At 47.4% G+C, this 143656-nt stretch overlaps 1 protein-coding gene across 2 annotated transcripts; it reads left to right on the top strand.

Annotated features, from left to right (window-relative positions):
• The first annotated feature begins 38073 nt into the window (after window positions 1-38073).
• On the top strand, window positions 38074-142341 carry Nup210 (nucleoporin 210). Of its 2 annotated transcripts, XM_034511184.2 has the most exons (40): window positions 38074-38476; window positions 54196-54332; window positions 56756-56887; window positions 66249-66345; window positions 68446-68596; window positions 70746-70878; window positions 78435-78593; window positions 79159-79227; window positions 80876-80982; window positions 81903-82043; window positions 83264-83401; window positions 85070-85225; window positions 85985-86183; window positions 90163-90308; window positions 92403-92624; window positions 94596-94769; window positions 100458-100650; window positions 101390-101496; window positions 102215-102319; window positions 102412-102513; window positions 112245-112373; window positions 113493-113620; window positions 113733-113868; window positions 115129-115191; window positions 115309-115488; window positions 118121-118201; window positions 119349-119480; window positions 120870-121028; window positions 123741-123832; window positions 125230-125404; window positions 126773-126948; window positions 128723-128943; window positions 130437-130573; window positions 133931-134054; window positions 135360-135506; window positions 136641-136891; window positions 137807-138023; window positions 139257-139352; window positions 139431-139514; window positions 140934-142341. In XM_034511184.2, exons 1-40 carry the CDS (start codon window positions 38310-38312, stop codon window positions 141029-141031), a joined length of 5661 nt encoding a protein of 1886 aa, XP_034367075.1. In that variant the 5' UTR covers window positions 38074-38309; the 3' UTR covers window positions 141032-142341. The 2 variants fall into 2 exon arrangements, with proteins under 2 accessions (XP_034367075.1, XP_076796231.1); XM_076940116.1 differs by lacking the exons at window positions 38074-38476; window positions 54196-54332; window positions 56756-56887 and adding an exon at window positions 62420-62541.
• Window positions 142342-143656: the final 1315 nt, after the last annotated feature.

Here is a 143656-nt window from a genome sequence, read left to right as displayed (position 1 = left end):
GATATCCACCTTAAACACTGATCTTGGACGTTTTCTATATGTGCAGTTAGTTGTATAGCATGGGGCTTTAGGTCTTGACTTCTCTCACACAGCACCACATTTTCAAGGTTGTCTGTACTGCAGCATCTCACTCCTTGTTATATGAGGAACAGGGCATCCTGGGCATGTGTTGTTCTGGGCGATGGTGAGTAACACTGCTGTGAGCATTCCTGTTTAGTCTCTGTGTGGACACTGGTTTTCATTGCTCTTGGGTAAAGACATAGGACTTGGTGTATGGGAGGGTGCTCCTGTGTGTGTGTGTGTGTGTGTATGTGTGCGCATGTGGTGGGGGTGGCTGTACCCAAGTGTGTGTAGAGGTCAGAGGTCAGTCTTGAGTGACATTTGTCAGGACATGATTTTTGAGACAGGGTCTCTCACTAGGACCTGGGGCTTATCAGTTCAGTTAGGCTGGCTGGCCAGTTAGCTGTGGGGGCCCACAGGCCACCAGTGCTGAGATTACAAGTAACATGTGCACTGAGCCTGGCATTTCACATTGTTTCTGGGAATCAAGCATGGGTGTTCATGCTTGCTAGCAAGCACTTTCCTGACCGGGCCATCTCCCAGCCCTCAGTGTTGTTTTAACATCTATTTCCTATAGTTCTGAGTAAGGCTGAGTGTCTCTATGAGCCACAAAATTTACCATACATTGCTGACTTTACTGCTGTTCGCTTGTGTCCAAATTGCTAAAATCAGGAAGATTTGGTCTGTGCATTGGCATAGATGTTATTGCTGTATTTTCACAATTTGTCATCTGTCTTCTGACTTCACGTAGAGTTTTGTGACATTCAGATCATAGAAATGACACTTACCTATCAAAGTGTGAGAGATCCAGAAACATAAATATAAATGAAATGCAGATCAGCCACTGTTCTTCCACCCAATTCCAAGACTGTTAACAACCCCTCAATTCTCAAAAAATGTCTGTCTGTCTGTCTGTCTATCTATCTATCTATCTACCTACCTGCCTGCCTACCTGTCTATATATCTATTGTGTGTTCACACAGACATTCATGTCATTAGCATATATGTGTAGGTCAGACGGTAACTTCTGGAAGTCCATTTTCTCCAGTGTGGGTTTCAGGGATTAAACACAGGTCATCAGCTTGGCAGCAGGTAGTGCATTTACCTGCTGAGCCATGTTACCAGCACCAACATTCTGCTGCTTTTGAATATATAAGAGTGTGTGCCCATGTGATTTCACATGCATCCAATAGCTTACTGTGCTCCAAAACATTGTTGTATGTCACTTGCAAGTTCCTTGTAATTGCAATCATAGAAATACATGATTTCCATGCTATGTTGTTGGATGCTTAGATGATTTATATATTTTTGCTATTATAAGTAACACTATCATCAAAATAATCTTGTACAGAGATCTGATTTTTTTTTTATTAAAAATCTGTACCAAGTGAAGTGGCATGTACCTGTAACCCCAGATACTCAGGGGTCTGAAGCAGGGGAATCTCTTGAGCTCTTAAGCTTAGGACCAGACTGACGCCTAGGTAACACAGCAAGATCCCATGTCTTAATCTTTTCCCCTCAAATTTCAGATTATATATTTTTTTTTTTTAGTTAAATGAATCAGAGAGTAACTATGAAGCCAGTTGGTGGCCACACCTGTGATGCCACATCTGTGATGCCACATCTGTGATCTCAGTACTTGTGAGGTGGAGGCTAGAGACCAGCCTGATCTACAGAGAGAGGATCAGGTTAGCCTGGTCACAGGAAACATTGTCTCCAAAACAGGGTGAAAAAAACAATGATGCTGATTTAACAGCCTTTGCTATACCTTATCAAATGACATTTTATAAATGCTAACTCCAGAGAGCACTTGTTTGCTTATTATTATAAGATGAGACAATTTATGCCTTGTATTACAGAGCCTTATACATGGTAGGAAAGCTTCTTTTATACAGGGGACAATTCTATACCTAGTCAGGAGGTGCAAACATGGACCTGTAGGGGAAAGCTGTGTATCAGTTGGTATTTGCTGTGTAACTAATGACCCACACACTTAAAATGAAAACGTTCGCTGTTTTTTGCGAGTCCATCTGTTTCCTGGGTAGTTTTCTTAACCTGAATCACATCTGGACCAGTCCTGACTATGGTGAGTTGGTGAGTCAGCCCGGGATGACTCAAATCCCTGGGTTTCTCTTTATTAACCTGTGTCTCTTACCTTGCTCCAGGCAGCTCACCTAGGCATGTCTAATGGCAGCGCCCAGACTCCAAGCAGCAAAACTGCAATGATCAAAGCTTTGTTTTTGTTATTTTTCCATTTTTGCCTAGTTTACATCTCCCTCTGATCAATTAGCCACGGGGAGTCACATGTCCCAGCCTGCAGCCAGTGTTGGGGAGAGGGAACTACCAAGGGATGTGAACATGGGAATCAAGGATAATTGTGGCCATTATTACTGTTATCCACCACAAGCTGCATCCTCAGCAGATGGAAATACAATCTCCATGGCAACTAGCCATGGACCACTCCTGAGGCCCAGATGGTAAGGAAAAAAATCTCAGCAGAGGCTTCTAACCTCTGCCTACACATGATTTGGCATGGTATTCAGTCTCTAGGGTGTGGTACATCCCAGGGGAACCTTCCATTGCCAGCTTAGAGGCATGGATCTGCAAACAGAATTTAAGTTGGAATACAGAAACACAAGAAAGGAACAATTCACCACAGCTGGCTTTACAGAGCAGAATCCTCTAGAAATGATGATTGGCCTCTGGTAGAATGCTCAGAGGATGAGGAGGACCCTGCAATGCAGATGGAATTTTCCAGAGGGAAAGCATCCCAGAAGCACATTACACTTACTCTCTGGAATCGCCCATTTTGAGAGCTAATGTCCTCATTTAATAGCCTACAAAACAGCAGCAGGGAGAGACTGTGTGGGTTGCCCGAGATCCCCAGTGAGATAGTACTGCACAAGGATGAGCCTGAACTGAGAGAGCAGGCTCTCTCTGCTCTGCTGGGCAGCAGCTGGGGTTTGTAGCAAAAGCTCCACTTCTTAATTAGAGTCTCCTGCTTAATTAGCTGCTTCCTGAGCAGCAGTTACTCCCTGTCTGGAAATCTCAATCACCAGCATAGGCTCTAAGTCACTGTGACCACACTCTTCTGGTCTCCAGTTTCCACCGGGGGAACCACTTCACGGTTCTGCCCATCAGAACAGCTGGGGAAGGGACAGGAACATGCGGGAAGCTGATTTTCTCATCACACATCAGAAACTTCAGAGGACTTCCCAGGCACCCAGGGGCATTGTACGGTGGCAGAACTCAAGGTTGGATTTGCCTGTAACTCCCCAAGTCATTGTGGCTCCATCTCTGTCCTGCACCACAGTGACCACAGAATGCCTTCCCCCAACTTATAGTCATCAGGTTTAGCAAATAAAATTGCAAGATGTCCAGTAGCATTTGGAGTTCGACAGTAACACGCAATTGCATAGTATTAGGTAGATCCATGTAGGCAGTCTACCTTCACCAACACATGCTGCCACAGCCACTGTGGTGTGAAGCATACATTCTAGAGGTTTCCCAGGCTTTATCCAACAACTCTCCTGAACTAGAAAGCCTGTTCCATAATGCCAGCAGACAGGCTAGGAAATCTAAGTAACATGGGCTGTCTTTTCTATTAAAGGGTCAAATAAGACAGAATGTCATATAAAAACAAATAGGGCACCAAAGCAAATCAGTGATTAAGATCACCGGAGGCTCTTGCAGTAAACCCCAGTTCAATTCCCAGCACAACACAGCAGCTCACAACTGTCTGTAACTCCAGTTCCAGGGAATCCAACACCCTCTTCTGGCCTCCAAGGGCACAAGACACACGTTCATGGTAGGTAGACAGATACACATGGGGGCAAAACACCCATACATATCAAATAAAAATAAATATATCTTTAAAAACAAACAGTAAAGAGGCCTCTTGGCAGAAAGTCAGATTCCTCCAGGGTCAGCACAGCAGGTGCTCAGGGTTACGGATCATTTGTGCTGTTCCGAGTTAGCCTACTACAAATGAGTCTGAGGCCAAAGGACTCAAGGCTCAATGGTTGAGAGAATGCACAGTACTGGAGTTTGAGGCCCTGTTTGTTTTTATATGACATTCTGTCTTATTTAACCCTTTAGTAGAAAAGACAGCCCATGTTACTTACATTTTCCAGCCTGTCTCTGGAACTCAAGGGGATCCAATGCCTCTGGCCCCCACAGGTATTGCACTCACATACTCACGCCCACACACAGACTCATAATTAAAAAGAAAATATGACTGTTCAGAGTAAAACATAGGACCCAGAGGGACTCCCATTGGGTGTACTTGTCCTCTTGAGTCAACATGGCCATGCTTCCCCCTGCAGAAATAAAATGTTTTGCCTTGCTTTGGATTGTGTGGTTATTTTCCCAGGATCCAAGACCCATTTCCAACAACACTAAGCAGAGGCTGGAGGCTCTCAGATGGTCACCCACTCCTGGGTGCTCTTGAGCAGACTGGGTTGCCTCTCTGAGCTTCAGTTTCCTGAGCTAATCAGGTGGGTTAATAGTTGACCGATTCCTTCTTGGGACAGGTGAAAGGGCACACATTTCAAAAATGTGTGTTCAAAAAAAAGCATGTTCAGTTCCCAGCATCACATAGCAGCTCACAACAGTCTGCAGACGTGCTATGAACTTGAACACTGACTGAAGCCACTATATGCAACACACTCGGCTGACCTACGGGAGGCAGCCAGTGCAACTAGAAAGCCATCTGCAAGAAAAACCCAAAGCTATTATTGTTCACAGTGACTTTACACAATGAAATCTCACTATACAATGAAATCTCTCTGATTTTGGATGGCTATGAACTGATAAGAAATTATAATGCTTTAGAGGAAAAAAAAAGTTAGGCAGTCCTGGGAAAGTCCCAGTGAGCTCAGTGCCAAGAAAGTTGAAACAATTCCCTCTACACATCAGACTTACAAATCCCCCTGCATAGTACCTGTCCTCCTCAGGAAAGGACTGGACCCACAGGCTGAACAAACCCATTAGGCTTAGGCAAAATTGTACTCATCTTGCCTCTGGGCCATGGAGATGCATCAGTTGCCGGGGAAGAGTTGATGTCTAGAAGTCGGGTACTTGTGGGATTGCTGGCCCAGAATCCTCTCTGGGAACCCAGCTCTCCCTCACTCTCAATCCATAGGGTCTGATATGGTTCGAATGTGATTCGTCCTCCTAAACACTGGATTTGACCTCCAAAGTTTTTTGTTAATAATATTAACAGTGAAAATTTAATTCAACCCCATGTTTAAAGGAGGGGTATTAGGGAAGTGATTAGATTACTCACGAGGCTGTAGCTCTATGGATTGAATTCTGGTGACTTTACCAGAAGAGGGACAGGGACCTGGAGAGATGACTCAGCTTCCCAGCTGCTCAGCACATCTCTGGTGAATGAAGTATGACAGAACTTGGGCCCACTAAGCACCTGCACTTCCAAGTGTCACAGCATCTTCATGATGGCTGTTCAGGGAGCATTCCTATATTGTGGACCTGAGAGAAAGCTGGAGCCTGTTGACTACTGGGAGGAAGTGTAACACTCAAGACTTGGGAGCAAGTGAGAGGAAGTGAGGTTCTTGGGGTGTGTGCCCATGGAAGACACATTTGACACCTCTCTCTACTGTCTTGTAGTTCAGAGCTGTGAGGTAAGCAGCCATCTCCTCCATGTATTCCCCACCAGCACAGGCTGCCTCACCACAGGCCTCAAAGCAACCCAGCCATGTGCAGTGCCCACAAACCAAAACCACCCAATGGACCCATCCTCCTTCTAAGCCCATCGGCCCAGTGTTTTGTAATGGAAAGCTGATTGTTATACAACTCTCTGCTCTCTGTGAAGATTCCCAAGAACAAAGTCCCCGCTTGGCTCCATGGGATGCCCCTGACTCCTTTCTCCTAACAAGCCTTCAGCATCTCTGGCAGCCTGCTGGAACACTTGCTTCAAACTCAAACAACAAGCATGCTGTGATGTCCCCAGGGATCAGAGTCAGGGGCCTGGGCAGAGGCTACTACCTGTCATTCTCAAGACTTATAGGCTTTCACTGAGATTCACTTTCCACATCTAGAAAGGGTAGGCAGGAGACAATGACACGCGTGCTGGTTAGTTTTTAATCTACTTGACACAAACATAGATCTCAGTTAAAGAATTGCCTCCATCAAACTGTTCAGTAGGCAAGTCTATGGGGGCATTTTCTTGGTTAGTTATTGATGTGGGAAGGCTCAGGTCATCTTGGGTCAGGTGATGCCACCCCTAAGCAGTCTGAACAAGCCAAGGGGAGCAAGTCAGTACAACAGCATTCCTCCATGGTCTCTACTTTGGTTCCTGCCTCCAGTTTTTGCTCCGGTTTCCCTAAATTATAGACCATTATAAGGTCATGTGAAACAAATTCCTCCCCAAGTTACCTTTGGACATGGCATTCATCACACCAATGAAAAGCAAATTAAGCTAGTGTGCCTCACCTGGCTGGCTATCTGAGCGGCTAAATGACCACTCCACTCACTAGAGAGCCTCACTCCTGAGCTATTGCCATTCACAGGTATTTGTCACTGTTGTGTCATATGCATTCAACTGCCAAGAAATCAAAAGAGAAGAAGGAGAAGAGCTTTAATATATAACTTTCTCCCAGGCCTCTCCAAACTACACCTGGTTTTCACTGAGGAAGGGCAAGGCAAACCTAAACTTAAAAGAGGAAAAAGCTTAGCTGCTAATTGTTTTATTTTTCAAGGACAAGGTATTTGTTAGTTTTCCATTATTATACCAAAATACTTGAGAAAAGTAACTATATTATTTAGTTAATTATGTAGTGCTTGGCACTGGAGAGATGGCTCAGCAATAAAAACTCTTGTAGGGTTTGGTTTCCAGCACCCATGCCCAATAGCTCACACAGCCAATTACTCTATCTCCAAGGTATCTGACACCCCCTTCTGAGATCCATGGGTATTTGCACTCACTTGCACATACCCACACACAAACACATATTCATATAGTTTTGAAATATAATAATACATCTTTAACAGAGAAAGAGGCTGGAGATATGGCTCGGTGATTAAGAGACTGCTCTTCCAGAAGATATGGGTTCAAGTCCTACCATCCACAGGATGGCTCTCAATCAGCTGTAACTCCAATCCCAGGGGATCCATCACCCTCTTTTGGCCTCTGGGTACTGTACTCACATGGTGCATAGACATGCATGCAGGCAAATCACTTGTGTATATATAAATCAATAAATAAGAGATGACTCTGGAGGCTGCAGTCCAGGGATGAGTGGTTAAGAGGACAGTGTATTATGGAGGGAGGATGTGGATCAAGCAACTTATTTGTGATCTGAAACATGAAAGAGAGGAGAGAGAGAGAGAGAAAGAGAGAGAGAGAGAGAGACAGAGAGAGACAGAGAGAGACAGAGAGAGACAGAGAGAGACAGAGAGAGACAGAGAGAGACCCATGGGGGCATCTTCTAATCTCTTTCAAGGGCACACTCCAAATGACCTAAGGAGTTCCCATTAAGGCTTCAACCCCTAAAGGTACCTAGGATCACCACTCTGGAAAACACATTTTATCACATCTACCTCTCTGATCAGACAGCATCCACATTTTATCAGGTCCTACTTTCTGTTGTGGATAATTTAAGGCTAAATTTCAAAGATAAGTTAGCTATAATGGAATTTGAGTTTTATGCGCAGGCCTGAAAATCCAAGCTTCATATAATGCAGAATTCTTTTAATATCCTTCTAGATCCCCCTCTTCTAAACCACTAGCTCCTGGACCCTCTGGTGCTTCCTGTGAAACAAGAGGGTCAGACCTGGGGACTCAAAGCCAGCAGAGGAAGAAGGAGCCAAGCCCACTCTGTAACTCTATTGCTTTTCTTTCTGCCACAAGGTGGCACTGTGAAACAGCAGTCCAGAAGAGCGTGGCGAAGGATCTTGGATCTGGTAGCTTCCTGCTGGCCCAAAGATCTGCACACAGTTCTCTTCAGTAAGTCATCTCCAGTGGCCTCAGTCAGCTCTTGGTGGCCTAAGCCAGAAGAGAACAAACAGGTATCCGTTGCTAGTGGCAATGGGTGCTGAGACAGGTGTGAGGCAGTGGACCATGTCAGAAAACTTGGTAAGGTTGAGGATTAAGAAACCCTGGCACCCTCATACCTGAGGACAGTAGATGTTTCATCGACTCCCAACCAGATTCCTGCCCTGGCACACATGACCATTACTCCCACATAAAGAACGTGACCAGTGGTCACATAGCACAGAACACAGAGTTCTCCATGATGAGATATCTAGATGGTCTCGAGGGTTTAGCCAATAAGCTTCCCTTCCTGGACATTCCTTTCTGCAAAGGTATTTAATCTCTGGTCTACCCTGAGGAAGTTGTATGCACCTACTCTCCATGATGAACAATCAATAAACAGTTTGGAACCAAGGACAGTATCTCTCATCAAGAATAGCCATGAGGGCCGGCGGTGGTGGCGCACATCTTTAATTCCAGCACTTGGGAGGCAGAGGCAGGTGGATTTCTGAGTTCAAGGCCAGCCTGGTCTACAGAGTGAGTTCCAGGACAGCCAGGGCTACACAGAGAAACTCTGTCTCGAAAAAAAAAAAAAAAAGAATAGCCATGAGGGAAGACCTTCATCATATAGGGCCACACTGCCTCAGTCTACCCCAGAAGCCCCCTCCGTGTTCCTGGACACTTGCAGCTAAGCAAAGCCAGAGTTTCCTCTCCCGCCAGCCCTGGGTTCATCTTCACCAGTCTGTGGCCCTGTTCTAACTCCTCCCACTTCCCAGCAGAGTCTGGGTATCTGGGAATTAGGGAACACCAGCTTTGGCTTCATCCAGGCTGGGGTCCCCATCTTAGGCTGTGTTCCCCGACCCATGAGTGGTGCAGCACTTCCCACAGGCCCAACATCTGATGGTAGTGTAGGGTGAAATGCAGCCTACTGCCCTGCATTTTGTCTGCACAAACAGAGGTCACACACCCCATGGTGAGCAGACACTTGAAACCGCAGACAGGAGCTACTAATGTCACAGCCATCACTGCCATCCTGTGCAGTAGGTATGGTCTGAATGTGAAATATTCCCCACAGGCTCACATGTTTAAAAACTTGTTCTCAGCTGGTGGCACAGTTTTGGCTGGCTATAGCTTTTTAAAGTGAGGTCTGACTGGCAGAAAATGGGCACTAGAACCTTTGGGGAAAAAAATTAACCCGTTCCTGCTACCATGATGGACTGAAATCTCCAAACCGTGAGCCAAAATAAATTCTTTCTCCCTTAAGTCATTTTTGTCAGGTGTTTTGTTGCAGTGATGAAAATGTAGCTGACAAGAGGCTGGGATGGGTGTTGTTGTTGTTTAGATTTATTTGCTTTCTAGGTATAGGTGTTTTGTCTGCATGCGTGTATGTGCAGCACATGTGTGCCTGGTGCCGGTGGAGTTTAGAACAAGGCATCAGATTTCCTGGGACTGGAGTTACAGATGGCTGTGAGCCACCATGTGGTACTGGGAAGAGAAGTTGGGTCCTGAGCAAGAGCGTCGAGCCAGGCCTCTTATCAGCTGAGTGATCTTTTCAGCCCTGTGGCATTTATTTTTAATTTACAGAAGTTGCTTCTTAGAAGTGATATTTTACCTTTTTGTTGTTGTTGTTGTTTTTTGTTTTTCGAAACAGGGTTTCTTTGTGTAGTCCTGGCTGTCCTGGCACTCACTCTGTAGACCAGGCTGGCCTTGAACTCAGAAATCCGCCTGCCTCTGCCTCCCAAGTGCTGGGATTAAAGGCGTGCGCCACGATATTTTACTTTCTCATTTAGGTAGGCTAAAAAAGTCACCAAAGAACACTTACTGTGAGAAGCATTACGTGGTTTCTGTTAGAGAAATGCAAGCAGAGCAAAGTCAGAAGGGCCTTGCTGGGGATGGGGTGATAAGGAGACCCCGACCCAGCTACGCAGCACTGGAAAGGAGTCGGAGGATTTTACGCTGGAGCAGAAATTCTAAGTGAAATCAGTAATGGAGATCTGGGCTGCTGTGGAGCAGTCTCTTGTGAACTGAAACATAGAATCCCGGAGGTAATAAACACCTAGGTCCCAGGAAAGCTCTGGAACCTTCCAGATTCACAAGTGCCCTCCTACCCCAAAGTGACTGTTCTAGCTTGTTTTCTGTTGCTGTGATATAAACGCCATGATCAAAAAGCAATTGGGGAGGAAAGTGTTTATTTGACTTACAGCTCACTCAGCCCATCACCAGGGGAAGCCAAGGCAGGAACTCAAAGGAGCAAGTAAAGCAAATCCCATGGAGGAGCACCACATATGGGCTTGTTCCTCCTCAATCACTTGGCCAACTTTCTTATATAGCGTATGTCCACCTACCTAAAATAGTACTGTCTACAATGGGTTGAACCCCTCTCCATTAATTATTGATTAAAAAAATGCCCCACAGACACACAGACATGCCAATCTGGTGGAGGCAATTCCTCAACTGAAGTTCCTCCTATCCAGGTGTGTCAAGTTGACAACCACGATCAGCCATCATAGTTACATAAGCAGTGTGTACCAAGGGGCGGCTCTGTCCTATTCCACTGCCTGCAAGTCCTAGGGACAGCTCTGGGGTTCCAGTTTTTGTGAGCTATGCCATCCACGCTGGAGTGGACTTTCCGTGACACAGCTGTCTTTGAGCCATTCATGCGACTGTAAGTGACCCCTCCCCCACACTCCTCTAACAAACACAATACACTCATTGATCCACCAGGTTGGATTTGGGTGGTGTTAATGGAGGGTGGAAAGGCTCTCTCCCACAGTACAGAGCTGACAGCCAGAGTACAAGGAGCTAGTGGTGGATGTCATCTGATAGCCTACTACCATGAGTGACTGGATGGGCCCCAGCTGTCATCCTCTGATGATCAAGTGCCTACTTCCCCTCAGCTGCTGTGGCAGCAAGGGAATGAAGCACACACAAGAGCCCTGGAGGTAACAGCCTGTGTTTGACAGGCCAGACAAGAGAAGCTGCATCCCTCCCTTCCCTGGCAGCAAGGAGGGAGAGGGATAGAGCTGTGGACTCAGTGGCAACACCCTCAAGTTTTGGCATGCTCTTGCTCCCCCAGCCTCCTGCCCAGGGTTGACACTTTTTTCTTGATTGGTCCAGTTTTTCACTGTATTTGCATGCAGACACATTCAGTAGCCAGACTCTCTGCAAGTGAAGCAGTGATGCAGACAGACTTGGTTGGTCTCAAGAAGCTGAAACTGCTTTATTGGAACAGCAAGGGGCCCCAACCTTTGATGGGATGAAGAGTGAGCTCCTCTAGAAGGGCTGGGGACACCTATATACACATAGGTGGCTAGGGGACACCTATATACACATAGGTGGCTAGGGGACACCTATATATACATAGGTGGCTAGGGGACACCTATATACACATAGGTAGCTACCAGGAAGCTACCAGGAAGGTCTGGTATGGTGAGTTGCTTTTGCTGCCTGGACATGTTGTTTTTGCAGGTAGGGCCAAGATGTCTGGTTATGGTGGGGCTATCTCCCAGCATAGCCTGATACAGTTCCTCATGACTCAAGACTGGTAGCCAAGATCCTCAGAGGAGGAAAGAGAAAGAAGATGTCAGAGCCAGGCTCCCACTGGACTCCAGGTGGCTCTAGGGAAGAGGACACTACCTTTAACAGCAGAGACGGACCTGTAGGAAAAGCATGGACCTCACTAAAGATTTCACTGCCTCATCCTCTGAGACGCCGTGCTTCATGTTTGCTGTAGATTTGAATCATTCCTGCAGCTGTCTGTAGCCTGTGAGACCTGCTGCTCCAAAGACTTGCAACTCCAGCCTCCAGGACCTGCTCATGGGGTTGGAGGTAGGGTGGAGACTTGCTCAGTTTGCTACCGGTGTCTCAGCAGCTGCTTTCCTAGGCTCAAAATACTTATGCTCCTGCTAAAGCACCACTGCTTCCAAATGCAGTTCCTCTTACTATCCCTTGACACTCCACTCTTGCAGAGGAGATGGGACAGAGCCTGAGACTGGAGAATGACCATCTCTGTACTGTGGCTTTAGCTTGTTATCATTTCCCTGTCTGTGGTGAATAGATACTTGTTCAAGTCTCCCCAGGTAATTGACATTTGACACTTGGATTGGGAGTGTAGCTCAGTGGTTCAGCATGACTTAACATATACAAGATAATAGGTCTTGAGTTCCAACCGCAACACTAAAAGCAAACTACAAATCTACCTCATGACATCTGAGATCCCACTATTTGCATGCCTGTTGGGCACACAGAGGGTGTTCCTGATAAATAATATCCCTGTAATGCATGGAAGAGGAATGTTTTAGCTCAGGGAGGGCAAGTGGTTCAGAGAGAGGACAATGTATAACAAAATATGTGTGGAGATGACATGACCAAACCAATTACTTTGAATGCTGACCTAAAAATTAATAAAATAATGATTTTTGCAATGATTGCCATGAAGAGCCACCTTCGGGAATATCCTACCATGACATAGCGCATAGTGGGTGGTGCCTAATGCCTGGTCTGTATTTGGTAGGAGGAACCACAATTAGAAACCCTGGCATGCTGGGCACAGTGGCTCAGTTTAATCTGAGCCACAGCTGTGCCCTCGGCCAGCAAAAGATCCAAATATTGACTCCTGAGAATGGAACCTGGATGCATAGGGGGGAGGCTCAATGGGTCAGAAGGACCGTGATACAAATCTGGAATGGAGTGTGTGTGTGTGTGTGTGTGTGTGTGTGTGTGTGTGTGTTTTGATCAGTTTGTGTGTGCTGCGTGTTTGTGTGTGTGCAAGCATGCACAAAGCTGAATAGCTGAGGACTTGTCTATTACGTGAAAGATCCTGCCTTTTGTCCCCAGCACTAAAACCCAAAGCTGAGCTCTGCTGGAGGAAGGCTTCTAGTTCTGGAGTTCTGGGTGTGATTTCCTTGAATTGGAGATTACACAAAGGTAGAAGACAGGCTTAGTGTACTCTAGACTCTGGGCTTCACCACAGCATGGAAAGATGAATTAAGATTAGAGGAAGTAAAATAAGCAGAAAGGAGTAGAGAAAGAGGGGGGGGTGTCTCTGAATAGTTGGACTGAGAAAGATCCTAACATTTCTCAAAATTCAGAGAGAGAGATGCTCACAGACTCAAGACTATTTTTTTAATTCAGAAAATTAGAGGTAATTTGCCTCTTGTAGCCCCAACTTGCTAAATAAGGCACAAGGCACCCTGTAATTTTGTTGTTACTTGTGAGGGTTTTTCCCTTTAGGCATGGCCCACACCTGGGGCCTTTGACTTGTGTGCTTCCAGATCTGAATTCAGGACTAAGACTCGGGCTTCATTACTGGGAAGGCTTGATTGCCTCCCACTCAAGATGAACAAGGTAGACTTTGTCAAGGAAGCATCTAAGGCAGTTAGTTCCCATTTTCTTCCAGCATCAGCATCCGCACAGGAGTTGAGTTCATCCTCAACTTGCAGACAAGGTCACAGATATTCAGAGAGGTTAGGGAAGGTCAGAAAGTCCTGGCCTGGAAAACAAGAGTACTGAGTTGTTTATAAACATGGTTTCAACTCAACAGACCCAATATCTATGACTTTAAAACAAAACAAAACTAATTTTAGTAAATAAAAATAAAATTATATATCATTGTTTTGGGCATTAAAAAAAACCTATCTAACTGTACTGTTATTTACCCTCTGACCAACATCTCCCTACTTGTCCCGAACCATCTTAAGCATCAGATGGATGAGTCTCACTCACAGTGCTGTGCAGCTGTCCCTCCATCCTTTTCCAGAACATTCTCATCTTCCCAAATGAAAACTATGTCCCATAAACCCAACATCCCTCCCTATGGCCTGATGCCATTGTGCTACTTCCTGTTCTTTGAGGCTGGCTTCTCCAGAGACCTCACAGATGTTAAATCACATTTCAACTGGTGTTGCTTTTTCTCAATGCTAAGACAAAGGCCATAGTCAATAAAGAAGGGTTTGTTCAGATCCAGGTTTGAGACAGTGGGAAGGCAAGGTGGTGGGAATACAATGTTGCATAGGGTTTTTTTTCCCCCAACCATAACAAGATGCCATCTTGGACTTTGCCTCATAGCAGTGACAAACAGAGTAGACTAAGAAGCCATAGCCAGGTCTATGGTAATAGTGATGGAGCTAGTGATGCTCCCTAGGGAGGTCAGGAGACTCTTGCCTTGGGATTTCAGCTATGACTCCCTCTTTCAGGTGCAAGTGATGTGATGACTAACATAATGGTAATAGCTAACTATGTTTACAAGTGTAAAATCTCTGGGCTTAAGAGAACTCTAAAGGGAAATCAGGCCTCCAAAAGTTAAAGGCTGCTAAGGGATACATTTTTACTGCTGTGTCTGCTTCTGTAAACAAGCTTGCTTTGCAGGAGAACACATTGTAACTTTGTATTCTTTATAAACCCCTCACTGAGGTGCCTTGGGGCTGTAGTCAGGAATCCGGAGTTCTGTCTGTAGACCTGGCACAGAAATCTGAATAAAAGTTTCTTCTCTATAAAAATTTATTAATAGTCAGAGTAGGGAATCCCAGACCTGTAACAATTTGGGAGATCTCCTGGGACTTGGCATTCAACCAGATCCACCTTCTTTTTGTGGCCCGGTATACTGAGAGCTGAAAATGCCCAGTGTCTGGAGGGAATCATGGGCAGGTTCTCAAGCTTGGATTGTGAGAAAGAGGCATCAGAAAACCTCCAGAGGTGTATGTAGGTAGGTAGGGATCCTGTCTGTAGTGCGCATTTGTGAGACTTACGGAAGAGCTGGAAGCAGCATCAATTTCTAAGATTGAGGGATTTCCAGGATGCTGATGCCCCTTGTTTGAGTTTTGTTTGTCTCAGTGGTCACCAAATTGTAGAATTTGATTCCTCTGTTTGGTGTTGCTTAGCTCGTTCATGTTTATGGTGTTGCATCTTCTTTTTTAAGAAGGAGTAGGCATGCTAGGACAGACTCCTCATGCCACACATTCCTTGCTGACAGGTATCTATATCCAGGGCTAAAAAAATTCTTATTTTTAAGCCTTCTTTGTTCTCAGTTTATCCTGTTTCCTCCCCCTGGTCACTGGATTCAGTGTTGCAGGGATGGAGGTGTCTTTTAGGTATGTGTAAGGTGGTTTGAATATGCTTGGTCCAAGGAGTGGCACTACTAGGAATTATGGCCTTGTTGGAGTAGGTGTGGCCTTGTTGGCAGAAGCATGTCACTGTGAGTGTGGGCTTTGAGACCCTTCTCCTAGTTGCCTAGAAGTCAGTCGTCTCCTGGCTGCCTTCTGATCAAGATGTAGCATTCTCAGTTTCTCCAGCACAATGCTTAGATCTTGCTACGATTCCCACGTTGATGATAATATACTGAACCTCTGAACCTGCAACCAAGCCCCAATTAAATGTTTTCCTTTAGTAAGAGTTGCCTTGGTCATGGTGTCTGTTCATTGCAATGGAAACCCTAACTATAACAGCAGGTAATTGTTGTAGAAGCTATTAATCCCATCCCAAGGTTTCTACCCTGCTTTGATCAATTAGTTCCCAGAGAAAACACACACATACAACCTTTACATTTACCATAAGCCTTAAACAGTATGAGAGCTGGGCAGCCACCTACCCTCTAGCCTGCTAGGATCTTCTTTCCTATCAATAATACCCAGTTATTACTTACTATGTTTCATCTGGGCTGCTCTTAACTCTAACTGGCCAGCCCTCAGGGCCACGTTCTCTTGGACTCACCTAACCCATGGCAGCTTCTCCTTCCTCCTCCTGCACCTTCTCCTCCCTTGTGGTTCTCCTCCCACTCCAAGCCCCTAAAACCTAAACCCCACCTATGTCTCTTCTGCCCAGCTATCAGCTGTCAGCATCTTTATTTACCAATGAGAAATAATTAGGGGGCAGGGTCACTTAGTGGCTACATGTAAACTCTCATGTCTGGGGCAGCCAGTCTTGGGGCCCAATAGTAGCATTACACTTTAAGCAGCATCAGTCCAAGATCTCTGTCCCAGATCAGGAGGACCACCTGACTACGAAACAGAGAAAGGAGAGACAAAAGGACAGACTGTTCCCAATGATTATCTCTGCTCCTCTCATACTCTTTGGCTTTGGTTTAACTCTAAAACTTTTGCTAAAATATGAATCTTATCTCAAGATTTGTGAGACTAATATGTAAGCTTTATTACATAGGACTATTATGTATGTGTACCTCCTGATCTGAAAGTGTATTGGGTGTAGTTAAAGACCTGTAAAATCTATAACAAAAAGTTAGCTTTAAACTTATATATAGCATGAGGGTTGATGGTTGAAAATCAATACGAAGTGTCTTGATTAGGGTTTCCATTGCTGTGAAGAGACACCATGACCAGTGCAACTCTTATAAGGACAACATTTAATTGATGCTGGCTTATAGGTTCAGAAGTTAAGTTCATTATCATCAAGGAGGGAAGCATGACAGCATCTAGCCAAGGCATGGTGCTGAAGAAGGAGCTAAGAGTTCTACATCTCACGGGCAGCTAGGATGGGAGTCTCAAAGTCCACGCCCACAGTGACACACTTCCTCACAAGGCCACACCTACTCCAACAAGGCCACACCTAATAGTGCCACTCTTTGGCCAAGCGTATTCAAACCACCACACTTAGACAATCTTAATTCATTACAGCATACTGTATATGAATTACTGTAACTTGGATTCAACTCTTGTTCTAAAGGAAATGATTTGTTTTTGAATAGCCTTGGGTCTCCAAGATATTTTGGATTGGGATGGATTTTGTGTAATGTTTTTTGTCCTGAAACTAAGAATAATAGATAAGGGGAAAAATCACAAAAACAAGGTTTATAAAAACAAATTTGGAAACAACACTGAAAAGGTTGTGATGATTAAAAATATAATAATTGCTATTCCTCAATCAAGGCAACATAAATGAGATTTTGTTTACTGTACTCTGAAACTCTGCTCTTTTAAAATATGGCTAAATAACCGGTCTTCAGGATGTCAGCTTTATGTCAGAATAATGTGAATTAAATCAAAATGTTTGTCCTTGAACGTTCTCAAAAATTCACTGAGTCTGCAAGTATCAGTGGTTTGATTTATGCAAAGATTCTTCTAGTAATTTTGCCAATTCTAGTTTTTACTTTAAACAAAGTCCTATGGCTAGATACACACCTGAGTTAATAGAATACACCAACTCAGGACCCAGAGGGCTAGGCCTGAGAATTCATTTTAAAGGGGCATGAAAGAAAATGCTGTCAGTAGCAGAACCATGCAGGAAAGTGTCAGAAAGGAAGCTGTCAAAAAAAAAAAAAAATCGCCCAGCTCACATCATGGCTTTGGGGTTCTTGCCTCTGGCCAGGCTTTGATGGCAACCCGACAGTCACTATCTGGCATCCCTAGTTGGATACTCTAATTAAAAATATGACTTTTAAAAAGACCAGAAGAGTTTTGCTGTCCTGAGATAAACTCTGACTAGAGTTTTGGACTGACTAAGATGGCAGAGAGCTGTGTTATTCCAGATAAAGGAGAACAGAAACTTGAGAAACAGGGTGAATTAGGATGAAAATGATAAAAAAAAAAAAAAAGAGAGAGAGAGAGAGAAACACAGGGGAAGAGATGAGAAGCTAAGGAGTTAGGGTCACAGCCATGAGCACCCAAATCTGAGCTGTTTCTGTCTTAGGATGTAGCAATACAATGACCTAAGCAGTTTGGCCATAGACTCTTGTCTATGGACTGTCTCTTCTTACCTAAGTCAATTCAGGCTAACAGAAAATGACTTGAAAATGTATGTCTGGCCTCTTTGTTTTTGCTAACTTTATTACGTTTTAGCTATTTGGATAAATTGAGTCATACAAGAAACTGTGATGTTCTGTAATATATACTAGAAAAGGATAAAAAATTAGGATTCGGAGACTCTATGAGCTGCATTTATGGTATGAAGTTTTATTTTAGTACTAAAAGTTTCAATTCAAGAATTGTAATGTTTTAAAGCTATTATTGGGACATACAGGTTAATGGTTAGTCACCTCATAAATGATCAAATTTTTTGACATGCTTAGAACCATGCTTGTACTCATGCTAAAGACAAATGTCATTTATCAACGAGGATAAGCTTTGTTTAACTTTCTGTATATGTTTTCAAGGTTAAAGGCTAAAACAAGTAACTAAAGACAAGGTTATTTGAAGTTAGATGTACTTACTAGACAGCCTTCAGAAACTCTTCAGAGACCTGCTGAATATGGCATTTAACGTGTTCAGTGAAGCTAGGAGGTGGTGGCGCACACCTTTAATCCCAGCACTCAGGAGGCAGAGGCAGGCAGATCTCTGAGTTCTAGGCCCACTTGGTCTGTAGAGTGAGTTCCAGGACAGCTGAGGCTACACAGAGAAACTCTATCTTGCAAAACAAAAGGCTTCCTGTGTTAGATGAAAATGCCAGCTCCCAGAGGTAGCCCTAAGGACTCCTCCAAAGAAGATGACTTCACCTGGATTGTGGTAACGCTACCCAATGGGTGAAACTGTCCCTTGCCTCGCCCACATTCAGGACTACTCAGACTGTAGACAAACAAGACGCTGGAGAATTGACTGCCCCTCTTTGCCTTGCCAAGGTAGGCCATTCTCTCAAGTTTCTTACCCACAGGAAAGTCTCTCAGGTCTTTTGGGTCTGGCAGCGGAAGGCTGATGCTGCCCTGTGTGGCAGTCAGAGAGTCAATGCTGTTCTGTGTGAAGGATGGAGACTGAAGCCACTGTGCATCCATGGAGATTGCTCAGATTTCAAGGAGGAGCCTACAGCAACCATCCAGGCAGCTGCTAAGTCTCTGTTATTTATTGATACAGAGGCTATTTTGTTTATACTTTCTGCTCAAATTATCCTTCTTAGATCTCTGATGGTGTTGATGGCTAACTAACTGTAGCTTTATCAGGTTAGCAGTAGCTGTCTGGTCAATACATTTTATATATAAAAACCAGGCCTTGATTTTCTAGAACTATCTGGTCTCCTGGTAAGAAAGGCAAACACACACATCAGATTCCTATGTGTCTTTTACTATCCCTCTACTTAAAGCAACTCACTTTGCAGTGACTGCTCTCAATATTCAACCACTTGTGTCTCCCAGGAAATGACTAAATGGGAAAGGGCTTGAGGTTTATGTGAGTTGCAAGGATCTGAGAAAATAATTTTTAAAAACAATAATAATGAAACATAAAGGTGATATATGATGTTAAGACTTCAAAGGCTTAGAGAGTAAACTGAAGGAGCTGAAAGGGTTGGTGGCCCCATGAGGAGAGCAACAATACCAACCAGCCAGAGCTCCCCAGGGTCTAAACCACTACCCTAGGAGCACATATGGAGGGACACATGACTCCAGCTGTATATGTAGGGGAGGATGGCCTTGTCAGGCATAGGTGGGAGAGGAGATTTTTGGTCCCATGAAGGCTGAACACTGAGGGTGGGGAATCTGAGGGTGGGGAGGGGGTTGGGGGGGTAGGTGGGTGCACACCCTCATAGAAGCAGGAGGAGGGGGGATGGGATAAGGGGTTCCTGGGTGGTGGTGGGAATGCGGTAAGAGGATAAAATTTGAAATGTAAATACTATATCCAATAAAAGAGGGGGAGAAAAAGAAAAGTGGTTAGAACCAACATCCTTAATAAAATGTCAGCCCTCTTAAAAAATTATCTTGATACTAAAATTTGTTTTGAGAATTGTATATTGCAGAATAATCAGCCTTGGTGTATCTACTCATCAAGCAAGCTGGGCAGACCTGCTCAAACCTCTGAGGTCCTGGAATTCCATCTGGATGCAGTGAAGACATACCATCAGAGGCTTATCAATTTACTCTTCCCCCTACTCCTCTTCTAATATCTCAACGCCCATAATCAGCTTGAAGAAGCTAATGAAGAGTCAGTGCCCCTATTCCCTAGGCTTGGGGACTAAGGTGGTAAATGTTGGGCTGTCTTTCTAGGGAAAAGTAGTGGTTTTGTGGGAATAGAGAGGATTAGCTAGGACTTATTGCATAGACATAACCTATTGGTAGAAATCTGTACAATTATTATCAAGATGAAGATATAAATTCTTAAATGGCACCAATTTACTTTGATTACAAATTTTAAGGTTTTCATTGGTACGAGCTTCTTATTGATATAAAAGTGAGATGAATATTGTTACTCTCATAGGCATTGTACCAGTATAACACACTTAGGAATACAAGGCTTAGATCCAGTCCTTCTTTAACTTTTTTAACAGATTTGAAATGGTCAGCCTGTTAGTTAAGGGACTATAGCAAATTCATGGCTTGGAGTTTATTGTTAGGGTGTTTTCTATGTTTTATTTAGAAATAGCTGAGTGGAGTTAACAGACAACAGTCCAGATTACCTTACATGGATAGTTGGTTTTCAAAACGTCAGAAGTCCACAGAATTGATGTTACAAACATTTCTGTATTAATGTTCATTTTGATTAGAGACCTGTCTGCTCCTGACAGCTTCCTGTATTGAATTCTAAGAAGAAATTGAGCATCTTTGGAGTTACTCCAGTTGTGGTGAGACAGCCACTAGACAAGAATTGCCTCTTTCCATCTACAGACAAATTACTGTCCAGAAAAGGACACACTTGCAGAATAGTCAACTGATTATATCTGCCTAGACAGAGTGATCAGCCCTTAATAATTCTGCATCACTAAGGTCTGTCAGATGATTCTGGGCCAGAAGGCGGAAGAACAGATGCTCCAACGTTTTGTAGTAGAGGGAGTGTCCAGGTGTTCAGCGGTCTCTATAAATTGGCTATGTTTTAGAAGCTATGCTTTGTGCTTCCCATAATCTCAGTTAACTCAGTCATTCTGGATTTCTGACGGGGTTGAAAACTTATAGTCTTATAGCCGATCCTGGCTATTTACCTTGAGAGAAAAGATTTGAGTGGATGGTTTTCAGCTGACATTCATTCTAAAGCCAAGGAAAAAGCCAGGTTCAGAACTAAGTGTTTTAGTTAGGATAGATGACAGAGGTTCTGGTTAGTCGACAAAATGATGGACTGGGTATTAGGACTATCTTGTATTTCACTGGTACAAATAGGCATAATTATGTTAAAATTGTATTTTGAGAGAAAAGTTTTATTTTAACAGGAAGGGTGATATGTAGGAGGAGCTAAGGTGGGAGGAGTACTGAGAGGAAGAGAAGGAGTAAGGAGAGGAGGAGAAGAAGGAGAAGAGAAGCTAGGTGATGAGAGAAAGAGGGGGGAGACAGGGAGGCAGATGTTCACGTATCTCCACCAGTCAAAGATAGCTGAGAATATCTAGGTTGGGTAGTGGGTTATACCTCTCTGATTGAGCATTACCAAACTTATAAAGCCTTTGATTCACATTTTTTTTTTTTAAAAAAAAAGTGTATAAATGCAAAAAGGAAAGGGGGTATGGGATAGGGGTTTTCTAAGGGGGGGGGGAGAATGGGGAAAGGGGATGGCATCTGAAGTGTAAATAAAATATGCAACAAAAAATACTTCAAAGGCTCAGAGTTTTACAATATTTATCAATGAAGTTCTGACAAGCTATTACTCTGACGCTAGTACAGCACTGACTACTATCACGGTCACAAGCTCAAAATTCAACATTTCCGTTGGTTGTATAGACCAAAAGGTGCTTCTCATTGTGCTAAAAACTTTCTCTGTCCAATCTATATATAGGCAGCCCTCTGAACAGAGGAGAGTAAGTCAAAGTCATTTATTTTGGTCCCAAAGATTTTTTTCTACGATTCAAAGGCATGGGTCTGCTGCTTTTTTCTACAATGCAGATTTCTGTACAGATTACAGCGGTGATGCTAGTGTATCTAAAACTTCATCTTTCTGTAAATTTTAAATTCATGTACACTCCAGGAGGTCATGACTTGGATTTGCCTGTCCTAGATCAGATGGACTCCAGACAGGTACCCCTGTCAATCAAGAGCCCAAGCTTCCCCATAGTGCTTGTTTCTGAGGTGGGTAGTTTTGAATGTAAGATTTTCCTTTAAGTTCCTAAACTTTAACTTCTATCCCTAGCCTGTGTCTGACCCAGCAGATCTCAACTCAGCTGACAGACACCATTCATGAATCAGCTGTGGGCTAGAAATTGCTCTGAATGGCCATGAGACCTGGACTTACTGAAAGCTGATGTAGACCAGTCCAGACAATGTGATTGCCACCCCCACCCCCCGCCCCCATCTCTTCAGCTGGTTCAGCTAACCAGAGGATTGCCCCAGCTGCCCGAAACCCAACCCTTGGCCATTAACTAGTATTTCAGCCCTGACAACAATGTCCTAGTTACAGAAGAGAGTACATCTCTCAACAGAAGGCTGGAATGTTAGGTCTGAAGGAAACTGGGACCCTACTGAAAGGGATCACTTCTTGTCATCCTGACCACTCCTACTACTATCAAGGTAGATCATATCTGCACCTGGATACATCACTACCAGGTCAGGTGCATCACAGGGGATGATGACCTAGCTGCAGAAAAACAGGCCATCACCAAGGCCTGGGAAGATCTGCTGAAGACTGATGTGGGTGGTAGACTAATAATGTTGTTTTATCTGGCTGTGTTCCCTCCTGCTCTTTCATGGGCTATATGTCTAGGTCCCCCTCTAAGAGCAAATGCAAATGTGTCATAGATGTCTCACATTTTCCACCATGTGCTTTTGTACCAACCCTACTATAAGTGTGTACGAGGAGCTAAGGTGGGAGGAGTAAGGAGAGGAAGAGGAGGAATAGGAGAGGAGCTAGGGGAGAGAGACCAGAGAGAGGAGAACATGGAAGCAGATATGCGCGTGTCTCTAGAAGTCAAAGGTAGTTCGTATATCTAGGTTCGGTATTGTGTTACACCTCTAATTGTATGGGCATATACTTATTGAGCATTACCAAACATATAAAGCCTTTGATTAATCTTTAAACATTAGAGTCTCATTTTCCTACTGAGCCCATGTAGCTGGCGGGATGGTCTAGGCAATGTCCAGCCTTGCGGAGACAGCATGGAAGATTGGCAGAGCTCCCCCGCTGGCGTCTCGTGGGTGGCAGGGCTGATGTTTCTGGCTGGTCATTTTTAGCTGCGGCACACCCAGGGCCTCTGGCCACTTCCAGCTGGGAGTGCTTGGCTTCAGGCCAGGGCTAAGCAGAGCCGCTGCCACATAGATAGTCGGCCGTCCAGTGGCCTTCATTTAGATAATTACTTCAACAATGTGGCTAGCTTTGTTTCTAGCTGCATCACACACGTGGCCTCTGTGGAAGATGGGAGGCTGAGCTAGGCAGAGCCGCTGCAGCTTAGATAGTGGGCTTGACTAGCGGCCATTTTAAATTTTTACCGCAACACCAATGTGTCTTTAGAAATATCTTAGGGTTCCTGCTTTCAGTTTGGGGGGGACTTATAGTGAGAAGTGGATATCGCTAAAAGTCATGGTGATTCTATTTTTAACTTTTGAGGGAACCCATACTGTTTTCCAGAATTGCTGCCCCATTTTCCTACCAGCAGCACACAGGGAATTTGACTCTTCCGTGCCCTCGTAAAAGACTTACCTGATGCTGTTCTGAGGTTGCCCATTTCATGGGTATGAGAGACCCATGCCTCCAACAGGGCTACCTCCAGTGGTTTTATACCTTGTTGTGGTAGTTACAATGTGACAGGAACAATGTCTCCTCAGTTGCAAGCCCAGACCCCACAGGCTTTGTCTGTCTCACTAAAACTGCTCAGCTGACCTGAGAGGGGAGAGGGCAGAGATAGGTCATCACCCCAGCCACAGCTGGCTAGCACCAGATGTGTGTCTGAGTCCTTCAGAGACTTGCCAGCCCAGCTGAGGGCTAGGTGACTGGAGAAGAACCTAGCCAGCATCAGCCAAACCTGGCCTGGGGTGGAAGTCTTAGCTGACTCAAAGTTATGGACAAGAGAAAATTGATGTTTTTAAAAGACTGTCTAGTTTAGAAACAATTCCAGTTCATTCTCAGTCCCTACAGACAAAGCAGCAGGTAAAACTCTTGCTTATCCTATCTGCTCTGCTGATCCTTTACTGTTATCAACTCTTCTCCTCCTCCTCTTCTTCCTCCTCCTCCTCTTCTTCATCCTCTCCTCTTCTTCTTCTTCTTCCTCTTCCTCCTCTTCTTCCTCCTCCTCCTCCTCCTTCTCTTCTACCTCCTCCTCTTCCTCTTCTTCCTCTTCCTTCTTTTCTTCTTCTTCTTCCTCCTCTTCCTCCTCTTCCTCCTCCTCCTCCTCCTCCTCTTCCTCCTCTTCTTCCTCCTCTTCCTCCTCCTCTTTGTACCCTACCTTTATGGTTTCTTTTGTGGACAGGCACTCCTTTATGGTTTCTTTTGTGGACAGGCACGACTGTCACTAACACTGATGCACAGGAGTTCTTTGTAAGCAGCTTCCAGTGAGATACTGATCTCATGTAACTTCATGAGAGATTCACAAAAAGCTCTCAAAAACAGTTGTGTCATTTCAAACTGCCACCAGCACTACTAGATCTTGTCCCTCTGAGTCTTACAACAGAGCTAAGACTGACCTGGAACTCTCTGTGTAGCTGAGGCTAGTCTCAAATTCCTGATCTTCCTGCATCAGCCTCCTGAGCACAGGGAGTGACAGGCAACAGGCTGCTGTGCTAATATGTACGTCTTTGTGAGACCTGTGCTTTATGCTTCTGTATTTTAGGGGGAGACTGCTGGCTTATTTGATGGGTGTATGTTTAACCTTTAAAAACATTCTCAATAGTTTCCTAAAGTGGTTGTACCATCTTCCCTGCCAGCATAGGGTGAAGAGCTCAATCCCATCAACATTCTCATCCACAGCAGGTAGGATCAGGCTTTCCCACTTACACAGCTAGATCTGTAATTAACTAAGACAATCAATTCTCCTGTCTCAGCTTCCTGTCTGTCCTCACTCCGAGAACAAACTGGGCTGACTAAGAAGGGAAAAGGGTGTGTGTGTGTGCATGTGTGTGTGAGTTTGTGTGTATGTATATGTGTGTATACATATTCACACACATATCCACAAAAGAGTAATAATTTGAATAAGAAAGCAAAAAACACCTCTCTTTAAAAATCCCACACACATTCTTGAGGTGCTAATTGACTGGGTATGTGTGGGAGTTGATAAGTTATAAAATGGGAGTAATCAAGAGAGAGCTGTCAAACAGAGGGGTAAGAGAAAACCCATCAAAATGTGAGGATGTCTCAATTAGGTCGACTGCTCTATCCCTCTTTCCTCCCCCCTCCCATGTTGTAAGGGAAACTCACAAAGTGGGGAAACGCCTACGATTTCTGTCTGTCTTCCACCACCAGCAGGTCAGAGCTTGCTTCTATTTAGTGTTTTATTTGTATTGTTAGTTAATGAATTAATTTTTGAGACAGGGTCTCACTATATAGCACTAGCTGGATTTGGGTTCAGAGAGATCACCTGCCTCTCTCTGCCTTCTGAGTGCTGGGACTGACAGAGTGAGCCACTATATCCCTGAACCCATTTTATTTTTGCTGCTGGCTTTCAGGCTGCTTTGGGTAGAAACTCTGATCTTTTTCTAGGGCCATCCAGTCCATCATGGTGGGCTCAAAGACGCGGCCTGCTGTGTTTAGCAGTTCTTTTTAAAAGATGTATTTATTTTATTTTACAGGTATGGATATTTTTGCCTGCATGTATGCACAAGCACCATGTGTGTCTGGTGCTTGAGGGGACCAGAAGAGGGCACCAGATCCCCTGGTTATTGGAGTTGTGAGCTGCCATGTGGTGCTGGGAACTGAACCTGGATCCTCTGGAAGAGCAACCAATGCTCATAACCACTGAGCCTCCTCTCCAACCCACCCCATGTGGGCCCCGCCCCCTTGAATGGGCCCCACCCCCTCTTGTGTGGGCCCCAGCTGCTGGACGTTTTTGTGCTTCATTTCCTGTGCTGTCATAACAGCCATGAAAGGAAGTAAGGACTGTCAGACAGCCACATCAAGGTTTGCTCCTTGCTGGAACCTGTTCAATCAGTCCTGGAAGCCACTGTAAGGTGCACCCAACATCTGGCTTCTTTCCCTGGGTTCTGGGCCCCTCACTACTCATCACCATTTTCCAGTGGTTGATGTAAACAGAATTCTCACCTCAGAAAAAATACATTTATTTTGAACCAAATAAGAATGAATGAGTAGGTCCCAGGAACACAGCTTGAGTGGCTTCCATTAAAGAGCAGCACTGACAGAATTCAGCACGCATGGGGGAATAGGGGAAATGAAGTCCTTACGTGCTGTTGTTAAAAAAAAAAAATAGTGCAGTCATCTCGGCAGACAGGGAAGCACTCACTACACACACTGACAGAGTCTAGCACTCTGATGACAAACCGTTGTGATGGTAACCATCTCTCTGCTCTGGATGGTATTCAGGACCCTAGCTCTGCCTTCCTCTGCTTTGTGTTCCTATCAGCATTACCCCCAATACTCAAAATCTGGAAGTAACCCCAGCAAATGCTGTCTCATGATAGATGAAACAAGTACCATGCATGGGCACGTGTATGTGTGCACGCACACACACACACACACACACACACACACACACGCAGCGGACTCATACACTACAACACAGATAGGTTTGAGGTCATCTGCTAAGTGAACAGTCATGAACAAGTGCTATGTGAATGCACTTGGAGTCCTGGAGGATCTTCAATTTGGGACCAGAAAAAATGTCCCAGAGATGGGAGGTGGCTATGGTTGTACTCAGTGCTACTGAACTGCACGCTTTAAAAATGGTAATGGGGGACTAGAGAGATGGCTCTGTGGTTACACACATTGCAGACAATGTGTCTTCTTCTTGCAGAAGACCTGGATTCAATTCCTAGCACTCATGTGGCCACTCACAACTTTCTGAAATTATAGTTTTATGGAATCTGACACCCTTTTCTAACCTATGCAGGCACTGCATACATCTGGTGCACAGAGACAGATGCAGGCAAAACACTCATACACAAAATAAGATAAATTATTTTAATTAAAGGAACTGGTTATGATAAGAGGGTAGGGGAGATGGCTCGGCAATCAAGAGCATATGCTATTTTCCAGAACACTGGAGTTCAGTTTCCAGAAACCATGCCAGGTAGCTCATAAATGCTTGTAACTGAAGCTCTAGGAAACCTGACACCCTCTCCTGGTCCCCATAGACATCTGTGTACATGCATGTGCATGCGTGCACAGGTGTACACACACACACATACACACAGAGAGAGGCATGCACACATTATTAAAAGTAAAAATACAATCTTAGAAAGAAAGAAAGAAAGAAAGAAAGAAAGAAAGAAAGAAAGGAAAAGAAAGGAAGAAAGAAAGGAAGGAAGAAAGGAAGAAAGAAAGAAAGGAAGAAAGAAAAAAAGCAGTCTGAGCAGGCTATGGGGAGCAAGCCAGCAAGCAGCACTCCTCCATGGCCTCTGCTTCAGTTCCTGCCTCCAGGTTCCTGCCTTGAGTTCCCACACTGACTTCCTTTGATCGTGGACTATGATATGGAAGTATAAGCAATATAAACCCTTTCCTCCCCAAGTTGTTTATTGTCATGGTGTTTTATCACAATGGAAAAATCTATTTAATACAACTAGGCTGGTCTTGAACTCATAGAGATTCACCTGCCTCCTCCTCCTGATTAATGGAATAAAGGCATGCATCATCACACCGTGTCTCCCAATATGCTTTTAGCACACAATGCTACAATTCTGTGATCTAACCACATGGACTTATAGATTTGATCCATCCATTTAAGCTGCTGTGTTCTGTTGTAGGTCTTGACTGTTATTCCATGCTTTAGTTATCCATTCTCTCAAGTAGGGAAATGATTTTTCCAACTTGCTCACACTCGTTCTAACTTGCTCACACTCACAATCTTTGGCAACTGTCCTCCTTGTGTGAACCGTGAGTATGTGAGGATTTTACCTTTCAAACTGTGTGTTGGGCATGCCAACCAATTATTTTACGATCTTAATGGGATATATTTCATACATCCTAAAATTCACCTGTTGACAGCATTCAGGACAGTGTTTTTTAGTGTATTCACAGAGCTGAGTGATGGTGGCCACAGTCAATTTTATAACATTTTCCTTACCCCTAAAGCCTGGAACCATTAGTAAGTCACCCCCATTCCCACCTTCCCCAGCCCTGAGCGACTGACCTGAGTCTAGCCTCTGTGCTTTGGCTCACTGTGGACATTCACAACAGTTCATATGATAACCGTCCCTTCTCAGACTGCTGCCCTTCACAGAGCACAGTGCTTTTTAGCGATCACCCATGTTGCAGCATGTATCAGAATTTCATTAAACTTTCTTTACAGGGAGGCTTGGTGATGTATGCTCATAATCCCAGCACTTGGGAAGCTGAGGTGGGAGGGTTGTGAGTTCAGTGCCATCCTGGACAACATAGCAAGACCCTGTGTCAAAATAAGAAACTTTAAAACCTATCTGCTATTATTTTTAACTTATTAAATATCTCAATGTGTGTGTCACACAAGCCGCATCTCATTCTAGATTGTGCTAAAAGATTGGAACCTGGGTACCCTAAGAAATTTGGTTAGGGTGTGAATTACTGGAGTTTATTCATATTCATGTTCATGATTATTGTGTGCAGTCAGGATCCCTCTCCACTACTGACATCAACAAAGCTCTGAAGCCAGTGTCCTGCAAACATGCAGCACCATCCACTGGGACATGGCCTGAAGTTTAGCAAACACACATTGTTTGCTGAATCCATCTCGTTGGAAGACTCAAGCTCCGAGGCAGAAAGACTGATGCCCTACAGGTACAGGAATGGCTTCACTTTCTCGGTTGAATCAAAGAGTTTGAAGTCAGGAAGAGTTTGAAAGTCAAGCAAGGCCAAAAATTATTCAAAAAAGATGCTTTTATTAGGGTTTAAAAGAGAAATCCCAGGGAAGGCAGCTGTAATGCTTAGCATCTGTCCAGGGGTGGAGGATGGAGGAGGAGATTGAGAAAAGCTATAGCATTTGAGATAAACTAGCATAGAAGTCAACCCCTTAGTGGACAAGCAGCTACATTGGAGTGGGGCTTTAAAGGCAGAGTAAGAAAGCCCAAAGAACCACACCCTTCCCCCCAAAGCATGCACGAGCCCTGGCTGGCATCTGAAAAAAAATTTAGGCAGATAAACTCATCTCTTGGTGGTTGGAGAGACCATCCTCAGGCTCAGGAATTCTGGGAAGGAAAAATGCATTATGTTACTAAAAGGGTAATTATTCCTCCTACTGCTTTAGCATGGCTTAAGGCAAGCCTAAATTCCTAAGGTTGGTCTCTTGGCCAGGTGACTGCATTGTTCAGCTGGATTAATGGATATATGGTTTGGGTAATTGGTAATAGTAGGTCCCCATCCAGGCCAGAGATTTCATCTCCTTGACAAGAAGGAACTAGTTTGCTTTCACTAGATCTGTAATATTGCCACATCAAGACCAACATGCTGACAAGAGGAAGCTGCCATTAGGAATAGAAATGTAAAAATAGTACCACAAAATTTGTCTTTTAATCTAAACTAAATCGATAGGGACACACATCTGTCTCAGATATTTTCAGTAAAGGCTTGCAGACACGTACAGCAAAAAGCTCTCCAAATTGGCAGGAGCTCTTTGATCTTCTATCAGCATGTGAGATTGTTCTCTGTCCCTGTCTTTGCCTAGAGTTGATGTTTTTCTCTGGTTATTGGCAAGGATGAGAACTTTGTCTCTTCTGGGCAGGGGCCATTTGAATCCCCCGCCCCCTGCCCACCTCCTTTGTAGAAATTATTTACATGGCCACATGTCTCTTCAGTGTTATTTCTTTAGCTCTTTGCCTCTGGAATTCAGAAAAAAAAAAATAGGGCTCTGAAAACATGGCACTTTTGGCACGCTGAATATTTAGATATGTTGACTTAAACATGTAACTTTTGCCTTAAGAGTACAACTTTCACCTCAAAGGGACTTAGACATAGTTTACTTGGAAGGTAAGTATGAGTAGCTATGTCACTGGATGGCAGATTTACTGTTAAGTGTCAAACCTGGGACAATCAGCTGAGTTGCTTCTCAAAGCCTGTTGGGAGCCGACTTTTAGCAGAAAGTGGCTAGATTATCTTTGCAGCCATCTGGAACCATATACCCTGATAAGAGATTTGGTTTTCAATAGCCTACAACAGCTGAAGCACACTCTGATATCCCACATATTTTGTTTTGTTGTTTACTGTCCCCAGCTGCAAGGCGCATGTGGTAGCCACGCCTGCAAGGCATGCGGTTCACATGCTGTCCACGTGCTATCCACGTGCTATCCAGGCCATACGTGCCTGTAAGGCGCACATGGTATCCAAGCCTGCAAGGCGCACAGTGCACGTGCTATCCCCACGCTACAGACGCCTGTAAGGCTTATGTTATATCAATACCTGCAAGGCACATGGTATCCACGCGCCTACAAGGCATGTGGCAAAAGCGTATAAATACCTCAGAATTCCCTTCAATAAAAGAGACTTGAGAAAGGAGACTTGATAAATGAGACTTGAGAAAGGAGACTTGAGACTTGAGACTTGATCACACCCTGTCTTGTCTCCATTCTTCGCGTCTCCTGCCCCAAGAGCCCCACTCTCTCTCTTGACCAGAGCACTTAGCCCCAAAAGCGTTGAGGCAGAGTAAAGGCCACAACAAAAGCAGACCTGGTCTCGAGGTTCTCCCAGTATCCAGGGTCTCTACCTGTTACAGGGTATGGCTGGCATACCCTGCCTTCTACCCTGAACTCACCAGCTCAAGGGCTGGGCTGCCCTGCCCCAGAGGATCTTCCCTGTATAATCTAGTTTGATTACTTGCCCCTTTTGTACCTGTGGCCTCCTGGATGCTGCATTTCATTCCCCTCCCCAGGCTCTAGACTCCCCCAGATGTCCCTACCTCTGGCTATGCTCTCCTACATGTCTATAATAAACGTTCCCCTCCACTGTATTAGGAACGGCCATATCTTTTTCTTTCCTTTTTATTTCTTTTTTTCATTCATTTAAGTGAGCCCAAATTTCACATTCCTATGTGAAAGCAGTTTCATGAAGGTTTTAGAGTAAAGAAACTAGGAAGGCTATAAACCAAGACACTTTTAAAATATGTTGGCAGAAACATTAGGTAGGTGATCCAGCAGGGTCAGAAGACCTCTGTTATAGGCTTCAGATGGGAAAACCTTTTGGTTGGTGGAAACCGCAATTTTGTTAATACTTCCCCAAAGGTTTGTATCTGTTTGTTACAGGAAGTTAGGTCAAACACAGGTAGGTAAACCAATGCCTACTTCAGATACTAAAAATAGCCCAAGATAAGTACTAATCAGTCTCTGGACCAGCAACTTTTTAATCTTTCCACAATCATTGAACTTTTAATCGGTTTGTGGGCCTTACAGAAGATTTCAGTTTGAAGACGTAGCTTCTTTCTGGTGAACTTGTGTTCATAAAACAAAGGAAGGGGGAGATCTGCTGGCCTTGAAATTCAAAGGTGCTCAGAATCAAGATCTTATCACTGACACTTCTGTGAGCAGGTCCTGGGTGCCAAGCCACAGCACTGCAGAAACAGAAAGAAAGAAAAGATCTCTTGCATCTTGTACCTCTCATCCTGGTGCAACACTTCCTTCAAAGTTCTACTAAGTCTTGACCTGCCAAAGAGCAAGCAGATAGCCCAGGCCCTTTCCTGGACATGCTGCTACAATTAGAAGAGAGCTGAGTCTGCTGGCAACCCAGACAGATGTGTGCTGCACACCATTGGCTTCTGGTTTGGCCTCTTGGCAGAGCTTCTGTGAGCCACTGTCTATGCTACACACCAGGATACTGTGTCAAGACACTGCATGACCTCCAAGCCCACTGAGTTCCCTTAAAAACCCTGCGTGCGCACGAGCACACGCGCGCGCGCGCGCACACACACACACACACACACACACACACACAAACACACACACACACACACACACAAAACTAAAATAATAAGATTGCTGCTTTTTAAAAAAATACTAGTGTAGAAATTCCACAGTGTAGAAATGGCAGAAAAATGCCATCCTCTAACTAACTGGAATTTCAGCTCATTAATACTTCTGATAGATGGGAAATCCCCCAGACTGTGCTATTCAGTCATGTCAGATTATGTCTTAAAATACACTAACAAAGCAACCAACCTTTGTGTGTGTGCTGATACACACACACACACACACACACACACACACACACACACACACACGTTGTTGATTTTAGCTGAAGCTTCCTGGCTGGCTACTTAAATTTACTTTGACAAGCTGCTTCTTGGGTCAGGAAGGAGACAGAAACATCTCAGAGGAAGTGGCCTGGGCAATGGCAGGAAATCTCAGGTGGACAACAGACAACTTGAAAACTGGGAGACTGACAGAAAAACAGGCTTCTTCCCTCAGTGAACATAACAAAAATGTATGGAAAAGAAAGTGGGGTTTTTCTTTCTTTAAAAAGTACTGTGTATATATGGGGCCAGAAAAATGGCTTAGCAGTTAAGAACATTGGCTGTTCTAGAGGATCCTGGTTTAAGTCCCACCACCCACATGGCAGCTTACAACTATTCCAGTCTCAGGGAATCCAACGCTCTTTGTCAGAGAGCGTGATCTCCTCAGGCACCAAGCAAGCATGTGGTACACAGACATACATGCAGGAAAAACGTCCATACACATTTTCAAAATTAAATAAAAATTTTAAAAACTATTATGTTTCTGTGTGGTGTATATGTGTATGTGTTCCTGTATGTTCAGGTGTATGTAATAGAGAGAGGGGTCAACATTGGGGATCTTTTTCAAGCACTATTTTATTCATTGTTATCTGTCTCTGTGTGTGTGGGGGGGCTTTGACAAGCTGCCTACAATTTATTTTCTCCCTTGCTTCCTTTCCTAATGTGTGTGTTTTGTCTGCATGTATGTATGTGCACCATATGTGTGCAGTGCCTTTAGAGGCCAGAAGAGGACATTAGATTCCCAGGAGCTGAACTTGCCATTTGGGTGGTGACTGGGAATCAAATATGGGTCCTCAACAACAGCATCCAGCACTCTGAACTCAGAGGCCATTGCCCCAGCCCCACTACCTACAATTTCTCACTCTGCAGCCACTATCCTCACACAGTGCCATGGGAAGAAGGGAATGCATGAGTGTGGAGAAAGGGCTGCCCATCCTCAAGAAGCTGTCACCAGAAGCAAATGTTCTTCCTGGCAGAGGGTGATGGGGCCAATCAGGTAAACAACCGTCAGTGACTATGTGCCAGTGGGAACAGCCCATAGCTAGTCCACATGCAAAGTTAACTATGGGAAGATGGACCCCAGAAGATCACATCTGGACAGCAATGAGAGACAGAGTCCTCCCTATTTAAGTGCTGCCATTTTCTTCAGCATGCAGAGCTCTAGAAGGCACTTGGCCAAGTGAGGGATTTTTAGCCCCCTGGTGCTCTCTGAGTAGGTGGGATTGCCCACCATAGACATGCACTGTTAATTCTTTACTTACATATTTTTCATAGACAGGGTCTTGCTATGTACCCTTGACTATCCTGGCACTTATTATGTAGCCCAGGCTGGCCTCAAACTTACAGCAATCCTTCTGTCTCAGCTTCTCAAGTACTGCTGGTATTATAGACATGTACTACTATACCTGGCACAATCCTGACTTTTAAAAATAAATCATATACATATATACATAGGTATACATACATTCATATGTGTATGAAAAAGGATTTATGGAATAGCTGATGATTTAAGTTCTGCGTGTATATTTAATTTTTTTTTACATTTTATTTAATTTATATGTACATGTATGAGTCTGCATGTGCCACTACTCAGGTAGTGAGAGATCAGAAGATAACTTGGGGGAGTCTGCTCTTGTTGTCATATGGGTCCTGGAGATTGAACTCGGGTTGTTAGGCTTGGCAGCAGCTGTCTCCCTACTGAATTATCTCTCTGGTTCTCTCTATGTATATTTATTTATTTGACACACAGCCTCCAGTGCAGCGCTGGCTGGTCTAGAACTCACTAGGTAGATCAGGTTGGCCTTGCCCTCACAGAGATCTGTCTCTGCATCCCGTGCCAGGGTGTGCACCTCCATGCCTAGCTCTACATGTGCATTTTATGACCAACTTATTGCTGTTAATATTTTAGGTATTGAAGTAGTATTATAGTTATATTCTACACAGAAGAGATCCTTGTCTGCTAGATTCACAGTGAAGTCCAGATGGAGTCAACACTGTCTTCATCCTCGGTATCAAACCAAGGAAGTCAATACAGGAGCAGTGGATTGACCCAGGGTTGGAGTAGGTGACACAGCACGGGACAGTCATGAGGCCTTGTCAGATGATTTTGTTACCTGTTGTGACTCCACTATAAAATGACTTAAAAATTATTACAAAAAGGTAGCGCATACTCTTCAACATGACGACACCCCACAGGAAAATTTAGCTGTGTGAAACTTGTTCTCTCAGTCCTTCAGTGTCCTAGACAAAGGCCCAGCTTGGCATTGTGGTTCCTGACCCTGGCTTGGCATTCTCCATGTGATGGCCGGAAGTGGGCCTTGGCTCTGAGCTCCTGCAGGAATCACTGTCTTGATATCAGTGCATCCCTTTGTTTCCTTTATTTCGTGGCTGCTTCTATTTTGGCAGCTGGTCCTGGTTTCCTATTTAGAGAAGCAGCAAAGCCCACTTCTTAAACAAATAGATGTAAACAAATAGATGTAAACTTCGATTCAAAGACAAATGGGAAATAACAGGGCAGGTGGTAGTCAGATATTGTAAAAAAAAATTTTTTTAGGGTGTTAAAGAAATGACAGAAGTTTGGGAGGAAGTGGATGACAAGTTGCAGGAAATATTTTCTTAGTTTATTTATCAGGTTGACAAAGTGTCCTCACACAATCTGTTTCTCTTCTGTCCCTGGGGATCTGTGCTGGGGCTCAGGATGCCTTCTGAGACCTTCTCAGATGAAGTATTAATACCCAGGGGAGAAGACTAGTGGAAGTTGAAATCTCTAAATAGGAAGCGAGGTTCTTTATCCATGGGCACCAGACATCATTTCTTACCCTGTTAGTAAATGATGGAAACTCTGGGAAGGGGGAGTACAGTGTGAAAGATAAATTCTTAAACATTTACTGATAACCACTGGTTGTTCTGGGGTAGGAGAGTGTCCTAGTCACACAAGGAACACAGTCAGCAAGTGTGTCCACTGGTCTTTATATGTGGCCCACACTAGAAGTCACAATCCTGGGATGATGGGTAGGCAGGCATTCACAAATCCATACTGAAGTACAACTCTCCCTCTCTCCCCTCTCTCTGTCAATTCATGTAGGGAAGTCTCATGCACCCTACCTGTTTCTCCAACTGTAAAAGCTCATGAAGCCAGAGGGCTGTTCTAAGTGAGGTCAGCTTACATCCCCATCACCCTGCAAACAGCCTCTTCACCTTCGACAGCCACATTCCACCCTACACCCTGGCAATCATCACTCCCCCATTTGCCCTTTCTGCACATTATCATTTCAAGAATACTATGTGAAAGGGCCAGCAAGATGGCTCAGCAGGTACTGGCGCTTGCAGCCAAGCCTGATAACATCAGTGCCATTCCCAGGACCCATACAGTGGCAGGAGAAACTTGACTCTGCAAGTGGATCTCCGGCCTTCACACACTTACTATGGCAGAAGAGAGTGCTAGACTCCCTGGCACTGGAACTCACAATTGTGAGTTGTTATGTGGGTGCTGGGAACTAAATCTGGGTCCTCTACAAGAGTAACAAGTGCTCTTAACTGCCAAGTTACCTCTCCAGCCCCAGTCACCTTAATTTTTTCCCATCTAGTACAGTTCTCCAAAGATTCATCGAAATTGTTATGTCAACAACCCATTCCTTTTTATTGCTGAATAATATTTCATATTATGAGCATGCCACAGTGAACTCATCCATCAAAGAACCTCTGGCTGTGACCAGTTTCGGCTTAACCCATGAATCATCTTACTCACAGGGTTGTGAGAACATCAATTCTTATTTCTCTGGGATAAATGTATTTTTAAAAATGTATTGCCATCATTTACAGCCTTGATGTTCTCTTAAATATCCATTACTGATGCCGGGATGATGGCTTAGTGCGTAAGAGCCCTTGCCATAGTGCGAAGTGAGAACCAGCTCCCACAGGTTGTCCTCTGACCTTTGCATGCATTGCCCTGCTTAAATGTCTGCTTTGGCTTCCCTCAGTGATCCAGTGTGGTTGAGGTCTATAAGGACCCTGGACCAGGAATGGGAGTGAGAGGAGTTACCCAGAGGAGGGCATGGCTTCCAGGCTGGGTACCAGGTGCTGTGGGAGGAGGGAAAGTGCAACCACCCTCTTACAGGAAATAAAAAATAAACAAATCTCCCCTAGGGTGTCTGTGCAAACTTATCCTGGGTGTTCCTGGTTATGCTTTTGTTGTTTTTAATTTCCAGTGCTGGAGATCACACACCTAATTCACTCCTGGGCCTTTCATGCTTCACTTTTAACCAGGTACTAGGATCAGGTGGCTAAAATTAAAGAAGTTCAAAGGAATTCACAGTGACAGATCCGTTCTTCATCCAGTACCCGCTGTGGGCAGCCAGTGTCTTCCACACAGAGCATTAGTAGGTTTGAGAGTGCCTGGACTCCATGGCAGACAGGTGACCAAAATACACAAAACAGACCTGGTAGGGCACAAGGAGACTACAGTCTTTAAACCATTATCATCACAGGACCCTTTGGTTGGAGCTCTCTGGTTATCCAGACATCAGTAACATATAAACACACACACACACTTATTTATTTGTTTCTCTCTGTCTGCCATGTAGACAGTCGTGTAGATAGCTCCTCAGGGCCTGAGGGTGCCCTCCAAATGACCCTCCTTCTATCCAGCTGTCCCATGACAAAAGCAAGTTAGGAAGGAAAGGGTTTATTCGGCTAATGAATCACTGAGGGAACCCAAAGCAGGCACTCAAGCAGGGCAGGAACTGAAGCCAGGGCCAGGGAAGAAGGCAACTTACTGGCTTGTTACTTATGGCTTGCTCACACTGCTCTCTTAACACTTAACACTCTCAGAGGTGGCATAGCTCACAGTGAGCTGGGCCCTCATCAATCATCACTCAAGAAAATGCTCCACAAACAGGCCCACAGACCAATCTGACAGGGACATTTTCCCAATTAAGGTTCCTCTCCCCAGAAGACACTGGTTTGTGTCAAGCTGACAAACAAACAAACAAACAAACAATTAATTAATTAATTAATAAAAATAAAGCTAGCACAGACCAGGAATGGTGGCCTCTCAGAAACACAGTGAGACATTAGTGTCCATTCTAGAGGCTTCTGTAGCCGCCAGTGGCTACGGGGAACCGGGTTCACCTGAGAGAAAGGCTGGGAATGAAAGGGGAATGGAGGGCGAGAGAAGCATGGGGCCAAGACAACGTATTCTGATCAAGGCCCGAAGTTTAATATTTTGCTTTCACATATAAAGGGGGAGCCCCACCCCCCAGAGTCTCTGCTGGGTTCAGCCCAGGGGCTGGGTGAGGAGATAGTAGCCCGAAGGTGTGGTCCATTCTTCTTAGCTCCAGTAGTAGACTGCAGGGCGCTAAGGCCGGCAATGCAATGCATCCCATGTCCTGTTGTTTGGTCTCTTGTGGTCAACAGCCGTTGGGGCCTGCTCAGGCTGGCAGGCTAGGGGAAGGGCACAGGCTTCCTCCTCCAGGCTTCCCCAGCCGGCCTGAAATTCATATACATGTACTCGTTCATGGCATCAGCCTGTCACTTTTCCTTCAGATCCCGCTGCTCGATCCCGGTCTTAGTGGACCTGAAGTCAGGTTGTAGTGTTTTCTTTCAGAGCTATGTAGCTCCCTCACTGACCCTTGGGAAGTTTCCCTTGGAGCATCTATGGGATTGGTTAACAGAAAGTTCCCAATGTTGGGGTGGATTGATCCCGGAGGAACTCAAGACCTCCTTGGCCCCTGGGGAAGTGTGGCCTTGGAATGGGGAGTCAGTGGGTGCTCCACCATGTCCTGGGGCGCCTGTCTTTGTGCTATGTCTTGGCTCCACCGCCAGAGGCTCCAAACAAGAGCGAGCCCGCTGGAAGGGTGCCACCAGCGACCAGCGACCAGCGACCAGCGACCAGCGACGAGCACGCGGCGGCGGCCTAAGGCCACGCGATACAGGTTCCCGAGCTGCAAAAGCTCGCAGGACACGGCGCGCTCTAGGGGCTCCGCACTGGGCGCGTGCTCTCCGCTTTCCCGCCTGTCCCGCCCCCAGTGCGCTCGCTCCGCCCCACGCGGCCACCTGCTACCCAGCGCGCGCCAGTGGAGGGCGCGGGAGCGCGCACCCGGCCACTAGCGAGGCCGGGAGGATGGCGCGGGCCTCGCTAGTGCAGCCGGCGTTCTGGGCGCTGCTGTTGCTGCAGGCAGTGGGCTCCGCCGCGGCCGCCAAGCTTAACATCCCCAAGGTGCTGCTGCCCTTCACGCGGGCCACGCGCGTGAACTTCACTCTGGAAGCTTCTGAGGGCTGCTACCGCTGGTGAGGCGCGCGGGCCCGGCGGGAGGCGGCAGGTGCGCGCGGGAGGGGGCTTGGGCCGCAGGTGCGCGGCGTGCTCGCTCCAGCCGGCCCCGCGTGACCCCGCGGCGCGCGCGCTCGCTGTCTGCGCATGGCGCCTGGGCCACTCGTGTCTGGGCTGCGTGGGAAGAGGAGGCTCTCTGATCGCGGGCTATGGAGGGCAGCGCGGCACGTGGCCTCGGTCCCCTGCTGACAGGGCCCTGAGGAGCTCCAGCTTGAGCAGCCAAGGCTCTGGAGTCTGTGGGAGACGAGGGACTCACCCCTGGCGCCTGTCTGGTGTGAGAAGAGTGTCTGTAGAGACCTGGGCAAGGAGTCTGTGGGAGACACACCACACCCGTTGCACCACTTTGGGAGGATCATTAAGTCTTGGATGAAAGGACCATTTTCCAGCTTAGAAGTGGGAGGCAAAGGAATGAGATGCTGGTGGGGTGGGGTCTACTTTGAATACCTGGCCTTCGGCAGGGCGCAGGGCGCTGTGGTTCAGCTAGGCAGACTGGGGAGAACTTCTAGTTGCTGGTTGCAGGCTGAGTAGGGTGTGACCCGCCCTTGACCCACACCCTAACCTCGCTAGTGCTGAATAGTCCCTCCCTTCTCTCAGGCTACACTTTGCTGCCAGCCTCCTTAAGAATCTATTTAGGTCATTGGTTCTCAACCTGTGGGTTAAGATCCAGTTTGGGGCGGCATATCAGATATTCACATTACGATTCATAATAGTAACAACATTACAGTTATGAAGTAGCAACAAAATAATTGTTTTGGTTTTAATACAGTTCCACAACACGAGGAGTTGTAGTAAAGGAATTTGAGAACCACTAGTCAAGGCTAAGGTTTAGCTAGCTTAGGGGTGTGTGTGTGTGTGTGTGTGTGTGTGTTAATGTTCTATGTGATGCCTAGAGCTCAGACCCATATTCTGTTACATGTACTTATCAAACTTATTTGTTAAAAGTCTGCTTCATAAGGGTGGCATTGTACCCCTATAATTTACTTCACTGGGGAGGCTGAGGCGGGAGGATCGACTCTTTGAAGTCAATCTGGATTATAAGACCAGTGTCTTCTAGGTTGGCCTCTGAAGTATGAAGGGGTGGAGTCTTTCCATTGCAGTTTGGAGTGAATGCTTTGCCCACGGGGAGGTGTTTATTCCTCTCTGGGGCCTTGTTTTGAGTGGGGAGATCAGCTGTTAATACTCTGGAGGGATACATGCTCACTCTATTGTTGAAATTGTCTGCTTGATAGATGGGCAAGAGAGAGGAAGCTGACTGTTGAAAACAGCTGGCTCCAAGTGACTCTCCTGGCAAGTTCTGTAGTCATATGTTTCTTTCTAGAATAACAACCTTTTCTTTCTTTACTTCCCCTCTAACTGCACTTTCCTGAGAATTGCTGGTGGGTCTTGGCAGATTTTTATATTCTCAGTAGAAGGACTGGGAAAGGCATTCAAAAGCTGAAATACATCAGAGGCCTTCTGGATTGTTTAGTGTCTGGTGGCTTTCATCCTAAGGTGTGGTTGAATAGTGTTTTCTTTGAAGGTGTTTGGTTGCAGTTTCCCCCTTACTTCACAGGAAGATGGTCTGTCAATAAAGCACAATTCAGAAATGTTATTCTGAATACAGTCACTTCATTGCCTTAGTTTTGAGAATTCTGGAAGTTTTGGGAGTTGGCAGGTAGCTAAGACTCATACCTGCAGTCATCTCTGCCTGGGAGGAGATGGCCTCTTTACACAGGAGTACTTCAAGTCTCTGAGATGAAAAACAGAGAATTTAACTCATGCCAGGCCCTGGGGGTATTGCTCGTCCTTGGGATTCAGTACTGAGCTCCGGGTCTCTGAAGTTACTGCAGGTCTGAGCCTGTAGCTTCAAGGTTACTTTTCCTAGTTCCTGAATTGTAGCATCTAATAACTGGGAGGTCATTTAGTCCGAGTTGCTGCATTTGAGGGAATGCAGAGAGTGGCAGCTCATTCCTATAGAGTGGCAGTGGTGTTGCTGAAGCAGAAAGCCTTCCAGCCCATGCAGTGGGACCTGGGGCCACAGCCTTGGCAAATTTGCCAGGCTCATTTGTCTTTCCAGTTAAACCCAGACAGCCTTGCTACAGACCAAGCTGTGATTTAGCTTAAGCGATTTTACATGGAAAGTTATTTTATTGGTTCCTTTAAAGGGTATCCTTGTATATACAAATGATGCCCACAAAAAAAATTGAATTGAGAGGAAAAAAGAAATCCCACTTTTTCCTTCAACTTTGCCCCAAACTCAGGCGAATTGTGGTCTCCTTTCAGTTCTGTGGTTCATTAAGAAGGTGCTCTGTTGGGAAGCGGGGTAGATACAGCAGAGAGAGGTGTGAGGATGAAGCCAGGTAAAGTCTGGAGACTCTCAGGCGTTGGTCTATACCTAAGGCAAACCTTGTGCATCCATGCTTGTGCGTGTGTGTGGTATGACTTCCCAGCTCACTGGATGATGAATCTTACCTGAGGTAGCAGAGGAACCTGCCTGATACATTTGCCTAGTTTGTTTCTGAATCTTCTTAACTTAGGCATAAGTGAGTTAGGAAAGAAAGACGGGGAAAGCTGTAGGGAAGTGGGAAGGGAGAAGAGCACTTTCCTCTAGAGTCCGTCCGAAGCTTCTGCTTGGCTGAGAGTGAATTCACTACAGTTGACATAGATAACGACTTAACGTCTCTCTCTCTCTCTGCCCCATCTATCTATCCATCCAATGAAGCAGGCTGACAGCCTGAATATATATGTTACTGTCTGATTAGCTAGACATAAGGCCTGAATGAAAATGGCTCTGGGTAGGACCACCCCCCACCCTCAAATCTCAAACAGAACTCTTAACTTTTTTGTCAGTAAAGATAGCCTGCTACCCTGTGTTCCCTTAAGTTAGACATTTACCTTATCAATTGCAATTCTGTTGTGTGACCCTCGGGAATCTTATCTGATCTCATTTAAATTCCATAGGAACCATTTGACGATGGTAGCATCAAGACCCACTAAAGTAGGACACATGCATACACACACACACTCACACACACATACACACACACACATACACACACACATACATACATACATACACACACACACACACACATGATTGTTTACTTCTCTTTTTTAAAGTTTATTTATTTTATATGTGTGTGCCTAGTGCCTGAGGAGGCCACCACAGAGTGTTGGGTCCCCTAGAACTAGGGTTACAGATGGGTATAAGCGATAAGCAGCCTCATGGGTGCTGGAAACCAAACCCACATTCTCTGCAAGAGCAAGTGTTCTTTATCACTGAGCCATTTCTCCAGCCCCTTTATGATTACTGTAAAGACAAAGAAAGTTGACTGTCTCTTGATGAGTTGGCACACTTATTTGTGACAACCATGTCTTATTTGTGACACCGTGCTCATGTGTATATTTTGTTTTTCTCTCTAGGCATTTCTCACTTAACCCTTGCGCTCAAGCCTGCATTATAGTATCTGGGGGCTGAAGAGTTGGCCCTTTGGTTAAGAGAACTCACTCTTCCAGACGACCTGGGTTTAACTCCTAGCACCTATGTGGAGGCTCACAACTGTGTAACTCCAGGTCTAGGGGATCTCATGCCTTCTTCTAGCTTCTGTACACACATAGTGTACGTATATAAACTTGCAGGCAAAACATATAGAATAAATTAGAAAACAATTTTTTTAAAGATTTAAAAAAATCCATAATAAACCCTGAGCTGACTAGTTTTTATGGCAGCTTGACACAAACTAGAGTCATTTTGGAAGAGGGGACCTCAAGTAAGAAAATACCCTACCAGATTGTGAGAAAGCCTGTGGTATATTTTCTTAATTGATGTTTGATGTGGGAGGGCCTAGTTTACTGTTGGCTGTGGAGCCTGTGAACTGGTGGTCCTGTGATGAGAAAGTAAGCTGAGCAGGCCATGAGGAGCAAGCCAGCAAGCAGCACTCCTCCATGGCCTCTGATCAGCCCCTGCTTCCAAGTTCCTGCCCTGACTTCCATCAGTGATGGGCTGTGACCTTAGAATTGTAAGCTGAAATAAGCCTTTTCCTCTCCAAGTAAGTAATAGAAATCCTAAGATAAACCCCAAATCCTCTTCATAGACTGGCTGGTCCCGAAGTTCTTTTATGTGTTGAAGCCATACATCTATTATTTTGATAAGTCAGGTCCCTAAAAGTCTAGGGGAACTCCTCAGGCTGCTGAGAGTGACAGTAGAGAGCTGAACCTCCTGCCTCTGTTCCCCAAACTGCTAGCAATAAGGACCCTCAGACCTGTCAGAGCTGTTTCTGGGTCAGAGAGTCACTTAACAAACAGCGGACAAATAATGGTGACATCACTATACACTGGACTGTGTTCCAGAAGGAGCAACAGTGGAGTGGCTGCTGCCCTGCTTCCTGGAATTCAGAGCTGGACTCTGGGAGTGTTTGCACATGGCCCGTGGAAGAAATGGACTGCAATCCCAGACATGTATTCTGGATACATCTCCCTGGAGTCCAGCTGGACCTTAAGTAGGTTCAGATGGAGAGAACAGCAAGGGCTAAGGCCAGCCTGGGGCTGAGCATGTTGAAAGAGGAGGTACATTTGGTGAGGTTAGGGTGTTGGGGAAACACATGAACAAAGTGGAAGTAATTCAGCAAAGCGATTTCTTTTCTTTTCTTTTGTTTGCAAGATGCCAGAACCCAAATGAAGCCAGGTAACACATTCACCAAAAATAGCCCTGTCTCTTATTCCCAATGTAGGACCTCATAATCTGATTGGTTAATTGGCAAAAAACTGGAAGGGGTGAGGGATGTTCAGGAATATGGACCCTTGTCTGGCTGAGCATCTTTGATAAAAGAAACAAAAGCAAAACTGGTTCTCACAAGAGTAGCAGAAAGTGAGGATAGAGAGCCCAACAGGCAGAGGTCACGTGAGACCTTGGCATTGGGTAGGGGACAGAAAAAAGGTTGACAGGTCAGGCATTGAGTCTTGCTTTTCTGAGAACCACACCTGCTTGGCCTCCAGAGCTGCCTGCTGTAGAGGTTCCTGAAGGGTGGGACTCAAGAGGTGTCCCTGCTTGCTCACCTTACAAGACCAGTGTGAGGAAGGTTCTGGAAAGTGTCAACATGTTGACTTGAGCTGACCTGGAGCCCTGGGTGGTTTTCTTCCACTTCCTTTGTGGGCTTCCCCTATTCTGCCTGACCCTGAGGTGGCTTCTACTCATAGACTTATGAGAGATGGGCCCTGCAGATGTGTGGAGGGTGGGCTGGGTTGACCACCAGTCCAACCTTCCCATCCATCTTCTTTGTCTCTCTTACCCTCTCCCTTAAACCCCCCACCCTCGCTTTTTCCCCCATTATTTTCTGGTCCGGCCTCCTGAGTCTCTGTTCCTCCTTACTCCTTCCCAAGTCCTGGCCTATGTTCTGAAAAGGGGACAGCTCTTTTAAAGGCAGTGGCACTGAGTTGGACATTCTGTATGCCAGTGGGTCTCATGCAGCTATGGTGAGGAGAGAGTGTGACCCTTTCCAGCTCACTCTCCCTTATTATTTATTCAGTGGTGCTGGCAGAGAACCCAGGATCTGGCATGTTCTGGGAAGCACTGTTCTACAAAAACATATCCCCAGAATCTCAGAATTCACTCATGATTATTGAGACCTGTGTAAAGATTTTCTTGAGTCAGTATGCGGATAACAGTGTTTTATTTATCTGCTTTACAATTTATGTTCTTTTATGTATACATATGAGTGTTTACCTGTGTGTATGCGCCTAGTGTCCGTAGAGGTCAGAAAAAGGTGTCGAATCCCCTGGAACTAGACCTAAGGGCAGTTGTGGGTACTCACAACTGAACCTGGGTCCTCTGCAAGAGTAGTACATGCTCTTAACTGCTGAGCTGTCTCTTTATCCCCTCTTCTATTTTAAAACAAAATATATGTAACCCAGAACATTGCTTCCTAACTGTTTGCTCAGTTCAATGCATCAGAGCGCCCTGACATCCATCTCAGAACTCTGCCTTGTAAAACTGAAACCCCTGAGCCGTTGAACACTGGCTCCCCACTTCCTCCTACACTACACTATCCACGACAACCGCCCCCTGCTTTCTTCTCTTTCTTTCTTTCTTTTTAAAAAATATTAACCGAAAGTTTTACTTCCTAAGTGACTGTCCCCTTCATAGCCTCCTCCTTTTTTAAGTGCTTGGCTGCTTCCGAGAGCTTCTGTGGGAAGTACTGACCCCAGGCTCAGAACATTTTTTGCTTCTAGTTTTCTGGCAAACCCAACAGAGTATCTGTTTACCTTGGTATATAAGGTTTCCTTTTATGTTACCTTTCCAGTAAAGGTGAATTAATTTAAGAAAAAAATGAAAAGAAAATCAGAAGATGGTTCAGCATTTAAGAGCACTGACTACTCTTCCAGGACTGAGTGTTAATTCTAGGCACCCATCATGGTGGCTTACAGTTCCCCGCTGTCCCGTGCTCTTTTCTGGCCTTTGTAAGCACCAGGCACACATGTAGTGCAGGCATACAAGCAATCAGGATACAACAGAAAATAAAGAATATAAAGATACAAACTGTGTTGGATGTGACTATGCTGCTGTCAGGTGGTGAGCAGGTCCCCAAGGTGGGTGTGTCTGGTCCCCATTGCTATTAGATAAGGAATGTAATAGGGAAACCAGTCTACAATGGTTTGGGCCTGTGGTGAGACCGGGCATCATGGTGGGAGTGGGTGGTGGACCAAGGTCAGCTTACCTCATGGAGGCCAAGAAACAAAAAGCAGAGAGAGAGAGAAGGGGGCTGGGGCCCCAATATCTCCTTCAATGGTGTGCACTAATGCCCTGACTTCCACAGGACATGGGGTAACTTCCTCAGGGTTCTCCTGCCTTTCAGTGATTAAGTGTTGAGGATAAGGCCTTCTGGAGACATTTAAGAGCCAAACCACAGCCGTGGGGAAGGTCAAGAGAAAGTGCTGGAGTCCAGGCAGCTGTTCTTGGTGGTTAGAAACTGCAGGACCAGGAGACCAGTGTCCCTGCTAATGCTCAGTAGGAACACCCACCTTGGGGACCTCCTCACCACCTGACAGCAGCATAGTCACATCCAACACAGTTTGTATCTTTTTATTCTTTATTTTCTGTTGTATCTTGATTGCTTGTATGCCTGCACTACATGTTTGTCTTCTAACCCCCTTTAAAATAAATATTATTCTTTGCTTAATCCTAAAGAGCTATTTTTTTCAATCCTCAAAACCTGCTCTAGAGGGATGGTGATACCCACTTAAGGCCTGAGACCTGGAGCCTCCCAGCAGACTGTAGCTGGGGTGTGAAGTGGAATAGGGCACCTCAGCTGGTACCTGGCTTGCTTGGCCGCTCCTTCAACAAGTTTTTAAAATGTAAATCAGTCATCTTTAAGAATTACATTTAAGCCGGGTGGTGGTGGCCGCACGCCTTTAATCCCAGCACTTGGGAGGCAGAGGCAGGAGGATTTCTGAGTTCGAGGCCAGCCTGGTCTATAGAGTGAGTTCCAGGACAGCCAGGGCAACACAGAGAAACCCTGTCTCAAAAAAAAAAAAAAAAAAAAAAAAAAAAAAAAAATTACATTTAAAAGGGTACATTTAGAGGTGGAGCTGGTAACCATTGATGCCATCTTCTGCAGGTTCTGGGAAGTCCTTATCGTAGTCTTTGAATGTTGTACCCACTACAAAGTAGCAGGATTATGTCATTGCTTTCTGGTCTGAGCTGTGTTAAAACTATTGTTTTCTAGGCATATGGTGACATGTGGAGGTTTCCTGATCCGTCACCTGGGGTTCTAATAGGACTACTGTGGACACAGCTGTGCACTTCACACTTTACACAGAACAGAACTATGGTATAATAATGAACATTACTGTGGTGGTGTTTATGACAGGACTGAGTCTGTAGGAAACATAACTGCAAAGCATTAAGAGCCCAGCCTGGAGGATTCACCTCCCCAGTCTTGAGATGCTGAGTATGACAGGAAATGAAAGCCAAAATGTTTGCAATACAACGAAGGGGTGTATGTGATTTTGGCTCCCGAAGGAGTCTTTTTTTTTTTTTTTTTTTTTTGTTTTGTTTTGTTTTGTTTTGTTTTGTTTTTGTTGTTTTTTTTGTTTTTTTTTTTTTGTTTTTTTTTTTTGTTTTTTTTTGTTTTTTCGAGACAGGGTTTCTCTGTGTAGTTCTAGCTATCCTGGAACTCACTCTGTAGACCAGGCTGGCCTCGAACTCAGAAATCTGCCTGCCTCTGCCTCCCAAGTGCTGGGATTAAAGGCGTGCGCCACCACCGCCCGGCTCGAAGGAGTCTCTTAGGCAGGATTTGTTTCAGATTTCTGGAGTTGGAAATGAATGCATGGTCACTAGGATCTGCTCCTTGGTTCTCAGGTTTTAGTTGTGGTGTTCCTTGGCTCATTCTTAGGGTAGCAAGATACTATGGCAACCTGATGCTCACTCCTCTGCCCACACACATTCCAGGCTTCATGGGCATAAGCCACAACACCTGTTCTGATTGGATCCGCCTGAGGGACATATGACAGTCCAAGTCCATCTCTGTGACCTGGGTGCACAAGGCTTTTGTTGGTCAGTAGTGTGTCTGTCAGTGTCCTTGGGGCAGAGTGCTCTGGTGCCTACTAGACTGAGAGAGGAAGAAGGCTCTGTCTCTTCTGGTGGCTGTTACAAATCCATAGATGAAGAAGTGGCTTGAAATAATGAGAATGTTTTCCCTCAGTGCTGGAAGTCACAGATGTTGCCTGAGTGGCTGTGTTGTGGGGCTACTTCCTACTTGCAAACGTAAGCTTTTTGTTGTGTCCTTGGGTAGGCAGCTCTGAGAGACCTCTTTAAGTGGCACTCAGCCCTTTCTGGAGGCTATGTGCTCATAGCCTAATCACTCCCCAGTACTGCCATCTTGGGAGCTAGGGTTTCAGTGTGGGAGCTGGAGGGACACCTTGACGTCATCCTAGGCAGGTCCACCCAGGAGGTGCTGTTACAGGAAGAGGTAGATGGAGGTCGAGGGCATCCCCTTCCTGAGTGACAGTCAGGTATCTTTCTTGTGCCTGTCTACTGAGTTGGTAGGGAGAGGACAGCTTTGAATTTGGTCTTGTAAGGAAGCTGTTGTCACCAGGGGACTTTGGAAGGAACAGGAGCCTGTGAGGAGGTGGCATGGCTGTGTGACAGGCACTGAACCCAGTGTCTGCAGCTGTGAGCTCTCACCTGACCAACTTTGGGACTGGTTCTGAATACACTTGGAAAGCTGTGCAGCACCCAAGGCTTTCTGGTTCACTCCACGGAGTTGCTACACTTTGCTTTATACTTAAAAGCTTTGGTGGTAGTAACATTCTTCACTTGAGTGTCCTGTGAACCCTTGAGGAGGCAGACAGACCAAGGGCAGCATACACCAGCTTCCCACAGACAGAAACAGTCTACAAAAAGGAAAACCACAGATCCCAACACAAAACCCCTTACCACAGCATGAGAGAGAATTAAATCCAGAGAAATGTCAGGGAGCAAAAGGGTGAATCCCAGGAGTGCAAAGTTGGCTTGACACTAAAACAAAACAAAACCTTAGTGTAACGTTAGCAGCAAAAGGAACCCACGTGACTGCCTCAGTCAGGACACTAATTGTCACTGATAGCAGACCTGCCTGCTTTCAAGAGCACAGAATTCCTCAGCCACACCTTGACCAACCAGCTAGCCTACTGGAAGTTGCAAGCTTCTCCTTCCTGGTCCATGCTCACCCCAGCCCTGAGTCCTCCTTTGTCCATTCTGCGTTTTCCTGCTCACCTCCTACTGAAGCAGGAGCTCCACAAAGGCAGAGGCTCGTGTGCATGCTGAACTCTTCTCAACATCACATGTGATCCAGCAAATAGTCACATGGTTTGGATTTTCAGTGTCCCTCCAGGGCCCATGTGCTTCAGGCATGAGAGTCAGCAGAACCTTTAGAAGGTGGGACTTTGAGAAAAGAAGCTGTCTTTGGAAATGTGTCCTTGAAGGTTTCCTGGGACTCCAGCCACACTGTCTCCTCTTTTGAGCAGCTTCTTGGTCTCCACACGCTGACACCAAAAGAACCAACTAATCATAGGCTGGAACTTCTGAAACCACAGGCCCAAGTCAGCCTCTCTTCCTTATATGTTGTTTTTTTAAAATAGGGATTTGTCATTGTTTTAAAAGCTGAGTACTCCTCATGGATTCAGTGAATGACTGAGTGCATTAAAGATACCAGGAGGACCAGTGGCACAGGAGGAGCCAAGAGGAAAAAGGCGTTGCCCTCTGCCTCAGATTTGAGAGTGGGTGGGATGGGCTGGTAACAAGGGCATGTGATGTGCAGGGAGGCATTGCAAAGGGATAGAGATGGGAAAGTTGTGGAAGAGAGGGGCTTATAAGCTGAGATCTGACTTCAGATGGTTGAGGCTCCTGCCTGAACCTGCCTATGGGGCTGAGGGCATCTGTGTCTGTTCTGTTGGGGAGGCCTGAAGGAGGAGGCAGAACACCAGGATCAAGGTTGAGGGAAGCATACTGACCCGCAATCCCTTCTTTCTCTTGTGGTTAAGAGTCCTATAAACATTGTAGTGAGGTAGTCTCTACTGACCTTGTTCTGTCCCCAGAAACCAGGTTCTTGCCCCCTCCCCTCTAAGAATCAGTGGACAGATAGCTAGAGTGCAAACCAGAGGTACTGTATCATCCATTCATCAATAGCTTTAGACAGGGTAAAACAACTTAAAACATAATGCCACACAGGATTTGAATGAAATGTGTGTGCCTTAGTCAACGTTCTATTGCTCTGAAGAGACACCATGACCATGCTATCTCTTATAAGGAAAGCATTTAATTGGGTCTTGCTTACAGTTTCAGAAGTTTAGTCCATTACCACCACAGTGGGAAGCATGGCAGCATGACACACAGACAGACATGGAGCTGGACCTGGAGCTGAGAATTCTACATCTGGATCCACAGGCAGCAGGGGGAGAGAGCCACTGGGTCTGGCTTGGGTTTTTGAATCCTCAAAGCCCACCTCCAGTGACACACTTCCTCTAACAACACCACATCTAATCCAACAAGGCAACACCTTCTAATCCTAAGTAGTGCCACTGCCTGATGACCAAGCATTCAAATAAGAGTGTCTAGGGGCCATTCTTATTCCAACCACTACAGGTTGTAAACATGTTAGCTTTGGGATGCCAGCCACTGGCTCTGAAAAGTGCTGCTCACAGTGAAACTCGAAGGCCTTTGGATTACAGTCAGTATTGGTCCATAGCAGGGCAAGTCTGCAGGTCTGAAGTGTCACAGCTCTCACAGACTTACAGAGTAGTAGTGAGTAGAGTTGAGTCTGTGCAGGGCTGGATGGTCTTGATGTCTAGAGACTGGACGTAGAGTTCTTGTACCTACAGTTCCCAGGTAAAGCTCAGAACCTGGCTTGAGTGAGCTCCCTGCTGGAAGGTAGGAGTCTCAAGTGCTGGGGCTTCAGTCTCTGCCAAGTTCATCTCCAGCAGATCCTGAAGGTACACAACTCTTCCTGGGTTGAATCTGTATCTATAGAGTTCATGCTGGGCCAGGTTGGTCTCTGACCGGCTGAATGTGGACACACAAATAGGGTGAACATAGAGTTAATCATGGAAGAGCTGTCAGACCTGGTGGGAGAGGGGAAGAACCTTGTGCCCCCAAAAGATGGTCAGAAAGCTCTGTGTTGGAGTCCCATGTACCCCGACAGCAGCAGGACTACTGGCCTGTGTTCAGGGGCCTCCTCAGCTGGGTAAGAGCTTTGCATTTTGTTCTGTCTGAGCTTCCCTAGTTCTTTGCAGCTAGACATTGTTCCCATTGAAGATGAGGCTATGGTGGTTCATATGGCAGATGAGTGGTAATTCCCTGTAGCACCTTCACCTTTCTGCAGATATCAACAGTGAGACAGGTCAAACTGTCCTCAGCCCCGCTGTTTATTGTGCTGCCCTAGGGCCCCCAGGAAATGCAGGTGGGTCATTTCAGACTGTGAGGCCTGCCATATGTTCCTTTAGGGTGGGTCCACTGCTGTCTGCTACTTCTGTGCAATTGGAGAGGTGCCCTGAGGATAGCAGTTGATTTAACGTGGGCATGAGAATGCACTGAGCAAAAAGCCTTGTGAACTGGTTTCCATTTCTTCTGCAGAACATGAAACATGACACCACCCACAGTGGGCAGACCTGGTAGGCTTTTTCTTTGCCTTCTCATGGTTGATGGGTTTCTCCTGATTGGTCCTTTTCTATACCTCATTTGCATAGACAGCCAATTATAGCCCACCAGGCTTTCCATAACTAGGACCCAAGCCATGTTTCCCCGAGCCTTGCTCCTAGCCTGGTCTTAGTTATTTCTGCTATCTTCAGAGGAAAAGCCTAAATACCTCAGAGTCTAGTTCCCAGTCAGAGTCAGGCTTCCAGCCGGATCCACTCTTCTCTAGATAGTCAGTCAGACAGACAGAAAGATGACAGACAGACAGACAGACAGACAGACAGACTTGCTCCCTCTTTTCTGCCTTAGCCTTTGAGACTTGCTGCTATAGCTGCAAGCCAGAAAACCAACTCTAGCCTTCAGTACTGCCAGAGACAGGAGACCTGCCTCTCTTGTCAGTGATCCGTTCTCTCTCTGCCAGGAACTTGGTACCCCAGAGCCTTACCCACCCCGAGGGTAAAAATTGAGCTACAGCATTTGCTGATAGGTGCCCCAGAACATGGGGCTGTCAAGTTTCTAGCCTGTTGGTTAGCATCCTGTAGCGACCAAGGATCTGAGTTTCTGATTTCTTGTTTGAGGATCTGTGTTCCCATTCAACTTTTTACTCCTGTGTGACAAATGCTGTCTTTGTCTGCCTACCCTGTTATTGGTGAGAAGGCAAGACAAGAACCCAAGATAGGAGAATTGACTCTCAGTGACATCTCACATAATGATTGGAACCTATGGCAGAGGAAATGCCCCTTCTTGATAGGAAATGAGGAAAGAGAGGCCCAAGGCTCAATATCCTTTTCAAGGGCTCATCCCCAGTGACTTAATGCTCTCCCACAAGAGATTGTACATCCTCCTAGTAGCACTGTATGCCTGTGACCAAGCCTGTAGCATATGGGCCTTTGGGGGACATCCAACACACAACCTATAGCTACCACATAGACAATGTCACTGCCCTAGAAACCTGTACTCCACACCTTCACCCTATTACTGGAATTTCTAGCCCTAATAAGCTTGTATAAAAGACACATAATCCAGATATTTTAATTATAAGCCATATGCCTAGATTAGGCAGATCTAGTACTGTATTAACTTATTCTCCAGCTATAAAACCCCTTGTTACTTGCAGTTTCTCCCAGCCATGCAGTTCTGGTCCATTGGGGCTGCTTTCTCCTCTTCTTCCTCCTCTTCTTTTCTTCTTCTTCCTCCTCCTCCTCTCCCTCCTCCTCCTCTTCTTCCTCCTCTTCTTCCTCCTCTTTTTCCTCTCCCTCCCCCTCCCCCTCCATCCTCTCCTTCTTTCTCTACCTGCCACCCCCTCTGAGCCTCTTGTTTCACCTTTCCCCTCCACTGCCCAATCATAGGCTTTTATTGACCAGTTAAAATCGGGAGAAGGTTCACAGGGCATCACCTGAGTCTCGATGGTCTGCTTGTTGGGTGCAACCCCTCTTGAGGAACCAGTATTAACATTAGAATACAAACAGCATCAGGCCAACCCATCACATCACTCTTCTCCTGACTTCTTAAATTTTGGAATAATTCTAGACTTACAGAAAAGTTGTACATAGCTGATAATGAACACTTTCTTCCAGTAGCTCCTCAAGTCACAGCTGTGCTACTAGGACATTCATAGCAGAACATGACTACTCATGACACCCTAGACTGTTTGGGCTTTACCAGAGTTTTCAGGAACTCTGAAAACTTTTCCTCTTCCAATGTACTGATCCAAGCTAGTGTCCTTCCTACAAGGCAGTCATTTGTACTGTTTTGTGCATTTTCTAGTCTCTCTCTCTCTCTCTCTCTCTCTCTCTCTCTCTCTCTCTCTCTTTCTTGTGTGTTTGTGTGTGTTTGTGTGTGTGTGTGTGTAGCTTAACTTCTTTGAAAAATATCTTTATTACTGAATAAAGTCCATCTCTTGCATGGTGAGAGACTCTTCCTCAACTTTGTCCTTCCCCCTTGGCTTCTGAAGTGCTCTATCCTCAGAGGACACCCTTAGTCAACCACAGATGCCTTTCCCTGGGGATTCCATGTCTCCTCACTGGCGGCTGAGGTTGGTTTAGTATTTCAGCTTCCTGAAGCTGCTTAGTTGGTACTTGTGTTGTGTTGCAATGTTCTCAGTTGTGGTTGGAGATGTTGCCTGTGTCCACCTGGCCTCCAGAAAGACATTAGCCATGAGGCTAGAAGCCTGGAGATGTCTGTTCAGGTGTGCTGTGTACCACTGTTTTATGTTAAACAGCATATTATGTAACCTGAATTGCTCTCAAACTTGCTGTATAGCTGAGGAGGACCTGAGTTCCAGATGATCCTGAGTTTTGGGATTACTGGCAAGAGCCACCATGACTGGCTTTTAGCTGTGACAGACTCTAGTGTGCCTGTGCTGTGTTGAGACTGGGCCAGATGAGGCTGAGGAATGAATGCTAGCACTCTGCTCAATGGCTGTCCTACCCTGGGCACTGGGTACTCTGCATAGACTGTTCTCAGAGTACAGCATGCCTGTCTACTTTCCACCTCAGGGTTCCTGTGTGTGACAGGCAGGACAAATCTCTTCCATTACCCTGTCATCTTGATGGCATTCATTCAGAGGCCTCCTGAGACCTGCAGTAACAGGGAAGACCCACTTAGCATTCCAGTGCCACATCTGGTGTGTGCTGACATTTGTCCACAGTTCCCCTTGACCTGGGACTGTTGCTGTGCTCTGTTATGGAGCTGAGGCAGTGACACCCAATGGCTTCCCCATCATGTTTCCAGCTGTCCTGACTTACCTGCTGCTGGGCTCATCTGCCTCTCTCCTTCCTGTGGTTGTAAGACCAGTCCAAGTGTATAGGGGCTGGCTATCATTATACTCAGGTGCTGTAGGATCTCTACAGGGATGAAGGATAGCATCTGGGTGAGTGCTCTTGTGTCCAGCCTGGATCAGACCCAGCATTTATTTGTTCCTCGTGCATAAACCCCTTTCCTGTGGATGAAAAAATTACATCAGTAACTCACAGGTTGAAAATATTACCTAGAAAATTCCAGAAATAAACCCCTCAACCAATAGGTTTTAAGTAACTTTGATTATGGTCTTGTTATAACTTGTATTTTATTACGTTACCACTCTTAATCTCTTTTTGGGCCTAATGTGTAAACTAAAATTCACTATATAAAGTATTTGTGTAGGCATAGATAGAGGCTGCAGAGGTTCAGGGGTCCTCTGGGGTCTTGGGCCTAACCGTGTCCCCTCCCCCCACCCCCCACCGAGGTGAGGAGGCCTCGTGCAGTCCCATGGAGAAATCTCGGATGGTGACTGGATATTGAGGCTGTGTCCAGGTGCCCAGTGTCTGGCTTGATTTGCCTAGTCGGGGCTGTGTGCAGTGACTCAAGCCCTCAGGTTGCAGAGCTCGGATTCTGAAGGCTTGGCTTATTCTATCTTTGTTTTAGGTTATGTATGAGGTTCCTCACCTCTGTTCTATGTTTCAATTCAACAGATTTCCAGGTAGACGCCTCTGCTCTGGCTTCTGTGTCTCACAGTATGGTTACAGAGAGTGATCTTTCCTCTTTTCACTGCAGGTCATCCACCCGGCCAGAGGTAGCCAGCATAGAGCCATTGGGCTCCAGTGAACAGCAGTGCTCCCAGAAGGCAGTGGTGCAGGCCCGCTTGACCCAGCCAGCCCGTCTGACCAGCATCATCTTCGCAGAAGACATCAGTAAGGGTTTTGTGGGAGATCCTTGGTGGGATGTGAGACAGAGACCCCTTGAGACCTCTACCTGGGGTCTAGGAAGTATCTTTTCTGGTTCTTCCTCACGGAGACTGACTTTCTAAGCTCATAAATTAGTATAATAAAATAAATAATAAAATGAATATAAATAAATATAAATAAATTTGTGACTTTAGGTGCTTTTAACTGGTGTCAAATCAAAATGAAAACAATTGACCTAGTATAGGAAGCCATGCTTTTCTTTCTGTTCCCCATATTTGATTCATTATATTGAAGATGTGGAGTATAGTTTTCCTTGGGATCCATGGTGGATTGGTTCCAGGGTCCCCTGGGATGCTACACTCCTGGGACCAGTCCCTCAAGTGGTTTGGTACAGTGTTGGCTTAGAACTGTCCTGTATTTCTAAACCATCTTAGATAACACACAATGCTTCATGTGTTACAATACTCTGCAAATCATCAGAGCATCTGGTTTAAGGAGTAATGATGGTGAGTGCTCAGTACAGAGGAGTTTTCCTGAGTGCATGGTTGCTGGAGCGTCCGTTTGTGAATCCACAGATACAGAAGGCTGACTGAACCTAGAAAGCCTGTGACCTTCTGTTATGCTCCCTGCACTGGGGTGTGATGATTTCCATTTTACTATGTTTAGTATTTTTCCAGCAGTGCAGAGGTTGAACCCAGGTTGGGCCTTGTGTGTGTAAGGAAGTACTGAATCGTTGAGCTACATGTTCAGCCTCTGCTAGGAATTATTACTTTAAAATACTTTATATTATTTATGTGTACATGTATGTGCTGTGTGTATGCCATGGAGGCCAGAGGAGGGTGTTCGATCCCTGGAGCTGGATTTACAGGTAGTTGTGAGACAGCGCATGTTCTTAATCACCAAGGCATCTCTTCAACCCTACATTTTAAATACTGAACACTATGCCTTTTTGTTGTTGTTGTTTGTTTTTTTTGTTTGTTTGTTTGTTTTTGTGGCAGGAGTCTTACTGTAGTCCTGGCTGTCCTGGAATTCCCTGTGTAGACCAGTAGACCAGTCTGGCTTTGAACCCACAGAGATCCACCTGTCTTTGCTTCCCAAGTTCTGGGATCAAAGGCATGTGTCCAGCCTGCTGAATACTCTTTGTAACAGGAGGCCATCTCACAGATGTCCCTTCGTGTTAAACATCTCGAGTGCTCAATTTCAGCTCAGTGTCAGGAACACTAGCTTTATGCACGGAGCAGCTTGGACTTATTTTGCTTATTTCCTACCTAGCATAGATTCCCAGTTTTGATGGGTCACGGCATATAAATTTTATTGCCTTTTAGATTATATTTTAGTTATGTGTAGGATGTGTGTCTGTGTGTGAGTGTATGCGTGTGAGTGCTGGTGCCCGTGGACATGAGAGGCTTCAGACCTCCTGGAGCTGAAGTTGCAGGTGGTTGAAGGACATCTGACATAGCTGTATCCTTAAGAAGAATATGCTGTGCTACAAATGGCTCAGGCCTCTAAACTGCCCATAATTTTTGTTTTGAGGTGGGTCTAGTCTGAACTACTAGACCCAAGTGGTCCTCCTGCCTCAGTCCCCTGAGTAGCTGGGACTATAGCTGTATACTTATATTGAGCACAACAATATAAGAATTTTTAAGGCTCTTGATACGTGGGCTAATACAGATAGAACAAGTGTTTCTGTCTGGTGCCTGGAGAATGGTCAGAATAATTCGTATTATACATGGTTGTCCTCACTCTAGAGGGTTCTCCAGGTAATGCTGTTATCTGTCTTATTTATGAGGAAGTAAAAAGTCCATGCATCTGCCTTGTGATATAATGGGTTGTCTTACAGAAGGTTGATGTAAGTAAAACAGGGAGGCCAGGGAAATGGCTGCACAAACCTAGAGACTTGAAATCCATCCGCAGAACTCAAGTAAAGGAGGATGGAGAACTGGCTCCACAGAGCTGTCCCCTGTTGTTCCCTGTGCCCATATGTGTGCTGTGCTAAGCAGCCCCCCCTACCCATTATCCACACAATAATAAGTAAACAAAAATTTTCAGAGAAGCCGAACAAACACCAAAAGAACAAGCACAAGGAGCAAGCAGCAGTGTGAGTCCTGATCTTGTTGCTCAGGCAGAAAGAGGCCCAGTCAGCCATTGTGTTTGCCGATTCCCTTCACGATTACAGCCCGAGCAGAACTACATTTTCCTGGAGGAATGTTTTCCCACACAGCTTTAAATGTGGGTTCACAAAGAGACGACGAGAAAGCCGGTCTTCCTGTCTGGGTGGCTATGTTAGCTACCAGAATACACTGCTTGCTCCTGGGGTGAACTGGGTTCCTGTTGTGGTGTGTTGGGTTCTTGGTTACCGTAGTCAACGCCACTGGAGGCGGGACGGTGTCTGAGCACCATTCTCAGTGCTGTTCTTCTTGTCCCTGCAGCCACAGGCCAGGTGCTGCGCTGCGACGCCATTGTTGACCTCATCCACGGCATTCAGATCGTCTCTACTACCCGTGAGCTCTATCTTGAGGACTCTCCGCTGGAGCTGAAGATCCAGGCTCTGGACTCAGAAGGTGACTGCACCCACTGCCCTTTGGCAGGCTCTCATCTCGGCCATAGCCTCTGTCGATGTGTCTTCTCATGACTAGCTGCTGTTCCAGTGGCGGGGTAGAAGCTGTCTCTGAGGTGGCTGTGTACACATGGCCTGTGTGTATAGGTCTTAGCTGCCTCTGGGAGTAAGTTCTTCTTGGTACCACTGTGTCAGGAGCTGACATCTGGGCAGTGGTGAAAGTGGAAGAGCTGCCCACAGAGGTAATGACCATACTGGGCAGCAGGAACTGTTCTCCCTGCTCTGTTAGGCTGTTTTTGATTCCCTAAGCACTCCAGACCTCTAAACAGGGCACCTGTGGGCTGCTGGTTCAGGGTATTGGGTGTCACTTCTTGACTGGTATGGATAGTGACTGGCTCTGGGTGGGGTTCTTGTGTGTGGCCTTGTCTGGTGGTCGGCAGTCTGTCTGGGCTGGAGACTGACTTCTTGGAAGGAGCAAGAGGAGTTTGTTGTTCAGCTTGTTATAGTTGTGACAAACACCTGAGATGAACAAGTTAAGAACAGGACATTTTTATTTTGATGTGTATTTTTAGAGGTTCCAGCCCATGTCTTTGGGCCCATGGCTCACCAGAGCATCATGGTACATTTAGTCACAGGAGATTTCTTACCTGCTAGCAGCCAGGAAACCAAGAGGTAGAAGGAGTGGGCTCCTGATAATCTCTTTCAAGCCCTTGTCTCTGTTGATGTAGCTTCTCCCTACTAGGTCTTAATTGCTCAAAAGTATCCCACCTCCCAGGAGCACAGCACCATGGTTGTTAACTAAGCCTTCAGTGCATGGTTGTCTAATACATGCAGAATCTTGGGGTGTGGCAATACACCCCATGAATAAACAAGGTATGTGCATGGAATAAATGGCCCAAGTCGGAAAATCCGGAATCCGAAATGTGTTCAGTCTTAGGCTTCTTGAAACACTTGGACGAGCCTATGTAAATATCCCCAGATCTGAAAACTACAAGATCAGAATCACCTCCAGTCCTAAGCATCTTCAGGTCATGACTGTTTATAAAGCATGGGGACAGCTGAGGTGGATGTGCAGGGTGCAGGTTGACAACTATATTGAGGAAGACATGGTAGTAGTGAGTATTGTGGGTTACCAGCCATGGGTGTACACTGGGCAGGTGTGTAGTTAGTTACCCTGTAGCTGAGCCAGTACCTGGATACAGGAGTCCTGCTTTAGGTCAGAAGTAGGCCATCTTGTTCTGTGATGGGCTGCATAGTGAACATGACAAGCTTCTCTGGGTGTATGTCTCTGTCATATCTTTTCACCAGGGACCTTATTGCTCCAGGAAGCCACATGTGATGCACCAATGAGTGAATGGGTCCTGATAAACTTTATTTATAAAAGCAGGAGGGGCCATACTGGCCCCAGGAATTATAGTTTGCTAACCCCTGATCTGTTTCTGCTTGAAAGTATTTAAAGCAGTATTTTTCTACTGAGACTTATATCAGTTAATTCACCTTGTTTTAATTTTTTAAAAATTTACCTTATGTATATTTGAGTGTTTGCATGCATGTATGTGCACCACATGTGTGGACTACCCAGAGTCCAGAAGTGGGCTTCCGATCACCTGGAACTGGAGTTACAGTCGTGAGCCTCTATGTAGGGGATGGGAACAAAACTTGGCCCTCTGTAAGAATAGCAAGTACTCTTAACCACTGAGCCATCTTTCCAGACCTAATTCACCTTTTTGAAAAGTAGGTTTTAGCTTAATTCACAAAATAGTGCCATCATCATTGTATCACTGTCTAATTTTAGAGCCTTCTCACCAGTGTAGAAGGAAACCCAAACCTGTGGATGCTCACTGTCAGCTGACCGTTGCCCAGCCCCTGGTGCCTGCTGCCACAGCCAGCTTTCTGTCTGCATTTCTTGTTCTGGACTTTTCCTGGAAGTGTGGTTATACGGCACAGACACAGTCTTTTGACTGTCACTAAGCCTGGAGCTTCCAGTTTGGCCTTTAGTACCATGTGACATGGAAGTTTGGGTTTCCACTTTGCAGAACTTTTATGTAAACGTGCTTTAGGTTCTCTTGAGTAAGCACAGATAAGTGGGCTGGAGAGATGGCTAGTGGTTAACAGCACTGGCTGCTCTTGGAGAGGACCTAGGTTTGATTCCCAGTACACAACAGAGCAGCTTAGAACCATCTCTAACCCCAAGTCCAGAGAACCTAACAACCTTTTCCAGCCTCCTCAGGACACTAGGTCCACATTCATACATATAAATGAATCTTTAAGAAGCAGCTGAGTGATGTGCTGTCGGACTGGCTTTCCTCAGCCAGACATACTGACCTTTGTTGTCTATTTTGGTCCAGGTCTCTTCTATGAGTGAACTTGACCCTTGTAAGCTTTGAGGACTTCACTGTCTGAGAAGGGTTGTTGTGTCTTCGCTAGATTCCTGGCATTACTCAACACTACCTCTGTACCTTAACAGATGTCCTGTGGGAGCCTGTGGGTGTCAGCCCCCGTGCTAGGCCACGAGCAAGTTGGGTAATGCCCATTGTGCGGACAAGGAAGCTGTGGTAACTTTCCTGGGGCAACATGGCCCATAGGTGGCAGAGTATGCTGTTGCTGCTCAGACTTGCTCCTGCTGCAGTACTTTTCCTGGCTGTTGGCAACAATCTGCACTCTGTGTAAACCGTCTGCCTGCTGTGCTCTCAGTGTGATTTGCCTGCCTGAAACTCTGTCCTCAGAGTATGTGTGCACAGGAGTGAAGGCCCCTTTAAGAGCTGATTCAGCCATAAGAGGGACCAAAGCTATTCTTGCTGGATTAGCCTAGTTATCATTGTTTTGTTCAATTTATATACCTGGGCAGGTCAGCCATTTGCCTGCCTGTCCTTCTGTGTCTTAGGGTTTTCATTGCTGAGAAGAGACACCATGACCAAGGCAACTCTTATAAGAGACAACATTTAATTGGGACTGGCTTACAGGTTCAGAGGTTCAATCCATTGTCATCATGGTGGGAAGCATGTCAGCACCCAGGCAGGCGTGGTGCTAGAGAAGGAGCTGAGAGTTCATTTTGATGCAACTATAGCCTGGAGAGGACTGATTTCCAAGAAGTTAGGAGGAAGGCCTCAAAGCCCACCCCCACAGTGACATACTTCCTCCATCAAGGCCACACCTACTCCAAAAGGCCACACCTCCTAATACTCCCACCCCCTTCCCTGGGCCAAGCATATTCTAGCCACCACATTCTGCATTCTCACAACATTTAATGCTATTAAGCAGGTTGTTTGTTGTGAATCAGACTCATATGTAGCCCAGGCTGTCCTCTATCTAACTCTCTATGTAGCAGAGGGTGACCTTCAACTTCAGGCTTCCTTCCTTTTGCCTCTTGCCTCCAGGATGATGGAATTATAAGCATGTTGGTTATAACTCTTCTCTCTCTACTACACAGACTGTCTAGTCTGATCTTTTTCTTTACCTGGACCACAAGCTTTCCCTAAGCTATATAGCTTCTTTTCTGCACCTGGATTCTCTCCTAGATCTTTTCATCTTGTTTCTCTAACTGTCCAGAGAGGCACATTCTGTCGTGTCCCCACCAGGCACAGCCTAACTTCACATGCCACATGTCCCCTTGCCTCTTCTAGAGGACAGCTTACTGACAATAATTACTTAGCTTATTTAGTGGTTTGCACCTGGTTTTCTGTGGTTCTGGGATTCGAACCAAGAACTTTATGCATGCCAGTCAAGTACTGTATGAGCCAGATCTCTGCTCCCTCATGATGCATCTTGACATGAGGTCTTCACTAGATGTGGCAACCTAATCTTGCACGTCCATCCTCTTGATATCTTAGCATTCTACTATGAGTAAATACCTGAGGCAATCAACTTTGAAGGAAGAAAGGTTTCATTTGGTTTATGGGTTCAGAAGTTTCAGTACATGGTTGTTTGACCCTATTGCTTTCCAGGACCCTGTGCAATGGCATGCCTCCATTCTCAGTGGTACCACAGGCTAGTGACCAAATCTTTGCATGAGTTCAAGTCTTTGGGATGTCGTGCTCTGTCTTAGATGTATTCAGTTTTAGGAACTGAAAATGGACTGAGACAGGACTCCTTAAGTGTTCTCCTCCTGCAGCGCTTTCTTCCCCCGCAGTTTTCATGTGGTCTTGGTGTATAAGACCTGAAGTAGGCATCAAGTCAGATATTTACTCACAGTAAATCATGCATTTATTTTAAAACAACGCTTTTGTTTTCCTATAGTTTTACTATTTATTAGTGATGAAAGCAAATTCACATACTAACAAGATGGGTGTGCTTGCTCTCTTTTACACAAAGAGTTAAATCCCAGCCGGGGCTTTGATACTGTGGGATACAGAGCTGATGAATATTCTGATTTTTGAGGTCTTCGTGCTGAGATTGCTGCTTTTCATAAATACATAGTGCAAGATGGGAGAAATGCATTTCGGGATATTATAGAATTCCCAAGCCAAAACTTACATACTGATTTCCTGTGCAGCTTCAGTTGGCAGCAGCCGTATTTTATGGTAAGGGAGAGATTGAAGCAGGTCTTATAACTCAGGCCGCAAACTCACTGTAGCTGAGGATGTCTCGTATTCCTTTTCTTTCTGACTCTACTGCACAGATGATGGGATTCTAGGCATGTCCCACTGGGCCTACCTCGTGGAACAGTTTTTAAAATAAAAATTAATAGCAATATAACCTCAAGGATACTAATTTGGTATGTGCTGTGAGTGGCAGGAAAATATGGAAAGTCTTTGTGTTCCTTAATTAGACGATTAAGATACTTTTAAGAGCAGAGTGCTTTGTACATAGAGTAAAAACACTGCATTTATAACACATGGTGGTCTGAGATCTGAGCATGATGGCATGCCCAGTACAAAGTGCTCAGTTAGCCTGATGTGGTTGCTCATGCTTTTAATCCCATCCTTGGGGAAGCAGAGGCAGGAGAATTTCTATGAGTTCAGCACTAACTTGGTCTATGCAGTAAGACCCTGTTTCAGTCAAGACAAAACAAAACGAAAAGCTCACCCAAGTCCACGTGTTGCATGTTCAGAACCAAGACGGTAGTAAAGCTATGTGGCTGAACATGTGACGTGACACACTTGAGTTTTCACTATTTTCTGCTCGCTACCCCAGGTAGAAATGTTTCACTGTTGTAGTTTTTTGTGGGGCCCCACATCCAGTCATGGTGACAACCCATGGTTTAAGAGCTGGGGATATTGCTAGCAGTGTGTTTCCAGAATCTTTCCTACACCACGTGCATCCGTGAACTGTAACTGAGTGTGCTCCAGATGTTCAGAGAGTCCCCCTCCCTGTGCTTGTGCTGCACCTTTGGGATGGAGGGCCTTGGCCCAAGTCGCTGCTGTCAGAAGCCCTGCATCCTCCAGGCCTTCTTGCTCAGGTGTTCCTCCTCCCTGGCTTCCCAGGAGAAATTTTCTCTTTTCTGCTGACTTCTCTTGACCCTTACTGGCCTCGGTGTTCAGGGCTTGTTTTATTTGTTGAGCTTAGTTCTTGGCTTTATCTTCCAGCTGCTTCTGGACTTTGGAGCCCATGAACATCGGACACATATTTGTTCATTTGAGTTGCATGTTTTTCTGTGGCTCTGCTGGTACTAGGACAGAAGTGGTTTGTCCTCTGGAGTCTGAATCCCTGGGTCTCCTGGTTTGTATCTCTTGGTGGTGAGGCTTTGGGGTCAAGGGCTCTGTGGGTTGTACACAGTGGGTGCTCATAGCTACTTCTCAAGTGGAGAAGCAAGGCTTCCGGCCTGGTCTTCTCCCTACCCCAGCATGTCATTCTTAAGCATGCTTACATGGTGCTGCTGCTTTCCTCACTCTCCCTTCCTGGAGGGCTCTGGGCCATGGCCAGGGAGCTGTAGTATGGCTTCCGATGGTTTATTTTGTCAGGAGTAATTAATCTTCACCCTGCCCACAAGATAGGTTTAAACAGGGCTCTGTGTTCAGAAGAAGCCAGGCTTGGCTTCATGCTCAACCCCTGCTCTCTGGAAGACCATAATTGTGGACTCTGGTGGAACAGTGCTGTCTGTTCTGGTGACATGGAGCCTTAGCGATTCAGGGTGCTGCATCTTTTTCACTTTCATGCATCCTGGAATCACTTCTCCACCACCTTCCCCTGGCTCCTGGTTTTCTGGGTTCTCTTGTTTCCTTTTCTCATTCTTTTTTTTTTTTTTTTAAATTGGATATTTTATTTAAATTTCAGATGTTATTCCCTTACCCCATTTCCCCCCACCCAGGAACAGCCTATCCCATCCCCCTTCCTCCTGCTTCTATGAAGATGTGCCCCCACTCCCCCACCTTCCCACCCTTGAATTCCCTCTCCCCCAACTCGGTGTTCAGCCTTCATGGACCAAGGACCTCCTCTCCCACCTATGCCCGACAAGGCCATCCTCCCCTACATACACAGCTGGAGCCATGGGTTCCCTCCCTATGTGCTCCCAGGCTGGTGGTTTAGATCCCGGGAACTCTGGTTAGTTGGTATTGCTCTCCTCATGGAGCAGCAAACTCTTTTAGCTCCTTCAGTCTTCTCTCTAACTCCTCCATTGGGAAACCCTTGATCAGTTCAGTGGTTAGTTGTGAGCATCCGCCTCCGAATATGTCAAACTCTAGCAGACCTCTAAGGAGACAGCTATATCAGGCTCTTGTCAGCATGTACTTCCTGACATCCATATCAATGTCTACCTTTGGTGACTGCATGTGGGATGGATACCCAGGTGGAATGGTCTCCAGACGGCCCCTCCTTCAATTTCTGTCCCACACTTTGTCTCCATATTTGCTCTCTTGAGTATTTTGTTACTCCTTCTAAGAAAGCTTTGGTTCTTTTCTCATTCTTAACCATTTTCTCCCTCTACCTGTGGGAGGCTAGGTAGGTAGAGCTGGTGCATATGCAGGGTAGGGCCATCCATCTAGGAAGGAGAGATGTGACTTGAGCTCTCTAGAGCCCAGCCCAGGTGGGATGCAGGATGGTATACTGGCTGGCAGAGAAAACAGCAGTTGGCTGTACCTGGTCTGTTTGTGCCCCGAGTTGCAGGGCAGGGTTTCCAGACCCCTCTGAGCATCTGTTGTCACTCTGGTTTAGCTCACACCCTGAGGGAGCACACCCTCAGCTGGTTCCATACCTGTCTGCACATACCGAGAGCCTGGAAGATTCCAGTCCATTCCCCACGCACATCCTTCTGAATTAGTGAAACTTTAAGAAGCCCTTAGTTCTTCTGACTCTTGAATCATTGCATCTGTCTTCTCTTCCTCTTGTGAGTGTGGGCAAATGTGGGGCGAGAAAAGGGCTAACAGCTGAGCCCAGAAGCCACATGTGTAGACACAGACATTCTATGAGACACACCCCTTGTAGGGCATTTGTCTCCCCTTCCCTCCTTGTGAGGCCTTCCTGCTCACTGGGGACAGTGTCTTTCTTTCTTAAAATTTATTTTGTATTATGTTTATGTGTATATGTGGGTCAGGACCTGGAGTTACAGGTGATTGTGAGCCGCTCAGTGTGAGTTCTGGGAACCAAACTCAGTTCTTCTGTAAACACAGTACACATGGCTTTAACCACTGAGCTGTCTCTGCAGCCTACTAGAGACCTGATCCAGTAGATGCATACAGTAAAGTTTTTGTTCTATTTTATAGTAGAAAGAAGGGAAGGGGTTTACATTGAGCCAAGAGGAATTCTCAGAGTGTTCTTGGATATATAAATAGCCACGGTCAAGGGAGACTGCCCACTAGGCTATCATATTGAATGACTGGCATTGATTGTACAGCCTAAGGAGATACAGGATACCCTCTTGTCTCCATCAGCATCCTGAAGTGTCAGCCTGCTTTGCTCTGCCATTAGGGAGCTTGAAATGGGCTGGGCTGGGCTGTGTGGGCTCACCATGGGGAAAAAGGAGATTCCTATGGTTCCAGCTGTGTCACAGAGAAAGGCTGTAAGGTGGTGTGCAGCTCATCTCCCTGTCTTATTTAGGGTTTCTATTTCTGTGAAAAGACACCATGGCCATAGCAACTCTTATAAAGGAAAAAATTTATTGGGGGTGGCTTACAACTATAAGTTGTTTAGTTCGTTATCATCATGGTGGGAAGCATGAGGGAATACAGGCAGACATAGCACTGGAGAGGGACTGAGAGGCCTTCATCTGGATCAGCAGGCAGCAAGGAGTGAGCTTCGAAAATCTCAAAGCCCACCCATTGACACACTTTCTCCAACAGTGCTGCTCCCCATGAGTCTCTGAGGACCGTTTTCAGTGAGACCACCATACTCCCCTTGCTCTAGTCTTCCCTGAAAAGTAAAGGCAAAGGCCACCATTCTCTGGATCTTTTGCTAAGTGTGGTTTGATTTGGTCTTTAAAGCCCAAGATTTATTAGTGTAGTCCTTGTGCGTATATATGTGCCTGTATGAGTTTATGTGCTCCATCACCTGCATGCAGATGCCTATAGAATGCAGGAGATGTCAGATGCTCTGCAATTGGAGTTTCAGGCAGTTGTGAGCCACCTGATGTGGATGCTGGGAATCAAACCCGGGTTTCGTGAAAGAGCAGCCAGCATTCTTAACCTCTGAGGCATCTCTCTATCCCCTGATTTGGGCTTTGAGATCTTGGATGGAGAAGGTGAATCCGTGTGCTCTGATTATACAGATCCTTCTATTTTATGATTTTGGTCTGAAATGTCTCTCATAGGCTCATGTTGAAGATTGCAGGTGCAGGTGTAGTAGTAGGTGCAGGTACAGTTGCAGATGCAGGAGCAGAAGCAGGAGTGTTCAGAGATGTGGCCTGGGGAAGGGAGGAGCTCATGAAGGATCTGGCCTTGTCAGTGGGTTGATAATTGACAGGCTTTTGAGAGGTAGTGCAAACTCAGGAGATGGACCAGGCTGAACAGGCCCTTGAGAGCATACTCGCATGGATTACACCTTGTCTCCATTTCCTCCTTCTGTCCCTGAGTCTTGATTCCAATATGGTGAGAAGCTTTGCCCCGCCCTCCTTTTATGGTCCCTGCTGCTGAGATATACTCCCACCTTCCTGTGCCTTGGAGGGGAGGCATTCTCTGTTCATGAGATGTCAAGGAGGAGGATTAATGACTTAGTTCTCAGTGGCCTCCTAAGGTGTCTATACCATAGAGGGCTCAAGGTTAAGTGGGAGGGACAGGCCTAGGTTCAAATCTTGGCTCAGCGTTTTATGGTAAGTAGCAAGTGTCACCATTCCTTTGAGCCTTAGTTTCCCTTTCTGAAATGGAGGTCATGGTGTGCACCTGGCAGGGGTGTGGTGCTGAGCACTGTCACTGTGTCTAGTGAAAGCTGCCATCTCCCTGTTCTAGGACCCTAGGGAACAAACTTATGTGTTTTTCCCTTTCTGAATTCTTTTACAGGGAATACCTTCAGCACTCTGGCAGGACTGGTCTTTGACTGGACAATTGTGAAGGATACAGAGGCCAATGGGTTCTCAGACTCCCACAATGCACTACGGTAAGAGGCTCTGTAACAAGGGCTGGCTGCCTTTGAGTAGAAGCAGGAAATTGGAGGTTCTTAGCTTCTTCTTATCAGTAAAAAGGCCAGGGTGCCATCCAGGATGCCTGGTGCTCACAGTGACTGATTGGGGAAGACAGTTTAGTGCCTCCCAAGCCTGCGGACGATTGGCAACCTCTGTGGCTCATGGTATGGACAACTGGTAGCCTCTGTGGGAACTTGTTAGAGAAGTTAGGATATTGGACTGGACAGAGAAGACACAATACTCTAGAAGAGGCTATCTTGGGGTACAAGGGACATGTGGGTGGCCCTACAGGGCAGTACTTCCTTGGTGAGCAAGTTAAAGTGTTGGGGTGGAGGAGGCAAGTCCTGGCTAAGAAGACAGGCCACTAGTGAAAACAGTTCCTAGGGTCGTCTGGGTCCCCAGCATAGAGTACAGACAGGCTCATAGGGAGGGGGCTTCAGAGCATCTGGACTCACTACACCCCTCCTGGCTGCCGTCTGGCCTGCCCACCTAAGACCTTTCTACTTTCTGGAAACTAGAGAAACTGAGGTTTGGAGAGAGTGGGCTTGTTGGTAAGTGATAGTGTTGGCATTTGCACTCAGAGCTCTATAGGCGGCTTTATCCAGCATGGGGGCTGCTGAGCCCATGCTGGATCAGATGTGTGCTTGACAGAAGGACAAGCTCCTCTGGTCAGCAGGGTGGCTTAGTGGGCAAAGGGGCTGATCACCAAGATGACTTAAGTCCCCAGGTCATTTTACATGGTAGGAAAGTTGACTCCTGCAAATTGTCCTTTGACCTCACTTGACCCGTGACAGAAACCCGTACGTGTGCATGCACGTGGGGTGGGGGTATTGGAGTAAATAAATGCAAAAGATTTTTTTTTTATTTCTTTCCTGAGTCATGATTTTACACTTAAAGCCATGGATGGGTTGTCTGTTAGCTGGAGTGGCAGCGGAGCAATTCAATCTAAAACCTACAGAAAACACCAGCGTAATTTAGAAAATGTTTCCCTAAATTACCCGAGGCCCTGTCATCAGCATGATGTCCTGTCACCTTTGATTATTTCACTGTGCTTTCACTACCATTAGGATATTTTTCTTGAGTATCTACAATAAAGTTATCAAGAACAGGAAATTGGGGCTGGAGAGATGGCTCAACAGATAAGAGCATTGGCTGTTCTTCCAAAGAATCCAGGTTTGGTTTTCACCATCCATGTATGTCACAGTTCTGTAGGTCCAGTTCCAGGGATCCAACACTCTCGTCTGACCTCCACAGGCACTGCATGCACACGGTGCACAGACATACATGCGGGCAAGGCACACATACAGAATAAAAATAAATAAGATATATTTTTTAAATCAGGAAATTTACCCACATGCGTGCTATCTTCAGACCTTACAGTAGCAACCCAGGGTCTCACATTGACCCTGGGTCACGTGTCTTTTTTGCCTGTCAGTCTGAGAAAGTCTCTTGGTCTTTCTTTGACTTTTGGAGTTTTGACACTTATGAACATGGACAGTTCAGGTGGTATGTGTATGATTCTAGGCACGAGATGTAGGTGTTGTGCAGAGTTGCTGCACTCTGTCACTGAACTACTGGATGATAAACCACAGCGTAGGGTGGTGCTGGGTTATTCTGGGGCAACTGCAAGTATGTCCTGCCAGTTGTTCTTCTTGTGCAGTGCAGGGGGGTTATTGTGAATTGCAGGTTGAAAGAGAGGCTAAGCAGGGACCCCACAAGCTAACCCTACTTGTCACAACAGGAGGGTTCACCATGTGTGATTTATTTCCTATGCTGATCTGCATTACTGATGCTCTTTGAGTTGGGAGCCTCGGACTTGCCTTTTAATGTGCCTTTTCCCTGTGGACCCAACTGATGGTCTCAGATTCCAGTGAATGTCATCATATATGAGTGTTGATATAGTGCCCAGTCCCAAGATCAGGAAGACATGTTTAAGTATTGCCAAGCAGAATGATTCATGATGTCAGCATCCCTTATTCTGGGGTCCAGCCCTCATTAGTAGACCCTAGTAATGGCGAATGCCACGGGATATGGGAAATTTCATGTTTAGGTCTCATGATGTGTTTCCCTTTCAGCATCCTCACCTTCTTGGAGTCTACGTATATCCCACCTTCCTACATCTCAGAGATGGAGAAGGCAGCCAAGCAGGGCGACACCATCCTCGTGTCTGGGATGAAGACTGGAAGCTCCAAGCTCAAGGCTCGAATTCAGGAGGCGGTCTATAAGGTGGGCCTGGGCTCCACAGTAGGATAAGGAAGATGGTGGACTACAGCTGGGGATCTAGGGTGCTGTGACTTTTATATCTTTCTGTTTATTTGATTTGTGTGAGCCATAGTGCAGGGATGGGGTTAAGGATCCAAGAGTCAGTGTCTCAGGGGTCACAACATCTGCTCTTCAGTCTTGGAGGAGTTACCTCAGTTCCAAGAAGTACTCCTCATCCTGAAGTAGGTACACACCTACCATCTGAGACTCAATCCTGGGCTCCAGCAGTCTCACATGTTGTATCTCCCTGTGCTCTAGCTGAGCCCTTGAGACCGGCTCAGTAGCCAGTTATGGATGGTTGCATCTCTCTCCAGTCAGTACAAGGCTTTTCTTGTCAGCCTTGCTTGGCAGCACCAGCCCAGAGTCCAGATCTATTAGGCTACAGGGGTGATGAAGCAAATTATGGAGATTGAAAATGGCTGTAAATCCACCAAGAACAGTCTAGGTATATTGGCATTTCTGTCAGCGAGGATCATGTCTGTCATTAGTTTTCTCCAACAATGAAAGCCACAGGCACCTGAGGAATCTGACACCAAGGGCACACTGGACGGGAGGCCCTGCCATCCTGTCTCAGTCTCTCAGGTTGCTTCCTGAAGACTAGGTGGGAAAGAGACTGGGGAGTAGGAACTGAGGACACACAGTCCTCCACTTCTCAGGTCGTCCTGGACCACTGAGCACTTGCAGAGTGACAGCTTGGGCTCTGGCAGCCACAGCATCCGTGGACATTGCTCTGGGTCTTCTGGGTTCCTTCTGTGTGGTTGCTGTCACTTTAAATCAAGCTGGAGTGTGTGTAAGGTACGGTGAGTGGTCATATGCTTTTGACATGACAGTTTTGAGTGCATCCTGGTCCCATACCTATGAGGTCCTCCTGGGTTCTGGGGTGTGGGGTTGCAAATGATGTCCTGTTTCTCCACATCCTACTTCTTTATTCCTGTAGGAACATGTGAGATGCCAAAAACATAACAAAACAAACAACAACAACAGAGTTCTGGGGCTTTAGCTGTAGCTGAGCCGTGGACCTCGCATGGGCTAGTCCTAGCATCAGTTCCCAGCACTGCATAGAAATAGAATAAATGGGACTGTAGAGATGGCTCAGTGGTCAAGAGCACTCAACTGCTCCTGCAGAGAGCCCAAGTCTAGTTCCCAGTACCTGTATCATTTGGCTCAAAAAATCTGGATACAGGGTGTCTAGTTACCCCTCAGGCCTCCATAGGCACTCATATATATGTGACACACACATAGAAACAGACATGTACATGTCATTTAAAAGAAAAATATTAAAAACAACAATAAAAACAAACCAGTGGCTTAGCAGTTAAGAGCAATTGCGGCTCTTCCATAGGACCTAGGTTTGGCTCCCCAGCACACACATGGCAGCTCATAGCCATCTGTAACTCCAATTCCAGAAGAACTAACATCCTCTTCTGGCCTGATTGGGAGCCATGAGTGTGGTGCACAGACATACATGCAGGCTAAACACCCATACACATTAAAACACACACACACACACACACACACAGGTACACACACACACACACACATACACACACACACACACACGGACATACACACACACACACACATACACACACACATACACAGGCACACACACTTACACAGGCACACACACTTACACAGGCACACACACATACACAGGCACACACACATACACAGGCACATACACACACACATACACACACACATACACAGGCACACACACACACAGGCACATACACACACACATACACACACACATACACAGGCACACACACACACAGACATACACACACACATACACAGGCACACACACACACAGACATACACACACACATACACAGGCACACACACACACGGACATACACACACACAGACATACACACATACACAGGCACACACACATATACACACACACACAGGCACATACACACACACACACACACACATACACAGGCACACACACACACAGGCACACACACTTACACAGGCACACACACACAGGTACACACAGGCACGGCACTATCACTGTAAAAACAAAGAACCTTTCTTACCTGCAAGTCCTATGCCCCCATTCCCCATCCCACCTCAAGCTCTTTCTTCTTTTCTCTGTGCTAAGAATGTTCGCCCTGCAGAAGTCAGGCTGCTGATCTTGGAGAACATCCTTCTGAATCCGGCCTATGATGTTTACCTGCTGGTGGGGACGTCCATCCACTACAAGGTTCAGAAGATCAGGCAGGGCAAGATTACAGGTACAGCTATGTCTCAGAAGTCATGTTAGATGCTTTCTTGTTTCTTAAAAAAAAAAAAAAAAATCTATTCACGTTTTATGGGTATGGGTGTCTGGCCTGAACATGGGGTTGGGGTGGGCTCTATGCACATGCAGTACTTGAGGAGGCCAGAAGAGGGCAGTGGATCCTACTGGAACTGGAGTCAGCTACTATGTATTATGACATAATGTGGGTACTGGGAACTGAACCTGGGTCTTCTGTGAAAAGAGCCCGTGTTTTTAACCACTGAACTATCTTTTCAACCAGTTCCCTTTTTGTTACCGTGATAAAATACAGGGCACATGAAGTTTTCCATTATTAAGTTTTCATGTGTACAGACCAGCGAGTGGCATCACATTCCTTTATAGCACTTGGTAACCATCATCACCATCCGTCTCCAGAACTTACCCATCTTCCCCCACAGAACCAACGCCCTCATTAAACACCCCCATCTCTCTCCCTTGCACCCAGTGCTCACAGACATTGTCTCATGAAGCTAACTGCTTTGCTGACCTCAGTTACGTGCAATCCTGTGTGCTCGTTCTGTGATTGGGTTGCCATTGACTGTACCCTCAAGATTAGTTGCTATCTACAGTATGTCAGACCACATTTCATCTGTCTGTCTTTGGACAGTCGGCATGGCTTCATTTTTTGTTTGTCACGAAGAATGCTGTGAACATAGATGTGCTTAGTTGTTGCTTTCAATTCTCTGCTTCATTTAGAGCGAGGTTGTTCTGCTGGCCTGCCTCTGACTGCTGAGAAAGGTTGAGCTTTGTCTCAGGTGGGCCATTTCTGCCCAGGCTGTGAGGAAAACATGATTGGCAGGAGCAGAACTATTCTGGAAATTCTCTGGTTTGGGGTATGTGTGTTTTAGAAGGTGAGCGTTGATGGAGCTGGCTCTCCTAGAAATCCCGACTGTCTAGTTCATAGGTGTAGGCGTGTGGCGTCAAAACATAGTGATCAGAAGATCTCAAGGCAACTGTGCTGAATTCGGGGTTGGCTCATCTAAAGGTTTCGGCCACATATGTCCACAGGTGACCACTAGAGTGGCAGGGCCACTCCAGGTGACACTTAAGAATCATGTAGATGCTGCTACCTACAAGCAACTAAGTCCTCCAGTTTCCTACATTGAGTTCTAGGTTAGGTGACAGTTCATGGATAGGGACCTGAGAGGTATTACCTCCATGAGCTGCCAGTGGTGTATCTGGTTGGTCATCCCTGGTGGGGACTGCTTGATCCATTTGAAGGCCCCTACTTCCTGCTTCTGCACCCAGTTCTCTGAGAACAAAGATGGAGGGAAGCAGGCTTGTGTTTTGTGAGTGTCTGCTGTGTGCTGAGCAGGTGACATCAGCCTTCTCCTTGGTGTCCTGTCAGGGTGAGGGTACTGGACAGGAGGATGTGTAGGAAGCCCAGCCTGAGGGGCCTCTCAGGCTTGATCCCACCCTTGTCCCCTCAGTACTCTGTAGAGAGACCCTGTCTCAGGAAAAAAAAAATCTGTGTGAACACAGATGTCAACCAGAAATGGTGTTGCCTTGAAGGCTAAGGACCTGGAAAGGGTGGCATTGTGAGTGACTGTCCTCTGAGCTAAGCACCTGATCTCTAGGGACATTCACCTCTTGCAAAAGATCATCCCAGCCAGGCCTGCATTTATACCTCTACATATAGAGGAGGACACCCCAGTATCCAGCTGCCCCTTGCCACCTGGCTGCCTTAACTGCATGGGCCTACAGGAAAAGCCCCATCCCTACTGGGTAAGGCTTTCCAAGTTCAACTGTCTCAGAGAGGAAGGCCCACAGCCCTGTAGGCAATGTCTCACCTATGATCTGAAAGGAAGTCCAATAAGCTCCTGGTTCCAGAGTGAACCTGAGTGGAATTGTGCCTTGGTTTGTCATTAGACTCTTGGGAAGAGAGGTGGTTATTACTAACGTTTCCCCTGAGAAGGGATTTTAGCCTCAGGTGGACGTTGCCAACAGTGTCTCACTGGGACCTAGCACCTCTGAAGCTCTGAGCAAGGTTCTGACAGTGCCTCCTACTAGGACTCAACAGCCCTGAGAGGGGAATTCATGACAACGCCCTGAGTAGGCAGAGACACAGGAAAACCTGAAGGTCACAGAGCTATAGAGTTCAACTGAGTATTGTCATCCCTCAAAAAGGAAGTCAGAAAACCAGAAGGGTACTAGCTGGGCTTTCTCCCAGCAACAAGATGGAGATGGTCTATTACACAGGGTCCATGAGAGATGAAGCTGCCCAGCTCAGGAGAGGAGGGAGAGCCAGTATGGCTAGGAGGTGCTGGGCTGGTATTTTAAGAAACTTACCCTAAATCAGCACCCAGCTTCACCCTTCTCTACTTCCTGACTGTTATGCGCGTGTTACCAAACACCTCACACGCTTCCACTGCCGTGCCTGTCATGTGAGCCCAAAAGTCTTTCCTTCCTCAAGGCCTTTTGGTAGCTAACATAGCAGTTTATGACCCAGAGAATTACGAAAGTCCAGAAACCTTAGAGGTTTGGTGACTTGTGTCACCCTAGAAGTTGAGGAATGAGAGAACCCATGAGAGGTAATCCCAGAGCCAGACAGATGAGAGCCCCATGCCCTTATTAGTTGGGTCCATGCCTGGGTGATAGGTGATGGTGTTGGCCATGCTTAGAGAGGCTTCCAGATGGATGCCTGGGAATCAGCCTGTCGCCATTGGCTTCCCAGGAGCAGAGCCCACAGGTGGAAACGCCACTATTTACTTCATGTGTTTTTTTTTTTTTTTTGGTTGGTTGGTTGGTTGGTTGGATTTTGTGTTTTGTTTTGTTTTGTTTTGTTTGTTTGTTTGTTTTTGTACTTCTAACACTGTCTTTTGGGTGTTACCATCATGTGCAGCCATTGGAACATCCTTTAACTTCCAAAGCTGGATTTAACTATTTTGTTTGAAAATTAACATCCAACTTACGTTAGCTGACATTTTCTTCCACAAATTTATGAAGCCTACAAGTTGGGAATTTCACGGAGAGTTTCACATTAAAGAAATCTGTGGCTGAGCATGGTAGTGAGTGCCTCTGATCAGGCCCTCGGGATGGAGCAGGCAGGTCATGAATATAGATGAACCTGGTGTAGAATACAGGTTCAAAGACAGCCGGGCTATGGATCAAGGCCTTGTCTCAAATAGAAAAATGTGAAGATTTGTTGAAAGTGATCAAAGAGACACGGCGTCTGAGTCAGGCATTTCCCGGTGAGTGCTTTGGCTTGAGTTTGTTGGTAAAGCCTGTTGACTGTTTGGATAACCGTTGCCTGCATCTGTGTGCTCCACATGAGTTCCTGTTGCCTGCAGAGGGAAGAAAAGGACATTAGATTCCTTGGAGCTGGCATCATGGATGATTGTAGGCCTCCATGTAGGTGCTGGGGAGAAATCCAACAAGTGTTTTTAATCATTGAGCCAGCTCTCTTGCCTCCAAACCTTCTAACTGGGAAGTGTGTGTGTGTGTGTGTGTGTGTGTGTGTGTGTGTGTGTTGTAGTGTATGATGGGTGGTTTTGTGCATGTTTATCTACATACCACCATGTGCCTGGTACCTGTGGAGGCCAGAAGAGGGTGTCAGAACCCATGGAACTGGGGTTACAGACAGTTGTGAGCTACCATATGGGTGCTGAGAATTGAAACTGTGTCCTTTGGAGGAGTGGCCAGTGCTCTTAACCACAGAGCCATCTCTCCAGCCCCAACCTATAAGAACCTTCTAATACCAAAACAGACAAACAAACAAACAAACAAACAAAAACAAGCCAGAATCACAGGCTTAGCCAGCAGAGCACCTCTGAGCTTCATCTCAGCCCAGCTCATTCTTCAAATTCTAGTGTACTCTCTCCACAAGGGCTGTGATGGTGGTGGCAGCTGCTGCTGCTGCTGCTGGTATGTGCGCACGCGCAGACTCCTGAGCTCCCTGTTCCCCTACTCCTGCCTCTGTGTTCAGCACATTTATGGGATTTTTGATACTAGGAGAGATTGAGGTTCTGTTGAAAGTTCCGACGTTCTTTTCTCACACTTCCACACTGATGCTGGCTCCTGTCATGTCACTCTCAGTAGGAAGTTGTCTTGCATTTTAGGATCTGGTGTCTTGCTAGGTTGCCCATGTTGGCCTTGATCCTGAGTCCCACTGAATGTCAGCCATCTCTTCATTTGATTACTATTAGTGACTGCAGTGTGTCAATAATGTCTCCTCTCGCCGTCCTGGATGGTATCCACTGGGCCACTCACTTAGGTTGTGGAGTCTTCTGCTGTACACTGTAACCCAAATCCATGCACTAGCTTAGAGGTTTTCTCGGGTTTGTTCATGCAGCGCCCAGGAACTCCAGGCTGCTGTAGTTCTTCAGCATCACACCCTGTAGAGGGTCCTCAAAACAGTAGCCATGGCTGCCACTCCTCAAGGGAAGTCTACAGCTGTCACTGTCCCGGCTAGTGTTTTCTCAACTTGACAGAAACTTAGAGCCATCTGGGAAGAGAGCCTCAGTGGAGAAGTCAGTGTCTTCAAACTGTAGGCAAGTCTGTAGAGCAGACTTGTGGGAAGGCCCAGCCCTGCAGGCAGTGCTATTCCTGAGCAGGTGGTCCTGGATGGTATAAAAAGGCAGGCTGAGCAAGCCATGAGAAGCAAGCCAGCAGGCAGCATTTCTCCATGCCCTCTGCTCAGTTCCAACCTCCAGATTCCTGCCTTAAGTTCCCTCCCTGACTTTCTTATAATGGACTATAAGCTATAAGTTGGAAGGCTGGAGAAATGGCTTAGCAGTTAAGAGCACTGGCTGCTTTACCAGAGGACCCAGGTTTGATTCCCAGCACCTATATGGTGGCTCACCTATACGGATAGCTCCATATCCGGGTGGTCTACCTCTTCTGGCCTTCATGGACACCAGGCACCGCACTAGTGCACAGACACAACACCCAGACACATAACTTAAAAGAAAAATTTGAAGCTGTAAGTTGAAATTAAATCCTTTCCTCTCTGAGTTGCTTTTGGTCATGGTGTTTATCACAGCAATAGAAACCTTAACTAAAACAGTCCTCAAATGACCTTTTCTATTCCAAAAGGCAGGAATGGGTACACAGAAAGGAGGGATGGGTCTGAAACAAGTCCAAACCCAGTAGGGCCAGCACTCAGTCCTGTAGTTTAGGGTCCAGCATCCCTTGCATGTGGTGATGGTGTGACTGAGCTCTAGTGGATTTGGGCAGCCCTGAGCCTGTGGCTTGCCCATTGTATCCCACATAGCCTGTCTCTAGGGCTGAGTCTACTTGTTGCCTACAGCTTCCACCCTCCTAGCATCTCTCAACATGGAGTCTCCATTACAACCTAGGCTGCATCCCCATGGCTTCGTTCATACATTGTTTTCACAGCGTCTCACTGAGTCTAGGCAGAAGTCCATATGACTCCTTAACTCTTATATCTCTTACACTCTGCAAGTTTGCTAAACCAGCATCATGGGGATGGTATTGTGATCTGCCGCCAGCTCAAGCAGTAACTAGACTGACTTGGCCTCAGCTGCTATGGTCTCTGAGTGCCTGGACAGTGGAGCACAGTGAAACAAATCACGGGAAAATGCTTTGCTAGGATGCATCGTGGCCACACAGTAACATACCTGGAGGGCTTGTGCAAAGATGCAAAAAACCCCTAGAGTTTAGTGCAGCAGGACTCAGACATGACTCTACACCTTTGCCCCTCCCCTATGTGAGGTTCCAGGTAATGATAGTCTAGAGATTGTACTCTGAGGACCTATGATCCAGAAGCAATCACTGGGGACTTTTTGGAATACATAAGAGATGCTGAAGGTAGGCAAGTTGCCTGTTTGTCCGAATCCCCTTAGGGGCCTTCATTGGCCATATTTCATTCCAGGACAAGAAGCGGTATGTAGCTGCAGCTCTTCTGACAGTGGATGAATGGCTGGTTAGGACATGCTAAGGGTACAGGGGAGGGATGCTTAAGTGGTTAGGCTTGGGGACACGGTGCTAGTCTGCTCCTAACTAGCTATAAAACCATATCTTAGTGTATGTTCTATGTTCGACGAAATACTCAAGGCTGTCTCTTGATGTGACACATGCTGGAGATCCAAGAGCACCAGCTGCTCTTCAGCTCTGCCTTTTGTTTGCAGCTCCCTTGGCTGCTTTTCCTCAAGGCAGGTGGACCCTGATGTGGCACCACGTGCAGCAGGAGGTAAGAGAGGAAGCCAAGAGTTCACGAGCCAGGCCTGCTCTTTTATAACAACCCTCTCTTTCAGGAGCTAACTAGAGTTCTAGACCTGCCTTCAATCTTTTCAAGGCCATGCCCTAGTGACCTAACCACTTTCTCCTAGGCCACATTGCTTTGTTTTTAATTTCTAAATCTTTTCAAAACTTACGTTTTAAAAATTCTGTATCTCTTTGTGAGTATATGCATTTGTGTGTAGATGCCTTCAGTGGCTTAGGCATCAGTTGCCCTGGAGCTAGAGTTGTGAGTTGCCCAAATGGGTGCTGAGTATTGAACTCAGGTCCTCTGAACTCTTAATCTCTAAGCCACCTCTCCAGCCCTCAATCATCAATCCCTGCCTCTCTGTCGGGGTGTGTGAACATGAGAATATGCCTGCCACTGGTCTGAGAACAACCTCAACGTTGGTCCCCACTGTTCATTTCATTAAAACAAAGGCTCTTATCCACTGCTAAATACATCAGGCCAGCTGACATGCAAGCCTCTGGGGATTCTCCTAACGTCCATCATGCCATAGGAATGCTGGGATTGCAAACACATGCTACTGCTGCTAGCTTTGTATTGGTGCTGGGTTTTGAACACCCTTTGGACACCTTTGAACATCCTCATCCTTACTCAGCAAGTGCTTTACACACTGAGCCATCCGTGACATGTTTTCTAGCATATGAAGTTTAGGTTCTTAAAGCAGTGGAAGTCATGGCAGACCATGAACTAGCTTCCCACCTGACTTGCTCAGTCCTCTCTAAAGTGGGAATGTCAGTAGTCCTTGTTCCTAAGGTTGTTGAGAGACAAGATGAGGGAAATTGGTCATGAGATGCCTAAGCAACACCAGAGCACATTCACTGTGGAGTCTGGTCTCACGTTCCCGTTCTGGGAAATTAAACTCCTGTCCAGCAGCTGCCATTCAAACCGAAGTGCTGTGTTCTCTGCCCAGATGGTGAAGATGGTGGGTTTCCCAGAACCTGTGATTTCCTGGGGGAATTATTCTCTGTCCTGGGCTCTTGGTGAAGGCATTTTTACAGAAAATAGACCCAGGGAGAGCACAGAGAGTAGTCAGGACAAGAGTCATTCTTTGCGATGGTAAGTTGAGCATCTGAAAACCCATAGGAGACCATCAGGTACAGCCTTTTTGGTAATACAGTGAGGACCTCACTGGGCCCAGATGTAGAGAAGAGCTTGCTCACTTCAGGGGATGGTCAGATGCTCAGCAGTGTTAGCATCCAAGCAGCTGTGTTGACAACAGGCCCCAGGAGTCAGGCTGAGATGGCTGTGTTGGTATGCAGCATTTCACACCTTCACTTTCCCTGATTTTCTCATCTCTCTTCATACAGAACTCTCAATGCCTTCTGATCAGTATGAGCTGCAGCTCCAGAACAGCATCCCAGATCCTCAGGGAGACCCTGCCCGTCCTGTGGCCATCCTGACACAGGACACATCAAGAGTCACTGCCATGCAGATGGGACAGAGCAACCTGGTTCTGGGCCACAGGAATATCCTCTGCTCTGGCACCGTGTCGTGCTAACTGCTTTGAAGCCAAGTTGTTTTTCTCCCTTAAAGCCAGCCAGTACTAAAAATAGCACTGTTTCCCCATCTGTCTGAAAATCAGAAAGAGCCTAAATAGCAACCCGCCGAGTGGAATTGCTCACCTCTGTGGGTGACTCACAGAGACTCCCAGAGACAGTAGTCTGGCAGAGGCATACGTCATTCCAGGCCTCTGGAAGCTTCTCAGGAACCACAGTCCCCTCAGAGAGGGCCTGGCAGAAGCTGTATGAATACTGTGTGAATACTGGCACATAGGTTGTTGATAATCCAAGATTGATTGTATGCCCTGTGGTCTCTGGTGTCCCTTGCAGAGACTCTGCTTTGTAGGGTAAATGGTACAGTAAGGGTCTTGACTCACTAACATCCTTGCTCTAATTGGCCTAAGCTAGGGGTTCTTCACCCACCTCTTAGTGCATATAGTATCTGCATGATGCTCAAACCATGTGTGTCAGGCAGAAAGCCTCAGCTGCTTTACCTTTTGTACCTTGTTTTATACCTTAATTAAGAATTCAGGTATCCGTATGCAAGGAGCTTCTAGGCTTCCCAACAGCACCATCTATGTGGTTGAAGCCGGGTACCTAGGTAAGTGCGGCTCCCTGGGGTTTCCTAGACATCGATTGCTTGTGATTCCATCAGTTTGAGAGATCGAAACATAAAAGGAAGGCCTGAGATTCAGGTCAGCAGTACATGTCTTAGCCAATATGAGAATGGCCCTGGGTTCAATCCTTTGGACCAGTCAGCAAAAGCAAACCCACAAAACTGAAGAGGTACTGTAGCTCTCACTCTGGCCACATCCTCTGCCATCAGTCCTCAGCCCTGGCATCATGCAGACCTGAGTGCTGCTCTGGGCCTGTCAGGGATGGGGATCCTGTGCTTAGCTGAGCATCTCTAGGTTGACATGACACTTGGCAGTACCTTGGCAGGGAAGAAGGAGGCATCAGAGAGAGGAGGGAACCACCTGTGGCAGTAAAAGAACCTGAAGCAGGTGGATCTGGGAACTGCAATGATAGCCAGCACTGAGACCTTTGAGACATAGGTGTCATGGGAGTTACCATGGCAGCGTTTCCTTTGGTCTGAGGCAACTCACCTATGGAGCTCTCTGCCAGAGTTCAGCCTGGAGAGCGGTGGTCAGATGGGCAGCAAGACCCCTAAGATCCTCTTGCCAGGGAGCTTGTGAGCCTCTGGTGGTGCAGCACCCAGTTGACAAGCACCCCTTGTGTGTCTCAAGGACCCTTTGTGTCTCAGCAGCATCCTTTGCCTGATTGGCCTGTGGTGAGACTTAGCCTCACAGTAGAGGTTGGTAGAAACAGGTGGCAACAGTGTGGTAAGAGCAAACACCAGAGCAGAGGAAAGACTTCTGGAGGGTTCATGGGAGGCAGGTGCTGTGTCAGACAGATCTTCTGTGGTGGAAAGAGCATCCTGGCAGAGTGAACAGTTTAGCTGGAGTTACGGGGATGAGAAAGGAAAACAGCATTGTGAGAATAGAATAGCTGTGCTGCATTGTGTGTGGAGACAGGGCTAGCTAGGTGCCCTCAGAGCCCAGACCCAGATCCATCATATCCAGAGCTCTCAGAAGCTTTAGCCTGGGATCCAAAACCTATTCGAGCTTCAGGCTAGACCTGTCATCCCTGAGAGCTTAGGTCTCCTGTGGCTATAGGCGAGACACAAGTGTCACCACAGGTTGCATGTGTTTCAGCCTCAGAGTCTACACTGCCGTGGTCTTGGGTGGACTTGTACAGCCTTGGGATAGACTTGTGTTGGCCAATAGATAGACCAGCTGAGGACTCAGCATCTAAATGAGCTGTGGCCTCAGGCTAGACCCACTGGAGCCTCAGGCTAGACCCACTGGAGCCTCAGGCTAGACCCATTGGAGCCTCAGACCTACTGGAAAGTTGGAATCCTGATTGTCACGGCCTCAGAGCTTAAACCTGCTGAGGGTCAGATTCTGGTGAGCCATGAGTGTTTAGGGTTCATTAGCATTTAGGGTTCATTAGCATGTTCAGTGTTGGTCCCAGGAATCAAAAAGATCATCTGTGGTTCTCTAGGTCGGGAATAATGGTAGCCATCAGATTCTGTACTCCATATATTCCCCACAGCTAGGCCTTGTCCTAGGAGGGGCCTGGTGAACATTCTGGGCCTTTTACATGGGTGTGCGGTGCTTAGATTCAGCTTCTCTCTCAGCCCTGCTGCCCTGGTATCATGAGTGTTGAATCCCTACTTCCTGTTCTAGGTTTCACAGTCCACCCTGGTGACAGATGGGTGCTTGAGACTGGGCGTCTGTATGCAATTACCATTGAAGTCTTTGATAGAGCCAGCAACAAGGTCTACCCATCCGATGTGAGTGCCCTCTGGGATTCTGCTGGGGAGGTCATGTGGGAGCAGGAACAGCCAAAGCCACAGGGTTCCCACATAGGCAGACCAAAGCTTCCTGACACTCCTAGGGCAGTGGAGATGTCATGAGATTCATGGAGCACTTCAAGACACTGATAGGCTATGAGTTGGCATTATCCCCTCATGCAGGGTTGGGGGTAGGTACCACAGGCAGCACGGCCTGTGGATGGTATTGGTGGGGTGGCGGGGAGGCTCTCTGTACATTGGCCCCTGTTCCTTACATGAAGTCCCAGAGGGTAAGAGTCCATTTTGCTTTGGAGAGGGTCAGGTGTCCCGGTGTGCTTGCCACCTTCCAGAAGCTGTCAAGTGATCAAGGCTACTAAGTTTAGCTTTTTGGCTTTGGAAAGGCATGGTAGATGAACTGGGAAGTGGTGGCCATTCTTCTGTCCCTTGAGAGAATGTCCCAATACCCTCACACGGATCACACAGTCACTTGCTGTGGTGTTAGAGGTTTTCGAAGGAAGCCAAGCTCATTTTTCTTTTGTAGAGGTCTTTCTGTCCCCTGTTGAACAGTGACTAAGCCAGTCACTATGTTTGAAGCTGGATTTCAGGGACTCAGTTCTCTTTTTATATTCTGGTTCCTTCTTGCAACTCTTGCAACCTGGGAGAGTGACAGTAGTCTGTCAGCTGCCCTGAGCGTCATTCACTCAGCTAGAAATGTGATGTTGGGTCTTGGGGTCTGCTTGTGCTCAGTAGGGAGGGGTCAGAACACTGGGACCTCATTCCTTCTGCCTGCTTTGTTTGAGAGGCTTTCGGGCCACGAAGGCTGTCAGCCTGGCCTCGCTGCCACCTTGAAGCTCTCCCAGTCTCTTGATACCATAGTCATCTTTTAGACGCCCCCTCATCCGCTCTGCTTGCCTTTTCAGAACATCCGAATTGAAGCTGTGCTTCCGGCTGAGTTTTTTGAGGTTCTGTCATCTTCCCAGAATGGGTCTTATCATCACGTCAGGGCTATCCAGAGCGGCCAGACAACCATCAGTGCAACCCTCACCTCTGTGGTGGACCAGGTAAGCTGATCTCAATCAACCCGTTTTTTATGTCCTAGCTGGGCCCCCTCTGAGGGTAGAAATGTCAATTGGCAGGTACTTTGCCCCAGGACCCACCTGGTGCCACTGCTCTGATACCCAAGGAGACTGTCCTAGTTAGGGTTTTTATTGCTGTGAAGAGACACCATGACCACGGCAGCTCTTATAAAGGAAAGTATTTAATTGTGCTGGCTTACATTTCAGAGGTTTAGTCCATTATCGCCATAGTGGGAAGCATGGTGGCATGCAGGCAGACATGGTGCTGGAGAAGGAGCTGTGAGCTATACATCCAGATCCTCGGCAGCAGGAAGAGAGAGTGACAGTGTGTCTGGCTTCAGTATTTGAAACCTAATAGCCCACCCTGGGCGACACACTTCCCTCCAACAAAGCCACACCCACTCCAACAAAGCCATACCTCCTAATAGTGCCACTCCATATGAGCCTATGGGGGCCATTTTTATTCAGACCACCATAAGAAACTTTCCCACATGGTGCTTGAGCTCCAGGTGCCCTTGACTGTCCAGAGCCTGTGGGTATGAGGAAGTCCTCCTGTTACCAGACTTCTTTTTTCACCACCTGTACCTATTTCTATAAAAATGCCCTGCACTTTTCAAGATCAAATACAGAATTTGTTTGGGGATAGCATGGCAACAGGCCCCCTGGTACTTTATCTGTTTTGTCTGCTCAAGTCCTCCAGACTTTGGTTTTGTCTTGTACAGAAAAGCCTCATCAGCCTTAGTGGGGAGCAGTAGTCTACCAGCTGGCACATTGTGTGTTCCCTTCCTACCTCATACAAGCCCTCCAAACCTATGAGAGGCAGCTTGTGGAGAGATAGGAAGGACCTATGATGCAGACAGTGGTTCCTCTGTCCAGTCAGCAGGTGTCTCCATCACCTGCACTGCTGCTCTGGGTTTTGGATAAGATGTTCCAGGCCTCAGTTTCTTTATCTGTAAAGTGGGAAGAGTGACATCAATCCTGTGAGGGATACTCAAGGAATCAAATACATAGAATTTACACGAGTTGCCATTAAAGATCTAGAGTAAGCCTCGCTGCCAAGCCTGCTGTCTTTTCCATATTCTTAGGAGCACAAAGCTACATTTTATGGCCTGTTCCTCAGGGAGGGGCAGTGTCTGGGTGACAGGAAAATAAACCTAGTGATAAATGTGGTTGCCATGGTGACAGCAGCAATCTCATCCTTGTAGGATGGAGGGGTCCATGTGCTTCAGGTACCTGTGTGGAACCAGCAAGAAGTGGACATTCATATCCCCATCACACTCTATCCCAGCATCCTAACATTTCCATGGCAACCAAAGACAGGAGCCTATCAGTATACCATAAAGGTAGGTGAGAGGTTGCCTTTGGGTGTTTTCTTTGGGATGTTGGTTGGGTTTTTTTAAATTATGTTTTATATGTTTATTGAGACAAGATCTAAACTATGTAGTTCTAACTAGGTTGGTTTAGAACGAACTCTCCTGATAAGTCAGCCTTTGGTGGGTTTTCTTGATTGATGATTGAGCCCCTGGGCATGTGGTCCTGGGGTGCATAGGAAACCACTGAGTAGGGCACAGTGATGCACTTAATCCCAGCACTCAGGAGGCAGAGGCAGGCTTAACTCTGAGAATTCAAGGCCAGTCTGGACTATATAGGAAGTTCTAAGAGAGCCAGGCCTACATAAAGAGATTCTGTCTCAAAACAAACAAAAACAGAAAGAAAGAGAAAGGGAAGGAGAAAAAAAAAAAAGAAGAGCAAAGTGTACACCCGAGCCAGCAGCACCCTCATGGCCTCTGCATCAGCTCCTGCCTCCAGGGTCCTGCTGCCTGAGCTCCTGCCCTGCCTCCTCTCAGTGATGTACCTGGAAGCGTTAGATGAAATAATTCCATTCTTCCCCACGTTGCTTTTGATCCTGGTGTTTATCACATTCACAGAAAGTAAACAAAGACAGTTAAAACACAGAAATCGAATATAGGTCTGAGTTCTGCTTAGCAGTCATTCTTCTAAAAGATATTATTTTTTTTAAGTAATATGAATATAATTATAGGAAAACCTGAATTCAGGTGGAACCATCACCCTCCCTACAACATGCTCATCACTAGTGCCTCATGGTGCTTCCAATCCCATATGGTGCTGGGCATCAGGGACTGCGCCCAGCTAGGGCTCCAGCCCCAGTAGTCAGCCTGGTCCCATCGCTCCTCTGGTCTGCCTGAAGAAATGGTGACAGGTATCCTGTGTGCATTGGCACTTGCACACTAAAATATGTCACCTGAAAGTGTGTTCTTGACTCAGGGTTTCAGGTTGATCCCTGAGCTAGAGGAAGAAGGCCTGTCATTCACTTCACCAAAGATGGTTAGGAGCAGGCAGAGCTGTGTGCTGGACGCGCTTGTGTCAGCCCCAGAGCAGAATTCTACTGTAAGCTCCATGACCAGGGAGGTTTCTGCCCAGGTCTGAGCTCTGGTCATAGCTGTGTATTTATTTGTATGTCAGTCCCCAGGTCCCCAGAATAGGAGATCTCGAATGGAGATGGACGGAGAAAGTGAGGAAATGTTGGCCTGTGTGACATTTTTCCATGGGCGGGACTTTGGCTGTGTGTGTCGGTATGATTTTGAATGTATGAAATGTGTGTACATGGCACACAAATGTGTAGTATATTTAAGAGTGAGCCCATGAGTACGTGTGGTGAATTTATGGTGTCAACATAGGTGAGTGTGAATGAATGTAGGTGTCTGATGTGACTGAGTGTGAGGAGACATGCGAATGGTGAGTGTGAACAGGTGTGAATGTGTGGCAGTGGACATTTGTGAGCAGGCCAGTGCATGTGTGAGCGTGTGTGTGTGTGTGTGTGTGTGTGTGTGTGTGTGATGGGCAGATAACACCTGGGTATGAATAGATGAGCACATTTGTGTGATAATGAGCGAATGAGTGAGAGAGAATGCACACTTGCCCCGACCCTGTATATCCCCAGGCAGGGAGGGGCAGGGCATTGACAGGTCCCATGGTCATTTTCTTCCTAGGCCCATGGGGGCAGTGGAAACTTCAGCTGGTCTTCATCAAGCTACATGGTTGCCACCGTCACTGTCAAGGGTGTCATGACCACAGGCGGTGACACTGGCCTCAGTGTAATCCGGGCGCATGATGTTCAGAACCCTCTCCATTTTGGGGAGATGAAGGTAAGATGGTGGCAAGACATCCTGTGGAGAGCCTCAGGACAGAGGTTCCAGCTGCCCCTCTCACCTGGCCCTCAGGCTGTGTTCAGAGGTCTTATTCCTCCCCCAAGTGGTTGTGCTATTGGGGGGCAGGGGGTGGGGGGGGTTGATGGGCCCATCCCAGTTCTGATCTCAAGGAGTCAGGCCCCAGATCAAGAAAAGTCCACAACAACAGCCAGAGGACATGAGTAACCACAGAACAACAGTGGAAAGTTTCCCACGCAGAAGTCAGGACTCTGAATTAGGAGGGACGTCAAGGCTGGACTAACAATTTACAGAGGAAGAGGGCTTCCTGGCTCCTCTTCCCTTGCTCTCTTAAGGTGCCAGTTCAGGTGTCCTGTTACTGGTATTTGACCCTGACTGACTAAGAGCCCCAGTTGCTGTCAGGCGGGGTTACTCACTGTGTCTGTGCTCCCCTTCTTACCTCGAGTCTCATAGTGTGTCCAGTTCCAGCCTCCTCTTACATTAAAGGGGTGTAGGTATTCAGTGGGATTCACACACATTTGTTAAACATAGGTTTATCCTCAGTTACAGGTGAATCTACCAGGTCTGACAGAGGAAGTGCAACTACCCAATATAGGGATCAGTTGTGAGTCCTTTGCTTCAATCCCTTCCTCCTCTGTAACTGGCACCAAAGGCAGTCCTCAGGAGGCAGTGTGTGCCACAGTTAAAACTGGCTGCATAGCTACATGGAATATGATGGGCAGTTCTCTCTTTCTCTAGGTGTATGTGATTGAGCCCAGCAGCATGGAGTTTGCCCCATGCCAGGTGGAGGCTCGAGTGGGTCACACCTTGGAGCTGCCCCTGACAATCAGTGGCTTCATGCCTGGTGCAGGCAGTGAGGTGGTCACCCTGAGCGACTGCTCCCATTTTGACCTGGTGGTGGAGGTGGAGAACCAGGGTGTGTTCCAGCCATTGCCAGGTAAACCAGTAGCAGAATTGGGGCCCAGATGGTATGGGTTATCTGTGCACATCAGAGGGGCCACATACTTAGAATGGCCTTTGTCCTGTGTTCTTGTCCATTTTGAATCCTGCCTGGTGTGTTTGATGCCTTTGTCAATCTTTGTTTATGATCTTTTTCTCTTCTGTGTCTGCAAAGTGTCTCTTCCATGCCTGAGTGGAGTCTCCTGCCTACATGTATATTTCAGTTCATGAAATGCAACAGGTGCTCACACTATAATATATACTTGGGGTTTTGATTAGTTCAATTATAATACTTGTGACAGGCCCAGCCACTCCTGAGTACATTTTTCTCAGCCTCCTGTCTTGGGGATAGAATTATTGGTAGTGACTGTGACAGTATCAGCTTACATGTGTGGAGCAGGCAGTTTGCCTGGCTGACTTTGTTTAGATTGTACACCTATAGCAGGAGGAGCTGCTGGTGGGCCATGTATCCAGTGAAGACACTGGGGCAGCTTAGTTATTTACAGCCACATGTGGCCTGTGCAGGGATGGGCACAGACCTGCAGCTCCAGTTTCTGTGATCCATGGCCTTCCAGAAGTGTGGCTCCAGGTAGGGTGAGGATTTGCAGCTTACAAAATCTGCAAGACTCTTGTGTTATGTGTAGGAGCAGGCTGTGGACAAGAACAAAGCATTCAGTGAGTGAATGTGCCCAGGCCATGACCCAAGGTGGACAGTTCTGGTAGGGATTGTCTCATGATGAGCCTAGAATGTCAGGACCTGTTCCATCATAGAGGGCTCAAGCCTACAGGCTGGGAGCCATTGGAGATGTTTTAACAGAGAGGGATGTGAGTCTCTAGCAGCATATGCTTTCCATGTGGTTGTGTGTCCTGTGGTTGTGATGACATCCAGAGCTGTACAGAGGAAAAGGACATCTCTAGAGTGTGCCCAACCAAAACCACTCGCTGGTGGCCTTAGAGAATCTAATCTTTCCCCGTGTTAGCTATTGTGAATGGAAGAAGTGGCATTTTGAGGGGGAGGGACCACTAGCAGCCAGAGATGGACTGTCCCATGTACTGGCCCCATGCCCATCCCACAGAGCAAGTGTAGGGCACTACTCATCCTTTGGGGGAAACCCAGGGCCTATAATTCAACATTCCCAGAGCTGATAGGCCTCTTCACTTACTGGCATGATGTTCAATCTCTCTGAGCCTTGTTTTCTCGATGGGTCATGGGAAATGGGTGCAAGAGTTCCTGCCTCCTGAGAGGACTATACATGGACAGCCCTCTGAACATCTGGAGGGGTTTTCAGGGAGTCCAGGTTCTGAAGACACCAGTCAAAACAAATCCTATGTGGTTAGAATTGCCCTTAGAAAATGCTGGAATCTCTCTTAGTGAACAGGTTGTTGGATGGGAATTTTTGGGACTCACCAGGCTGGGGCAATGGATGTCTTACTGGTGAGGGCCACCCTAGGGCACACATGACCCTGGAGCAGGTATGGTCATCAGGATAAGTTAGTAGAGTCAGCTTTTCCAAGCTTGGGCACATAGCAGGACTTTGAGGAAGGAACTATAGCAGGTTCACTATTGGACAAAAATAACTATGGACTGGAGCAAGTGTTTGCAGATCATTCCTTAGTAAGGATCAACATCTAGAATATGTAAAGAACCTCTGTGTGTCAACAGTAAAGCATAGAGATTCAGTAATGCACACTGGACTTGAGCAGATATTTCTGCGAATGTTACATGTAGTAGTCACTGTTGTAGGAAAAGATGCCCACGCTCATCAGTCACCATAGAACTTCAGAGCAAAGCCACCAGGAAAGGGCTGGAGAGATGGCTCAGTGGTTAAGAGCACGTGCTGCCCTTCCAGAGGACCAAGGTTAATTTCCCAGAACCCACATTATGTACCTCACAACTGCCTACAACTCCAGTTCTGGGGGATCCCACACTCTCTTCTGGCCTCCACGGGCATCACATGTGTGCACTCACATTACACACACACAGTTAAAAAATAAATCTCAAAGAAGAAACACACTGAAAAGTACACCCACTGGGACAGCTACTAACACAGCTAACACAGCAACAGAAAGCATTAGGATGTAAGGAACTGGGCTCCATGCTCTGCTGGAGGATGTTAAAGCCAGCCACACTGGAAAACAGTATGCTGGGTTCTCAAAACCTTTAACAGAAGCAGTATGACTCAGGAAGTCCCACTTCTAGTCATAGACCTAAGGTTATTGATGTGCGAATATAAAGATGTCTTTGTTAGCCTGTTCACACGGCCAGGTAGCTCAGTAGAGGAGTGGGCATGGGGCATGTTCAGCTCTAAGATGGAAGTCCCGTTGTGGTACCTCGCTGAGAAGCCTTGAGGATATTGTGCCAGGTGAACTAACCAATCACATGAGGAAGTGCTATGTAGTTCTACTTAGGTGAGCTGCTTGTTAAGCAAGCTCATAGAGACAGGAAATAATAGCTGCTGTTAACACTAGACATTTCAGTTTTATAAGTCAGAGGGGCTGAGTGGGAACTGGTGGTGGGACCTGGACAACCCTGTGGCCTGTTGCTGTACATAAGAAAGTTGGGGTGGGATGATGATGTTGTTGTTGTTGTTGTTGTTGTTGATGATGATGATGATGATGATGAACAACAACCAGGTCCCACTATTAATCTCTGACCAGCCTAGAAGACACTGGAGAGCAGGTTGGCCTTGAACTCAAGACATATGCCAGCCGCCTCTACCTCCAGAGTGCAGGGATTAAAGGCCTGAGCCACCGCGACTGCTCGCCCCACTTTTGAGATGAGAAGTTTATATGTTGTGTACTTCACCATAATTCAGATTTGTTCTAGTTAGGTTTTCTGTTGCTGTGTTAAATACCATGACCAAAAGCAGCTTGGAGAAAGGAAAAGATTTATCTGGCTTACCGTTTACACTCCATCACTGAGGGAAGCCAAGGGAGGACGCTGAAGGCAGAAGCTGAAGCAGAGACCGTGCTGCTTACTGGCTTGCTCAGCCTGCTTTCTCATGCAGTCCTGGACCACTTGCTCAGAGGTGGTACCCCTCACAGTGGGCAGGGCCCTCTTACACCAATAATTAGCCAAGGAAATGCCCCACAGACTTGCTCAACTTGCCCACAGGCAGACCTGATGGAGGCAGTTCCTTGACTGAGTTTCCCTCTTCCCAGAGTAACTCATTTGTATCAAGTTGACAAACACAAACAGCACGACATTAATACATTTCGTGGAAACTTAGTTAAAATTTGGTGGGGAAGGCTAGCACAGATGAAAAGCGCTGCTAGCAGGGTAAACTGGGAGACACTTCCTGCACACATGCATGCCTGCACACGTGTATGGCACTGCTCCCATCCCTCTGGTCACAGCCAGAAAAAAATGCCAGAGCTCACATCGGTGTTGTGTAGCACAGCCCAGACTACAAGCACCTGTGATGTGCATGGTGGCATGAGAAAGTTGTGCTGTGCGTTCACCCCCACCGCAGAACAGCATGCAGAAATGTGGATAAAGGTGCCTGGCCATGAAGACTCAGGGCTGTGGGGAGGCAGGCAGATCAGCACAGCCCACGCTCTCCACACCTCTTTATTTAAGGCTGTTCTGATGGAAATGGGGAGGAGCCGGAGACCAAAGGGGGCTTTTAGAGGAGTCTTGGGCTGCTGGTAAGCTCTCTCTTGACCTGGATCCTGGACTCAGGGTCCGTTAAGCATATGGGGGAGGTGGGAAGCCATTGCTAGTTTTATGTGTACCAGAATATATATGAATCATACTTTGCTTTTGTTTAATTATGTTTTGTGGTGCTGGGGATGGAACCCAGAGCCCTGTTTGTGCTGGGCAACCATTTTACCACTGAGCCTACAACTCTAGCCTCTGGGAAATGTAATTGATAACAAAATCAAGTTGCATATGAAGAACAGAATGAAAAGGGAACCTTGGCCTGCCATGCCTTTTCCTTGAAGAACAAGTTCATGTTATGATTTTGTTTATGCAGGGAGGCTGCCACCAGGGCCTGAGCACTGCAGTGGAGTCAAAGTGAGAGCTGACGCCCAGGGGTCTACCACCCTCCTTGTCAGCTACACACATGGCCGTGTACACTTGGGTGCAAAGATCACTCTCGCTGCCTACCTGCCCCTCAAGGTGAGTTGTCCCTGTCCTTTGTCATCTGCCCTGTCTGTTCTCCATCTTCTCTTTAGTGTTCCTGGAGGTTAGATGATGGCCTCTCTCATAGATCATGTGCTTTTTTTTTTCTCTCCAAATTGACAATAAGCTAAGGCCATATGGGAGGGAAGAAGAAACCCCAGTTGAGGAAATGCCCCCATCAGATTGATTTGTATACAAGTCAGGGGGCTTTGAGTAATGATTGTTGTGTGTAGTCCTGAGTTGTATAAAAAGCAGGGTGAGCAAACCAAAGAAAGTTCTTCCCTGGGCTCTGCTTCAGTCCCTAACTCCAGGTTTCTACCTTGAGCTCCTACCCTGACTTCCCTCCCTCATGGACTGTGGTTGGGATGTGTAAGCCAAATAAATCCATTCCTCCCCAAGTTGCTTTGGTCATGGTGTTTATCACAGCAATAGGAAGCAAACTAGAACAGACCCCAAGTGCTGTCATTGGTATCTGTGGGCAGGCTACAAGTCCCTTAGCATCACAACCACTCTAGGTCCATAAGAACAATAACTTTCTGTCAAAAACTCTGTGAGTTTTCCCTTTGCTTACTGGAGACTTTGAGGGCTGTGCGGTCTTACTGGCTAATGCACAGTTTGTTTCAGTTAGTGTGGAGAACCTGCAGAGTGCTGGGCACTGTTCTTTGCCAAGTGCAACACAGGCCTAGAGACTTGCATGGGGTGCCTCTGCACACTGGTGAGGAAGATAAAGCCAGGTGTGGTGATGTACACCTGTAAATCAGCACTCAGGTGCCTGAGGCAGGAGGATTCTGAGTTCCAGGCCAGCCTAGACCTGGTCTCAGTGATGAGACCTGTCTCAAAAAAGAAAACAAAACAACCCAAATAAACAGGAACACAAAAGGGAACGGAGGAGAACTTGGGAGCAAGGACATTAAGCTAGCCCTGACCATGCTGGCCAGGGGCTCCTGAACCCTGCGCTTTGCCTGTCTGCAGCTTTGTTTCCTGTGAAAGCCATCTTCTACCCGACGGCCCACCAGCATTCTACAGCAGAGAGCAAGCCTTGAGCATGCTGGGCAAGCACTTGACCACATCTCAAACCTTTTTATTTTTATTTTGAGATAGTTTTGCTAGGTCACCCAGGCTGGCCTCAGACTGCTTCCTAAGTAGCAGGAAATGTAGGCCTAGGCCTTCACACTGGCTAGCTTTTGTTTTGTAGAGCACAGTATGTATGTGTGTGCTGGGGTGGGGGCTGGAGAGATGGTTCAGTGGTTAAAGCAGGAGCTGGAGAAATGGCTCCGTCATTAAAGCACTGGATGCTCTTCTGAAATACTGAGCTTCAATTCCACATAATGGCTCACAACCACCTGTAACTCCAGGCTCAGAATCAGAGCCCCCTTTGTCATCCATGGACACATATAGTACACAGATATACATCCAGGCAATCTACTCATGGAAAGTAATAATAATAATAATAATAATGATAATAATAATAATAATAATAGTGGCAGTGTGGTAGGATTAATGTATATATTCAGTATTGTGTCTGACATTCAGCTTTTGGTAAGTACTGTGTTGGGACTTGTGCAAGGTGCATCATGCCTCCCCAGAACCCTCTTTGTGAATATTAATGTGTTGCTGGCTCTTACCTCTGAGAAATGAGCATGAAAAGCATGTTTTTGTTCATGAAGTCGTTTCATATAGTCTGTGTTAGGATAGATCCTAGGTACGAATTTACTGGGGTTTATTTTCTTTTTCTTTTGAGACAGGATCTCTATGTAATCCTGGCTGGCCTAGAACTTGCTATGTAGCCCAAGCTGGCCTTGAACTCATAGAAACCCACCTGCCTCTGCCTCTGCCTCTTGAATTAAACTGTGCACCACCATGCCCTGCACTCTAGTGTACTCTCCGTTCCAGTGAGGACCTAATTCTTCCCGAAGCCCCTAACTCACAGCTGCCCTGTGCATGATGCCCATGTGCAGACTGAATTTCAAAGAGGACACGGGGTTTGCCTGACAGTCCCCCAAGCAGGGTGGGGACCTTACTTCTGGATGCCTAGCATTGCCTGGCCACATCCTCCCAGCGTAATGCTAAGCCTTCTCCTTCTTTCTTCAGGCTGTGGATCCCTCTTCTGTTGCTGTGGTAACCCTGGGCTCCTCAAAGGAGATGCTGTTTGAAGGAGGCCCCAGGCCATGGGTCCTGGAACCTTCCAAATTCTTTCGGAATATCACTTCTGAAGACACAGGCAGCATCAGTCTGTCTCTCTTAGGCCCTCCAGCCTCCCGGAATTACCAGCAGCACTGGGTCCTCGTGACCTGCCAGGCCTTGGGTGAACAGGTGAGTGGGCGGCCACCCTTAGTCCCATCTTGCCTACTGGGAGAAATAGAAAATCTACTCAGTCCTCAGAGAGCCATGAGAATGTTGTTCCTCTTACCCAAGGACAAGGGAGTCTCAGGCTCAGTGAGGTGGCCTGCCAACAGAATGGAATGTGGCCGTTGGGTTCCCCGGTACACATCAGCTTTCTTAAAGCCAGCCTGTCGGAGTGGCCTCCTCTTTCCCAGGGCTTAATAGTATCCCCCGTCTACTGTTAGAGGGTAGGGGTAGAAGTTTGAGACCAGGAGTCACAAAGCCCCATGTTTCAGGGTTGGGCAGCTGTCAAAAAGGATTGTGACCTTGGACCTGGGTTTGGCATACTAGCTTGTTCTTTCAGGATTCGGAGGGATGTGCCAATGCCTGAAGTGTGAACTTCTAGTTGTTTCAAGATAGGGTTTCCCTCTGCAGCTGAGGGTAGCTTGAATAAACGCCACTTTATTACTATGTAGCATAGGCCGACCTTGAACTCACTTTGCCTCAGCCTTCCAAGTGCTGAGATTACAGGCATAAGTTATTATGCCCAGCTTCAATGATTTTAGAGTTTGGTTTTGGTTTTGTTTGTACTGCTGGAAACCAAAAAATACTGGAAGGTTAAGAGTACTGAACCAAGTGTGTCACATCCTGAGTTCCCACAGGGCCTGCATAGCTGGACATAATACCCTTTTCCTCAGGCCAGGCCAAATCTGTGGGCCTTGTGCTCTTCTGGCTTCTGATAGATCTGTTTCTGAGAGTCCCCAGACAGGAACAGAAAGCAGGCAGAACCATGGACCGAAAAGTAAGAGCGAAAAGAATGCAGATTCAATCGAAGGTTCACTGTACACCCTGACAGCCCCCTGACACCAGCAATCCAAAGCAGCCTGCTGTGGTCGAGGGAGTGCATGGAGAAAGGCCCACTAGAGGAGCTAGAAGTATAGGACCCGGGTTCAGTTCCCAGCAACCAGCAACCACATAGCAGCTCACAACTGTCTACAACTCCAGTTTCAGGAGATTCATGCATGACACGAGGTGTGTGTGTGTGTGTGTGTGTGTGTGTGTGTGTGTGTGTGTGTGTACGTGTGCACATACGTGCAGGCAAAATACCCATATACACAAAATAAAACAAATCTTTTTAAATAAAAGGAGCAAGAAATGCATAATACCAAACAAATAATAAGACTAAGAGTAGCCACAAATTATCTTGACTTGTCTGGTTCATTGGGGTCCTCCTGCCTTTGCATGTAGAAGTTAGATTCTAGGTCAAGACTCACCTAAGGCATACACTCTGGGCTTCCTCACTTAGGGTTTCATGGGCAGACAGCTTGCTGAAAGTCAGGAGGTGCCTCCCTCCTCCCACCTCAAAGCAGACTCTTCTGTTCTCACAGTTGTGTGAGGCTGAGGATGCTCACTCCCTCAGAGGCAGCTGTTAGCTGTATTGCATATAAAACCCAAGCCTGCACTTGACTTCGGAGGCCCTGCTCCAGCCACAAGCGGGCCTTTCTGACAGCTCCTCCCCAGTCCTGTGTGCTCTTGCATAGCACATGCAAGTGTTGAGTGTGGCCTCCTTTAGCTCGGAGGAGCAAGTGGGCATGGAGGCGGATGGTTCTACCTGCGGCTCTGTTTCTCCACAGGGCTTTGTCCTGCACAGTCCCTTTTCTGACCCATTTCTTTACAGTTAAAGTCTCAACCTTCAGTGTATAGATTCCTACATCTGTGCTTCACCTTGATGGGTGTAAAGTTAGCACAGTCTTCTCTTTCAAATGTCCAGTACCAGATTCAGCTATGGGGTTGTCCTGATGTCCTGGGGAACCACAAGGCATCGCTGATCTGCCTCTTCTCTGAGATGTTGGTAGATGGTAGCTTGGGTATAGGCAACATCACTGTCCTACAGAAATTAAGTCTCAGTCCAGAGAGGAGGGACTACACTCGGGTGTCTGACTCCTCCTCCTGTTCCTTTAGGTCATTGCCCTGTCCGTGGGGAACCGGCCCAGCCTCTCTAACCCCTTCCCTGCTGTGGAGCCCACTGTGGTGAAGTCCGTCTGTGCCCCACCATCCAGGCTCACTCTCATGCCTGTCTATGCCCTCCCGCAGCTGGACCTGTCCTGTCCATTGCTGCAGCAGAATAAGCAGGTGGTGAGTATGGCCACTTTTGGGGAGGGAGGAGACATTGCTTAATGGACTGACAAGAGAACCTTAGCTCCCTGCACTCATGGCCTTGAGTGTTCTGAGAGCTGGGATTCCATATGCAGGCACCTGAATCTCAATAGCCAGAGCTATGTGGGGCGTTTCCATTTGCACCTTGTATGAGGGAATCCAGGGCCTGCAGAGGCGGGAGACTTTCCAAAGTCCAGTTGCATAGTTGGTCCCAGCTTACAGAAAGACATACTTAGCTTCTGATTTTCTACGTTATGGGGTGGAAAGGTGACAGGCACTTGTTAGAAGCCAACTTGGAGTTTTGGTCTTTTCCCAGGCTTAGTAATAGGGGATTCATCTTACCTTAATGGTGTGGCCAGTGGAGCCAGTCACAGCCACAGTCAGCTTCAGCACCAGAAACTGATGCTCTGTGGAGCTCTGCACTCCATAGCCCACTCAGTTCCATGTTAGAGTTACAGTCTTTGTGTACTGTCAGCTGATGTCAGTGGCTGTCATGTCAGAGCATATGTGGGTCAGACTGGCTGAGGGGGTGGGGCACAATAGGCTGTGATGTGTTAATTCATGATGGGTTCATTGTGTGTGGCCTCATCCTAAGTCCAGGAGCTTCCGTAGTGGCCAAGCAAGACAACCCCTCAGGCCCCATCGCTTCTGATTCTAGACTTGCTGTTGCCCTCTGCTGGGCACACGAGGAGCTGTAGAGTCCTTGTGGATTGTCCTGTGGTTTCAGCTGTTCCTGTGGGGTGTTGTCATTGTGTGTAGTAAGAGTGGGATTGGGAGCTGTGAGGAGAGGGGACATCAGCATTGCATTGTCACAGGACAGGGCATTTCAAAGTATCAAAAGGGAAAGAAAGTCCCTGGGGCCTTCAACCAGTAGCTATGAGGTTAACACCCACAGGTTGGCTTCCCCAGAAGCTGGGACTGGTCCAGTCCTCAGTTCTGGAGTCTCACAGCTCAGGGCCCTGAGCGTATCTACCTCAGGGATGTAGGAGAAGGTAGCCCCAGCCCTGCATGGAGGAAGTTAGTCATGGTTTCCTCATCCCTCCAGCACATCCTCCTGGTCCTTCAGCACCAGGTTCTGGACCAACAGTGTTGAGGAAGGTGAGGAGCTACCAGAAGACAAGAGGGCCACTACAGGAATGCTATAGAGAATATAGCTGGGAGGGCCAGTGCTGCCAGGGAGGAGGAGAGCCACAGAGGGGTGGGAGGAGGAGCTGGACAAGGAGATGATCCCCTAGTGGAGCTAAGGGGAAGTCCCAGGGAGGCAAGCCAGCAAGAGCAACAACAGCTCTGAGGTCAGCCGTGGTCTCTAGTATCCCTCCTGTGCACGTGGTGGCTAGGCCAATTCTGTGTGCTTGCATCTTTACATCATAGCCTCATTTCCCCATGACCATCTCTGCGGTGGGCAGAGTTGGAAATGCAGGACCAGCTTTATCCATCTCCAAACCCAGCAACTCCTCCTAGGGTCTGTGTTTTCCCTAAGCCATCTCAGAGTAGGTACTGTTCACCTCTGTGCACCCAGGCCTCCTGCACATCTGAATGAACCTTCTGATGCTGAGTGTGTCCACAGCCTTTCTAGCTGTGGGGCAGGTGCTGTGAGCTGGGTCCTGGTGGGTGAAGGACAGACAGCTTTGCCGTTGATCCACACATCTGTTCCAAGCTTAGTTAGGAGAGCTGTACAGCTGTAATGCCTGGGGCTGGAGGACTAACCTTCATCTCTCCTGTCGGAGTTAAGCACAGCTGTTTCCCCTGCTGCTCTGGGTGGAGCTGTGTGGTGGTTGTGCCTTCTCTGGCCCTTGTTCATCACTGGAGCTGAGAATAAACACTTCACAGACCCTCACTTATGTCCTTCACTTGCTTCACTTGGGCCAGTAAGGGTGGTTTACAGCAAGAGATACATCAAGGAGTAGGAAGTGTGGTAGGGGGATTACAGACTCAGAGCCTGCAGGTGGCTCAGCCCCAGTGTCTGCTTGGTTTTTGACCTCAGATTGTGGTGCTCAGAAAAAGATTTCTCTATCTCAACTTGGAGACTTGTTGAGATGAAATCCTGTACTCACTACCTGCTTCAAGCCTTTTTAGCTTTTTCTTGCACATTTACGGCATGAACTGTATCCATGCATATATATATCTATATATATATCTATATATATATCTATATATATCTATATCTATATCTATATCTATATCTATATCTATATCTATATCTATATCTATATATATCTCCTATCAAATCAGTCTGGGCAACCCTCCCTCTCAAACGTTGGGAAGCTTCAGATAGTTCCCCTGCCATTCTTTATGTAATCTATTATTCTGATATCTAGTTGCCCCCCTGTGCTGCAGAACCCCAGAGCTTACTGCTCCCCGTGTTCAGCGCTACTTCCCAACCCTCTGCCCCTCCCCTCTCTTCTAAGCCTCAAGTGACTCCCGCCTGTTCTGCTCTGCTTCTGTGAGATCATTTTAGCTACCACACATGCGTGAGAGCCCACATCACCTGTCTCTGTCTTTCCGTCTCTCTCTCTCTCTCTCTGCCTGGTTTGTCTGCAAGTTTTACCTTTTAGTTCACATCTGTTTTGTGTAATTGTCCTTGGTAGAGGGAACAGCATTGTGCTAAGTTTGGAATCTCAAGAAACATCTGCCTGCTGGGCTCCCTGCCAGAGGCAAGAAGCAAAATCAGTGAAGATGTTTCACTGTGATTCCAGCATGAGAGACCGTTGGCCTGTGTTCAAACCTCACCTGCTGTGGGAGTCAACCATTGCTGGTGGTGGAGGCCAGTGATGGATTATGTGACTGGATGTAAGTCCAGAGAGTAGCCATGATACATTCTGTCTTTTCTGCTTAAAGCTGCTTATGGCTTACAGTTGGGCTCAGTGTCAATGCCAAGTCCCCTCTGTGGCCTGTGGAGCCTTGGGTTCCTGACCCCCTAGCTGTTCTTACCTCTGACTCTATGCCTTTCATGGTTGAATATGTTGTCATGCCCCCTACCTGCTGTCAGTGCTTGGGGCTTGGGGTTTGGATAGGCTGAGCCCTGGGGCTTGTAGCTTCCCCCTTCCTGGCCCCATGCCTTCCTCACTGCCTCTGCCTGCCCTCATTTCTTTTTTTTTTTTTTTTTTTTTTATTTTTTTTTTTTTAATTTATTCATTTATTTTTACTGCACATGCGTTGGTGTTTTGCCTGCATGTATGTCTGAGTGTGAGGGTGTCGAATCTTGGAGTTACAGACAGTTGTGAGCTGCCATGTGGTTGCTGGGATTTGAACTCAGGACCTCTGGAAGAGCAGTCAGTGCTCTTAACCGCGGAGCCATCTCTCCAGCCCCTGCCCTCATTTCTTTATCAAGATTCTCCTTTGTCTTTGTCTTCAATTAAAGGTGTGGCATACCTGACCCTTCCTCTCAGCTCTCTCACTCCCAGGTTCCTACAGTGACATATCACTATAGAATTTGCTTGCCTAGTTTAATCTCTGCCAGTTACCGCTCAGCAAGCAACCATAGGTAAGTGACCAGCAAACAGGAGCACACTGTCCCTGAGTCCCTCTGAGAGGCACCTTTGTGTAGACTTAGGGTCACTAAGACAGCAAGAGCATGGGGAGTGGGTGTTAACCAGGAGAGCATTGGCCTTCATGTTGAGCAGTCTGTGTTGCTGAGCTGCAGCAGGACCAAAACCATATCACATATATGTGTGTCTTCCCTGTCTGTAAGCATTGGTGAGGAGGAGGTCAGCAAGGGTTCCTGGTCTGTCTGCAGCCAGACTGGGTTAGTCCAGAGCTGCCTTGGACTGAATGGTAATGGCGTGACTGTGGAGCTTGACTCAGAATGGGCTACGTGTTGTTGATGTCAGCAAGAAGTAATGGGCCTTGGACACAGAACTGCCATGTGATCCATCAGTCCTTGTGTTCCCAAGCCATGAGCTGGCTATTCAGGCGTGGCCCCTGCGATTTATGGTCCCATTAGGGGACCTTGAAGAAGATATATCCCCAAGGTGCATCTAGGTGCAGTATCAATTTAGTTTTATAGCTCTTCAAATCCAGAGGCCACCTAGGACGTGTTTGCAGAGTAAATTATTGGCAAGGTGAAACACCAGAATGGAGTCAACCAGTGGGACTGATTGACTGCAGTCAGTCCAGGTCGGGTCCAGGTCTTCCAGGCAGGTCAGCCAGTATTTCTTTTACCAATCTTGGTTGCTATTATGTACCTGGAGACTAATTAGTCCAGGATTGGGTTGAGCTGGTGCCTAAGGAGAAAGCAATGTCACAGGAAGTCCTTGGAGAATCTGGCCTGCTGTGTTCCACTCTAAGCCTGTGAGAGTGTGAGCAAGTTCTGGAAAGAGTCTGAGCCACAGCGTTTCATCTCGTAAAGTGGGAAAGTTCCAGTCAGCCTGCAGGCATGCTTGCATAGACCTGATGTCTTTCCCAGGAAAGCACCGATTTTCTACCAGAAGCTGAGAGGAAAGGTGAGATGTCTGGGGAAAGCACTGTAGTCCCTGCCCACACTCAGAGCTCTCCAGCTTGTGCCCCGCCCAGTTAAAACCCTTAGTGTGCCCAGTTGAGGAGTCAAGCTGCTGACATGAAGGACATGAAGGAGTGTTTTTTAAATTGTAGCATGCTTAGTCATGTCTGGAACCAGGAGAGCTACAAGAAATTGGAGAGGGGTCCTGGAGGTAGAGGCAGGAAGCTTGGTGCAACATCAATCAGGATAGCCATGCCACAGTAACAATCCCCACCCCCACAGCCATACATCTCAACTGTGCAACATAAGCTCAGCTCTTTCCTGCACGGTGCAAGAGTCTCACAGTGTCCATCAGTAGGTGCCATTGTACAGAGAGTTTGTGCTTGGGCCTCAGAGGGTCCTCTGGAACTACCACAAATCATTTGTCACATCTCACTAGACTTAGTGAGTTACCCTAAGGTGACAGAGGATAGTTCTTCCTTCTGGGCTGTGCCTGAATGGATTAGATCAGCTGTAAGCTATGTTAGAGCCCACCCCATTTTGCTACTTCAGTGTGAATTACAGTGTGAATTTGATTCTCCAAAATGACAGTACAGGATTCACATTTAAAATTCATATTTTAAATTCATATTTAAAACTCCTGGAGCTAGAGAGATGGGTCAATAGTTATGAGTGCTGGGTTCAGTTCTCAGCACCCACATGATGGTTTATAACTATCCTGCCCTCTTCTGTCCTCTGCAGGCATGAGGCTTACATATGTGTATGTAGGGAAAACAGTCAAACACATACTTACGTACATACATACATACATACATCTAAAATACATTTTTTTAAAAAAGAGTCCCAGCAGATGGGTTCTGGTTCCTGCCCTGACCAGAGCAGCCAAAGATGGAGACCTTTCTGCTATCCTGAGCAGGAAGAGCTGGAGCCTAGGGTCAGTCTAGATTTAGGGAGGTACCCCTACCTCTCCTTGACATGCACCCTGTGTCATTTTGTTAGGGAAAAAGGGGAGTCCTTATCACCCATGGGAAAAAAAGGAGCCAATTTGAACAGGACTTTGGATACATGAGTGGTGGCATTCCTGAGTGTTGGTTATGACTTATCTCTGCCCTTTCATCAAGACTATCTGAGCCCACAAGTGACACTTTGGGTTCCAAGGCATACCTGTGGCAGACATTAGTGCCAGAGTGCTAGGTGTGGCCACAGCATCTGATCATTGTTTCTTTTAGGTTCCAGTATCCAGTCACCGAAATCCCCTGTTAGACCTGGGTGCCTATGACCAACAGGGCCGCCGATTTGATAACTTCAGCTCTCTGAGCATCCAGTGGGAGTCCTCTCGGCCATTGCTGGCCAGCATTGAGCTTGACCAGCCCATGCAGCTGGTATCCCAGGATGATGGGAATGGCCAAAAGAAACTACATGGTGAGCCAGGTCTTTAGCTAGTGGGCCTGGAGGCAGAGGAGATATGAGAAGACCTAGACACACAAGAAGATCCTACACTAAGTTCATGCCTAGGACCTCAGGTGTCTGGGGCTTTATTCAGAGTTGAACCATGAAATACAGAGAGAGCTCATCTCCCTATCCCTCCCTCCCTTTTTGAAATGGAGTCTAACTATAGCAGTAGCTGGCCCAGAACTCACTATGTAGACCAGGCTGGCCTCAAGACACTGAGATCCACCTGCTTCTGTCTTTTGAGTGCTGAGATTAAAGACATGCCTTGACAGCTGGCTACTGTTCCTTTTTTTATTTTTTAGATAAGGTCTTCTTCCTATGCAGTCAAGCTAGCCTCAAACAGGTCTTCCTGTCTCTTGAGTGCTGAGATCTCATGCCTGCGGCAGTACACTCAGCTTCACTGTGTTTCTTTAATCCCATTTAGGCATGTGTGGTAGGAACCAGGGGCTCGGGAGCCAGAGCAGTCAGATCTCCTGCCCCAGGTCCCTTGGCCAAGCTGTGGCAGTGACAAACTTCCTCAGCAGCCCTGTGTTGAGCTTGTCCTTTCAACTTATCTCAGCAACTATTTGGGGCCTATTAATCTTTACAGGACTAAAAGCCCCAGCAAACTCAGTAACTTGTTTCAAAACTTGAAACTGAATCAGCAGCAGAATGAGGTGGCTCCAAGGTAACTACAGGCCCTGTGGCTGATATTTGTTTCTTGTCTCAGGTTTGCAGACAGTTTCGGTTCACGAGGCATCAGGAACCACTGTCATCTCTGCCACAGCGACTGGCTACCAGCAGTCCCACCTGAGCGCAGCCAGAGTGAAGCAACGGGTATCTCCCAGAGGACACAGTGGGTGGGCCCATGGGCAAGACCAGGATGGCTCCTGGTTTTGTGTAGATTCTGTCTGGTGTCTGAGGCCTGGACCTCCCTTGCTGGAGATCATTTCCTGCTTAATTTCCCCCAGCATCTCTTGAGGGCTTTAGGCAAATGTGCTGCCTGGTGGGAGGGGATCGTCCCCAAGAATGGACCTGTGTGGATGATACCCACCCTGTCAGACTACCCCCAAGCTGCTACTGAAATGGTGTGGAGACAGTAGGTACTTGTAGACAGGGAAAGTGGGAGTTTGCACCCTAGGGAGCCAGGATGCTGAGACAAAGAAGCTTCCTCTGGGAGAAAGTGGTCCCCATTTGGAAGGAGGTGGCCTACTGAGGCAGATGTTCACTTATCCCTGTCCCAAATGCCTTCACCCCATTCCATTCTTATCTCTTGTAGAACCTGTTAGTTTTTGAGTGGCCTCACTGGGCTCTCCTCTGGAGCCTCACACCCCACAGACGACATTTTAAGAACTTCACTTATGCTTCTGACCTCTGTGGGGGTGGGGGTGGGGTTCTCTCTGCCTCCCAGGAGTCCCCTGGGTGCTAACACTGCTTGAAGCTTCCATTCCTGGAATGAGGGCTCTACCTGGAGCATCTAGCTCCATTCTTCTTGGAGGGAGCTGGTGATGTCTGTGGTCTTAAGGATCTGACAATGTTGGCCTTTCTCTTTCAGCATGACCCTCTAGTACCTGTGTCAGCCTCCATTGAGCTTATTCTTGTAGAGGATGTGAGGGTCAGTCCGGAAGAAATGACCATCTATAACCATCCTGGTGTTCAGGTGTGACCCTTTGCCCACCACCCCCTCAAGTGAGAAACTGTGCACTCTTTGCCACCCAACCTGACCCCTTTCATCCCCGCATCTCCCTCCAGGTAGAACTCCACATCACAGAAGGCTCTGGCTACTTCTTCCTCAACACAAGCACCCAGGACATCATCAAGGTGGCCTACCAGGACACCCGGGGTGTGGCTATGGTAAGCCTAGGCATCAGGATCCCAGCTGTCTGCTCAGGTTGACATTATTCCAGGCCTACCTGGTACTGAGCAGAGCCTTGAGATTCTGAGTCGCTCTGAAGTTGTGTGGTTCCTGTACCACCTTTGTGCTTTCTCTTCTGTATCTGCAATTACCCGCACTGTTAATTACCTAATTCTTCCCTTTCAATCAATCTTCCATTCATCTTTTAATTATTCTTTTATTACATAAGTGGCTTTGTGGTAACCCTAAGAAGCTTGCATTTCAAAACTTCTCCTGTTCTCTCTTCAATCCCTTACCTCTCCACAGTTCCCACTTCACCCTCTCCCACCTCTAAGGACAAGGACCTGATTGGATCTCTGGCATGGAGGAATGGAACACCCTGGTTCCTCCATGCCCCGAGCTGTTCTTTCTTTTTGTATTGTTGTGTAGTCCAAAGTTACCTTGCTTGTACTTTTAGCTTTTTTATTACACGGGATCCTCTTTTTCTTTTCAGTGGTTTAGTTTTATCTTATGTGTATGAGTATTTGCCTGAGTGCAGATATGTGCACCAATGTATCAAGTACATGCAGTGCCCTCAGAGGCCAGAAGAGGGTGACAGATAACCTAGAACTGGAGTTATGCTGAGTATGAAAGGCCATGTGGATGTTGGGAACCAAACCCAGATCCTTGGGAAGGGCTGCCAGCCACTGCTTTTAGTCACTGAGCCATCTCTCCAGCCCCTAAATGTTCTCTTCTTAATAGAGTCCAGGAAACAAATAAAGAACAATCCTAAATATCTACACATGTGTCTGATGAGGTATTTATGCAGCCACTAAATGAAAAGTTCCTCTTGAAAGGAGGTCCAGAATGACACCCACACACATTGTCAACACTTGCCTAATAGGGCATCGCCACTGCTGGGCAGCTCTGAGCCCAAACTCTGCTACCTCTGTTGAAAGTGTTATTGGCCTCATTCCTAAAGAGTCAAGGCTCCCCTGACTCTGAGGACATCCAAGCTGACAGGGTGGATGAAGGGCACGTGGCTTCAGCCCATGAAGTCTGGTTGGCAGGCTGGCTGTGACTCCCATGCTCTTTACTTTTGACCTTGCCTTGTTCCTGCAGCTGAGCCCTGGAAGGCTAGCCCAGCACAGGAGGCACTTGTGATCCAGGGAGGGCTATGACCCAGGCTGTGACCTAGGCCTAGTACTTCCTTTCAGAAACACTGAAGCATGTTGCCACTCCCACTCAGGAGCTGATGGTATGACATCAGTCATGTGCCAGTGTTTGTAGCTCCAACTCCCTACATTTCTGATGCTCCTGATTTTTGCCTCCACCTGCTTTCTTAGCCTATAAATCACAGAGTTAATGGGCCTAAGCTGGACAGGTATACATTGACAGGAACCAACTGGTGGGAGGAATGTGACTGTAAGTATTGGACTTGAGGGTTAACTGTGGTGCAGGATATCAGGAGCTGGTGGGGACAGAGATAAACCAGAGGACATGGGATTTACAGGGGATGTGGATGGGTAGCAGTGTGTGCCTCTTTGATGCTGGCTCGTATGTCTCATCAACTTCATGTGTTTCGTAGAGGTTCTTGGTATGTTACAGATGTGAACAGCCACTCCCACCATCATTAGAGTATTTTCATGCCTGGGAAGGAAACTGTTCAGCTTCCTGTTACCTTTGAGTTCTTCCAGACTCATCCCTTATCCCAGCTTTTACCTACTTGATTACTTAACTCTATAGATTTTCCCATTCTGCACAGTTTCAGTGAATGGAATCATGCAGCATCTGGCTGTGGCCCTTGTCTAACATGTCTTCAAGGGTTATCCACGTTGTAGAATGTTCCAAAAGCTCATTCCTCTTTATAGCTGATATGGCTATGCACCTTTCCTTTGTTCATTCATCCATTAGTTGATATTTGGTGCCAGGACCTCATGTAGCCCAGGCTGGCCTGGTGCTAGATATGTAGCTGAGGATGTCCTTTAGCCAAGGAGAATTGAATTTCTGATGTTTTCTCCTCTCCAGTTTTGGGATCACAATTGTATACTACCACGCCTGTTGTGTGGTGCTAGAATCCAGCTCAGTGCCTCCTTCATGCCAGGTGGGCACTCTGCCACCTGAGCTACATTTCCCTAGTGTCTGACTTTACTATTGAATAATACTGCTGTGAACATTCATGTAGCGAAGGATTTTTTGAAAGATTTTTTTTTTTTTATATGTCCAGTCCACTGGATTTTGAGTTACAGATGGTTGTAAACTGCCATATGGGTTCTGGGTTCTGAAACTGACCGCTCTGGAAGAATAGACAGTGCTCTTAACTGCTCAACCATCTCTCCAGCCCTGTGTATGTTACTTGTATGGATATATATCTTATCTCTGCTTACATGCCCAGGAATGGTAACTTTTGCATAGAACGTTTTGAGGAACCACTGACTGTTTCCTGTGTTCCGTCCCACCAGTGGTGGATGAGGTTGCCAGTTTCTCCTCATCCTGTCAACACTTGTAATTATCAGACATTGATATCCTAGCCACTCCAGTAGATACAGGTGGCTTCTCCTCGTGAGGCAGATTTGTATTCCCTGAGGAGTAAAGTCATTCACCATCTTTGTGACTTTTCTGTCTTCTTCAAATTCTTGTGTCTTTTTGGATAAATGTCTAATTAGAACCTTTGATTGTTATTCTTTTTATTAAGTTGCAGAATATCATATTATTTTCTAGATATAATTTATTCATGAGATGTGATATGCACATTTTTTTAAATTAAGACTTGTCTTTTTTACTTTCTTGGTAGCATATGTTCAAGCTTATGTTTTTAATTTTGGTTAAAATAAAAACTAATAAAATTTAAATATTTGAGTTTTTAAAATTTCTGATTTTTTTAAAGTTACATTTATTTACATATTTATTGTGTTGGAGGTGAGGGGAACATACATGCCACAGCATGTGTGTGGATGTCAGAGGCCAACTTTGGCAGTTAGGTCTCTCTTTCCATCTTATGGGTTCTGGGATTGAACTCAGGTTAGGAGCCTTGGTGATGAGCGGTCCTGCTGGTCTTCTGTGCTTTTGCATTTTCTATCACCCTGAGACCCTGAGAGTCCATGACTAATGGCACTCCTGATGATTTGCTGTTTGCTTCTAAGTTTTGTCTACACTGAGTTAACTGTGTGTGACAAAATCCAGGTCTTCTGTCATGAGTGGCTGTCCAGCTGTCCTGGAAGCCTTTGTTCTTTTTGTTCTGCACTGGATGATCCTGGAATCCTTGTCAAAATCCAGTAGATAGTGACATGAGCTCAGTTCCGAGGCTGCTAGCTCTGCGTAAGTTCTGTGCGACTCATATGTCTTTGCTTCTGTCGCACGTCGTGTAGATTACTGCTGCTTCATAGCAAGTTTAACATCATGTGAGTCCTCTGGCTTTTTCTTCTTTTCAAGTCTTCTTTGACTGTTTTGCATCCCTTACAATTCAGTATAAATTCTAGAGTCAGCTTGTCAACTTCTATGTGAAACATCTAGAATTCTCCCAGGACTTAGGTTGGCCCTTTAACAATGTACAACCTCTGACCATGAATGTGAAGTATTTCCCAGTCACCTCAGCCTCCCTTGATATCCTTTGGTGGTGGGTCTAGTTGGGAGTGTTAAGTCTTATACTAGTGTTGTTAACTTTATTTCTAAGTATTTGTTCTTTTTCATGTTAATAATTCTAAATAGAGTTGTGTCTTAAATTTTATTTTTCTAACATTTGGCTTCCTGCATGTTAGTCTCATCCTGTAACCTTGCCGAACTCTTAGGAAGTTTTAGTGGATTCCTTAGGGTGTGTGTGTGTGTGTGTGTGTGTGTGTGTGTGTGTGTGTGTGTGTAAAATCATGTCATGTGTGAATATAGGTAGTTTGACTCCTTCCCTTTGAATTTGGAAGTTTTAATCTTTTTCTTGCCTTATTGTCCTGGCTACAGTCTCTAGTACAGTGTTGACTAGTATGAGAATAGCCATCATTGTCTTGCTCTAGATTGTGGGGAGAAAACTTGCATCCTTCCACCACTAAACACAATGTGGTAAATTTACAGATGCTCCAGAGGGATAGTGGTGTCTAAGAGGCTTTTGGGCAAGACCGAAAGTATTTTTAAATGTGTTTGTGAAGATAAAGACAGGTAACATTCCTCACCACATCCTCATCTTACCTTGCCTCTGTTAGCTTAGATGTAGATTGGGCCTCTGAGTATACACAGACTCAGTTCCTCCAAGGTTTCATCTGATTCCTAGAGCTTCCAGCAGGCCATGAATGGGTATCTGTGAGAGAAGGGTGAGGGTATTGGGCAATAATACTATTCCCTTGACTAGATAGTAAATCTCTGCTTCCATCATGCAAGTCACCCTTGAGAACACACTATAAAGGAATGTAGTCATGTTGTAGGGCTCTGGTCACAGACATGTGAGGTTACCATGGGTCTTTCTGCTACTAGACTGGTTAACACTAGACTTAGAGCATGCCCACCACATCTCCTTTCTCGTCTATGATTGGTGAGTCGGAGACCACCAGCTCATGCACACAGGTGCTCATAGGCACATAGGTGATGGTAGTGCAGGCCACTGCAGACCTAAGGGAGTTCTGGCTCTTCAGTGACCAACAAGCTGAGGAGCCCAAGGATATGCTTATAAGCAAGGTATGGGTGGTGCTGCCTTATTCAGGTTAATACATCTTGTCTACAATTAATGAGAGCATCAGAATGCCAGGTGAAAGGAGACAGGTAGTTTAGGGGAATACTATGGTTGCACCTCATTCCTACCTGTGTTCTAGCTTGGCTCTGTGCAAGGTTGACTTACATATGGGACTGATAAGATTAGTGGTCAGCAAACTCTGTGTCCACTTGCAGGGAAGCATCAAATGCAGCTGATTGAGAGCCTGTGGGAATCAGTCACAGCAGCTGTGAGTGGGACATGTGTATACATGCTACTGGTCGACTCCAGGGTACCTTTAGGATGCTCCTTCTCCCAGGTTCTCTGATGTGACTGTCTGCACTGACTCTGCTTATGGCTTGGGGACCTTTTGTTTTTCTGCTCCTCTTTCCTATATGCTTGTGTAAGGTCTTTGTTTTGAAATCTTTTATTTTGTTTCCCCTTTTAAAAGATTAGTTTTAAACTTAGCATTTGAGTGTTTGGCCTGCATGTATGTGTGCAGCACAGGCGTGCAGTGCCTGCAAAAGTCAGAGGAGTGCATCAGAGCCCTTTGAGCTAGAGTTACAGATGGGTTAAGCCACCATATGAGTGGTGAGACTAGAACCCAGGTCCTCAGGAAGAGCAGCCAGTGCTCCTAACCACTGAGCCATCTCTAACTTTTTAATTTTTAAGACCCTGGGATCTCCCTACATTTTCTGGCTGACCTTGAACTCCTTGGCTCAAATGCTTTTCCTACCTCAGCCTTCTGAGTAGCAGGAACTGTGGGTATGATACTCATACTTTTTCCAAGCATTTTCATTTGTTCCCCTCTATAAAAGAAGGAATAATTGTACACCGCTGTGTGTGAGTGCGCCTTGTCAAAGCTTGACACTAGGAGGAAAAGCTTTAGTTGAAATTCATCCGCACATCTGGAAACATACCTTATCTTTGTGTTCTAGAGATTAAAAATAACTTCCTGCTATCAAGAAGAAGGGAATTTGAAATCAGGAGAGGTGTGTCTGTTGTCATAGCAACCAACAACAGTTCCTCTTAGTCAGGTTGCCCTTCTTGAGTAAGCTGAGGGTGAACCTATGGCCAGAAGAAAGACCTTTCAACCAGGAGCACGTGCTCTGTGGAGTCTGTTTTTGGCTTGGCTCTGTGTATAGGTAATGAACAGAAGCTGGAATCTTTGTTTGAAAGGCTCGAATTTCAGCACTATAGTTTCTCTAGAATACCTCTGATTTTCTTGGTCAGACACTGCCAAGATCTGTACCCCACATCTTCACAGGGTCACAGTGGGCTGTAGCATTCTGTCCCATGGCCAGTCTGGCTCCCTGGGGAGCACCTTGGAGGAAGGCCTGAGTGTGGCTTCCATCCCAGCAGGTTCTGTGGAACACTGACCTTGGGTCTCTGCTTTCTCCTCCAACTGCTTCAAGGGGAGACCGGGTCCTGTTTCCTTCTTGTCTGGAACCTACAGGACGTTCAGAGTGTTGCTGGGCTGTGATGGGTGCTCCGGCTTCCCTCAGAGGACGATCTCTGAAGGACACGTTTGCACATTTCTTTGGCATTTTGCAGCTGCTAATTAGCAGCATCCTCGTTTCTCTTCTTCACAGACAAGAAAGCCCACAGCCGTTCTCACGCAGCTCCGAGACAATGCTTCGCTCTTCTCTATTGATAGGCAGTTGAGACGCCACAGTGGCTCCTGTATGTATGCAGTTGGCTTCTCAGTGTCTTTGGAAAAGATGTGAGTGTGGGATTCACACAGCAGGCTATGGTTGAAGTTTTCATGCCCACACAAGGCACCCCAGGCTGAGCAGGACTGATTAATTTTGCTCACACAGCCCCCAGAACCCTCTGCAAGGGGCCTTTATTTTATTTTTGGCAGGTTTGTACAAAAGAGTGTTTACCTGATTTAAACTTAAAGCTTCTTCCTTCCCAACCATTTCTCATATTTCATGAGTCCTCTGAGCACAGCCTGTCACTGAGAACTTGGTGTGCCCTGAGTACTTGACACTTCTTTTTGCTGTGTTCGTTTGAGAAAGCTCCAGTGCACAGTATGATGGTAACGAGGAATAAGGCTCTGCTCTGGTGAGTCCTAGGAGTGCTTCTTTATCTCCTCGGTACTGCAGTCTGTGGCCAGCATGATGCCCTGAGACATATGCAGACGCACACTGGCGAAGAATTGGCAGGGGGTGATGGTTGTAGGGCTTGCACTTGGGACTGTGTCCACATCTTCTGTGAGGTTAGTTGCAGATGCCGTGGTGCCCACTCCATACTCTCACCCTTGGGAAACGGGCAGAGATGACCACAGCCTGATGTTTTATCCAGACTGACTCCTGGATACCTGTGGTCTTTATGTGAGCTATGGTCATCCCTGCAGACTGCTGGGTGAGAGACTGAAGATATAGATCCCAGTCCTCTTGTATGATAGCTTGGCCTACTTTATGGCATTGGTGAGCACATCAGAAGAGAGAGAAGCTAATGGTCCCTCCCAGTGATGGTCAGAAATCTTGCTGGGGTCTTTATTCATCTGAAAATGTCACCTGCCATAACAACTTTGAAGTGTGAATGGGGCCCAGGGAGGCAGGGCTGGTGAGCTCATGGGCCATGCAGCTTCTTAATGAGCAATAATGCATTCATCATCTCCAGATTGATGACAGGACTTTCCCTTGGGCTCAGTACTTGACGACATTCTCAGTGGCATTGTCAACACTTAGAAATGAGAACTCATTCCAGACACCCCCACTGCCTCTCCTCAGTGTTCTTGAATGTCCATCAGGAAGCATGTGGTCACAGATTCTTGAGAAGTATGAACTACCTATAGTCTAGTGAGGAGTGGTCCAGGGTTTCTGTGGGGCTGCCAGTTATTGGTCAGCTCTCTGTTTCCCTCTGGGCTGATTCTTTGTCTTCAGTGTGAACTCATGTGCCAGATTGAAAGCTTTGTTACAGGGCAAAGCTCTGACGTGAGTCTAGGAGCTGAGCAGGCTAGACCCCGCCACTTCCCCACATTCAGCCTGGTGCTGTCCTCGCCTTCTGTCATCTGGAAGGTGACAGAACTTCCATTCTCTGGGAAGCCAAGTGGAAGAAGAATTGACTTCTCCACTGCCATTTTATGCCTTTGTTTAAAATGTGCAATGTGATTTTTTTTTCTTTTTTGAAGGACAGAGGGAAAAACAAAAACAAAAAAGCCCACCCACATCTGCATTGCCCACGTGGGTCTGTCAGCAGTGTGTGCATCGTGTAATTTCCTCAGGTTGTAAAGGACATGCCAGCTCCTGACAGCAGCAGCTTCTGTATGAGCTTCAGCCCAGGGCTCAGGGCATGTTCTCAGAGGTGCTCGTTTCTCCATGCCGGTTTGCATGAGCTTTCTTCAGGGGAAATGTAATAACAGCAAAGCCAGATGACTGGTAGCTTCTCCACCCATATTTAATGCCAGGCTGGCTAGCAGCAACAGCTCAAACCCCACAGCCATCATTTTGGAATATAAGTATGATTCCCACCCTGGGAATCTTTGTTAATCTACTTTAAGCCATCATATTAAATAAGCCAGGCATACCTCATCTGCTTCGATGTGCCCTGGAGCACAGTTACACCTGCATGTAGCAGCTTGGCCCAGCTTTCCCCTATCTACCTGTGGGCTCAGGCCTTTCTTAACTTAGCCTTTCCTTATTGGCCGCTCTCCTCTTCCTGTTCTGGATGCTGCTGACCCTGTTTCCCTGTGAAGGAGGCAGTGCCCCTGAATGGGGAACTAAGTGACTTGGGTTGGATCTCTAGCTCTCCTTCAGGCTGTTTCCACCCATCTTTAAGGCACAGTTTGTTCTTCTGTACCTTGAAGTTGCTGGGCCGGAATTCATAGGGTCTGTGTTCTCTGCAGAGATCATCAGAACTTCCCATTTTTAACCAAGCTAGTTCACTTAAAGCTGTGGGTCTCTGTCTAATCAAGGTATAGAGATTGTGTGTAGGCTGCTAGCCAGACACCAGGCTCTGTGTGAAGTCTTCTGGAAGATGCGGGTCAGCATAGAGGGGAAAGGCAAGCTGATAAATTCCACAGTGATGAGGGGATGTCAGTCCAGCGGAGGGAAGATCATACCTATCCAGTGAGGGAAGTGAGGCTTGAAATCGGAGCCAATAGTTGAGGGCTGGGGTGAGAGACAAAAAGTTGGTTATTTCCCTTTGGTAGAGAACCTATCCAGCCCACCACCCTCCGCCCCCATACACAAATTCTTGGTATTGGAACTCCAGCTTCGCAAGTACTCAGCTTCTTACTGAATGCATTTATACCCCCAAGCCCCACTGTGACAGAATGTAATCTGCAAAGTCAGTCACAGGGCCCCCGCCCTGTCCCTGCCTGCTCAGCTAAAACACATGCCTAGAAGACATGTGGTGACAGGTCTATGTTTGACAGTCAGATGTCTCCTTGAGGAGCCACTGCAGCTAAACCAGTGCTTGGAGCTGCAGTTGCCTTGGGGAATCTCCACAGCATGGGGCTGCATGGGTGAACAAGGATGGAGGGAGCTAGTAGAACTGGGGGAATGGAAAGACTAGGAAGTCCAAGCTCGTGTTTGTTATTCACCTAGAACTTCTTAGTTGGTCATGACTTCAAGCAAAGCTGGGTTGCAGCGATGGGTAAGTCACCCAGGAGTGGGCAACCTGGGTGGTCTGTTCTCAGGTCCATTGTGCTGTGAGTTCAGAGATGAATTCCCTTTGGGAGCAGCTACCCCCAGTTCTACCAGCTCTACATGCAGCTTCGCATAAGACTCCAAGGGGCATGCCGCTATTGTTAGAGCCAGCTGGCCAGGCTAGCCTGGGTTTGAAGCTTCTTGCCTCCAGGTTACTGTGTGTGTTCTCATCCATCACACTTTGATCAACTCCCCCTCTTTTGTATAAAATGCATAAAGTTGAGGTGAATGCTGCCTGGGGTTCCCCTGGGAGTAATACCCTCCGCAGTTCATGCCCGGCTACTGAGATGCCAGAGGAAAAGTGCCAGAGGGTCTTCTATGTTCACTTCTTTGAAGCACTGACCAGGTAGTTACTGCTAATGACCCTTTGAACAGAGATGGCGCCTGCAGCCTTGTGACCCTGTCCACCTCTGCTTTGCAGGTACACCCTCTGCTCCCAGGCTCATCAACTGTCATGGTCCATGACTTGTGCCTGGCCTTCCCGGCCCCAGCAAAGGCCATCATTCATGTCTCCGACATCCATGAGCTCTATGTCCGAGTGGTGGACAAGGTCAGTAGACTCCTTCTCTGCTGATGCACCTAAAGCAGGGACAATGTATCTTGGGAGGTATTTCCTTATATCCTTTGCTTTTCTTCCTGGGTCCTGCCCACCTCTGATCACTCCAGGATGGCTGAACTTACGCTGCCATCTCTGACTCCTATGCTTCTTGTGGACAGTGTGGGCTGACATCCTTATCCCACACTTCTTTATCCCATGCGTCATCAGTAAAGCTTGACAGTAAATCCTGCAGGATCGACTGAATTAGCCTTGACTTGGGAATGCATGTCCTCTGGCTCACCATAGGTTATTCACCAGCCTGTCACACACCTTGCTGAGCATGGTGTTTTGACCCAGAATGTGGGCTGAAGATTCTTGGGAATTTCAGAGGCAAATGAGTAAAACCCAGTACTGCCAAGTGCTCCTGTGTTTTGAATAGGCAACAGACAGACCTAGGTTTTCCTTTTGTGTGAATGGGAATCTCATTTAGAGCTGAGGTGGCTGAAGCTAGGCTTCCAGAGCTTACTGCCCTAGTGGTTGAAAGAGGGATGTTCAGGTAGCTTAGATTTCATAGCTAAAAGCGTTATTAGCTCAAAAGCTAAGAGTCTATTACCTAGCCTCAAGTATTCCTGAGTGTTTTCTTATAGAGACAGGCTGGCTGTGTATCTCAAGCTGACCTTTAACCCACTCTCCTGCCTCAGCCCCTCCTGATGCTACCACAGCCAACTTCCCTCCAGCTTGCTCACTAGATTTCTCTTCAGCAGGAGTTCTGGGTCTTCCTTTCCTAAAGGACGCATTAGGAAATGTGCCTGCTGCTATATTGTATAGGTTCAGACACTGAGCACCTCTGCGTCCCTGTGGTTCTAAACTATGTCCTGTCTCCCTAATTCGATTGATTGCCCACTGGTAGAAAGTGGAGTCCATGCCTCATGCTATGGCCAAGCCTCCCACCCCCTAGGCCCTGTATACTGTAAACTTATCATTTTTCACTCATTGATTGGCCAAACCCAGACGTCATTCTGGGTGACTTGTACCCAGTTCCTAAGTTCTGATTTAGAGGTTGGTGATGCTGTCTCTGAAAGCCTTAGGTGCCCCATGGTCACTGAGAGACTACCTGAGTCTGTGCTTTAGGTAGAGATCGGGAAGGCTGTCAAAGCTTACGTCCGTGTGCTGGACTACTACAAGAAGCCTTTCCTGGCCAAGTACTTCACCTTTATGGACCTGAAGCTGCGAGCAGCCTCCCAGATAATCACGCTGGTGTGAGTCCTCACAGGAGTCAGGGGAAGGGTGTCTTGGGGATGAGGCTGATTCCCATTGTAGTCTCTCAACAGCTCTTCTTTGGAGAATATATCCAATGTCTTTTTGTCTCAGGACTCTGGATGAAGCTCTAGACAACTACACGGCCACATTCCTCGTGCACGGTGTGGCCATTGGCCAGACCAGCTTGTCTGCAAGCGTGACGGACAAATCTGGGCAGAGAGTCAGCTCCACCCCACAACAAATTGAGGTAGTTCTGCTCCTTTTGCCCTGTGTGGGCTGCATCTTGGTTGAACATGTCTTTCTGGTGACAGGCTAGGATTTCAACTACAAGGAGAAGCCACATTGAAATCTGTGACTTCTTATGTCCTGTGAGCAGAAGGCATGGTCACCAGCTCTCATGTCTGTAGATTGCAGCAATTAGATACAGAACCAGGGGGAGCTTGAGATGTTGGCTTCCTTTTGTGGCACAGGGGTCCAGGCAGTTCAGAGAAATGCTTGTGCTTTGTTCCATGGCAAAGGGACAGACAAAACTTTCAGAAGCTATCGGCTGCTTTTAGCTTGCGTAGTGCTAGCTCCTGTAGTCCTGAGCCTTAGCCTAGGTCCAGGTCTTTCAGAGCAACTGAGCTCCAGGGCCCCCACACCATCTCAGTGTGGTGCAGTCTATCCTGATCTAGGTTTTCACAGGCACCCCACAGTAGGAAGAAGTCAGGGCAGCCTGGGTCAGCCCACCTTACCCAAGAATCCCCAGATACCCACTAGCACCAGCAATGGAGCCGTCTCCAGCAGGTTTCCGCCACACAGGGGTGGCAGGCTTCATTGATCTGCCTTTAGAATCGGGCAGAGGCGGTTTGTGCCTCCAGATGGAAGTGTGCCTTCCTCCTACTGGTGGTGAGGAATTCGTTTCTGCCTATAAATAGCTCAACCCAGCCAAGACTAATTCTCAGCACAGAGCAGTCTCCACGTTCTCCTTGGAGCACTTCTTACGTGCTTGACAAGCAGGAACTTGTGGGGGCCGTGGGGCAAGGATGGTACAGAGATGGGGTGTCCACCTCAGGTACTGACTGTTCCCGAGCCCTTCCGCTTGCAGGAAAATGGTGCAGCTGTTGAAGTAGAGCCCTGTCCCAGGATAGTTTGCTATAGGCAGCTCTCCAAAGAGGAGTAGTTAGGATTCTGGAGACGAGAGCCAGTCACAACTTCAAAAGTCACCCTCAGTTACCAGAGGGCTTGTCAGGCCTCAAGTCACAGAAACCCACCTCTGGCTCCCATAGGTCTCAGACCAGAGAATCCCTGACAAGTCCCCCAAAGAAGTATTAGTGCTGCTAGTTGGGGCTCACATTGAGACCTGCGCTGAGAGATTCATAGGTTTCTCCAGCACTGCCTGGTACCCCAGCCCCTACCAGTTACCCTCAGCTAAGGGATGTTCATATCTCATGTTCAGTGCATGCCGTGTGCAGCCAATGTCAGCTTACAGATGCCAGTCCCTTCTCTCTTCTGTCTCCACATCCAGGTTTTCCCCCCATTCAGATTGATACCCAGGAAGGTGACACTGATCATTGGAGCCATGATGCAGGTGGGAGCCAGTGTGGGTCTACATGGGCCTTCACTGTCAGCATTTCACCCTCGTGGGATGGTGAGGGCTCTCCAGCATGGCAGGCGCTGACAAGAGCCACTGTTTCTCACTTCTCAGATCACCTCCGAGGGTGGCCCCCAGCCTCAGTCCAACATCCTCTTCTCCATCAACAATGAGAGTGTGGCAGCAGTGAGCAGCTCTGGGCTGGTGCGTGGGCTCGTGGTTGGCAATGGCTCTGTCCTGGGAGTTGTGCAGGCAGTGGATGCAGAGACTGGCAAGGTCATCATCGTCTCCCAGGTATCACACGTGCCACTGATGATTGGCTCTTGGGAGTGGTTTTGGTGTGGCCAGATTTCTGTTCGGTTTGGTCTCTGCCTCTGTGAGGACACCCAGACCTAAGATGGCTCTTCTACAGACTAAATCTCCTAGGTTCTTCCAGCTGCTCTCTGGGATAAGATCTCTGGTATCCCTGGCTCTACAGGTTCTCTGGTATATAAGGGGATATGTGCTGCAGAACACTAATCTCAGTACTTTGGATTCCTCGGTTTATGTTTTGCTACCTTACATCTTTGCAGATGAATTGTGTGACAAACCTGTTAGTGGCTTGTGGTTGTTGTGATTCTGAGCCTTGGCCCAGGACTCCCTGAGGTCAGAGCTCTGAGTTCTTTTGTGCACTGTCTGCAGTGGGTCCTGAGCATGTGGTGACAGGATGGAAGAGGCCAGTCCTGATGAGATGCTCTGTGTATGACCTTGTATGCCTGGATTCAAAACTGGGTGCTAAAAGCATGATATATAGCTGCCAATAATTTCAGATCTGGATTTATCTCTTCCTTAACCACTGGCCCACTAGCTCTGGCTGCCTAGGCTCTTTGGTGAATTTTTTTTTCCAGCAGAGAAGCTGAAAGCCTCAGTAGAAGCAGTTGTCTTCTCCTGGAGGCTTTCCTTGACCCACACCAGTGGGATTACTGACAAGAAGTCACAGTCAGTTTTCAAAGACTGACAGCATCCCTTTCAAGAACACAGTGGGGGATCCCACTGCTCCCAAGAAAGCCTGATGATAAAACCAGAAGACCTTCTGGATTCCCCACCGCCTCCACCTCCTTTGCCACGGTGGCTCATACAGGCATCTGGGAAGGCTCCTGTGGTTTCACTCATAGAAGAGCTCATGTGTGCACTGACAAGTAGTTCATTCAAGCCTCAGTCGCCCCATTCGTCCAGGAGGCCCCATGTGGGCAGCCTGTGCCACACTCTACACAGAGAGCAGCTAAGCATACGTCTGGAGGCCTAATGAATGGCCACCCCCACGGGCCTGGTAGTTCTGGTTCCCTGAGGCTGACTTTGATCCGACATTGAGTTCATTGATTAGCTGTTTTTTCTTGCAGTTTTAGTATCTGCCTCCAAGAATCCAAGTTAAACCACAAAGTCTTTCTGAATGGCAGAGGCAGCCATCCCAATTCTGTGTATCGATTTTTGTGGGGATGGCAAGGAAGCATTGAGCATATCAAACCATCCCAGTGGTGCCCAGGGTTCACACAGGCATCCCAGAGAGTGAAATGAAAGACCCCAGGATGTCCTTTTCTGTTCCCTCTGTAGAAAAGACTGGCTTCTGAAGCAGGCTCTTTTTTCTCCTCTGGTCAGACATAAGGCACAGCCCTGGCCCTCCCCATGCCCTTCTCTCTACTCTTGCCCTGGGCTTCCCAGCTGTACCTTCTCTCTGGTCTCACCTTGCTGGGCCCTCTCCTTCACCTGTCTCCCATCATGGTCCTTGGCAGGATGTGGGGGTTGTGTCCCCAGCTCTTCTGAGAGGCTCAGCCTATAGCTTCCACATCCACACTGGGCATATGATTCTATTAGATGCTGCTGGCTCCATCTGTCTAATCCTGAACACACCAGAGTCCTAAGGCCAAGGGGTGGTTCAGAAACAGCTGGAAATGAGCAAGGACTTACTGAACCCCTCCTGTGAATCTAGCAAGCACTTGCCTAAATAATGGCACTAGGCAATGTCTTAATTACTTTCCTATTACCATGACAAAACACCTTGACTGAGGCAACCTTTAAAAGAAAACATTTAATTGGGGTCTTGCTTAGCTTCAGAGTGTGCGTCCATGTCCATCATGACAGGGAGCATGGCAACAAGCAGACAGGCATGGGACTGGAATAGCTGAGAGCTTACATCTTAGCCGTAACCATGAGGCCAAGAGTTAGAGACTAGAAATGGCATGGGTCTTTGAATCCTCAAGTCCACCCGCAGTGACAACAAGGTCACACCTATTAGCCCTTCCAAAACAGTTTTACCAACTGGGGACCAAACATTGAAATATAGAAGTCTATGGAAGCCATTCTCATTTAAACCATCACAGCAGTGAAGGAATGTGGACCCTACATGTGCAGTGTCTAAAGAGCTGTACACCTTATTAGCCCAGGACCCTATTAGTTAGCAGCATCTGAAGAAGCCAGTGCAGGAGGAGCTAGTCTTTGGTCAAATTAGTTGATATATGGAATGAAGGATAAAAGAAGGTGTAAGGCCTGTTGCCATCAGATGTGTCCTGGTTCCTCTACTCATCCCTATATCCTGGTGAGTCAGAGAGGCAGGTAGGCTGAGTGCTGGAGTTGAGAGCATCTGAGGCCTATTCTGAGAGGTCCACACAGCCTAGAGAAGAGCAAATCGGGTTCTTGTTGCCAGCCTCTGGTGCAAATCTACAGCATCTGGATTAAACAGGATAGAGCTGCAAGCCCAGGACTAGACTGGGACGGACTCCCAGGGTGTGGGGAGAGAAAAGGCTGGTCCCATGGAGTGAGCCATCCCCAAAGCAAGCCCTCCTCAGGCAGACACTCATTGGCCAGTATACTGCTAGTGCTAGGCAGATGCCTCCTTCCCCTGGATGGCTCTCAACACCACAGATGACCTTTAACCCCAGATCTCTTCTAGGATCATGTGGAAGTAGAGGTGCTACAGCTCCGGGCAGTGAGAATCCGTGCCCCAATCACACGCATGAGGACCGGTACCCAGGTGAGGTGGGAGTCTGATGGTTCAGGAGGCCTTAGGTTCTGGGCCCAGGCTCTTAACAGGCCACTGCTGGAGCATCATGCCTTGTGAGGGAACCACTTCTACCTTTCCTCCGTAGAGTATGTTGATCTGTGGGGTGGGGCTCAGATCGATTACAGCATGGGTGTCACACTCACCCCCAGGCTCTAAGCCTGTGGCTTCTTTACTGATCCATGTGTGTCCCTGCCTTTCAGCAGCTAAGCTGACACCTGGCCTGGCACACTAGGTCATGGGTCTGTGGTACTTGCTCTGCCATGTATGCTCCATACACTTGTCCCATTGGGTGATTGCAGTCGTACTCGAGGTGGGTTTGGCCCATGTCACAGATGAACAGAAGGGTGCCATTCTGCCCAAGGTCACACAGCTGGATGTGGTTCTGTGGCATCTGAGGGAATGTGAGTCTCCTGAACAATGGAGTGACATTCTCTTCCATCCTCTGTGCTTACAGTTATGCCTGGGTGACTTACAACATCTAATATGCTGTAAGTGTTTCTGTGTGGCTGTCAGACCATATTGCATAGGGAAAAAACATGAGACAAAGTCCAAGAGTGTCCATGACAGACTCAGTCTTTTCTGCATATTTTGGTGCGTGATTGAGGAACCTGGGGCCAGAGAGGTCCAGCTGTGGGCTAGAAGTTGCCCAGGCAGCCTGGCTTGGTGTCCTTTCCTTGCTGTTAGTCACATCACCCTTGCCATCAGCAGGTGCTCAGCAAACAGGTGGTAGTGTTCACCCCACTGTGTCCATTCCCAAGAGCAGAGTCTCCCTGTTGGAGCAGGAGAAAGGCCTGAGGGCATGGGGGCAGCTATGTAGTATTGTAAGGTAAATTTGGGCTTAGTAAAGCTCTGAGCCCCATTTTGGAAAGGGGTCTTACATGCACAGATGTCTCCCACAGTAGCAGGGAGTGGGGATTAATCTGGACTCTATGTGTTGTTTGTATTGTGTCAAACTTCCTGATCCTGTGCCTTGGCCTTGTCAGGTTAAGAAAGAGGAGAGCACAGTTCCCACTGCATAAAGGAGGCAGGAAATCTCTGGGGCCAATGGGGATGGAGATGTCAGGGAGTGGGGTACCCACTGCTGGAACCAGCAATTACAGGGCCTGGCTTTCCCCAGATGCCTGTCTACGTCACTGGGATCACCAGCAACCAGAGCCCTTTCTCCTTTGGCAATGCTGTGCCAGGCCTGACCTTCCACTGGTCTGTCACCAAGAGGGATGTCCTGGACCTTCGAGGGCGGCACCATGAGGTAACCATCCAGAAATCCCAACCCCCTGTCTGAACCAGCATCCTGTCCCTATTCTGTTTCCACAACAAAATACCAGAGGTGGTATACTTTATGGAGAAAAAGTGTTTATTTAGTTGTCAGCATGGGGAGTTTCACAGCATGGTACCAGTATTATCAGTGCCCTGATGAGGGCCTGTGGGTCATATCACAGCATGGCAGTTGTGGCACATGGCAGTTGGTATGAGATGTGTAGAGAGAGATGGCATGATGAAACAGGAAGCCAGAAACAGGAAGAGTCTACACCACCTGTGTGTGTGTGTGTGTGTGTGTGTGTGTGTGTGTGTGTGTGTTTACTTACCTACATCTGAACACACTGTTATGGATTAATAGGAGTCCCTTAAAGTCTATGATGACCCCTTCTGAGGACAGTGCCCCAACAGCAGTCACCTTGTTCCCTTCCACATGGTTTCCATCACCTCTTGTACCCAAATGTACAATACAAGAACCCTAGGGAACAAACCATAGTCAGGTGACTGCTAACAGAAGGCAACACGATTACCAATTACCAACCTTGCAGGAAAGTCAGTGGACTCCCAGAAGGTTCTGGGACAGAGTCTGTAACTTTGCTCCTGCTTTTTTGTCTTGGGTCTTTGCTCTGGTTTATTTCAGGGTAAACCCCTGCCTATCAACCCTCCTCCAGGATCTCAGGCACTCCTAAGATCCTGGGGCTGGACAGGAAAGACTTTGAATTAAAGCCCATGGACAGCAAAGGACTTACCTAGGGCTTGCCCAGCTAGGGGGAACTGAATATAGTACCAGCTCCTATGGCTCTAGGCTCTAGCTACAGGAGCCTTGGTTACAGTGCCCTGAGTGAGGTTGCTGTAGAAGGCCCTTTCTAGTCTTTACCACGATGGTGGAGCTGACAGCAGAAGGCCAAAGCCAGGGAAGAATTTCCTAATTCCCAGGTTTACACACCACAGGGCTCATACTTGTTAGGGCCCTGGCCCCAGTTTCAGGGTATTGCCCAGACTGTTAGCATAAAACACCAACAGTGTTATTATTCAGATACTATGTATCAGTGGCTCTGCAAGAAACCCTATATGGCCCAGCATGCTTCTAGGTAACTACCGACACACCTGTGCACACAGAAGGCTTGGGGATCTGCTGCTCTATTAACAGTGGATCTCATGTGAACCCAGAGTTTTCTAAACATCCCCTCATGGTGAAATGCGGCCAGTGGTGCTAGAAGAACACTCTGTTTCACTCTGGGTTTGCCCTCCGATTGGTAGCAAGACAGTGGCTTTGAACAGAGTCAGATACTAGTCTGGGGCCAGTGTGTCTGTCTATCACCTTCTGAGGATGCTGAGGCCCTAGGCCTCTATCCTGGAAACACATTTGATGTCCTCCCAGGTATCAATCCGCCTCCCACCTCAGTACAATTTTGCCATGAACGTGCATGGCCGGGTGAAAGGTCGGACTGGATTGAGAGTGGTGGTCAAAGCTCTGGATCCCACAGCTGGGCAGCTGCATGGTCTCGGCAAGGAGCTCTCAGATGAGATCCAAATTCAGGTAAGGGGCTGGGGGGCGAGAGCCACATGAAAGGGAAAGAGTGCTGGTGGCCTGAGTCCTAGGATGGAGAGCTCCTTTGACTGCTGAGGAATTCAAGGCATTCACCCTCCATCTCCAGTTTCCATCAGGGCAGGAGGCAGATGGAGAGGAGAGGAGGGTGTACAGAAGGTGCCAGGGAGGCAGAGATAAGCCTGATTGCAGCTCCAAAGGGGAGAGGGCTTGGCTGGTAAATAACCTGTGCAGAGGCCTGGAGATTCTAGAAGTGCACCTCACTCTTAGGTCTGAAAGAAACTTGATATTAGGAACCGCTGATAGGGACAGGAGCCCATCATGTCTGAAGTTTAACCCTGTGCATTTATTTACCAGTCACTTCTAGACTTCTTGATAGAGGCAGGCTTGCTTCTCTCTGCTTCTGGAATTGACACCTCCAGTGAGGAGCCCAACAGGCAGGCTACTTGTGGATGAACCAGAGGCCCATGGGACAAAGGGTCAAGGCCACACAGGGTTGGAGGAATTGTGTTGTGTCCTGTAGCAAGGGAGAGCCTTTGGTCCCACTGAGACCAACTCAGTCTGGCTCAGAGAGTCCCCTGCTAGAGCCTTTCCCTTGTTCTGGATGAGTCTTTATATCTCTAGGTCCTGTAAAACACGGTAGTTGGCTTTGAGAAATAACTCAGTAAAGTGCTTACTGTGCATGAGGACCTGAGTTCGAGCCTTAGAATCCATAAAGAAGTCAGGCGTGACCCTAGAGAGATGGCTCAGAGATGTATAGCACTTGCTGCTTTTACAGAAGACCCAGGTTCAGTTCCCAGCACCCATGTAGTAATTTATAACCATTATAAGAGGTCTGACCTTTGTGGGTACCAGGCACACATGCAGTATACATACACACATTGCAGGTAGAATACTATACACATTAAAAAAAAATAAAGGCCTGGCGTGGAGGCTTTTCAGCACTGGGAAGGTAGAGACAGGGGAATCCCTAGGACTTGCTGGCTAACCAGTGTCACCTAATCTGCAAGCCCAAGGCCAATGAGAGTCTGTCTTTAAAAATAAGACTGACAGTGCCCAAGATATAACACCTAAAGATGACCTCTGACCTCTGCACCAACCCATGCATGAACTTACACACAGAAACATCCTTATAGGTGTGCACGCATGCACTGCGCGCACACATACACACACACCCACACACACACACACCTCTAATAGAGGAGTTGCCTTGCCTCTAGAGAGAGTCTTTTGCTTCAAAGGCATCTTGCTGCTGATCTGGGATTCTGTAACCCCTGACCCCTTGTAAAGCTGCAAAGAAAAATTGAAGGTATCCCCTGACTACCAGGAGGAAAAAAACCAAAAAGGTTCACATCCCCTCCTGGAGAAGAAGTGAGCTTTTATCCTTCCTTTCCCTCCCCTCGCGCATGCTAGGCTCAGAGACAAAGAAAGAACTATTCTCTTCTATTGCCTCTTCTTGCACATGTGAGTGCACTAACAGAAGCAGACACTGCTCTCACACTCACACAGGGATACATAGACAACTGTCTACACAAAGACACAAATAGGTAACAGACCCATGTGAGTCTAGAGGCTTGCACACTCAGATACAGGCAGACACAGTTACAAAAAAAGCATATGACTTAACACTCAGGACTTTGAAGTTTTGAGTCTGAGTGGTTCTGTGTCCATTTCACTCCTTGAGAACCCCCGGAGTTAGAGTGAGTCAGACCAGGAAAGTGGGGCCAGCCCACAAATGTGGTTTGTTGTTGTTGTTGTTATTGTTGTTGTTGTTAGTATGGTTTTACCACATGGCAGAATCAGCAGATAAATGAAGCCTAGCTTCCCTGTACTTGAAACCCCACTCTCTAGTTTACCATAGTGCCCCACCACTCCTGGTACCTGCCCCACAGATGCCATTGCCCAGGGTGCTGGTACTGTTGACATACTCAAAGTTGATGGTAAAGAGAGTTCACTTAACAGGTGGAAGTCTGCTTGTGGATGCCTCCACTGTGCAGCCAGGGTCCCAGTCAGTCAGTGAGGCCACTCCACGCTCAGGACCACCTGCCTATGTGAAGATAGCCTCTGATTCTGCCCCAGGTGCCCCTGACACCAAAACCCTTGGGTCTCCCTGACGCTGTTTTTCAGCTTCCCTTTGGGATGGGCTTTCTTTTGCCTCAGGTCCAGCCTCTAGAGACAGGTGGCTCCAGAACCCACATAGCAATCTGCTGTAGAGATCACAGAGGTGCTGGAGGAACAACTTGAACTGTTTCCTCCTCAGAGAGCTGCCCATCTGCTCAGGGTCTGGACTGTCTAGATGCTTACACCCCTTGGGAGGCCCATCTGATCTCGTCAGAAGCTGGGAGTTGAGTGCAGTGTCAGAATGTGTGGGCCCTTGAACCAGGCTGGAAGCGATCCAAAACCTAGCAGCCCTAGGAGGCTTTGAACAGTAAGACTGGGTTGGTAACAGGCCATATGGAGAAAGGATCAAATTGCCTCAAGGCCTCAGAATATCTGTGAGTGACGGTATCATATTTGGCCTGGCCTTGTCATATCCTAAAGGCCAGCCCTCTCTATCACACCCCAGGCCACCTGGGAAGTGCTAAGAACCCATGAGGTGCAAGAGCACTTCAAGTTTCTTCTCAGCCCTCACTGAGGGAGAGCAGATGCTCAGATTGGATGTGAATCTGGTTGGGGTAGGAAATATGGCTCACTCTTTTCCAGGTATTTGAAAAACTGCGGCTGCTGAACCCTGAAATAGAAGCAGAACAAATACTAATGTCACCCAACTCGTTTATAAAGCTGCAGACAAACAGGTTTGTGATTCAGCTCCTATTTACTGTGAGGACACACTCTCGTCCCATCTGACAAGCCATTTGTCAAAGTTCTCAGGTGCCCCGAGTGCATGCAGGGAATCTTTCTGGGTGATGTGCTTGAATTAGGGTAGCTTCTGCATCCCCCTCCTCTTCTCTTCCCGTGGACATGCTTTGCTCTGCCATAGCCTTTCTGGATCCCTCTTCTGTTCCCTGTTGCCAAAAATCATTTTATGAACACTGCAGAATTCAGTCTTTAAAAGGGACCAAAGTACCAACTTAGAAGTGTTAAATTTTTCAAATGCCCCTGTGTTTGCAAGACTCACCACTTGAAGTAGAGCCCATGAATTAGCAATAACAGTGGCACTTGGGAACAGGATAGAATGCAAAGCTTGGGCCCCACCACAGCCTACCAAAGGAAAAGCTGCACTTGAGTCCCCAGGAGGTGAGGGCACATGTCGGTGCCAGTGACTTCTTGTTTTAAAGGCTGGCTACAAACATCGCTCATCCTTAGATTCACCAGGGACACCTTTCATAACATGACTTACACTTCAGTAGCAGTTGGTGAGTGGGGGACTCTGGGACACACAACCATGTTGCCTGAGGCACTCGGGGTTCATTCAGCCAGAAATAACTCAGGAGCAGATGCTGTGCTAGGCTGTATGACCACAGAGGTGAAGGACACACAGTGCCTTCAGAGGCCACAGAAAGATGGTAAGGAGTGGTGTGTGACTTTCAGGCGGAGCCCAGAGAAGAATTTCTCTGTAGAGATTTAGGGGAGGGGTCACTGGTGGAGATGCCTGACTTAGGGGCATTTTAAAAGATGAATAAGACGTCTTCAGAGTACAAGGAGGGAGCTGATAGAAGAATGTTCAGGCAGAGGCTGTAACATTTGCTTACACTCATCTAGAGGAGATCAGTGGTGCTAGCACACTGAGGAGTTTGCAGGAAGTGGGAACTAGAGGTCTGAGGTCTCCTTAGTTACCATGTTGAGGAGTACACAAAATGTTGTAACCCTTTCCTTAACAGTCCTTGCAAATAGAGGCTAGCCCTTGATCCATACAGCTCAAAGCCCCCACGCTGTTCCCCACCCAGGCTGCCACATTTCAGTAAGAGAAAGTGATTTGCCATAGAAATGATCTTTTTTTTTTTTTTTTTTTTTTTTTACAAAGTGTGATTGATAAAACTCTGGTCTCATGGTTTCCCATCCTGATGATTGACCCTTGGATATATGCTGGTTGTTGAAGTTGTGAGTTTTCCACATTAAGCTTCTTTGGATGACTGACAGGACCACGAGGTCCTGCTGAGTCACAGATGTGAAATCTTGATATTAATATGGCCCCTGTGTGTGCTGTAGCTCCTCCATGTATCATAAAAACAGATCATCTTTCTTCCCAAAGGGATGGTGCAGCCATTCTGAGCTACCGTGTCCTCGACGGACCTGAGAAGGCCCCCATCGTGCACACTGATGAGAAGGGGTTTCTGGTGTCCGGCTCTGGAATTGGAGTGTCCACCCTCGAAGTGATTGCACAGGAGCCTTTCGGCACCAACCAGACTATCCTTGTGGCTGTAAAGGTAGGATTGTCTTTCACACTGTCTGCGAGTCAGAGCTTAGATGTGACACTCTCAGGTGTAAAAGTGATTCACCGAGGAATTCTACTTAGGAATTTATCCAAGAATCACTTGTAGGCAGAAGCCCTGGCTAGATTGTGAGCCACTGGGCCAAATGTCCTAGAGAGGTATTGATTCTGCCTAGCTTGTTTCACAGAAGGGGAAAATGGCCAGGCAGTGGTGGCGCACGCCTTTAATCCCAACACTTGGGAGGCAGAGGCAGGCGGATTTCTGAGTTCGAGGCCAGCCTGGTCTACAGAGTGAGTTACAGGACAGCCAGGGCTACACAGAGAAACCCTGTCTTGAAAAACAAAAATTAAAAAAACAAAACAAACAAAAAAAGGTGGGGGGAGTACTGATCCACAAAAGTCCCGAAGTCCCAGAGTTGCGGTCTTGGCAAACAGGCTGCTAGTCTCTCTTGTACCTGACCACCGACATTCCCACCACCCACTGCTGAACCCCTGCTCAGGGCAGCACAGAACCTGAGCATGGTCAGTTCTTTCTGGCATGAAGTGTACTCAGTACCAGACATGCAAATAATTGCATCAACTCTGTGGACATAGTGGCTCATTGTGAGTCAGAGAAACTGACTCAGGTGTCACTCAAGGCTACACACTGTGCCCAAGGGCTTATTCTGACATTCCATGCCTAGCGGAGACAGAGACCTGCTCCTTGGGCACCCCGTCACATTGTCACCACCTTCTAAATCCTAGAGGACAAAGTTCACTCAATCACTGGACACTTTGATTAAGGCCTGGGCTGTAGCTTGTTTCATTTAGTGGGCCTGGCTAGTGCAGCCCACCTACTTTTGGGTGACAGAAAGTACTAGGTGTTCATCATATCCCAACCCTGCAACAGTTAACCTGTCTTGTGGCGTTGGACTTTGATGGCCTTATGGAGGCTTCTTGTCTACAGTCAGGGTAATTGTTTACCTTCCTTCTACGGGGCCTGGATTCAGAGGTGGCTCTAAGTGTCCCACTGTTGGCCCTCATCAGTATCCTGTAGGCAAGTGGCATCCCTTCTCCATCCAGTGGGCATTGCTTCTGCTTCAAGTGCCCTGAGAACCAGCTCCTCCCAGAACTCTGAACATCACAACCACAGTACAGAGGGCATGTGAACCATTGCCTAAGTTTTCAGTCATGGATCCTGGCTCACCTGAGTCTTTCAGAGGCTGACTAGCTGTATTGGGTGATGGAAACCGTGTTGCTAGGTAGGAACTCTAAAAAGCAAAGTCTTTCTTCTTCACACCCTGAAGTCAGCCCGCCCACTAAGTGTCTCTGAAATGGGGATCCACTTGGACAGGTATCACCACACCTGAATACTGTCCTCCAGGTCTCTCCTGTTTCATACCTGAGGATCTCCATGAGCCCGATCCTACACACTCAGCATAAGGAGGCGCTGACGGCTCTGCCTCTGGGGATGACCGTGACCTTCACTGTCCACTTCCACGACAGCTCTGGGGACATCTTCCACGCTCACAATTCAGTCCTTAATTTTGCCACTAACAGGTAGGACATGGCCATTCCTTGTTTCCCAGGAAGCTGGTCTTGTGTATCTGGGTTTCCTATATAGATCCAGGTGGGTGATGAAAGAAAGGCAGATGCTGTGGAAGGATGGCTGAAGAGATGGCATGCCACTCCACACAGGCCAGGCCTGGAAGCAGCAAGTCCAATCAAAAGGTAGAGGGCGTGAGGGGAAGAAGGGCCCAGGCCTTTGTCTGTATGTGGTAGGAAGTTGTCACATGATGATGTTCCCTAATGGGCAGGAAGCAGAGCATACCTACTGAGAGCTGCGACTGGAGCGTTTGTGGACGGCTCTCCATGTGACCAGGAAAGAGCATGCAGGGAAATGTAGCATCTGCACATGTAGCATATCCAGGCACTCTGTTCCTGTCATCAATGGATGGAGAACAAGGAACATGCCTCACACTGCATGGGCACAAGCGAGAAGCCACATCTGAGCATCTGTGCACAATCCAGCTGTTACATCTTTCTGGCTCCTCCCCTAGCCCTGTTACAGAGGCCCAAAGAGGTCAAGCCATTTGTCATGAGCTACCAGCTAGGAAGTGGGGTTTGAATACCACATTTACCCAGCTCCAAGCATGATTTTCTTAGCTGACTTCTAATCCTTGCTGCAGCCTTGGTCCTGGTATGATGTAGGAGAAGGTGACGGGAGCGCCAAGGCTTCAGTGTGGCCTGCCAAATATCAGAGTCTGCTGGACAGCAGTGGCTCTCTGTGTGCTCCCCTGTCTGGCATCAGCATCCTCTGGGTAGTTAAGAATACATTTATACAGGGCTCAGAACTCCATGATTTGAAAGATTGGTGGCTGCTGCCCTGGGGCATTGCAGACGTATGAGGGACACAACTTTGGCTAAGGTTGGGGCTTCTTGAGCTATCCAGGTGTGGTTACCATTTTAACTTGGGCTTCTCATGGGCCTGAAAACACTTGTGTCCCCTTTGGCTAAGAATCCTGAAGGACAGGTATAAAGACATTGCATGGCAGGAGCCTGAACAGGAAACCTGTTTGCAAGCCTGGCTTTGATTTTTGTGGATCCTGTGATTCTGACAAGGTAGCTCATCTCCCCAAGGCACTCCCACATCTCACACAAAGAATATACCTAACCCATCCATGAGAGAGTAGTCATGAGGGCCTCTGTACATGTGGGGCTCTACATATAGTACCATCTGTCTGTCTGCCTTGGGGGAGGTTGAGCCCAGGTCTGGCCACCCTTCGTCATACCATAGAAGTCACTCAGGCCTTGTGTGGCCAGGAGCACCTGCTCATAGCAACCATCTTGGAGGATAGAAGAGGTCTGGATGGAGTCAGACAACGTGGCCCTCACTCCTACCTGCTCTAAGTTCACCTCTGACATCCCTCACAGTGAGGGTTGTGCAGGTATGCTAGGAGTGCCTTCCCACTGCCAGCCTTGTTTGATCCCCACAACAGATGCACCATATCCATCCTTGTTCCTGCTTCACAGGACCAGACAGACAGCACAGCAGTGCTTGGACCAGCCGCATAGTGAAAGGCAGCCTGCACCTTCTTACCATGACTTACCATGACATGTCATGTCATGTTTTCTTCCATGGGCCTCTGCTTCCCTTCTGAGTGTGAGAATAACAAGGAAGGAGGTGTCAAGCCTGTGTCCCCCGCAGTAGAGTCTTATCTGGGACCACAGTCAGCCCCAGGGTTGCTCAGTAGGGGATAGGGCTGCATACTTTTTCTGTATTTTCCCTCTGCCTTCTCTTCTAAGCTTCAGCCCTCCTTTCCCCTGTCCCTAGAGATGACTTTGTGCAGATCGGCAAGGGTGCCACCAACAACACCTGCATCATCCGTACAGTCAGCGTGGGCTTGACACTGCTCCATGTGTGGGATGTGGAACACCTCGGCCTCTCCGACTTTGTGCCACTACCTGTCCTACAGGCCATCACCCCAGAGTTGTCTGGAGCTGTGGTGGTGGGTGACATCCTCTGTCTGGCTAGTGTTCTCATTAGCCTGGGAGGTAAGAGGGTTGTGACTGGTTCGTGCTAAGGTATGGCACCGCAGAAGGTGCTTGGTACCACATCGTAGGAGCTGTACAGGTGGCTCAGAGGATACTGCCCAAGGGCCACACTCACTCTGCCACTTGGCAATGCCTGTTCATTTGGGGCCAGATAGCAGTGGAGATGATATTGGCCATGCAGCCGTCTGTGTTCACTGTCCAGTAGTTTGTAGCAAAAGTCTGTCCACCCCTGTCTTAGAATAGCACTGTCCAGTAGAATTTTTTTGTTCTTATGGAAGTGTCCTGTGTGTATACTTCATCACCCAATTGCCTCTGCAAGTGCATACTTACCATATGGTTGATGCAGCTAGGGAACAAACCTGTTATCAGATAGATTGTGTGGCTAGTGGTAATACATACATACATACATACATACATACATACATACATACATACATACATGGCTCTGGGACACCTGAGCAGAAGATGAGTCCCCACACCATTCCCACACCCCTGTAAGTCGTACACAGATACTTGCTTTTCTCCTGATTGGTTCCCTTTCTTTAGTCTCACAAATTCACTTCCAAAGGAAATTAAATAGTAGCCAGGTATGGTGACTTACACCTGCAATCTCAACACTAAGGAGGCTAAGACTGGACAACTGACATGTGTTTGATACCAATCTGATCAGTACAGTGAGTTCCAGGTTAGTCTAGCATGCAATGAGACCTTGTCTCAAAAAGAGGAAAAAAAGAGGAGATAGGGGAAGGGAGGAAGATAGAAATAAAACTGTTATCTGCTACAGATAGAAGGAAGTTTTTGAATTGTATTTTTTATTGGGAACCAAGTGCTGTGTGGCACTGAGCCTAGCATCTGCCTTTTTAAAGAGGCATTTAAAGTATGTTGTACATATTATAAAAATGTTACTAAATCAAGTATTTTCAGAGTAAATTATATCTGTTTAATCTAGATAGCAATTTTATGAATATTCAGTTGGTTTGGGCTAGATTATCATCATCATTGTTTATTTATTTTTATGTGTATGAGTGTCTTGCCTGTTGCTGGGAATTGAACCTGGGTCCTCTGCAAGAGCAGTAAGCACTCTTAGCCACTGAGCAAACTCTCCAGCCTATGATTTCTTATTTTTATTATCAACACATCACCAGTGAGATCTGATCTCTTTTTAAAGAGGAAGTGATAGTGCTGGGTGGGGAGACAGGAGCCCAGAGATCCAGCCCCAGCTAGCCCAGGACAAAGAATTGGGAAAGCATCATGTGAGAACAGATTTCAGATGGGAAGGTGCAGGGGGAGCTAGTCCCTCCTGAGAACAGCTGCAGACGAAGAGGCACAGGTGGCCAGAGCTGGGAAGGTGGAAGGACCACTTCAGAGGTGACCTGTGTGGATTCCTCCTGAAGCTGAAGAATTCCTCACAGGCTAAGGGAATGGGGAGCTAGGTTTGGGCTATGGTGTCCAAATATGAACAAAATGGATGATATCTGGGCTTATTCTCCCAGGTGTCTCAGGGACCTGGAGCTCCTCAGCCAGCAATGTCCTCTACATTGACCCTAAGACAGGTGTGGCTATAGCCCGAGATGCTGGGTCTGTGACTGTTTACTATGAGATCGCTGGACATCTGAAGACCTTCAAGGAGGTAGGACTTGAGGGCAGCCAGAGGCAGTTGTGGCCAACCAACCCTGTTAGAGGCAGCAAGAGTACCAGTGTGTGTCTGTAACTAGGCTTAGAGACCCATGTTTATACTTGGGAGGCTGAGGCAGAAAGCTTATTTTGAATTTGAGACCATCCTGGCTTGCACAGCAAGACTGACTCAAAACTCAAGCAAGCAAACAAGTATACACAGTCCACCATTGTACCCCCAGCACATCGTAGTATGTATTCCCCTTGGTACCAGAACCTGATAGTGAGCAGATCTCTTTACACGAAGACGTAAGACCTCAGCACCTCCTGTCTGTTTTATTTCATAGTCTTTCATTTGTGTGTTTATTTGGAGACAGGGTCTTACTGTGTAACCCAGGCTAAAGTAAGATTCTTGAATTGAATCTCCTTTGCATCCCTGGTGTTTGTCACCACCTGTATGCTTGAAATCACCTCTGACTGATGCTACGTCGTGTGAGTTGTTGCTAGCCTGTGCTGGTTAGGAAGCACCTGTCTCTGCTCAGAACAAATGCACTTTTCTTCTGACTATTTTTGATCTGTTGTTGGTTGAATCCAAAGCTGCCAAAACAGCAGGTACAAAGCCTGGCTGTACCTCTGATTCCCTTTCTTTAAGAAACAAATAACCAGGCCTCCTGCCAGAGCTGTCTGCAGCTGTCAAGATCTAGAAGCATCAGCCACCCACTAAGTGTGAGATGGAAACTAGTTTCCTGTCCATCCCAAGCATCCCTCTCATGTCCAAACCAGCATCGGAGGAGAGATCTGGTCAATTGACTCTACCCATCCACCGACACCCACGGTTTTCTGGCTGCCAGCATGACCGTGCAGCCATTGGGGTGGACGTTTTCCTGAGGGAGTTCAGGCATGGGATGAGCAACCCAGTGATTTGGTATCACCCAGCAAAGTAAAATTTCCCCCAACAAGTCACCTTTGAGTCTTTATGAAAGCGAACAAAACCCCTTCTCTCCAGCCAAGAACAAGTCAATGACCCTAGTCTGGCTGAGTTCCAAACCTGTCTCATTTTTAGAGCCAGCGTGTGCTTTATTGAATCCAGCAGTTTAACCTAATAGTTTGCATATTTAGTGCTGTGGTTCAGGCGAGCAGCTGCAGATAGAGGCACTCTGATTAATAAAGCTCTGCTTCACAGGAAAGGCCCCTAAGAATGGTCATGAGAGGGGCCAGCAGTCACCAGGGTATATGGGGTTTGGGAGAGAACCTCAGGGGAGCTGGATCATAGGATATGTGTGGGAGGGACTTACAGTCTGGCTTTATAGGCAGATCATGAGGTGCTGGGGAGGCCAGGAAGCTGGGTGCAATGTTTTAAGGGTAGCTTTAGCTGGGCATATCTCTGCAGTGTCACTTCCTGAGAGGCTGAGATTGTAACAGCGTAAGGATTTTAGGGCATCCTAGACACTCAAGTCATACTTTCTGTTTGTCTGGGTTCAAATCCAAGATCATCCACTGGGCAAGTTCCCTCTGTGTCCAAGGGATACACCACACTGTGGTATAGCATAGTGAGCTAACTTGAGGAGGGAGCAGGTCAGTTTGCACTTAGTGTCTGTTCTCTGGCTGGTTTGTGTGTCAACTTGACACATCAGAGAGAAAGGAGCCTCACTTGAGGAAAGACCTCCATGAGATCTAGCTGTAAGGCATTTTCTCAATTAGTGATCTATGGGAGGGTTCAGCTCACTGTGGGTGGTACTACCCCTGGGGCTGGTGGTCCTGGGTTCTATAAGAAAGCAGGCTGAGTAAGCCATGTTAAGCAAGTCAGTACGCAGCACCCCTCCATAGCTTCTGCATCAGCTCCTGCCTCCAGGTTTCAGGCCCGCTTGAGTTCCTGTCCTGACTTCCTCCAGTGATGGATTGTGATCTGGAAGTGTAAGCCGAATAAATCCTTTTCTCTCCAGCTTGCTTTTTTGTCATGGTGTTTCATCTCAGTAACAGAAACCCTGACTAACACCTCACAGGTGTTTGCTCCACTCTGTGTTTGCTGATGTTCCCGCTGGAGAGTAGGGTGGTAGCTTGCTTGGTCACACTGCATAGACTTTGGTTTTAAATCAGAATGATGCAGATCAGGGGCACATAGTGGTGGAGCTGCTGCAGGACCACCTGCTGGTAGACTGGACGGGATGGTGTGAAGGAGGACTTGGAGTAACTCTCCTGGGTTTGTCACCACTGACCTGGTATGTGATGGTTTGTTACTATGAGAAGGAAATAGAAGCCCTATTCTATTGTGTGTGATGGAAGAAAAGGAGTGGGTCCTGGTGTGTTTGAGATGGGTGTCACTTCTCTAGCTGAGGTGGGAAGGACACAGTTGGGCAGTGAGTTTGCAGTCCCTGTGTCTCTTCCTGAAGACTGGGGCTGCATAGGGCTGACTAGCACAGGAACGGTATGTTGGGATACACCTAAATGTGGGATGATCATAACAGGAGTAGGCCAGATAGAGAAGGAGAAATTGTGAGAAGACCCATCATGACCAGGGAGAAAAGAAAAATGGGAGGCAGGGCCAGGGATGGCAGTGGTGGGTACTTCTGTTGGTCCCTTGGGCAGCAGCTATTCCTAGAAGGAGGCAGTATAGTGATGGCTGGAAGTACTAGTAAGGCCAGAGGGGCCAAGGCCCATATATGGTGGGGCTGTGAGCTGTAGGCTGAGGGAACCTTTCCTGCTACCATGACTTTCCTGTGCTGCACAAAAGGGACCCACAAGAGAAACCTCCAAAGCACTTGCCCCCACCAGGAAGAGTGGTGAGCGTGCTAGCTGTAGAGGGACATGGGCCTGTGGTTCTTGGAGAAAAAAATAGACATCCCAGTGGGGGAAGGTCTGCACAGGGGATAGAGTATGCTCAAGGGGTACCAGATGGGGTACATCCAAGCAGGCTGGCCTCTGCAAACCCTTGTAACTGTACACATTTGGGCCTGATTGATCCATTTTGAATAAGGATCCTCTGTCCTTATGACAAGATTAGTTAACCAGATCTGTGAGCAGAGGAAAGATGATGGCAGGAGCATGTAGCCTGTCCTGGACCACCAAGTAGGTTCAGCCTGCTGTTAGCCCTGGCCTTGCTGCTGATCCAGCTCTGCCTGGTGCCCTGGCTCTTCCTCCTGCCTTGGCTCTGATATCAGTTCTAGCTTTTCTCTCATAGGGTAGGAGAGTTGGGGTGGCCAGTTAAGACTCTAACAGATAACCCTGCCACACTCCAAGCAGGTGTTTAAGCTGTGAGCTCATTGGTTTTATTGCCTGGGGTATAGGTGATACAAGCTGAAGATATGGTCATGAAAAATACCCAGCACAAGCCAGCATGCAATCATCGCTCATTACAACTCACTTGTTTCCCTAGATAGTGGTCAGCACCCCTCAGAAGATTGTGGCCCGTCGCCTCCACTCTGCCCAGACCAGTATCCAGGAAGCCACAGCCTCCAAAGTGACTGTCAGCGTGGGAGACAGGAGCTCTAACCTACTTGGTACAGAATGAGTAGGCTCTGGGTATTTGGGCTTACCTTGCCAGACTTGGGGAGTGGGGAGTAGCATCTGTGCCCTTTACGTGTGGTTTTATCTGTTTGGGTTTTGTTGTTGTTTTGTGGTGTTGGCAATTGAACCCAGGGCCATAACACCACACAAGCACATGCTATACCACTGAGCCACACCCACAACTCTCTTCTCATTCAGACTCACCTCTAACTCCAGAGAGAGCCTTTAGCCCCTGCTCATCTGCTCCTTGCAGCTCTTAAGAAATATGAGGCCTCCATAAGCCAAAGCATGAAAGGCGCCTTCATAAGAGCACAGCGCCAAGGCATTGCCTGCGCTGAGTCAGAGCTGTGATTGCAGCCCTAGGGCATGAGCAGAGCAAGCCACAGTCCACCGCAGCTGATGGTAGAAACTAATGGCATCGCAGGCTGGTGGCTGGTTTTGATTTTTATAATTACCTCTCCCTAGTCATGCATAGAACATTCCATCTCACTCTTTGCCTGTGACAGCCCTGGACAGCAAATGCCAGAAATAAATATGTCGATACAGATTTTTTTTAACCACTTAACGGATGAATTAAGTTCCACTATTCTCATTGTGATTAATGGGATACATTTACTACATCATGGAAACGCTGTCTTCCTCCTTTAGTGCAAGCGGGAAAATAGTCTACTGCTGCCAGAATCACGTGCAGTGGGTTTATAGAGAGCCTCTGTCCGCCCAGTGTTAAGAAGCAAATGGCTGGGCTGGAGAGATGGCTCAGACCTAAGAGCACTGACTGCTCTTCCAGAGGTCCTGAGTTCAGTTCCCAGCAACCACATGGTGGCTCACAACCATCTGTAATGGGATCTGATGATCTCTTCTGGTGTGTCTGAAGACAGCTACAGCGTACTCACATAAATAGAATAAAAATAAATCTTTAAAAAAAAAAAAAGCAAATGACCAATGGACATTCTCCTTGCTGATGACAACCAGGCCACATATGAGCAGATTTCCTGTCACCATGCCCTCTGTGCAGGCTCAGTGCTCTGCTAGAATTCTCATCTGAGGTGGCCCTAGCATTCAGAGTAGCTCATCCTCCGGGTCAGGATCCTTAGGTTTAATAAAAGACATAGTACCTTCACCAAGCCTCATGGACTCCTGAGCTCCCTGAATGGGAATAATATGGGATACTGGTGCCATTCATGCCTGCCCGCTCTGTAGGCCCTGCTCCCTCATCTTAGTTGGTTATGGCTGTGGTAGCCTTGTGCTTGGCCCAAACCCTTCTCATCTGATTGCCGCCCCGGACCCTGTGCCTTTAGGTGAATGCTCCCCTGCCCAGCGAGAGGCCATTGAAGCCTTGCACCCAGAGTCTCTCATTGGATGCCAACTCCAGTTCAAGCAAGATGTCTTTGACTTCCCTGCTCGTGATGTCTTCACTGTGGAACCAGGATTTGATGCTGCTCTGGGTAAATTTGCAAAGAATTTAAAATGCAGTGAGTGCCTGCTGGATGTCTGGGGTTGGTCAGAAGTGTGTGCTTCATGATGGCCATATGCCCAGACAGGCAGAGATTGTTGGGAGGCTAGACTGGGGCTCTTAACAGGCTGTAATCTCTGTTGCTACTCTATGCCTGCCAAGAGGGAGTCACCTTTGACATCACCTACACTCTGCAAAGCTCGGAACCAAACTCAGACTAGAGTCCTTTTCTATAATCCTGCCGCTCAGCTTTAAATAGAGGCTTACCCTTCTCAACCTCCCTCTTTAGACTGAGGATGCCCTGTCCTCCACTGCATAGAGCAAGTAAGACGTGATTGCCACCATATGAAATAGTTGTGGACTATATTCGAGCATGCTGAGACATAGCCACTCCAAAGCTCAGGACACTATAGTGGTTCAGCTGACGACCCCCACTTCAGGCTGGTGATCCTGCCTGGCCCCACTGCATGGCGTGGAATGATGCTAGTTGAGACTGCAGGTATATTGCTGATGTATGACTGGTACCCAAGGCCTCACCATCGTCTAACACAGAGGAGGTCCTTATTGAACAAGGAAGTTAACTCATCTAGGTGCTCCTAGTTGTGTGTCACTGATGGGGTCTAGCCCATGTGCCCAGATACCAGGTTGCCCAGGTGCCTGAGTCCCTGCTCATCACACCTGGCCAGGCACTAAGGAGACAGGACAGGACAGGACTAGACACACGGCCTTCTGCTACACCTGGAACAGGGGCATCTTGGAGTCAGCTCTGTCCTGACCTGTAGCCCAGGGTTGGATCATGGGTCTATGTGCCATTATCTGCCCTCACTCTAGACCAGGCTGGCTGAGGCTTGAGCTGCAGAGCTGGCCCAAACATGATGCCTGTCCCAAGAGTACTATTCAGATGGAAACCTCATGATCAGAGGATTCTGAGAAAGTGAGAGGACTTTTTCTTACAGAGAAAGTATCTAGGCTAGCCCAGGGCCTCTGAAGGGGTATTCCTAGAAGGCCTTCTGGAGGAAGTGGCTTATCAGCTCCCTCTCAAATGTGTCTAGGAGTTCCCCTGTCATAGAGTGGGGCCAAGGTGGGGATCTGTGCACACGCAGGAGAATAAGCCTTCTCTCCACAGGCCAGTACCTCTGCTCGGTTACTATGCACAGGCTGACAGACAAGCAACTGAAGCACTTGAACATGAAGAAGACCTCACTGGCGGTCACTGCCTCCATCCCCAGCAGCCATACCTCTGTAGAGCAGGTGGGAGCCGAGGTCCCCTTCAGTCCAGGCCTCTATGCCAACCAGGCAGAAATCCTTTTGAGCAACCACTATACCAGCTCCGAGATCAAGGTCTTTGGTGCTGTGGAGATTCTGGAAAACTTGGAGGTAAGCTGCTGTGGGGGTTTCAGGTCAGGCAAGAGATGGTTCAGATTAGGATTTAGAATTAGGGAGTTAGGGTGAGGTTAGGGCTAGCGTTTGGAGTTAGGGTTAGGGTTAGGACTAGGGTTGGTTTGAGGCTTGAAGTTAGGAATATTTTTAGTTGCCTGGTTTATAGACTAGGGTTAGTGTTAAAGGTTGAGCTTAACAATGTATAAAATGTGTTAGAGGTTAGGATTGGTGGCTAGGGTTAGTGATTAGGGTTAGTGTCTAGAGTTAATGGTTAGGGTTAGAACGCACTTTATACAGTTAGTGCAGGAGTGCATTCCAACTCAGGGTAGGCCTCTTCTCTCCATGCTTTGCTGGTGCTGCCACTTCCTGCTTTCTCCTCTCCCTCCTCCCCCTCTTCCTCTCTTTCTCCTCTTCCTCTTCCTCTTTCTCTTTCTCCTTCTCCCTCTCCTCCCCTTCATCTTCTTCTTCCCCTTTTCTTCTGGCTGATGTATGACTGGTCTCTGAGGCTTCAGTCCAGAAAGCCTACAGGAGAGCTCTGATGTATGGATGGAGGAACCCTGTTGCCTGCTTCTCTTGTCTTGCCATGGTTAATTGCTCACAAGAGATGAAGAAGTATATAGTTGCCCACCCCAATGGGCTACAGATGCTGCTTTGTGGATACTTGGTTTTAGGTGCCACGTTGGGTCGGCTAACATTTTACTGCTTAACAAGAATTCAGTAATATTGATCACATCCTCTTTAGCAGACTCTGAATGTGGGTCATGCTTTGGGGTATCAGGGCCCACCTGGTTCTGGGAGAGAAGTCCAGCTTGTGTGGTTAGAAGGGTGTGTCCATAGGGGAGCTGGGTACCTGCAGTCCCACCTGTGGGACACTGCAGAGTGCACTCCCTGCAGAGCGTGCCTTCTTCCCAGGTGAAGTCTGGATCCCCGGCTGTGCTAGCCTTCGTGAAAGAGAAGTCATTTGGGCTGCCCAGCTTCATCACGTACACAGTCGGTGTCTTGGATCCAGCAGCTGGCAGCCAGGGCCCTCTGTCCACTGCCCTGACCTTCTCCAGCCCTGCCACTAACCAGGCCATCACCATTCCAGTCACTGTGGCCTTTGTGTTGGATCGTCGTGGGCCTGGTCCCTGTGAGTCATAGATGAGACATCAACTGACCCAGACCTGGGCAGGGAGAGCCAGGGCAAGGGGGCTTAGGTGTCAGTGGGCACTCACAATGTGAAAGTTGGATGAGTCCGAAACATAAAATGTCTCTCAAAGTAACAGTCTCTTTCTGTCACCACATCCTCAGCAAGGCCCTGTGCTCAATATCCTGCCATGGCTCCATCTTTCAAGTGTAAAGCCCACATCCCTGCAGTGGCCCCTGAGACCCATATGGTCTCTCCTGACCATTTGTAACTCGCCTCCCCGTGTGCTTCCTGATCTAGCACTAACCTCTTGCCTGTTTCTGGAACACAAGGCCCCCCAGTCTGAGACATTGGCATCACTGTTTCCTCTGCATACAATGTCATTTCCCTCAGAGAACTCGTTGACCTGTGTCCTCAACTGCCTCAGACTGCCTGTCAAGCATCAACTCTTGGTTAACACAGGATTAGACTCTCCCTCCCAGACATGTGCTGGGCTATGTTGAATGACTAGGACTCCTGCCCAACTGCCCCAGGAAGTCCAGTGTGAGGACAGCTCTTAGCTCAGGGCCCTCATGATGCCAGGAGGTACTCACTTCCTACCCAGCTGTGTACAGGCTTGTCCTGCTTCAGCTGCCTGTGGGTGTCAGAAGACAGCTACAAAGACATAGGGCATAGATTGAAGGGGCCAGTAGCCAGGGGAGGGCCCTGCAGTCTGGTGTCTGTACCAGAGAGTACCTGGTGACAAGTCAAGAGTGTAACACTGTGACAGATAGGCAGCAGGGATCTGGGATTCAGGCCACTCCACAGAGGTGGATAGCTTTGGGGCAGAAGTGCTGTCCACCTTCACCCTCGGGCTCTTAGGAAGGAGTCAGAGCAGGAGTGCCTGTCCCTTGAACCTCTGGCCCACCAATCCCTCGAGCTCTAAGGCCCACAGGGCATTTGTCAGAGCTGCTTCTCTTTCTTTGGAGCAGCCTAGCTGCCTCCTTGACAGAAAGGACACCCAAACCTGATGTGCGAAGCTGGTACCTAAGGATACTTTCTGGAAAGAAGGACAGAGATGGCCAGGGGAGACAGAAGGAGGTGCTGCGCTGTCTAGACGCCTCGTATTTAAGACAGGCTTGCCCCTGCATCCCAGGCAGTAGGACCTGGTAGACCAGGCAGATGTCTAATAGCACAGGAACTCAGGGGACCCAGCTATGGCTCTGCATTGTGATATCCGTCTTTGCCCTGTTGCAGATGGAGCCAGCCTCCTGTCACACTTCCTGGACTCCTATCAAGTCATGTTCTTCACCTTTTTTGCCCTGCTGGCTGGGACAGCAGTCACCATTATAGGTGAGACCAACCTCATACCCCTTTCTACACCCCGCATGCTCTCACCCTGCCCACTCTCACCAGCCTCTACTCTTGCAGCCTACCACACAGTCTGTGCACCCCGGGAACTTGCTTCACCCCTGGCCCTCACGCCCCGTGCCAGCCCTCAGCACAGCCCCCACTGTGAGTACCCCAGCCACAGGCATAGCCTAGAGCACCTCCACAAAAGAGTCATCTCCTGGGAAAGGGTGGGATCCAGGCCCTGAACCCTAGTTTTTACAGCCTGTGTCAGAGCAAAGGAGACAGTTAGAGCTGAGCCCCAGAGACAGATGTGCCAGAGGACAAGTGTGTCACAGGGGCTCAGATACTAGTCCTAACTCCTCACAGGTGTCCCCAGCAGACTGTGGGGATGGGAGGAATTGGTAGAGACACTGTTGTCTAGGCAAGTGAATTCCAGAACAGACAGATGGCTACCACTGAGAGGTCAGGTTGGAATGGGAGGATGGAGATTCTAGACTGTCCTGATGAGAGATACTCCCATAGAGAAAGATAGGAAAGCCCACTCCTTTCAGTAATCTATTTGTCTCCGACAGCCTAAGGTCTTGGTTACCCTCTACAATTCCTGCAGTACCTCTCTCCAAGAGTTCTGGAACTGCAGTGTCCTACCTGTGCAGTGGTACCCAGTAGCCCTTTGTCTCCTGACTCCTATTTGGTAGTCTGATGCCGGTGCAAGAGGCCCTTGAGCTAGTGTCTGCTCATCTCAGTGTTAAAGAGTTTTATCAGAGGATAGTTTTATGGCCAGAAGCACTGTCTCTGGGAGACAACCTCCCCACCCACCTCTCTCTCTCTCTCTCTCTCTCTCTCTCTCTCTCTCTCTCTCTCTCTCTCTCTCACACACACACACACACACACACACACACACACACACACACACACACACACACGCCCGGGGATCAGAGCCTCTTCCTGCTGCTTCTGGTCTTCAAGGCAGGACTCCTGAGTATCCCAGCATGCTAGGTGGTGGCTGTCCTTGTGGTTTCGGCTTGTTGCACAGCTGTTCTGCTGACTTTCTGACCCTTCCTCCCAGTGTTTGTTAAGTTACCATAGGGTCTTAGTAACATCTCCCAAAGTTCTTTTCCCTTGCCTCCAGGTCCTTGTTACAGCAGCATTGTGCTCAAGAATCTGGTTCTTCCATCCTCTTAGCCCCATGGAGAGATAACATGATGTCACGATGTGTCATGTGACCCACCCCAGACTCTGACTGAGTAGTGCTCCAGGCTGAGTGTGTGTGTGTGTGTATCTCGTCTTGGTCCCAAGGACCATAATTTTATCCTCTTTCAAAAATCCCAGTAAAGTCTCATCCACACCCCAAAGGATTAGCCAACTCTAGCTCCTAGTTCACTGGAGACAGACATCCTCAAGTGGGAATCAGGAGACAGAAGGCCGCTGGGTACAGAAGCACGGGTTGAGCAGTATAATTTCCCATGCCTCCCCTGCCCCTGTCAGTTTCTGCTGCCCTAGGTATGCTGCAGGCACACACTGAGGAGTGTGGTGGGAATATTGGCTCTTACTCCTCCGTACTCACTTTCTTTTCCTCCCCAGATCTTACCTCATCCCCGGCTTCTTTCAACACACTGCCTTCTGGTCGTAAAGCCAGCCCTCCCTCAGGGCTCTGGAGCCCAGCCTATGCCTCTCACTAGGCAGTATGCAGGGCTGGTATTGCTACACAGATGAACTGACCACTGGACAGAAGGGTCACTGTCATTTTCACACCAGGGTGAAACCATGCCTGGGCCCTAGGCCATCCTCACTCTTCTGGCTGTGCTGAACCACTGCCTGGTTCACACAAGCAAGGGTTTTTAGTTTGTTTGCTTTTAAATCTCTTTCCCAGCCTTGAGGGCCAGGGCTTTCTGGTTCCTTCCTTCTTGTGTGGTGTGCAGGATTTGTGGGTGCTGCTTAGTCTTGTGTTTGTTCTGCTGGAGGAACCTCATTCCCTGTTCATGGCTTTGAGTAGCTGGAAGCTGTTCCTACACCATCTACAGACGATGTCACTGTAGAGATCTCAGGGAAAGGATTTTCTCATTACTCCTGGGGGTTTTGTGGTGCTTAGAATAGAACCCAGGGTCTCATACCTGCTTGGCAAGAGCTTGTTCATTGGTACATGCTCACACACCAGCCCTTTTTTATGTTCTTTTTTTTTTTTTTTTCATGAAAACTCACTCTTCTCCTTGTCCTGCTGCTGCTAGGAAATGTGGGGGGAGAGCGGGTGTGGGTGTCCCCTTGGGGACACCATGCCCAGAGCCCTGTGCTGTCTGAGCCTTCTTACTGTGATAGTTATCGAACCTCAGCAGAGTGGCCCTCTCTTCAGAGCTCCAGAAGGACTTTAGTCTTTCAGCAGAAGGGCCTCCGTCACTGGTGTTGGAACGCCTCTCACTGTTCCTGAGGCAGCCTGGGAGTAGCCGGAGCATCTTTGGCCTGGCCCCGCAGCCCCTGGCAGAGCAAACCACTGATGTCGGTTTGTTCTGAGATGCTGCTGTGACTTGTGGAGCAGAGAGACCCAGTGTGATCTGCTCTTCTGCCTTGGAAGACACCGAATGCGGTACCTCAGCGGATCTGAGCCACCCTATTTGTCCTCCCATCCTCCTCCTCTGCCACCAGCACTCTCCTAGCTGGCCCAGGAACAGAAGAGGATGCCATGGGAGTACAACTCGTGTTCATGTCTGAGCTCAGGGACATGACCAGTCTGCTTCAGGTCCAGGTGTTGTGGCACTGTCAGAAAGAGCCAGAGACTCGCCTCCAAGTGGATGTATATGGACATCACATCACCAAGAGTTCAGTTAGCCTTTGAAGGTCATGTGTGATCCCTTGTATCCTTTGAGGCTGAGCCACAGGATGGACTTTTCTGCATCTGAGGACAGGATTTGTGCCCAACCTGTCTCTCAGTCTTCCCCTGGAGCTGTTATGGAGCCTTCCCTGCATTTGTTTAATAAAGTTCTGTGTCGTTTCTTAAGGATGTGATAGTTCCTGGGGGTACTGACTCTGCCTGGGTGTCTACTGACTGATGACCTGTTTCCAATGGCACCCTTCTCTCCTCTCTGGCCATGGGGTCTCCCTACCCTGGACACAGGGGCAGTAGCAAGACCTTGACTGCAGGAGTACAGCACAGTTCCCCTTAGCTCCACTTCCTGCCAGTCCTCTCAGGCACCTGTCATTCTTCCATCTCCTTCCTTCGTTGTCATCTAAAATGTCTGACTTTCCCTTTAAAATGGCCTTTCTCTGTCCTTCCCCCCAGGGCTCTACTCCCAAGATCTCGAAGGCCTCAAAGGACCAGCTCTCTGCCACCCTCCCCCACCACACACCCTTGGTCTCACCTGCCTTCCTGGAGCTCTCATAGGCCCCACCCAAGCCAGGCTCTAGTCCTGTCACATTCCTCATGGGAGCTGCCCTTTCACACCATACACAGCAAACAGCTAGGTCCTGCTCCTTTGTGTCCTTGTCTCCCTGTGCCTTTCTCTCCCCTTTTCCTTGCCTCATGCCACACGGGAAGTGGGGAGAGAGTGGAGTAGATGCTTCCTCAGCTTCAGGGACCTGTTACCACAGCACTACTTGTGCTGAGAACACCATGTGGCCCCTACTTCACTTCCCAAATCAGACCTCCATGTGAATGAATGGTGACAGCTGTCATTCTCATAGCTCCCAGGACACTGTACACAAGAAGATGTAGACAGCATTATCAAATGCTAAGTATGTTTGGTACTGTACTTACTGTACGTGTGCCTGCCTGGTACATGGTATTGGTGTTGCCCTTGGGTAAGACCCCTCTGAAACACAAGATAGCTACCAGGTTCCAGGGAGCAAGGACATCACATCCAGACATGGCAGGGTCCAGAACAGAAAGAAACTCTTGTTTCCTAATGACTGAAGCACTCTTTTCAGAGCTCAACAGACAAACTCACCAACTCCATCATGAAGGTCTGAGCCACGTCTGTCCTGTGGCTACTGAGTACAATGGGATCATCGTATCTTGAGGGCCTCTAGATGCCATGAAGCTGATCACTGGCTCCTCCCAGATGAAACAAGGATTGCAGTGTCCACCAGCCACCTTTGTTCTGGGGCACTGGGCTTCCCCACTCTGTCCTCCCTTTCTCCAGGGCCTTTCAAAGCACATTGGGGGAGCACAGCCAGTAAACCTGACTGGGCATGCTGACAGCCCAGAGCGACCCACACAGCTCGACTGGATTCCCAAGCCAGCAGAGCAGCTCTCACTGCCTGAAGGTGCTAGAAGATGCTTTTAGCACCAAGAATACAGAATTGCAAAGAGGTAT

This window comes from Arvicanthis niloticus, chromosome 9 (genome assembly GCF_011762505.2).
Source record: "Arvicanthis niloticus isolate mArvNil1 chromosome 9, mArvNil1.pat.X, whole genome shotgun sequence".
In the NCBI taxonomy this organism is placed as follows: Eukaryota; Metazoa; Chordata; class Mammalia; order Rodentia; family Muridae; genus Arvicanthis; species Arvicanthis niloticus.
Note: the sequence above shows the minus strand (reverse complement) of the source record. Positions and strands in the feature narration are given on the sequence as shown.

What these genes read in the sequence shown, in the direction of transcription:
- Nup210 (XM_034511184.2), top strand. Translation starts at nt 38,310, where the DNA reads ATGGCGCGGGCCTCGCTAGTGCAGCCGGCGTTCTGGGCGCTGCTGTTG. An exon ending in AGGTCATCATCGTCTCCCAG is followed by an intron (nt 115,489 to 118,120) that starts GTATCACACGTG and finishes GATCTCTTCTAG; the next exon opens with GATCATGTGGAAGTAGAGGT. An exon ending in ATCTGAAGACCTTCAAGGAG is followed by an intron (nt 130,574 to 133,930) that starts GTAGGACTTGAG and finishes TTGTTTCCCTAG; the next exon opens with ATAGTGGTCAGCACCCCTCA.